This window comes from Miscanthus floridulus, chromosome 8 (assembly GCF_019320115.1).
Source record: "Miscanthus floridulus cultivar M001 chromosome 8, ASM1932011v1, whole genome shotgun sequence".
Classification (NCBI taxonomy): Eukaryota; Viridiplantae; Streptophyta; class Magnoliopsida; order Poales; family Poaceae; genus Miscanthus; species Miscanthus floridulus.
The window spans coordinates 66,788,441-66,924,921 of record NC_089587.1 but is presented as its reverse complement, the minus strand read 5'-3'; the positions used below and the strand labels follow the sequence as shown (position 1 = coordinate 66,924,921).

At 44.7% G+C, this 136,481-nt stretch overlaps 9 protein-coding genes, 1 long non-coding RNA gene and 1 pseudogene across 16 annotated transcripts; 3 read left to right on the top strand and 8 right to left on the bottom strand.

Moving 5' to 3' along the window:
- Nucleotides 1–41,679: 41,679 nt before the first annotated feature.
- Nucleotides 41,680–44,931, bottom strand: LOC136472410 (serine/threonine-protein kinase-like protein CCR4). The gene has a single exon (XM_066470121.1). The coding sequence runs from the start codon at nt 44,747–44,749 to the stop codon at nt 42,125–42,127; it is 2,625 nt and encodes an 874-aa protein (XP_066326218.1). The 5' UTR covers nt 44,750–44,931; the 3' UTR covers nt 41,680–42,124.
- A 1,635-nt stretch (nt 44,932–46,566) lies between these two features.
- LOC136476584 (uncharacterized) lies at nt 46,567–54,666 on the bottom strand. 2 transcript variants are annotated; one of them, XM_066474468.1, is made up of 9 exons: nt 53,290–54,666; nt 52,758–53,205; nt 51,756–52,613; nt 51,563–51,640; nt 50,463–50,700; nt 49,876–49,954; nt 48,739–48,880; nt 47,637–47,939; nt 46,567–47,234 (listed from the first exon to the last, which is right to left on the bottom strand). In XM_066474468.1, the coding sequence occupies exons 3-9, from the start codon at nt 52,530–52,532 to the stop codon at nt 47,022–47,024; spliced, it is 1,830 nt and encodes a 609-aa protein (XP_066330565.1). In that variant the 5' UTR covers nt 52,533–52,613; nt 52,758–53,205; nt 53,290–54,666; the 3' UTR covers nt 46,567–47,021. The 2 variants fall into 2 exon arrangements, with proteins under 2 accessions (XP_066330565.1, XP_066330564.1); XM_066474467.1 differs by having other exon boundaries at nt 52,758–54,666.
- LOC136469272 (uncharacterized) lies at nt 53,840–54,298 on the bottom strand. Its single transcript, XM_066467529.1, has one exon. The coding sequence runs from the start codon at nt 54,296–54,298 to the stop codon at nt 53,840–53,842; it is 459 nt and encodes a 152-aa protein (XP_066323626.1).
- A 1,222-nt stretch (nt 54,667–55,888) lies between the features above and the next one.
- Nucleotides 55,889–61,454, bottom strand: LOC136472409 (auxin-responsive protein IAA25-like). Of its 3 annotated transcripts, none has more exons than XM_066470119.1 (5): nt 60,446–61,454; nt 57,963–58,080; nt 56,663–57,267; nt 56,402–56,555; nt 55,889–56,289 (listed from the first exon to the last, which is right to left on the bottom strand). In XM_066470119.1, the coding sequence occupies exons 3-5, from the start codon at nt 57,150–57,152 to the stop codon at nt 56,226–56,228; spliced, it is 708 nt and encodes a 235-aa protein (XP_066326216.1). In that variant the 5' UTR covers nt 57,153–57,267; nt 57,963–58,080; nt 60,446–61,454; the 3' UTR covers nt 55,889–56,225. The 3 variants fall into 3 exon arrangements, with proteins under 3 accessions (XP_066326216.1, XP_066326215.1, XP_066326217.1); XM_066470118.1 differs by having other exon boundaries at nt 56,663–58,080; nt 60,446–60,961; nt 61,033–61,454; XM_066470120.1 differs by having other exon boundaries at nt 56,663–58,080; nt 60,446–60,555; nt 61,033–61,454.
- Nucleotides 61,455–64,007: 2,553 nt separating this feature from the next.
- On the top strand, nt 64,008–67,188 carry LOC136476583 (adenylate kinase, chloroplastic-like). The gene is made up of 7 exons (XM_066474465.1): nt 64,008–64,261; nt 64,516–64,611; nt 64,733–64,861; nt 64,956–65,090; nt 65,469–65,615; nt 66,155–66,229; nt 66,729–67,188. Exons 1-7 carry the CDS (start codon nt 64,088–64,090, stop codon nt 66,825–66,827), a joined length of 855 nt encoding a protein of 284 aa, XP_066330562.1. The 5' UTR covers nt 64,008–64,087; the 3' UTR covers nt 66,828–67,188.
- A 1,773-nt stretch (nt 67,189–68,961) lies between these two features.
- Nucleotides 68,962–76,090, bottom strand: LOC136472408 (uncharacterized; annotated as a pseudogene).
- A 13,860-nt stretch (nt 76,091–89,950) lies between these two features.
- Nucleotides 89,951–92,610, bottom strand: LOC136472407 (uncharacterized). The gene is made up of 8 exons (XM_066470117.1): nt 92,299–92,610; nt 91,796–91,931; nt 91,577–91,646; nt 91,380–91,473; nt 91,083–91,296; nt 90,817–90,958; nt 90,439–90,609; nt 89,951–90,355 (listed from the first exon to the last, which is right to left on the bottom strand). Exons 1-8 carry the CDS (start codon nt 92,540–92,542, stop codon nt 90,161–90,163), a joined length of 1,266 nt encoding a protein of 421 aa, XP_066326214.1. The 5' UTR covers nt 92,543–92,610; the 3' UTR covers nt 89,951–90,160.
- Nucleotides 92,611–94,980: 2,370 nt separating this feature from the next.
- LOC136472406 (uncharacterized) lies at nt 94,981–100,413 on the top strand. 2 transcript variants are annotated; one of them, XM_066470116.1, is made up of 5 exons: nt 95,170–95,272; nt 97,935–97,983; nt 98,441–98,510; nt 98,602–98,629; nt 98,987–100,413. In XM_066470116.1, exons 3-5 carry the CDS (start codon nt 98,445–98,447, stop codon nt 100,099–100,101), a joined length of 1,209 nt encoding a protein of 402 aa, XP_066326213.1. In that variant the 5' UTR covers nt 95,170–95,272; nt 97,935–97,983; nt 98,441–98,444; the 3' UTR covers nt 100,102–100,413. The 2 variants fall into 2 exon arrangements, with proteins under 2 accessions (XP_066326212.1, XP_066326213.1); XM_066470115.1 differs by lacking the exon at nt 97,935–97,983 and having other exon boundaries at nt 94,981–95,272.
- A 1,371-nt stretch (nt 100,414–101,784) lies between these two features.
- Nucleotides 101,785–120,365, bottom strand: LOC136476582 (phosphatidylinositol-3-phosphatase SAC1-like). Its single transcript, XM_066474464.1, has 16 exons — nt 119,895–120,365; nt 119,608–119,812; nt 117,382–117,547; nt 117,057–117,279; nt 116,538–116,614; nt 115,991–116,178; nt 115,236–115,333; nt 114,716–114,849; nt 114,496–114,630; nt 113,927–114,296; nt 103,362–103,483; nt 103,148–103,267; nt 102,843–103,073; nt 102,564–102,755; nt 102,324–102,435; nt 101,785–102,224 (listed from the first exon to the last, which is right to left on the bottom strand). Exons 1-16 carry the CDS (start codon nt 119,976–119,978, stop codon nt 101,973–101,975), a joined length of 2,709 nt encoding a protein of 902 aa, XP_066330561.1. The 5' UTR covers nt 119,979–120,365; the 3' UTR covers nt 101,785–101,972.
- A 1,185-nt stretch (nt 120,366–121,550) lies between these two features.
- LOC136476580 (TOM1-like protein 5) lies at nt 121,551–125,595 on the bottom strand. 3 transcript variants are annotated; one of them, XM_066474462.1, is made up of 10 exons: nt 125,439–125,595; nt 125,043–125,257; nt 124,645–124,723; nt 124,062–124,160; nt 123,847–123,960; nt 123,275–123,432; nt 122,788–122,863; nt 122,549–122,634; nt 122,266–122,415; nt 121,551–122,191 (listed from the first exon to the last, which is right to left on the bottom strand). In XM_066474462.1, exons 2-10 carry the CDS (start codon nt 125,141–125,143, stop codon nt 121,846–121,848), a joined length of 1,209 nt encoding a protein of 402 aa, XP_066330559.1. In that variant the 5' UTR covers nt 125,144–125,257; nt 125,439–125,595; the 3' UTR covers nt 121,551–121,845. The 3 variants fall into 3 exon arrangements, with proteins under 3 accessions (XP_066330559.1, XP_066330560.1, XP_066330558.1); XM_066474463.1 differs by having other exon boundaries at nt 125,043–125,260; nt 125,439–125,594; XM_066474461.1 differs by having other exon boundaries at nt 125,043–125,315; nt 125,439–125,582.
- A 7,494-nt stretch (nt 125,596–133,089) lies between these two features.
- On the top strand, nt 133,090–135,994 carry LOC136472405 (uncharacterized). Its single transcript, XR_010762337.1, has 2 exons — nt 133,090–135,126; nt 135,563–135,994. It is a non-coding gene; the product is annotated as an uncharacterized lncRNA (long non-coding RNA).
- Nucleotides 135,995–136,481: the final 487 nt, after the last annotated feature.

Genomic DNA, 136,481 nt, shown 5'->3' with positions numbered 1-136,481 from the left:
CAACATTTTAAAACTTTTTTTGCTAAGTCCTTGAAAATCCAAATTTGCCTTCTTTCTCAAATTGTTATCCCAAGAAGCCCAAGTGCGTGACAATTATTGTTGGACGATTTGGTTGCTCACCAAAGATATTCCATTTTCTGGTAGTGACAATTATGAGAACTATTTTTTCTAAAATATAACTAATTTCATTTAAGATAATATATATTTTACATACTTTGCCCATCAAAACTAATAATAAGCAAGTTTGACCTAGAACAAATGTAAATAAAATTATATTCCTCATTGGAGAGGTACTCTATGTTGTTCTCAAATGATGCCAAAAAAGTGGGTTCATTCACTTGAAAAGGATGTGATCTGTGTATAGGTGCGTGATTTGTGTATTCGAGCAACGAATGACACGCAATGCAGCTCTCGGCCGTGCACTCACTTGGCACGCGATGACGCATGCATTTGGTGACCTAACAGAGCGACATGCACGATTCGTGGACGACCGGATCATACAATAATGGAGGAACTATGATTCGATTAGTGCTTGAACTATGTATCTTGCACTGGAATTAGTTTGTCTTGAGACTAATCAACGACGACGATCTAACTCATTGGCTTGACTAGCAAAGTAGCAACGCTAACAACCATGCATGCATGTAGGACCCTGCCGGAGGCTGCTGACAGGGCTTACAGGTCTTGACAACAGACGACGCAACTACAACATGCAGCAAGACTACTAATTAAACGCATCAATGCAATTCTCCTATATATACGTACGTACGTAGACACATGTAGTGGTATCAAAAGGAGATCAATTAGTTAGGAATAGATGGCCCAACCTAATCTAGATTACGGGCTACACATACTCCCTCCATTCCAAAAATAAAATAAAAAACAATAGCAGTAATACAATTTTAGTAGGTTTGGAATAAGCAGAATTACTAAGTTTTTGGGCAAGTTTATATAAAATAATAATTTCAACACATGTCTCCAAATAGGTGTACTATAAAAATATATATACTCTATAAGTAGTCTAATAATACTTATTCGGTGTTATAAACGTTAACACTTTCTGTATAGATTTAGTCACACTTGAATATTTTTAGGGAATTGTTGGCGCCTGGACGTCCGATGGGATAGGATTCCATCGGACCGTACCAAACGGCCCAACAGAAACTCACCGCACTTCCACCGTATCGTTGTAGTCCTTCCCCATCTACCTTGTCCCGCCACGCACGTGTACCCCACCCTCGTCCGTCTCACCGCGCGCCACGCCCACCGCTCCTTCCCCCTAACCCCCTCCTCTCTCTCTCTCTCTCCGCTCGGGTGGGACCCGGGAGCCAGGATGAGCACGAGCACGCCCCATCCATAGGACCCTAGGCGCGCCACACGCCCCATCCGTCGGCCCCCGGTTCGCCACGCCCCTTCCCCTAGCACCGGGTCGTACCCCCATGACTCTCTGAACATACATCTGAAACACGAAACACTTGCAACATGAAACATTTGAGTGCAGCATACATCTGAAGCAGATGAAACATTTGGAACATACACTTGCAACATGTGTATGGAACATATGCAACATCCAAATAAAACACTTGCAACTTGCAACATAAAAACACCTATTGCAACATAAGACTCAAACAGTTGAAACATTTCAAACATACTCTTGCCACTACACCACAGCCCCAGACTAGGGATGTACCGTCGGTCGGTATAGGTTGATATAGCGACGCTCCGTCGGTCGGTATAGATCTATGCCGACACTTACTTGCGGCCGCTGAAAGTGGCATCGGTATAGCCTACGCCGACTGACAAGTTTTTAGCGACCGAAAGTCTGATGCCTTAGGGGGTACATATACCGACACATAGTTTGAAGCTATAAATATTTTTAGCAACTAACAATCCAACGTGAATCATTCACATAGAGACAATATATATGTTGCTAATCAGCAGTACATAATAACCCAAAAATAATCTATTATCAATGCACACGCATTCATTACAAGATATATTAACCATAACTGATTCATTCATATATGAGTAGCCCAAGTAAGGTCGGTCAGATTCAAGTTCATAAGTACAAAATAGATTAGAAGCTCGCAAACATGAAGTTTGTGCATGAGCAAGCCATCAACATCCCTACATCTACCTCATGTGACCAAAAGTCATACATCCACCACTTGTAACCAAAAGCTTAGCTCACTAACACCTAAAGCTCACTGCTCAAATTTGACTAATAGTGAGCTCAGAAGTCTTGTCTGTAATAGGCTCAAAACAAAACACAGCTTCGATGAGCCCTTTTAACTTGTCGACACCATTAGGTACGCTGCCTAGGCCTTGCAGGATGGCTGAAATGCAATATGAATATCCAATTAGTGATAATTTTTACCAAAGTTGGAGAAAGACAGCCAATAAGATCAACTCCAAGAGGTTCTCTAAAATTAATAGCCAAATTTCATAAAAAGGAAAGTTCAATGTCGCAAACCATTGTAAATGAAATAAATAAGTAAACTGATAGTACCTAACTCAAAGCAATATACAGATTTAGTATATGGGCTGGCACTGAAGGTTAACATATAAGATGATGAATTAAACATAGCCTGGACATGCTGATATAACTAATAAAATAACCATCAGCGTGTAAATACTAAATATGCAGTGCCAAAAACATACACGTTTATGAGAGCACCATAACTAGCAGTTTCACAGGATGTATACCCTCGTTTTTTCAAACAGTGCAGCTATACAGGAGGAACAGTCATATGAACACACAAGCAGCGGTATGTGTACCAAAGATCCTGCCTTGTACTAGAGGAAGAATCATATGATTCATATGAACACACGCAGAGAGCAGGAGCACGCAGCAGTACCAAACACGTAGGCAGCAACAGATCAAACACATAGGTAGCAGCAGATCAAACACTAATAGAACCATAATACTGAACTTTACCTTAGCTTGCAATAAATAGATTGTCCATGTTTCTTTCCCCTTCTCCACACTTGAAAAATGAATAAAAATATCCTTCAAACAGTGCAGAAAAATATCCTTCAAACTTTGATATGTGTCAGGTGCAGAGCTAGGAACAATGCTCATATACGCAGAATAATTAGTAGTTAATGATGTGACAAGTAACAAAACATGCTATAACTTGAAGTGGCTAGGCTCGAGGTATTGACAGGGAAACATGCATGGAAGGCTATGTTTGATTTAGTTGGAGGTTTTTTTATGTGAGTATGATCTAGAAGCGATTTTATCTCTGAGCAAACTTGTCAATCACTCATGCATAAAAAACTCTGGTGCTGCAGTAGTCGATGGAAGCAGGTTAATTATGTTAAACAAAATTAGAGGATATGGTTATCTACAACACATACATGGACAAAATTTCAAATACAGGTACTGGATTTAGCGGCCACCCCTAAACTGTTATTTATTTGGAGGTTGTCAAAATGGAAATCCATAACTTAAAGAGATGAAAGCAGTTCATGAAAATCTAAAAATTGTCATAATTCATATACAAATGTGAATTAGGGCATTGTGTGGTTTAAATCATCTAACATGTGGATTTTACTAAAAATATTTGTTTCAATTACTTGAGCCAAATATATCATAATAAGCTGCCATTTTGTATTGCTAGTTGGCCATTTTGTAAAGCAATTACAAATGAGAACAACAAACATCAGACCAAAGCTCAGGATGTTTCTGCAAAGGCTACTACAAAAAGAAAAGTCTATACCACAAAAAAATCAGTAAGATAAATCTATTTTCCAATTTCTTACCATGTGACCACAAAGTTACTAATCACAACTATGCAGTTTATACAACTTAGGTTACTTAAAAAACCATCACTAACTGAAAGACAATTAGGTCAAATTGGGAGTTTACTGTTTTGTCAATAGCAAGCTCACTGTTTTGTCATAAGTACTAGCAAGCTCACCATTTTGTCACTAGGAAGTTTACTAATTCTTACAAAATGAATCAACAACTGGGTCTTCAAATCAAAAAGTGGTTCACGGCTTATATGGGCATTACAACAGAAACAGGTTGTAAAATGTTGCAGCGAATGAACCATACACAGACATCATCAATTTTAATAGATTTATGTTAAACAGGGTATACTGCTAGCAAAAACAACAAGGTGACACATTTAGAGCGATGCATACTAAAAGCCTAGAAAAAATAATCAGCAAGAAGACATCAATTTAGTGCTTAGCAAATGTGGATAGCAGTGATGGAAGAAAATATGTCAACCTTGGACAATGCCACTTCCCTTGCAATGCAATGATAGAACCGAGTGCCCTTTGCTATTTCTATCTGAAGTTGTCAAGTCAATGGATAAAATGGAAAAACAGTAATACCAATGTGGTGCAAAAATCTCAGAGTGTTGTTCCACAACAGGAACACTGGGCTCATTCAGACCTCATCTTAAACTAAGCTATTGTGTTTATAGACAGACCATAAGCAAAGTACCATACCATAGAAATGAAGTAGACACCTTTGTGTGTATAGACAGATGCTACTAAAAGTGCCATCATTAACTCCAAGTACTGAGCTATTTCAAACATGTAGACTCATAGTATAAATTTCATATGGTCCACAATGGACAAAGGGTACCATGCTGCGCAATCATGGAGTTACAGAAGCAGTTCCATCTTCCTACAGCACACCCTCTGTTTCATCGACAAGGAAGACTTCATCATCCGGGGCAACTGCAACAACAGAGATGAATGTTTGAGACTTGCTAAGGTAGGATGCTACGACCATAGGCTGCCATCTCAACTACAGGTATAAAAGATGGAACAGATTAATGATGCTACTTCCCTTGCAATGCAATGATAGAACCGGCAGGAGCCAGGCCTGTAGCTTGCAGATCGGGGCGGCGCGCACCTGTAGGTCCGGTCAGCGGATGAATTCAGCCCACCAGTAGGTTGGGGGCGGCGTGTGCTTGCATGTCCGGCAGCGGACGGTACAAGCTCGCAAGCAGGTCGGGCGGCGCGTGCTTGTAGATCAGGGGAAGCACGCCCCTGTAGGTTGAAGGGCAAGGGAGTGCTGTGGGTGGACTGGTGGAGGGGCGGCAGGAGGCTATAGGTGGAGGGGCGGCGGGAGGGCTGCAGGTTTTGGAGGAGGGGCTATCGAGATGTGGTGGAGGAGGGGCGGCAGGGGGCTGAGGGAGGAACCAATGCGCCGTGTGCGGCGATTTGGGGGAGACGAGCGAGGGGGATGAGAGCGCGGATGGTGGCGGGTGAATGGGAGAGGGAGAAAAGCAGATAGGGTTTGGGAGTTGGGGCTGCTGGCGTGAAGGCCCATCTTTATCTTCCCACAAACGGGCCTTTTTTTCTTTTTTAGAGCGCGCACAACTCTATACCAACCGAAGGTTCGTCCTTCTTTGTGTGTCTATCTCGACCGATGGTTCGACTGTATAGCCAAATATCTATACCGACTGATAGTTCAACGCAAAAGGTACATTTACCGACACTTGATCTGTGGGCCAGCTATACCGACCAACAGTTCAACGGTATTAGCGAACTTTTAACGACACACGTGTGACGCTATATTAGTGTTGTGGTGTAGTGTGCAACATATGTGTGAAACATATACAACATCCAAATAAACACACTTGGAACATATGTCTGAAAAAGCAGATGAAACATTTGGAACGGACGCTTGCAACATAGTTGTACAACGATTGCAACATGTACAACATCACGATCTATTTTTGCAACATCCATATGAAAAACTTGCAACATACCTCTAAAACATCTAAAATAATTGAAACATACTCTTGCAACATGCGCTTTCAACTCAACATCTCTTTGCTGCTCGACAAAATGGAGGCTCGTCAGTGTGTGGTGTTCACCGGAGGCAGCGGCTCGGCAACGCTTGTAGGCTGCACCTGCACATCGTGGAAGGGAGGCATCAGCCACACGAGCGGTGGGGAGGCTGCGGCCACGTGACTTGGAGTGGGCAGCAGCGCGCCGCGCTTGGTAGGCCCAGTAGCCGAGCACCGCTACTCGGAGGCAGCCGCGTGTCATGTCCGGTAAGGCCAGCAGCCGAGCAGTGTGCCTCCAAGGGCCAACGGCCGTGTGCTCGGAGGTGGCAGGTGAAAGCCCTAGTTTGGTTTTGGATAATTGATGAAACCTAGTTGGACTAATCCTTTCATCTAGGTGTGTGACTAGATAGGATGGTCCAATCCAAGTGGTGGAGCCAGATGAAGTCCATGGTGATGTTGGTGGACATGTGATGATGGTGATCAAGCTTCGGGACTTGGAAAAAAAAGAAAGAAAAAAACAAAAAGGGCTCAAGGCAAAGGTGATTTCAATAGGGCCTTTTTGTTTTGGTGATCAAGACACTATAGAGAGGGTGATCACATTTAGGATAGATGGTCGTACTATTAAGAGGGGAGCTCTTATCGGACAACTCGATCATCTAGTGCCATTAGGTGTTGAAATACTTGCATTGCATTTTAGGCCTAGTGCACATTCGGTGAGAAAGTGATTAACCTTTGAAAAATAATTGTGAAAATGTTAACACACTTGCACGTGATGGTGAAACACTTGGAGTGTTAGCACATTTGCAAAGGTGGTGAGAAAGGTGAAGAAAAAGAGGTGAAACTCGGCTTGGGGTGCTGCCACGGGGGCACCGCCACCCCTTGTCCGGTGCACAACCACCCCTGTGGTGGTAACCGACTGGGAGGTCGAGAGAAGCAGGTTGCCCTAGGGGCACCGCCACTATGTCCGGTGGCACCGCCACCCCAAGGGTGGTGCCCACCTAGACCTGGCCGAGACATAGGAGAAGTGAAGTGGGCACCGTTGCATCCGGTGTGCACCGCCGCCCTGAGGGTGGTGCACCACCGCAAGGAGGGTGGTGCCACCACCATTTTCTTCCAAAGACTAATGAAATGGGGATTGGTCATTGCCGTGGGCACCGTCGCCCTGAGGGCGGTGCACCACCATAAAAATCCAGAGAAGGGGGGTATTCAGCAGATGGCCTGGTGGTCACCGCCACCGTAGGGGCGGTGCCACCGCCACCCTATCCGGTGCCCCAATGACTAGTTTTTTAGCTGTTGGAAAGTGACCGTTGGGAGGGGCACCGCCATGTCCGGTGCCCTCATAGAAAACTGCTCCAAAGGGGTAATGACTCTATTTGCTTGTGTGCTTATAAATAGAGCTAGTGGCTGGCCTTGGCCACTCTCTTGGCACTTCTAACAGCTGCATACACCCTTTGAGAGCTAAGCACACTACTCCACTCACTTGCACACTTGATTTCATCATCTTGAGTGAGATTGGAGAGCTTCTAGTGCATTGCGTAGTGTTCTAGCATCTTGTGGCACTAGTTGGGCGATTTGGGCTAGTGAAGATCTTGTTACTCTTGGTGTTTGCCGACACCTAGATGGCCCGGTGATTGGTGGATCATCGAGCGGAGGAAGGTGATTGTCTCTGGCTCCGATCATTATGATTGTGAGGGGTTCTTGTGCCTTTCCTGGTGGAGCGCTAAAGGCAACTCTAGTGGATTGCTCATGGCTTGTGTGATCCTCATCTTGTGTTGGTTGTGCGGCACCCGATTGTGGGTTTGGCGTGTGATGCCAATTAGCGCGTGAACCTCCAAGTGAGTTAATCGTCACAACAAGGACTAGCTTGCCGACAAGCAAGTGAACCTCGGTAGAAAATCGTATGTCATCATTGTTCGAGGATTTCATTGGTTGTCTTATGATTGATTGATTGATTGGCTCCATCTTGTGATTGGCACACTCCTCGACACATCGGTATAAGCATTATCACCTCTCTTGTATTACATTCTTAGTGTAGCTAAGCTCTTTAGTGTAATTAGTTTTGAGAGCTAGCTTGTGTCGGGTCTAGTGGTTAGTGAGGCTCTTTAGTTAGACTTTGAGAGCTCACTAACTTAGTATAGTGACTTAGCAACTTGTGTGCTTAGTGATCATAGTCACTAGAATTGTGGTAGGTGGCTTGCTCTTTTATTAGGCTAGCGCAACACTCGCTTCACCGTTTAATTGTCTAACATATTTGCTAAGTGTTGTTGTAGAAATTTTTAATAGGCTATTCACCCTCTCTAACCATTAGGACCTTTTAAGTGGTATCGGAGCTGTGGTCACCATGATTTAAGGCTTAACAACCTTCGGTGTCAAAATGGCTCAAATCAACAACACCAAGTAGCCACCCCAATTTGATGGCTCCAACTATCCTTATTAGAAGGCTAAGATGACCACCTGCATCAAGTCAATCAATAGAAAGGAGTGGAAGGTGGTGGAGACCAAGATTGAAATTGCCAATGAAGAGGCTCCCACCACCACCGAAGAAGTGCTACTCCAAAACAATGACATTGATCTTAGTGCTATTCATGATGCATTGGATGAGAGAATATTTGAGCAAATCAATAACATTGAGAGGGCTCATGAGGCTTAAAAGAAGTTGGAGGAGTCATTTGAGGGCACTCAAGCCATGAAGGGTGCAAAGGCATACATTCTCAAGGAGAAGTTCGCAAGCTTCAAGATGAAGGAGGATGAGAGTGTGCCAGAGATGTTCCATCAACTTCAAGTGCTTGTCAATGATCTAAAAGCACTTGGAGAAGAGGTGAAGTACAAGGACTTCTCCCACAAGTTCTTGAGATGCTTGCCATCAAGGTTTGCACATTGGTCACTATTCTAGTGAGAAGTGGTTTGGACACCATGACACCAAACCAAGTGTTGGGAGATGTGATGACCGATGACACATATAGAGATGATGATGGGAAGGAAGAAAAGAAGGAGAAAAAAGATGAGAAGAAGGATGAGAAGGAGAAGAGTGTGGCATTCAAGGCCACATCATCCAAGGGCAAGGCAAAGCAAGAATCATCAAGTGAAGATGAAGAATTGAGCATTGATGAGATGGATGATGAGAAGATGGCTCTCTTTATCAAGAGATTTAGCAAGTTCATGGTGAAGAACGGCTACCATGCTAGAAGGAAGAAGTCTTCATCCAAGAACAAGAAAGAGTCAAGAAGGTGTTTCAAGTGTGGAAGCAAGGATCATCTTGTTGCTCAATGCCCATACAATAGCGGCAATGATGATGATGACAAGAAGAGCAAGAAGAAGGACAAGAAGGGAAAAAAAGAGAAGAAGGACAAGATGACCATCAAGAAGAAGAAGGGTGGTTCATATGTGGTCACTTGGGATAGTGATGCTTCCTCAAGTGATGATGACAAGACCACCAAGAAAAAGGCTCTTGCAAACATTGCTATCAATAAGAAGCCTTCTCTCTTTAACATTCCATCATGCTTCATGGCTAAGGCCACTAAGGTACAAACTTGTGATGATAGATGTGATGAGGAACATGATAATGAAAGTGAAAGTGAAAGTGACAATAATGATGAACCAACTAAAGATAAACTAATTGACATGTTAGGAGATGCTAAAGAACATTTTGACATTAAGAGAAGGGAATGCAAAGACTTGCGAAAGGAACTAAAAGCCCTTAAATAAGCCTTTGATGAGCTCAATGCATCTCATGAGAGGCTAGAGTAAGCCCATGAGAAGCTTAGCAAGGCTCACAAGAAGCTTGAAAAAGCTCATTTCTCTTTACTTAAAGAGCAAAATGAGAAGGAGCATGTTGTAACATGTGACAAAGGCTTAACTTGTGATATAATTGATAAATCATTCTATAAGACTATCATTGTTGCTCCCACTAACCCTTCTTGTAGCACATCTACTTGTACCTCATCTAGTAGTGATGGTTTCACTTGTGATGCCTCACTAATGGTTGAGAATAAGACTCTCAAGAAGGAGGTCAATGAGCTCACTCGCGCCTTAGGCAAAGTCTATGGTGGTGAGGACCGCTTGCTTATGTGCTTGGGTAGCCAAAGAGCATCTTTCTACAAAGAGGGATTATGCTATAACCCTAAGAAAGGCAAGGCGGCCTTTGCTCCTCATAAGACTAGTTTTGTGAAGAACAATGGTCGGTTTTTCACTAGTTGCAAGCAAGTTGATCATAAAGAGCATGAGTGCAAGGCCAAGAATAAGAATGCTAATGTATCCTCAATTAAGCTTGATTCTTTCTATGTGCTTACTAAGGGTACAAATGGTGTGAAGGCTAAGTTCATTGGTGCACCATGGATGGGCTCAAGGAAGAAAGCCATTTGAGTTCCAAAGAGCTTGGTCACTGTTGGCATTTCTTAACATCACTACTAAGAACAAGTTTATGAATTTAATCTCTAGCAATGACACTAGAAATGCTGGTTGGTAATTACTTGTGACTGGAAAGAATAAATATATGAAAGAAAAGGATCTACAAGCGCACAGATAATATACCATTGTAGCATTTTACCCGGGAGTATTCCAGGTATCGTTATTTATATTTTTACCATAGGGAAGGTCTGGCGTGGACATGTATTGATAACTTATACTATTGATGGAGAAGTAAACCATAACCAATTTCTACTCACAATAGAGATAAGTCATAGAATAAAAATATATATATGATAAGTATTGATCAATGATAATGATAAATCACTCAGAGTACTTCTTTCTATGGCATTAGCATGGTCAGGTAGAATATTAAAGGAATAATTCCCAATTCGTTCTTAGTTATAAGTCAAAGCATACAATGATTAGTGCAATTACACCTAGTAATCATGGCTAAGATCAACTTCATATCTACACATAACAGATGTTACTAAGGAAGATTAAGAACATAGCTTGTTCTTCCTTCGTAACCGGACCCTACTTGCACCTATATTCGGGGAGTGGACTACAAAGGACTCAACAAGAGGGTCACATCCGCAATCTACCACATGACCTAGAATATAGGGTGTATTCGCAAGTAAACAACGTATAAGCACCACGCTTACACAATGTCAACCACTCACCCCGTGTACTTTAGAGTGAGCGCTATACGAACTTATGTATGAATATGTTGATAATCTAGCAATACTAAGTATATAATCAAAGAAGATGATGAATATTATAACAAAGAACATGAATGAAATGAATACTAAAATTGTCATAACAATTGTAGCAAGCATATAAAAGTAATGGAGCTACAAAGAGGGGGGTACAAAGATTATACCAAACCACGCTCTTGACAAGATCAGAAATCCAAGCGACGCCTGCTTGCCTCCCTCTAGACCTAGCCTAACTAGCTATGCCCTAGAATATGGTGGACCTCTAAGGATGGTTAGGGTTTCTGTCTTCTCAAATGACTTCTTCTCCTCTAGGGGGGTAGCAGGGGCTATTATATATAGACCGGAGCATCCATCGTGAGCCCTTAGATCAAACTAACTTAAAGGACAACATAGATACAACCTAGGAGGCAGTGGAGAACCAACATTGCGACGCGGAGGCTGACAGTGGGCCCTAGGGTTTGGGTGGCCTACAGGTGGGGCCAGCCAGCCCCACCTAGCAGCTTTGGTGTGGAGTCATCTCAAGTCTTCTAGAACCTTCTGGTGTCCGTTTTACGGTGGATAAGCATGATTAATTCCGACATGTAGGTCCACCTTGATGATTTTCTAGATAAACCCTACAGAAAATATAGAATCATCAAAACTCGTGGAATTTGTTAGTTTAAACCCCTAGACCTTTGTTGGTGATCATATTTATGCCCTTATACATGTTATATTGATGGTTTATAATGGTTGTTAACTACCATCAATAAGCTCCCCCAAGCTTAACCTTTGTTAGTCCCTTAGCAAAGCTAAACTCAGCAAAATAGATCAGGAGTTGCTACTATGCTTTCACTCCTCAAAAGTACACATGCGTTCAAACAAGAATTCTCCTCTAGATTAGAATGAACCGATCTAACTTTCAAACTTACCCATATTACCTTCAACCATAGGGCTTTCACTTGAGTGTTGAGCAATTGAAAGATAGAATGATTAAGTCAAGCACTATGTCTCAAGTTCTTTGCTCAACCATTATTCCGGAGTTTTTTTATAAATTTTCAAAATAAAACTCAGAGCTTCCATTGTATGACACTCTCAAATCTCTCAATATATGTGGTATTTGTGGATCCTCACCAAGGCAATCATGATGTTATGCCTTTCTCTTCCTGCAACTAAGGCTTATGTGGAGCTCATAGGAGTGGAAAAACATGAAAGAGCATACTTGCAATACATATATTGTAAAGTCCAACATCGGATCCAAAGAGAGTTGAGTCATACAATCAAATCAAGATGTGCATGTGTGTGGATGTATATATGGTGGCTAACCTAATTCTACTATGCTCCTTGAAAACATAACTCTCTTTTGGAACTTGAAAAGAACTTTGCAAGAAAATAGGGGCTATCTTATTCATCTTTCTCTTTTTTTCAGGCAGACATCTGAGTACCCATTGTTTTCAATATCTCGAACACTTGTCCATTTATTTCTTAACTCTTTTTTTCTTTCTTTTTTTACGAATAACTTTTGCATAGCCCCATGTTTTTTTCTACACTTTGAGAGAGAGCAACAAAAACTTGGAGCATTTATTTGGTGGATAATCCTATGAGCATGTTTTTGGTGTTTTACTCCTAGTGTAGGAGTAGAATATTTTTAGGTGGATCTTAGATGGAATGGCATGTTTTTGTGCCTACCCCAGTGTAGGAGTAGTGCATATATGGGTGGTGTGTATGTAATCTTGATTTTAAGAGCATGACAAACCTCTCATAAGGGTCAACAAAGCTTAACTAAACTCAATGCAAAACAAGCAGCATATATGAGTGGAAGTTTTCCTAATCTAAATATCATATTTAGTTTTGGTAGGAATTCAAGCTTTATCATATAGGAGCTCATCATGTAGCATTTTTGTGTTTTTTAAAAGATAAATCTCTAGAACTTTAGCATCATTAGAAACAAGATAAACAACAACTCAGACCTTCTCATATCATATTCGTCAATTACCTAGACTTAGATCAAGCATATGCTACCCACGAGTTTTAAGTTTTGAGTAAATTCTTATATCAGAACAGTCGTATCCAAAACTCAGAAGAATTCAAGGCTGAAAACTAGGTACTTGAAAGGAATTATGATAGAGCAACTATTCATTCAAGCGATTATCCTCAGAGTCCATTTATTTAACTCTTAAAAATAGAAAACTAGACACACTCTTCTTTATTTTGTATTTAAGATTTAAGATCACACCTTACTAGTGTGTGTGTATAGCTAAGATAAGTTTTTATTTTGTTTTAATTTGTTATGCATCTTTTTTTAGCATGAAGCAAGCTCATTAATGGTGAAAAGGGATGTAATACTTATCTAGATACATGGAGGATGCTTCTCCCCCAAGCTAGATGTTGTCATGGTCGAATGTTGAAGTTGAGTGATCCTTTTCAGAGTAGGTTCACCAACAGGTGTCCTTCTCATCCATCTAGGGGTTGGTTTAGGAAGATGTACTTTGGATGCAATGAGACGAAGACAACCGGGTAAACTCTCTCTTGATCATATGTACCATCCTGCAAAATACCAACAAGAACACCAAAACTCGTGGCATGGATTAGGATAAGGGGTTAGCGGTCAACTATTTGGAGATTTATTGTTCTTGTGGGGTTAAACATATTCTCTAATTGACAAAGTTCCAGCAGGATGTCTGTCTTGTATATATATTTTTGAATTTTTTTATTTTGATATGTAGAGAAGGAAATACGTATGCATGGCATTTTTATTTTTATGCCACCACGGTGAATATTCCTATGGGTGTTTACACACCATAGATTTATTCACATGGGGCTTAGAATTTATAATGCAATGATGAAATGCAGTTATGAACCTTTTTATTTTTCTTTCCTCAGTGCAATACTAATGCAGAAAAGTAAATATGCTAAAGTAAAAAAAATTCATGCAATGCTAGAAAGTAAATATGGATAACTACCAATGTTACCTCCCGGTAAGGGTTCGGATTTTTAAGTCCTCCGGACATGACTTTTCTCCTATCTTGTTCATTCTTTGGGTGCATCTGTCTGTCCCGGAGATGGAGACCTTGATGGTTGCACCTCTAGTGATAGTGACTCAAATGATGTCACCTTTTCTTTCCACACCTACTTGGTTTGTGGACTTGACCTTGGTGGAGTAGGTTCATCTTTCATGGGTTCTTCAGGTTCTTCCCTTTCATCCCTTGAGAGTTGATTCTTTTGGTGTCGAGATGATCGACGTCTCCTCCTAGAGCAGTTCTTCTTCGGCTGCTCATAAGTGGTATAACTATTGAAATAATGGCGTACCTTTTCTTTGGGAAATTGGAAGTGGACTTATCTAGATCCGACGTAGATGATCACGTTAGTGGTGTTGAGGAACGGTCTTCCTAGGATGATGGGTGTACCATCTTCTTCTTCTCCCATGTCCAGAACCATGAGTCGGTAGGGGCATAATGATCATGTAGTCTTACCATGATATCTTTAGCTATCCCCTTCAAAAATCAGATTGATTGATCCACCATCTGTAATTGCATATATGTAGGGAACAAAGGTTCATCACCAAATAAATATTCATATGTTACCTTAGACATTATATTGACACCCGACCCAATGTAACAAAAGGTCTTGTGGAAGATTCTTTGTCCAATGGTAAATTCGATCGTTGGTACACCAGGATCATCCTTCTTGGCAAGGAATGGTGAGGCGAGGAGGTGGTCATACTCTGATCAGATTGTGTTGATCATGTTGACTAATTTCTCTTGTGGCTGATTGTTCTTGTTCTTCCTCCTTCTCCAGTTGTTCTTCTTCTTGGTCACTGTTGTCTCTTTGGGTAGATACGGTGTTTGTGGATGTCCAGGAGATTGCAAGATACAATTCTTGAAAGAAAACTTCTCCTTTTTATCCTTGATTGTGAAGCAGATCTTGGCACTGTCCGCATAGATGATGGCCTTGTGGTGCTTAGGAAAGGTCAGCCTAGGATGATGGGTGCCCTTTTATCTCCCCCTATTTCTAGAACCACAAAGTCTACGGGGACGTACGGTTGTCCCACTCAAATGATGGCATCTTCAAGAACTCTCTTGGGGTAGTAGAGTGACTGATCTGTAAGCTACAAATGCATATTTGTATACAACAAAGGATCTCCTAAAATCTTCTCATAAATTACCTTAGGTATGATGTTGACACTTGCTCCGAAGTCACAGACAGCTTCCAGGAAAATGTGAGGTCCAATGGCCATAGGGATAACAGGTCTGCCTGGATCACCCTTCTTGTCAGGTAGGGAATAATCTACCCACCTTCCCATCGATGGCTTCATGTAGTAGTAAGTTGCATTGTGAATATCGACAAGATTTGTAGTTTCTAGATCTTCTGGCTACCCTAGAGTCTTACCTTTGTCGGACAGAGGAACAGCAGCCGCTAGCTGAGCTATTTGTGATTCTATCATTTTATTAAAGCTATGCTGGTTATTAATGGTAGAAGCAAAGCCATCCATTCTATCATTTATGTTCTCTAGAATCTTATAATTGGTAGCTACCTTCCTAGATAATCCCTCCATAAGTTTAGATTGGCCAACAATTAATTCTCTCAAGGGTGGTTGATTGAAGTTATTATAATTGTTACATTGATAGTTACCTTAGTAATTACCTTAATAGTTCGGCCTCTGTTGTTGGTTCCATCCTTGATTCTGTTGAGGTTGAAAGTAGTTGTTATTGACAAAGTTCACATCCTCAAGGCTTTCAGGACAGTTGTTCCCTGAATGCCCAGTGTTGCCACACTCTTCACATGTCATGCGGGAATCATGAATGTGCATGACTTCTTGCTTCTTCATCAGCAGTCCATCTTGGCTGATAGCATGTTGTCACACTCGATTTTAAGGATAAAATGAGATACATAATCTTATGTGCACCCAGAGATCAGTCACACACATAAGCCAACAAAATATAAATAGTATCATCACAAGTGTTTATTACATCACGAATAATAAGACATAGTCTTCACATAAATGTAGCAGAAGTATAAAAATAAATCTCTCACAGAAGCTCCATATCATATGGACGCCAACTCATTGACCACAAGTCTAGTAATCCTCAGGAAAGTCATCATTACCATAGCCATCTGTTACCCATCCATGATTTTATCCAAATAATGAAAATAAACAAGCGTAAGTACGTGTCATACTCAACAAGTAGAACATGGGGTTCATGAGGCTCAAAAGGCTTGACATAGGTTTAACAGCATTCAGCTTTTAATTGTCACAATTTTAGCATAATAGTAGCAACAAGTTGTTTTAATCCCAAATTAAAACATATGATCAATGTAAACAAGAATAATGAATAGCATAAATAGATAATTCTTAGTGATCATCTATTCCATAAAGGTCCAAGGCCGCTCGTGACCATGAGCACGGCCGATATACCAGTTTTACACTCTGCAGAGGTTGTACACTTTCACTGTGAGTCATGATACCCATATGCCTGGGTTAATTACTCCCAAAATACTTCCAATGTAAGCGGGCAGGGGTCACTATGAAGCCTTTCAAAGGTTCGTCTAACAAGTTAGGGCCATTAGATTCACTTGGCAAATAGATATAGGAACCCCCATGTCGAATGGCTTAATTTCCATCATGGCTATACACATAAGAGTAGAGGTTGTCCTATACCTGATTTAGCAAGCCATTCTTATGCCAATAAAGGTAACCTCTAACAAGCTAGAAAATGTCCTCATACTGAGCTAAAGTCAGAGCCATATAGCCCTCATAGCTGTATTGTAAGTCCTGGATATTCGCTTACAGATAAGTCCTTAAAGAGAGGAATCTGAAGCATTTAGAAAGTAGCTAAATACTCTAGCCCCCTATTTCCAAGTTGCTAAAAAGTCATATTTGAATGTGTATTGCATATACCATTAGTCAAGTTATAAGATTATGGTTTAATTGAGCGCTAGCAAAGCTACCCAATGCATATCCCATAGTAGACAAGGTATAAGTTCAATTCTAGGGAATCCCTATCAAGGTGACACATGCAATATGAATTAAATGTATTAAAATTGATAGGAAATAAGGATAATCCCATGTTATACTTGCCTTGAACAAAGTGCTCCTGTTGATCCTGCTCATCAAAGTAGACTCTTGTTTACTGCTCACCGTCTATACTTGATCATCACAGCAACATACAAGCATCTAGAAGCAATCATGCATAGCAAACAAAAGCTATAGATTAGAATAGTACACTAATCAGCATAAAATCAAGATGAAAAGTGTGCAAAATGAATCTACATCTCACTACGAACCCACAGACGCAAAGATCACAAAAATTGGAGCTAAAACGAAGAAGTTATGAATTAAATAAGATTTCCTTTAGTAAAATAATAGATTAAATCTAACCTTGAATTTTAGAAGTTAAAAACATACTTAACAGTAGTATGAACATGCAGATTACACAATTATGAACCTAATGTAACTTGAACGGACCAAATCAAAGTTAAAACAAAGATTTTATGGCCTATAGAAGGTAGTGGCAATTTTGTAAATAGATGAAACTTAATTTTTGAATTTAAAATAATTAAAATCTGATTTTAAACTGAAACAGGGACTGCGGGCATGAAAACGAAGAAATATAGGGGCTCTTCAGAATAAATGCAGGGACGGCGGGTTGAGATCCAAATAATTATATGGGCCTTTTTGCAAAATGACAGGCGAATGGGTATATCTGAATCTGGGACGTTGATCACGTGATGGACGGCTGTGATTAAATGGGAGGGAGAGAGAGAGAACATGGTCACCAGAATAGAGCCGGGCACGGTGAAACTCCATGGACGGCGGCGAAGAGCTCACCGACGTTCGCGGTTTAGGGCCTTGGACCATCACAGAGCAAAACAAGGGCATGGGAAGAGAGAGGAGATCAAGGCAAACTCACCAAGGCCAAAAGCAAGGGTGGGGATGGACCGACGACGTGCGGCGGCTGCTCGACTTGATGATGGCGGTGGCGCTAGGGCTATGGCTTTGCTGTAGTTCAAGCGAGGGCGGCGTTGGGGCTTTAGGGTTGGGTGGAGGTGATGCAACGCAGGGGCGCTATTTTATGAGTGGGGCTAGCTTGCAAGTCACGCCAGGCATGACATAGATGAGATGGACTCGGTGGCAACGGCGATTGTGACCAACCCGGTCACGAGCTAGAGGTGAGGGATGGCGCTAACACGCGGGCCTAGGACGTCAGTGGCTCAAGGCGTGGGGCCAGGCTAACAGAGAGGGAGAAGGAGCACGCAGGTGCGCTGCCTACCGAGTGGGCCACGGGCGAAGCTGGGCCAGCATGCTTGCTGGGCCATGGAGAAAATAGGGCCAGTGGGAGACTAGCCAGCGGGCCAAAATCCCGAGAGAGGGAGAGAGGAGAAAAAAATTCCTTTTCTTTTTTTTCTTAACACAATTTCAAATCCAATTTGAACTCAAATTCAAATTCCTTTGCAAATTCCAATCAAACCAAAGCATCACAAAATAAATATGCAGCAGCATGGATGCACATGCATGTATGTAGATCTATATTTGATTTTAATTTTAACCAAGTTATTACTTTTCTAAATTTTAACTGGGGAATTAAGTTGATGAGTCATACTATGAAGCTATGGGAGAGAGTTATCGAGCATCGCTTGAGAGCAATAACGCTTGTCTCTATGTACCAATTTGGTTTCATGCCTAGAAGGTCAACCATGGAAGCCATTTTCTTAATAAGACAAGTTATGGAGCGGTATAGGGAGAAGAAGAAGGACCTACACATGGTTTTTATTGACTTGGAGAAGGCTTATGATAAAATACCAAGAAATGTTATGTGGTGGGCTTTGGACAAACATAAAGTCCCAACGAAGTATGTCAGGCTCATTAAGGACATGTACAACAATGTTGTGACTAGAGTTCGAACAAGTGATGGAGACACGGATGACTTCCCGATTAGGATAGGACTACATCAAGGGTCAGCTTTGAGCCCTTATTTGTTTGCCTTAGTAATGGATGAGGTCACAAGGGACATACAAGGGGACATCCCTTGGTGTATGCTTTTCGCGGATGATGTAGTGCTAGTTGATGAAAGCTGAACAGGAGTGAATCAGAAATTGGAGTTATGGCGGGAGACTTTGGAGTCCAAAGGTTTTAGAATCAGTAGAACTAAAACTGAGTATATGAGATGTGACTTTGGCACTACTATTCGGGAGGAGAAAGATATTAGTTTGGAAGGTCAAGTAGTGCCTAGGAAGGATACCTTTTGATATTTAGGATCAATGCTACAGAGAAATGGGGATATTGATGAAGATGTTAGCCATAGAATCAAAGCAGGGTGGATGAAGTGGTGGCAAGCATCTGGTGTCCTATGTGATAAAAGGGTACCACAGAAGTTAAAAGGCAAGTTTTATAGGACGGCAATTAGACCTGCTATGTTGTATGGTGCAGAATGTTGGCCAATGAAAAAACGACATGTTCAACAGACAAGTGTCGCGGAAATACGTATGTTGCGTTGGATTTGCGGTCATACAAGAAGGGATCGAGTTTAGAACAATGATATACGTAATAGATTAGGGGTAGCACCAATTGAAGAGAAGCTTGTCCAACACTGGTTGAGATGATTTGGACATATCCAACGGAGACCTCCAGAGGCACCGGTGCGTAGTGGAATCCTAGGCCAGGATAGTAATGTGAAGAGAGGCAGAGGAAGACGAAGTTGACTTGGGTAGAGGCAATAAAAGGAGACTTGAAAGGATGGAATATATCCAAAGACTTAGCCTTAGATAGGAGTGCTTGGAAGACAGCTATTCACGTGCCTGAACCTTGATTGCTTCTGCTGGGTTTCAACTCTAGCCTACCCGAACTTGTTTGGGACTTAAAGGCTTTGTTGTTGTTGTTGTATTACTTGTCTAAATTTAAATGCTCACAAAATGCATAATTAAATCATTTTCTCCTATTTTAAAACCATACAAATTTTAGGGTGTTACAATTCTACCCCCCTTAAAATGAATCTCGTCCCTGAGATTCGGATGATGCTTACTAAAAAAGCTATGAATATGTTTTCCTCAAATCCTCTTCTCTTTCCCAAGTAGCCTCATCTTCTGTATACCGATTCCACTGAACCTTATACATCTTTATAACTCAGCTCCTTGTAACTCTTTCAGCCGTCTCCAAAATCTTTACCCAAAATTTCTCATATGTAAGATCTTCCTTAACTGTAAGCTCTTCTAACAGTATCTACTCTTCAGGTATACGCAAACACTTCTTCAGTTGAGACACATGAAACACATCATGTACACCTGACAAGGTCTCAAGCAATTCCAATTGATAAGCTACTTCTCCACGTCTCTCTAAAACCTTGAAAGGTACAATATACCTTGGTGCTAACTTTCCTTTCATGTTAAACCTTCTCACACTTCTCATATGTGATACTTTCAGGTAAACATAATCCCCTATTTCAAAAGCAATTCCATTCTCCTAGTGTTAGCATAACTCTTATGTTGAGACTGTGCCACTCTCAAGTTATCCCTAATCATCCTTACTTGCTCTTCTACGTCTCTTAAAACATCAGGTCCGAACAATTGAGTTTCTCCCATTTGATTCCAAAACAACAGGGTTCTACACTTTCGTCCATACAAAGCTTCAAAAGGTGCCATATTGAGACTCTTCTGATAACTATTGTTATATAAGAACTCTCCATAAGGCAAACTCTTGTCCCAACCTATACCGTACTGCAACGCACAAGCTCTCAACATGTCCTCTAATATCTGATTAATCCTCTTAGTTTGTCCATCTGTCTGAGGATGATATGCTGTACTGAAATTTAACTTTGTTCCCAATGAACTATGTACTTGCTGCCCAAAAATGAGATGTAAATTGAGTACCCCGATCAGACACAATTTTCTTGGGAACTCCATGTAGACACACTATCCTCTCCATATATAATTAGGCCAACTTTGATCCTTTATAATGAGTCTTGACCGGTATAAAGTGACCAACTTTAGTTAACCGATCCACTATCACCCATATTGAATCATAACCTCTCTGAGTGCGTGGTAATCCAACAATAAAATCCATACCAACTTCTAATCACTTCCACTTAGGTATCTTCATTGGTTGTAATAATCTTGTAGGTCTTTGATGTTTAGCTTTGACTCTCTGACATGTGTCACATAAAACAACATATTCAGCCACATCCCTCTTAAATCCATACCACCAATACTTCTCTTTCAGATCCAAGTACATCTTGGTACTTCCAGGGTGAATAGAGTAAGTGGACTCATGTGCCTCATGAAGAATTGCATCTCGTATAGCCTTAATCTCCAGTACACATAGTCTTTTCCCAAACCACAGAGTTCCATTATCATCCATACGAAAACATAGTGCCTTGCCAATCACTATGTTCTCTGCTATCTCTTTCAACTTCGCATCCAGTAACTGGCCCTTACATATTTCTTGCTCTAGTGTGGGTTCTATCACCAGCTCCACTGAATTAGTGACAAAGCCCAAGTTTAGTTGCTCAAATTCAGCACACAACTCACTTGACATAGCTACCACTTGCACCTCCTTGGCGTAACTCTTCCTGCTAAGAGCATCGGCAACAACATTTGCCTTTCTAGAATGATAGTGTACTTCTAGATCGTAATCCTTAATCAACTAGAACCATCGATGCTGTCTCAAGTTCAGATCTGTCTAGGTGAATATGTACTTCAAACTCCTATGATCAGTGTAGATATCACTCTTATGCACAATAAGATAGTGTTTCCATATTTTCAAAGCATGAACCATTGCTGCTAACTCTAAATCATGAGTAGGATAGTTTAGCTCATGCTTTCTCAACTATTGGGATGCATAGGCCACTACTCTTCCTTCTTGCATAAGAACACATCTGAGACTTTAACGAGATGCATCACAATAGATAGAAAAGTTCTTGCTCAAATCTGGCAAAACCAACACTTGGGTTGTAGTCAATCTTTTCTTTAATTCCTCAAAGTTAGCCTGGCACTTTTCTAACCACACAAACTTAGCATTCTTCTCCAATAAAGCTATCAAAGGTTTAGCAAGTTTAGAAAACCCTTCTATGAACCTTCTGAGTATCTAGCCAATCCCAAGAAACTTCGAATCTCTCCCACATTGGTTGGTGGTTTCCAATTCAGCACATCTCTCACCTTGCTTGGATCTACTTCTATTCCACTATCAGAGACAATATGGCCTAGGAAAGAAACTTCCTTCAACCAAAACTCACACTTGCTTCGCTTAGCATACAACTTGTGTTCTTTGAGCTTTTACAAGACCAACCTTAGATGTTCAGCATGCTCTTCTTCTATTGTGGAGAATACCAATATATCATCGATAAATACCTCCACAAACTTATCCAAGAACTCCATGAACACCTTATTCATCAAGTACATAAAGTTGTCTTGGGTATGTTAGTTGCATTGGTTAAACCAAAAGACACAACGGTGTACTCATACAAACCATACCTCATAGTAAAAGTTGTCTTAGGTATGTTAGTTTCATGAATCTTCAACTGATGATAACCAGAACGAAGATCAATCTTAGAGAAAACACAAGCACCTCTCAACTGATCAAACAAGTCATTAATTCTAGGTAGCGGGTACTTGTTCTTGATAGTAACCTCATTTAGGGACCGATAATCCACACACATCCTCTGGGTACCATCCTTCTTGTCAACAAATATAATTGGTGCTCCCCAAGGTGATGAACTAGGACAAATGAAACCTTTCTCCTGTAACTCCTTTATTTGTTTCTTAAGTTCCTCTAGTTCATTAACCCCCATTCTATATGGACGCTTAGCTATAGGTGTAGTTCCAGGTAATAATTCAATGATAAACTCAATGTCATGGTCAGGTTGCATACCTAGCAAGTCATCAGGAAACACATCTAGAAACTCATCCACCACTGGGTCCTCTTTGTTGACACGATCATGAAGCTGGTTCACTATGGCTGTCAGTTGTGCTTGTACTACAACATCGACACTGATTCTATCCCCATTCGGTGCTGTCACAACAACTACCTTCTCTTGACACTGAATGACTACCTAGTTTTGCTTCATCTAGTCCATACCTAGAATCACATCAATGCCAGATGTTCTCAACACAATGGGGCTCACTTTGAACTCTACCCCCCCCCTTAAGGATAGACTAGTCAAAAGACAACGATAAGAAGCTTGTATACTACCTCCTGGTGAGTTTATTAATATGGGATTTTGCATGGCACATAAGGGTATGCTATGTGTTCTAACAAATGCTTGTGATATGAAAGAATGCGAAGCTCTAGAATCAAATAGAACAGTGGTAGGAGTGGAATTAACATCAAACATACCGAGCATGACTTCTAGTTCCACAAGCGCCATCTCTATAGACACATGGTTCACCTTTCCCATGTTGGGTGCTGGCTTCTGAGGCGTTCCTTTTGGATTACTATGCTGACCCTAGGGTGTTAGCTGATTCTGCTTCCTAGGAAAATGGTTAGCATAATGCCCAACTTCTCTACAACGATAGCATACTTAGGGGTGCTAGGTGCACTAGTCTTCATGGGAGTGTTATTAGATGCTCCCTGTCCTAGTGTCTGCTGGCCACTCTACTGCTGGGGACATTGATTGCCATCTTGCTGCTGGTATGGTGAACGCTGCTGGTTTGGGTTGCACTGAGGGTACTGACCATAATTCCACTGATTGGGTGGTCCCTGGTACCTTTGCTACAAGCCTTGCTGAGGATTGGTGCACAGACGAGTATTGCTTCCAAAGGCCTGTCCCTAAAGCCTCCTCTTCTTAGCCTCCATCTCTTTGCGCTTATTATCAATAACAATAGCGCGATTCACCAGCGTCTAGAAATTAGGGTATGTATTGGATATAAGCTAGAGTTACAGACCATCATATAGACCCTGAGAAAGCGGCATTGCTTATCAGCATCATCAGCCACCTCATTCGAAGCGTAACGTGACAACTGAACAAATTTGTCACGATACTCAGCTACAGACATAGATCCCTATTTCAGAGCTCTGAATTCCTCCAACTTGAGCTCTATCAATCCTTCAGGTATGTGGTAGGATCTAAAATTCTCTCTAAATTCCTGCCAGGTAACAGGAGGAGCATTAGTGGGATGTCCATACTCGAATGTCTCCCACCAATCTTGAGCTTCTCCCTGGAGTTGTCCTGACGCGTACAACACCTTCTGCTGGTCATCGCGCTACGCTATGTTGAGTTGCTTTTCCACTGCATGAAGCCAATCATCTGCTTCAAGTGGATCAGTGGCATGAGAAAACATCAGGGGATGGCCCTTCAAGAATTCACCACGCTTGTCATGCGGTGCTCCACCAATTGGTTGATTCTGCTGATTATGCACCAGAGCTTGCATGAGCTATGTCTACACTGCCAGAAGTTGCTCAATAGTCGGTGGCGGTGGTGGTGGTGGATGTGGGGGAATACCTCCATGACCTTGACCTCTTCCTCTTCCAGACATCTGACATCCAACATAAACATTCAAAATTCAGAGATTTCCAAGTTATAGACACTTATAGAGATATAGAATACATTTTGAAAATTTCCTGGACGTGTTCCAACATCAGTAGCCCAGTAAAATTGTTATATCTTGAGTTATAGATATCCAAAATAGACGTGCTTTACATTGATGGGAATCTTAAGAAATTATCTACAACTTTTATTCAAATCACATTCCCAGATTCTGTTGTTAGGTTACTCAAAAATATGACACAACCAAATCAGTTTTAGATTCTAGACTGCGCAGAAACTTCAACTTGAAATAGCTATATCTCTCAAACCAGATCAGATATAAGGGTGATTCTAGAGGCATTAGAAATATACTTAAGTCTAGTTATTCCCGTAAAAATTTCATAATTTTTGGTCAAGTAGATTTAGATTGGAATTGAGATAAGGGCAGACTGCTCCAAAAAACAGATCCGAGAGAACATGATATACCAAACCCAACTATTTATTTATTGACTCAAACTTTAATATTCATAACTATGGAACTTGCGGATATGCCCATAAAGTTCTAGTACTCATTATAAAAATCCAACTCACACATAAACATAATAATAAATCAACTAGGCACACCAAAGTTCACACCGCACTTCTAGACTTGACTTGACTCAACTTGACCCGTGCTACTAACATCTTATTACATAAAAAAGAACTCCAATACCTATGGGCAAAATTCATGGGGAAGATCCTCATAGATCCTTGGCAGGTTTAGGCACACCCTTTGCTCGTCTATCACTTATTGGAATCTCTTAAGGGTCACCTCCTGTGCCATCAATTGATCTTCTAGCCGTCGATTCTTATCTACTAATTCATAGGCATAGTGCACCATCACTTGAGTAGTGGGATCCGTGCCTTCAGGATCCATTATTGCCCATCCCAAGTCAGGGTGTAGGCGAGGGAGGAAGCGATATTGATCTTCCTTCATATCATCAAAGTGACGACCATGGAGACCCATGCAGGCTACAGCGACTGCATCTTCTATACTATCTTCCATGGTGGCACAGTGAGCATGATGCGCATAGTTTGAGTCTAGCTGGTATGCTTCCTTCTCTCCATCCCGAATGGAGATGCACACCCTGGTTTTCTAACAAGTGTCCTCCAGAGGGTGCATATGCTCATTGCAGATGTGCTCCATAGATGCGTCCCAAGCAGCGTAGTAGGTCTGAAGAATCCACATAAGTCGATGGTGCGAGATGGAGGATTCACACCCTGGCTTGTACTAGATCTTTGTAGTCTATCCCATGGCAGGGGTAGGTTGATCTTCTTGAACAGTGTCCTCATCATCATCATTAGACAATACAATGACCTCCACTTCTTTGGGTTCTTCTTTGGGCTCTTTCTAGAATGGCTCAGGTGTAGGTGCAGGTGCTGGCAAGTCAACTTCTTGCTCCTAGGGTTCCTCCTCCTCACGTGGCTCCATGGACTCATACAAGCCATGAGGCGGGTAGTAGCCTCCGGTGCTGATGCGAGCGGTCTTATTGGCATGAGGCATCTATAGAATTAAATTTAGTAAGAATAGAAGCAAAAAAAATTCATAATAAAGTGAGGCAAAAGAAGCATAAAATTTAGCAAATAACAAGGGTGAGATAGAAAGCATGAAATAAGTGAAGCAAAAGAAGCTAAAACGACCATTGCCAACTAGGCTTGTGTCCTACAGTCAACACGGCTCTGATACCAATCTGTCACACCTGATTTTAAGGATAAAATGGGATGCATAATTATATGTGCACCCAGAGATCAGTCACACATATAAGCCAACAAATTATAAATAGTCTTTACATAAATGTAGTGAAAGTATAAAGATAAATCTCTTATGGAAGCTTCATATCATAGGGACGTCAACTGGTTGACCATAAGTCTAGTAATCCTCAGGAAAGTCATCATTACCATAGCCATCTGTTACCCATCCAGGATTTTTATCCAAATAATGAAAATAAACAAGCGTAAGTACGTGTCGTACTCAACAAGTGTAACATGGGGTTCATGAGGCTCAAAAGGCTTGACATAGGTTTAACAGCATTCAGCTTTTAATTGTCATAATTTTAGCATAAGAGTAGCAACAAGTTATTTTAATCCCAAAGTAAAACACATGATCAATGTAAACAAGAATAATGAATAGCATAAACAGATAATTCTTAGTGATCATCTATTCCATAAGGGTCTAAGGCCGCTCGTGACCATGAGCACGACTGATATACCAGTTTTACACTCTGCAAAGGTTGTACACTTTCACTGTGAGTCGTGATACCCATATGCTCGGGTTAATTACTCCCAAAATACTTCCAAGGTAAGCGGGCAGGGGTCACTATAAAGCCTTTCAAAGGTTCGTCTAACAAGTTAGGGCCATTAGATTCACTCGGCAAATAGATATAGGAACCCCCCTGTCGAATGGCACAATTTTCATTACGGCTATACACATAAGAGTAGAAGTTGTCCTATACCTAATTCAGCAAGCCATTCTTATGCCAATAAAGGTAACCTCTAACAAGCTAGAAAAGTTCCTCATACTGAGCTAAAGTCAGAGCCATATAGCCCTCACAGCTGCACTATAAGTCCTAGATGTTCGCTTACAGATAAGTCCTTAGAGAGAGGAATCTGAAGCATTTAGAAAGTAGATAAATACTCCAGCCCCATGGTTCCAAGTTGCTAAAAAGTCATATTTTAATGTGTATTGATTATACCATTAGTCAAGTTACAAGATTATGGTCTAATTGAGCACTAGCAAAGCTACCCAATGCATATCCCATAGGAGACAAGGTATAAGTTCAATTCTAGGGAATCCCTATCAAGGTGACACATGCAACATGAATTAAATGTATTAAAATTGATAGGAAATAAGGATAATCCCATGTTATACTTGCCTTGAACAAAGTGCTCCTACTGATCCTGCTCGTCAAAGTAGTACTCTTATTCACTGCTCACCATCTATACTCGATAATCACAGCAACATGCAAGCATCTAGAAGCAATCATGCATAGTAAACAAAAGCTATAGATTAGAACAATACACCAATCAGTATAAAATCAAGATAAAAAGTTTGTAAAATGAATCTACGTCTCACTACGAACCCACAGACGCGAAGATCATAAAAATCAGAGCTAAAACAAAGAAGTTATGAATTAAACAAGATTTCCTTTAGTAAAATAATAGATTAAATCTAACCTTGAATTTTTAAAGTTGAAAACATACTTAACAGTAGTATGAACATGCAGATTACATAATTATGAACCTAATGCAACTTGAACGGACCAAATCAAAGTTAAAACGAAGATTTTATGGCCTACAAAAGGTAGTGGCAATTTTGTAAATTGATGAAACTTAATTTTTGAATTTAAAATAATTAAAATATGATTTTAAACCGAAACAGGGACTGCGGGCATGAAAACAAAGAAATACAGGGGCTCTTTAGAATAAATGTAGGGACGGTGGGTTGAGATCCAAATAATTATAAGGGCCTTTTTGCAAAACGACAGGTGAAGGGGTATCTCTAAGGGACGTTGATCATGTGATGGACGGCTATGATTAAATGGGAGGGAGAGAGAGAACGCGATCACTAGAACAGGACTGGGCATGGCGAAACTCCATGGACGGCGGCGAAGAGCTCATCGACGTTCGCGGTTTAGGGCCTACGGACCATCATAGAGCAAAACGAGGGCACGAGAAGAGAGAGGAGATCAAGACAAACTCCCCAAGACTGAAAGCAAGGGCGGGGATGGACCGACAACATGTGGTGGTTGCTCGACTCAATGACGGCGGTGATGCTAGGGCTATGGCTTTGCTGTAGTTCAAGCAAGGGCGGCGCTGGGGCTTTAGGGTTGGGTGGAGGCGGCGCAACGTGGGGGCGCTATTTATGAGCGGGGCTAGCTTGCAGGTCATGCTAGGTGCGGCGTAGAGGAGATGGACTCAGCGGCGATGGCTCAATATATGTGGTATTTGTGGATCCTCACCAAGGCAATAAAGATGTTATGCCTTTTTCTCTTCCTACCACTAAGGTTTATATGGAGTTCATAGGTAGGGAGAAAGCTAGAGCATACTTGCAATGCATATATTGTAAAGTCAAATAATGGATCCAAAGAGAGTTGAGTCATACAATCAAATCAAGATATGAATGTGTGTGGAATATATGGTGGATATATATGGTGGCTAATCCTAATTCTACTTTGCTCCTTGAAAGCTTATCTCTCTTTTGAAACTTGAAAATAATTACTAGAGAGCAGGTGCTATCTTATTCATCTCTTTTTTTCAAGCGGACATCTAAGTACCCATTGTTTTAGATATCTCGGACACTGGTCCATTTTTCTCAACCCTTTTTTTTCTTTATCTTCCTTTTTTTATGAATAACTTTTGCATAGCCCCATGCCTTTTTCTGCAACAAAACTTTAAAGAGATAGCAACAAGAACTTAGAGCATTTATTTGGTGGATAGAAAACCTATCAAGCATGTTTTTGTGTTCACTCCCAGTGTAGGAGTAGAATATTTTTGGGTGGATCTAGATGGAAGGCATGTTTTAGCACCTACCCCTAGTGTAGAAGTAGTGCATATGTGGGTGGTGTGTACATGATCTTGTTCTTAAGAGCATGACAAACCTCTCATAAGGGTCAACAAAGCTTGACAAAACTCAATACAAAAGCAAGCAGCATATATGTGGAAGTTTCCTAGCCTAAATAACATGTATGGCTCTAGTGGGAATTTAAGCTTTGTCATACAAGAACTCATCATGTAGTATTTTTGTGTTTTTCAAAAGATAAATCTCTAGAACTTTAGTGTCACTTGGAACAAGATAAACAACAGCTCATACCTTCTCATAACATATCCATCAATTACCTAGACTTAGATCAAGCATATGCTATCCACGAGTTTTAAGTTCAGAGTAAATCCTTATGTCAAAACAATATTATCCAAAACTCAGGAGAATTCGAGCCTGAAAGCTAGGTACTTGAAAGGAATTACAACAGAGCAACTATTCATCATTTCCATTCAAGAGATTATTCTTAGTCCTCTTTATTTATTCAACTCTTAAAAATAAATTAAAGCAAACTAGACACACCTTTTATGTTATTTTTAATTTTACTAGATCACACATTATTACTATAGGTATATATATTTATTATAAAGATAACTTTTTATTTTGTTTCATTCATCATTTTATTAACTATTAAAAAGAAACTAAAACTAAAAAGAGAAAGAATACTTACCTGGATACATGGGAGTGCTTCTCTCCCAAGCTAGCTCATTCAGTGAGGGTTCGGTGTTGTAAGTCCTTTGATCCGGACTTCCCCTTGAGAAGTTCATTAATACCTCGGTTTGTTCTGAAGATGAAGATTCTTATGAAGATGCCTCTAATGGTGATGTCACCTTCTTCCACCAAACCTGTCTTGGTTTTGAGTTTTGGTTTTGGTTTGATAGGTTCAGAACCTTCACTTGTAGAAATTAGGGAATTGACTAACTCCTCCACATTTTTGCTTGAAGTGTGTCCTGCTATAAAACAAGGTAGAGATCAAGTGCATGGGCTCTTTTGGTGGGAAAACAATAGAACCAAAACTTTACTTATTCTTCTCTAACCTTAGGCACATTGAACAAGATGAAGTTGATGTTATGTGGTTTGTTCCATTGTAACATAGGTGGGAAGATAAAAAGGTTGAGAATGAATGTAGCATTTAAGTATATTTGGGAAAAAGGGTTGAGTTTCTTAACCTTGGAAGGATTGTCTATCTATAAATCTTTACATGCTTATGACTATCATCTTCCAGAGATAAGATGTGCAAAGTTTTAGATCATTTGGTTAAGGCTATGAGATCAAGAAAATGGTGCTAAGAACAAGCTCGAAGAACTAAACATGTTGAGTTAGTCAAATTGGATCGAGTAAGTTGTGACTCAAACATGTTTGTTTATTATTTATGTGTCTACCAGAATCAAGGGAAACCTTTTTTAAATGATGACCATTTACCTTAGGATGTTACCTTTGTCATTGGAGCGTGATGACACCATGTGACCAAGGGTAGATGACTCGTGATGGTCCTTCCCATTTGCTTGAAGTTTTCCTTTTTTGGCTAGCCTCGCATCTTGAGCTATTCATGAGCTTCTTATTTCCTAGATTGCACCCTTTCTTTCTCATCCTTTTGTTATGCCATCTTTCTACTCTTCGATTTTTTAACACCTTGTTAGACCTTTTCCTCACTCATTGTTTTATGCCTCCAAAAGATTAGTGGACCACAAATACCCTAAGGAGTATACAATTTTGAAACATGGGTTATTTGTCCAGGATTTTGTAATTTCCCTCTATGCTTATTAAAAGATGGTGTTAGAATTATTTTAGCATAGTTTTTGTTTATCATGTTCTATACAAACATGGCTTCAAGGCAAAGGTAACTTGCAGCTAAAGACAAAGTGAATGATCTTTGATACTTACAGTTCTTCCATCCATGATGAATTTCTTTGCGCAATGTTATTGGAGTTCATCACATGCCTTGCTTCATCTCTGATTTGAATTTAGCTCATGACTTACCCAAATTGAATTGAGAGTTTCCTATAGGGGTTAGTCTAACAAAATATCAAGTGTCTACTACAACATACTTATCGGCTCAAAAATCAACCTAGACACCACATCTAATTTGATTTAGGAAGGCATTTTAACCTAAACACCACACTTAATTCAAAAGCCTTTGGAAGTAAAATCAGCACACCTTTTGGTTCAAGAATCAAACTAGACACTGTGTCTAATTTAATTCAAGAAAACAGTTTAAACTAAGCACCATGCCTAATTTAAAAGGTGCATGAAAATACTTCAAAACCTACACATACTATAGTAAACAAAAGTAGCATGAAAGTATTGTAGAGATTTATTCAAATAGATATGAAAGAGCATGATTATTGTTTAGTAAATTGAGCATGGCTTAAAGGTAGAGACAACCAAAATTAGCAGTATGGCATAAGATTTTTCAGATAAGTTCATCCCCCACACTTGAATTTTGCAAGGCAGAATCAAGTTTGATTGGATAGAACTCTCATGTGTGAATGTGATTCAATATTTCATGATAATTGGTTGGACGTACCTTTTGTCATCATCCTTCCTTCTTTTTGCTTCAAACCTGGAATGGTTAGTGACAAAAATACTCAAAGGAATATCTTCACAATTATATTCTATGCTCATTTCACAAGGGTATCACAGCAGAAGGTAAAAACTCATATTATCTTCCGAAAGTGCTTGCTTTAGGACAAAAGCTCATCCTCGGGAAACCTTCTAATTGCGTTTCTAATTGGTGAAGTGGTTTCCCCTCCAACACCAATCTTTGTGTACCTATATCAAGATTCATGCCAATGAGATTTGCAATATTTATGAGAAACATAGGCATCTACAACCACTCTTTCAAAGTCCTTACGAATAGGAAGCACGAGGGGGTTGAAGATCTTGTGTGTGGCAATATTGGAGAGACTAATTAATTCAAGAGAATTCTCATGTGAGCATGGATTTAATGAGATTTTCATGAGATAACTTCCATGCTCATCAATGTCATCTTCCTTTTCAAGCTCCAAGGGTGTTTCTTCATGAATGTCTATAGGCGGAAACATTATCTCCATCATTCCATGCCTATGACATTCATTGGATGTTTTATTGTCCAAGATTTTCTATGGATTGGTGGCTCTCGGGTTGATCTCGTCTAAGGCCTCCTCCAAACTTGGATGAGTCATGTTTGTAAAAGAGATTGATTTAAGCTCACTGTTTGAATCTAGACCAAGTTTGGATTCTACCCATAAGGCTTTGTTCTTGTCCATCCAATCTTTAGCAATGGCATATGAATTTTTAATGCATTCCAGCCAATTCTTAATACATTCTAGCCATTGTCATTGCTCTTCTTGGTAATCCTTGTGGTCTTCATGAATCCTATGCTTTGGTTGTCTTAATGGATTTCTAGGGTCATCATGAGACTTAGGAGAAAGAGCATAAGAGGGATCATCAGGGTCAAGGATGGGTTGAGAGATAGGTTCAAATAAGACATCTAATGTGGGCATAGAAGGGGAGAGGATAGGAGTGGCTTCTAAATGGCTAGGCTCTCCTTCTATGGCATCACTAGACATGTCATCCTTAAATTCTTCCCAATGTCCCACATGGGAATAAGGACGTTTTCTAAGAGATCACTTCTTAAGAGGATTTAAATTATATTCGCTTGAAGGCTTCTTATGAGAATTTAATGTTCTCCCAAGATCAACACCAAAGAGGTCATCTTTAATCTCAACAGGGATTTCCAAAGGTGAAATTCCTTCTTCTTTTGGGGGATTTTGGGGTATTGGTGGTTTAGGATTGATAGCTACATCTTGGGATTGGAGTGGTTGTGATTTGGCTATCAAAACTTCCTCTTCTTGTTTCAGAGAGGATTCCTTCTCTTCCTTAGAGAGTTTATTAGGAATGCTAGTGCAGGAAGTCTTTCCACTAATTCTATCAAGCATAGCCCTTGCTTCACTAGTAGACAAATGAAGGAAAGCTCCTCTAGAGGCTGCATCAAGAGATTCCTTGGAATCCTTGCTAAGACCCATATAAAAATATTAAATAAGTATAGGGTCTTGAATGGCAAGATCCGGGCCAGTGATGATGAGGTCATTAAAACGATCCCACGATGTGCCAAGAGATTCTTCTTCTAGTTGTCTAAAATTTAGAACCTCTTTTCGAAGGCTAACCACTTTAGAGATGGGAAAGAAACATAAACAAAATTTAGAGCATAGCATTTTCCAATCTCCTTGTATACTTTCTACGGTTAGACTATACCATTGTTTAGCTCTTCCCGTCAAAGAGAACCTAAACAACTTCCATCTTAAGGTCTTTTCAGACATGCCAATGATATGCAAGCATACACAAGTTCGTTCAAACTCTCATAGGTGTGAGTATGGATTTTTGTTGCCCTCTCCCAAGAAGGATTGATCCTAAATCAATTTTATTAAACTCAGGTGCAGCTCATAACCAGGTGTTATGATAGGCTCTGACGGTTCTAGTGATTTTAGGCTTGCGCTTGTGGGTTTAGCATATTGATAGATAGGAGTGGAATCCATGCTAAAAGAAAAAGTAAAAGAAAAGAAAGAATAAAAGATAAAAGGTTAAGCTAGGATTGAAGTTAATTCGGCAACCGTTTTCTCAGTAACGGCGCCAGAAAGCTTGTTGGTATATTTTAACGCACATAGATAAATCCGCAAGCGCACGGATACCACTATAGCTTTCACCCAAAAGTATTCCAAGTATCATATCCTCAGGAAAACGTATGAGACTAACTACGGTCTAACTTAACTAAGGATAGCAATAAGGTTAGGATAAATAGAAGCGTAGAGAGGAAAACTAAGGTTCTCTAATTCTAACTTGGGTTAGCTATGTCTTCTACTATTCAACTGAGGACATTACTAGGAAAAGACACCAGCAGAGGATGCTTTCCTTTGCAACCGCGTCCTACGCACCCTTACAAATAGGAGGTGGACTACAAAGGATTCAACGAGGCTATAAGAGTCACCCTCGCGAGCTACCACCGATCTGGAATGCAGGATGCATCCACAAGTAACTAGAGTCTAAGCATCACGCTTACACTACAATTACTACTTTACTCTTCCCGGATAAAGAATAAAGCACTCAAACAAGTTGTGAACCTGATGAATAATAAAAACAAGAAGCTTACTTGAATTAGAAGTTGATTACTAGAGAAATCTCAGAGGCAAGCTCAGATAGAACTTGGATCCACCAAGGTACAAGCCGTAGAGAGAGCACCGATAGGCCGACACCTCCTCCAAATTCTTCCCTCACTCTCTATCTCACTATTTCTATTTATAAGACTAGACCCTATGCAGGACTAATCTTCTCTTGATTGCTGGCTCTGATCCTGATGAGGAGAATATGAATAAGGGTTTTAGGATGGCCTCCAGGGAGGGGGGAAGGGGCTTCTATATATAGGCCAAGGTAAAGTAGGGGGGCAAAAAATCGAGGTGGAGTAGGGGGCAAGGAATCGAGGTGGAGTAGGGGGTAAGGAATTGCCACGTCATCGATCCACGTCAACTCCCTCGATCACCGTTGGATGAACTGACCTAAAACTATCTTAAAATCAATGGTGTAGATCGTAGGAAGGAGTACGAGGCAGTAGAGGGTGAACAGGCTCCGTGGTAGGCCGACCGGCCTATGGTCTAGGCCAGCCGGCCCACTTTCGTGGCCGTTTGGCCCAAGCTTCGGCGTGGTGTCTTCTGGAACCTTCTAGAATTTTCTTTCATAGTTTTCGTGGGTTGAATCACTTGTTGACGTCGGTTTGCTTGTTTGGAGTGTGTGACAATGGTCTCGAAAGTTGTTTTCTAGATAAATCCTCCTGCATACAAATATTTACCAAAGCTTGTGGAATTCATTAGTTTAAACCCCTATACCTATGTTTGGTGAAGGAATTAAATATAAATGTAGGTTATGTTGATGGTTTATAATTGATGTTAGTGACCGTCAACAATGGACAAGGTTGACACTACTCTTTTCACCATGAAGATTGGCAAAGACTTGTTTGTGTTGCAAATCTATGTTGGTGACATCATATTTGGATCAACCAATCAAGATTTTTGTAAAGAGTTTGGAAAGATGATGGCTAATGAGTTTGAGATGTCCATGACTAGAGAGTTGAGTTACTTCCTTGGTCTTCAAATCAAGTAATTGAAGAATGGTACATTTGTCAGTCAAGGTAAGTACATCAAAGACATGCTCAAGAAGTTTAGCATGAATGAAGCAAATGTCATAAGTACACCAATGGGAACAAATGGTAATTTAGATAGTGATGCAAGTGATAACATGGTGGATCAAAAGTTGTATCGGTCTATGATTGGAAGCCTACTCTATATGACCACATCAAGGCTAGATGTCATGTTTAGTGTATGCATGTGTGCAAGATTCCAAGCCTCATCAAGAGAAAGTCATTTGAAGGCAACAAAGAGAATATTGAGGTACTTGAAGCATACACAAAATGTTGGTTTGTGGTATCCCAAATGAGCAAAGTTTGAGCTAGTTGGTTACTCTGACTTGGATTATGCGGGATGCAAGATTGAAAGGAAGAGCACCTCGGGCACATATCAATTGTTAGGAAGATCACTTATTTCATGGTCATCAAAGAAGCAAAATAGTGTTGCATTATCAACCGTTGAAGCCGAATATATATCCGCCAGTAGTTGTTGTGCACAAATACTTTGGATGAACACCACCTTGAATGACTTTGGAATCAAGTTCAAGAAAGTGCCATTGCTATGTGACAATGAGAGTGCTATCAAGCTCACCAACAACCTGGTTCAACATGTAAGTACAAAGCACATTGATGTCTGTCACCATTTCACAAGAGATCATCAACAAAAAGGAGATATTTGTATTGAGAGTGTGGGCACCGAAGATCAACTTACCGATATATTCACCAAGCCATTGGATGAGATGAGGTTTTGCAAGCTAAGGAATGAGTTGAACATATTGGATTTCTTAAATATGTGTTGATGCACCCCTCCCCCCCCACTTATATGGCATGCCTCTCCTTCGAGCAATCCAAGGTAAAAGTTGATTGTCATGCATACATCCTTTGCTAAGGACTTGTTTAGTGCATCTAGTCATTCCTCACATGTCTTAGGCTCATTCATGAAAATCAAATAAATTTAATGCTTATATGGTACCACTATTGTTTCTATGCTTGACTTGATCTAGTGGTAGCATATGACATGTTTGTGGGCTTATAAACCTAGTGTTTGATCTAGAAAATGAGCTATAAGTGTTTAACTCAACATGGTATACCCTTATTTGGAGGTGTGAAGAAGCTTGTCCTTGGATCAAACCGAGTTAAATATCTTTGGCAAGTGATCTAGATTAAACCAAATTTGGGAAATGATCTTACCCCATTGATTGACATTGATAATCTTAACCTATATAAAATTGAACCTTTGTGGTCATTGATGACAAAGGGGGAGAACTTTGACATAGAGGGAGAAATATGAAAGTAAGGGGATCAATTAAAATTTTGAGCACACAAGTAGGGGGAGCAAGCTCATGATCTTGTATGATGCATTTGAATGTGCATTTTATATGTTTGCTTGCATAGCATAAGTTTTAAATTAAAAATTCTATGCTTGTGTGGTGTATGCTAGTTGTAGGTTTGAATGATGAAATAAAAAACTAGCATGCATAGGTTAAGTAACTAGACTTGAGTTTATTTTAACTAGACCCTTGCTTCTAATGTTGATCTCACCGGGTATTCTAGTTTTTGTGTATGTCTAGTTACTAATGGTGCTAAGGATGGTATATTTGGTGCACTCCGATTGGTATCATGCTTCAAAGGTCCATCTCTTATACCTTAGCATCATTTGGTCGACATTACTCTCCCACAACTCAAATCCATGCATATGTGCAAGCTTCAATCCAAACTCTTAGCACATATGTAGGGAGAGCTAATGCGACCAATTGGGGTTCATGAAACTTATCCAAATCCTTTACACATGGTAAAAAATGCTTGGGAAAGCAACATGGATTCAAATTTGAATTTATTCCATATCTTTGTGAAGGTTGTCATCAATTACCAAAAAGGGGAAGATTGAAAGCCCTAGTTTGGTTTTGGATAATTGATGAAACCTAGTTGGACTAATCCTTTCATCTAAGTGTGTGACTAGATAGGATGGTCCAATCCAAGTGGTGGAGCAAGATGAAGTCCATGGTGATATTGGTGGACATGTGATGATGGTGATCAAGCTCCGGGACTTGAAAAAGAAGAAAGAGAAAAATAAAAAGGGCTCAAGGCAAAGGTGATTTCAATAGGGTCTTTTTGCTTTGGTGATCAAGACACTATAGAGAGTGTGATCACATTTAGGATAGATTGTCATACTATTAAGAGGGGAGCTCTTATCAAACAACTTGATCATCTAGTGCCACTAGGTGTTGAAATACTTGCATTGTATTTTAGGCCTAGTGCACATTCGGTGAGAAAGTGATTAACCTTTGAAAAATGATTGTGAAAATGCTAACACCGTTGCAAGTGATGGTAAAACACTTAGAGCGTTAGCATATTTGCAAAGGTAGTGAGAAAGGTGAAGAAAAGGAGGTGAAACTCGGCTTGGGGTGCTGCCACAGGGGCACCGCCACCCCTTGTTCAGTGCACCGCCACCCCTGTTGCGATGATTGGATGGGAGGCCGAGAGCAGCAGGTTGCCCTAGGGGCACCACCACTATGTCCGGTGGCACTACCACCCCTAGGGCGGTGCCCACCTAGACCTGGCCAAGACACAGGAGAAGTGAAGCGAGCACCGGTGCGTCTGGTGTGCACCACCGCCCTAAGGGCGGTGCCACCGCCATTTTCTTCTAGAGACTGGTGAAATGGGGATTGGTCACCGTCGCGGGCACCGCTGCCCTGAGGGCGGTGCACCGCCATAAAAATCCAGAGAATGGGGTATTTGGGCAGATGGCTGGGTGGTCACCGCCACCCTAGGAGTGGTGCCACCGCCACCCTGTTCGGTGCCCCAACGGCTAGTTTTTTAGCCATTGGAAAGTGACCGTTGAGAGGGGCACCGCCATGTCCGGTGCCCTCGTAGAAAACTGCTCCAAAGGGGTAATGGCTCTATTTACTTGTGGGCTTATAAATAGAGCTAGTGGCCAGCCTTGGCCACTCTCTTGGCACTTTTAACAGCTGGATACACCCTTTGAGAGCTAAACACACCACTCCACTCAGTTGCATACTTGATTTCATCATCTTGAGTGAGATTGGAGAGCTTCTAGTGCATTGCTTAGTGTTCTAGCATCTTGTGGCACTAGTTGGACGATTTGGGCTGGTGGATATCTTGTTACTCTTGGTGTTTGCCGACACCTAGATGGTCCGGTGATTGGTGGATCATCAAGCGGAGGAAGGTGATTGTCTCCGGCTCTAATCATTGTGATTGTGAGGGGTTCTTGTACCTTCCTCGGCGAAGCGCCAAAGGCAACTCTAGTGGATTGTTCGTGGCTTGTGTGATCCTCATCTTGTGTTGGTTGTGCGGAACCCGGTTGCGGGTTTGGCGTGTGATGCTAATTAGTGCATGAACCTCCAAGTGAGTGAATCACCACAACGAGGACTAGCTTGCCTACAAGCAAGTGAACCTCGATAAAAAATCGTGTCTCATCATTGTCCGAGGATTTCATTGGTTGTCTTGTGATTGATTGATTGTCTCCATCTTGTGATTGGCACACTTCTCGACACGTCGGTATAAACATCATCACCTCTCTTGTCTTACATTCTTAGTGTAGCTAAGCTCTTTAGTGTAATTAGTTTTGAGAGCTAGCTTGTGTCGGGTCTATTGGTTAGTGAGGCTCTTTAGTTAGCCTTTGAGAGCTCACTAACTTAGTGTAGTGACTTAGCAACTTATGTGCTTAGTGATCATAGTCACTAGAATTGTGGTAGGTGGCTTGCTCTTTTAGTAGGCTAGCGCAACACTCGCTTCGCCGTTTAATTGTCTAACATATTTGCTAAGTGTTGTTTTAGAAATTTTCAATAGGCTATTTATCCCCCTCTAGCCATTAGAGCCTTTTAGCAGGCGAGCGGATAAGAGCTATAGGAAGAGGAACGAGTGGATATGAACAAGTAGATGGGTAGTTTTTTTAGAAACGAAGGAGCGTGGATTGTTGGCCTGGCGTCGTGGCTCAGCAACGGAGCGTCCGGGCGGACGGACGCCCGGTTCAGAGTATTATCATATTTTTAATACTCGAAAATGAGTAATGAATTCTTTTTATTCTTTTTGGGACGGTACATATGTGTGTCCATTGGCTATAAGTAACAATGTTAATCAAGTACTCCAGTCTGAATTATAAGTCGTTTCGGTTTTTCTATAAGCTGGCAGCCACAGCACAGAGCCAGGCACACATCATGAAAGTGAGAGTGTTGACAGGGAGAGTGTTAATATAAACAAGCAAACATGTAGTAGCCGCCTGTAGGATTGAGTATACTCCACACAATACGACAGATGAGAGACGGCCCCAGAAATCAATGAACGAAACTTACTACTTTCTGAATCTGAAAGCGTACAAAAGCAACTAGGTCAAATTGAAATCCTCTCCATCAAACATGAGTATAAACTCTAATCTAATCCCTATACGCGGCCGGCGGCACACGAACTTTCGGCGCCAGTTTCCCGTTTCCCACGATCGATATTCCTATCATCTTGTTTTGGCCAGTAAGTGCGGTCTGTCGCTAGCTGCTCCTCCTTTCCTGCGTCCAGACAGTTACACACAGCAGAGCCGCAGAGAGGCAGAGACGGTGCCTGTCTGCTGGCAAACCCAACCTCGTCTTTGAGAACATTTATATATTATTATTATTATTTATATATAATCGGATCGGAAGAGTCCAATAGCAAAGCATATGGATCAAGTCTCAAATTACAGCTAGCTTTGTCTGACGTGGTGTTGACCTGGAGCCAGTCCTGACCAGACCTGAATCCCGGCTTCCTCTGACCTGACCCGGCCCTGATCCCAGGAGCTGAGTTGACCTCGCCCTATCCTTTTAGCACAAACAAACTCTCAACACGACAACACCTAGAGTGCTGCTGATGAGCTTAGCTTTGTGCTTTCCGTCTCTTTGTCCCCTTCCCTTGGGCTGGTTCCGTCCTGGAAGCGGTCTAGCTAGTGTAGCTGTGTGGACGGAATCCAATTCTCGGCTGTTTTCAGATTTACGTACCTTGCTGCTGTCATGGTGTACTGGTATCTCCTGTGACCTAGTACCTAATAAGCTTTTAGAGTAGGAGGGACACGGTCCTCCGTTCCTTTTTAATTTGCCACCCTCTCCGTTTTCATACAAGAAACAGTGTGCACGTACGAGTCTATTCTTATAAAAAACAGGATTTACCTCCGTCAAGGGTAAAAAAAAAAAACCGGTATGCACGAGAGTTTTTTATGTTTTTAGTCAAACATATTTTACACACGACGCACACACGTGAAGGTTATTTACTAGACGTATAATAAATATAACGGGAGCCAGCTTATTGTTCGTCTGGCTGTATAAGCCAGCTTATTTGCTTGCTTATAAGCCACGGTACAGTATTTTTCTCTCTCAAAAAACCAGCCATACAAACCAGCACAAGCGGCTTTTCGATCAGCCGAACACTTGTTTTGGACAAGTCTGCTTGGGTCAAATATTGAGAATATAAATCATTAATAACTTTTGAGTTGTTGAGTTTAGAAATGTGAAAACCATATGAATAGATTTATCTTGAAAAGTACTTTCATAAAAATATACATATATCACTTTCCAATAAATATTTTTTGTAAAAATAAGATGTCAAAGTTATGTTTCGTAGATCGTGTCGCTGTCTAAAACGACTTGAATTACCAATACAGAGGGGGTATGTATTTATGTCCTTTTATCTGACGCCAGATATATAGTACCAGATCGATGGTTTGGTAAGTGGGTAGAGCCTCCACCAAATGGCTCTTATTACTACCTTGATGATGATGGACGATAGGTGATGGAATAACTAATTGGCGTTTTAATTGGACAACCATGCATGCACGGCACCGAATTGGTTTGCAATTCAATGCTTCCATGCGTAAGCTGCAAGGAAGTTTTGCTAAACCTGATGCATGAGTAGATTCTAATATCTCTTATTTAGCCTTGTCGTGACTTTTATAGACGACAATTAGTGGACTATTGGTATCAGGCTGCAACCAATAATTTCCACATCAAGTAGACTACTTCATCTTGCCAAAATTGTTGGGGCAACGAACGAAAACGCCACATAAATAATGCATTGTTTGGTCGACTTACTTAGTCCCTCTCAATCCACGTAGATTGGAGTGAAAAATGAACTGATTTTCTACCTCCAACATTTTCAATACGTCAAGGTTGAAGGAGATTTTGATGAAACAAGGTTGAAGGAGATTGCTTAATTGCTACGTTTTCCAAACAAGCACTAATAAATGGGGTCGTTCTCCCGTCCCCATTTTCCACCCTCTTTCTATTTTATTATTATCCACAAAAAAACAGTGTTAGTGTCACCCTACTCAAAAGCAAATGTTCTCATTAGTCATGGAATTCTTGTAAGCAAATATCTACCTAAGCAAAAATATCGTACGGTGGAAACAAAAAAAAAACACACTTGGACAACCCTATTCAAACCAGTGGAATTAATTAGTTACAAGTTTCCTCACAAAATCGTTTAGGATTCAAGGTAGGAAATATTTAAGTTAAAATATTCTCTCTCACTTCTTTGCAAGAGAAGATCAAAATTATATGGAGCATGCAGAACAACAACTATTTGCTAGAAATTAATGTAAAGGAACAGCAAAGTATTGTCATACAAGTTGGTTAACACCAGTTGGTTGTACGTCTGATGATTGAACCCATTCCAAATGTGTGATTGTATAACACCAGTTGGTTAAGTACAGTTGTTACATCTCCACACCTCACGTCACAGCTGTATCTTCTTCTCTAAACCCTCTACCAACCCCAAAGAAAAAATATATATATATATATATATATATATAAATAAAAAAATAGCTTCTTTCTTTCTCCCCTACTGACACCTCCCCCACATCTCCAATCCCTTCTCCTCTACATACTACATGTCAGATTTGGTCAAACACTCACTGAGATTTTTTCTCATCTATACAACTCAAAACTTTAAATTAGGAACAATTCATATAAGAAACGATCCATCCGAAGAACTTTTCTCCCTCTCTGTTTTTTCCCTTTTAAAAATTAAATTTTTTTATGGACACCAACTAATTCAGCCTATGTATGTATACCAATCGTGGAAAAAAAAGACAAAAAGACATGATTTTACATTGTTGAGTGAGACCTGCCATGGGTGATGGGTCGGCTCGAGCCGAGGCCGAAGCCGAAGCCTAAGCCGAGTTCGCGGGTGTGGAACGGGCTCGGATCGTCGGACTCGGAGCGCGACCGCGACCGCGACAGGTCGGAGCCGCCGTGCCGGAAGCTGTTCTGCCCGCCGGCGGCCGCGGCGGCGCTGGCCACGACGGACTCCTCGCACAGAGTGACGGCCCACTCCAGCTCCGCCACCACCTCGGACATGATCGGCCTGGCGCGGCCCCGTGGCCGGACGCACTCCGAGGCGATCTTGGCGACGCGCGCCACGGCCTCCACCTCGTGCCCGCGCGGCGGCGGCACGCGCTCGTCGAGGATCCTCGTGATGTTGCCCGTCTCGACCGCCGGCACGGCGAACTCGATCACGTTCCGGGGAGACCCGCTGCCGTCCTGGCTCGTCCGGTGGATGGCCTTGCGGCCGGTGACGAGCTCCAGCAGCACCACGCCGAAGCTGTACACGTCGCTGCGCTCCGTCAGCTCCTGCAGCCGGTAGTACTCCGGGTCGATGTAACCCACCGTGCCGGCCGTCGCGGACGACGACGCGGCGGCGGCCGCTGCCGTGCTGCCGCTGGCCAGCGACAGCCCGAAGTCCGACACCTTGGCCGTCCACTCGCCGTCCAGCAGGATGTTGGACGGCTTCACGTCGCGGTGGATGATGGCCGGCACGGCGTAGCAATGCAGGTACTCCACGCCGCGCGCCGCGTCCAGCGCCACCCGGAGCCGCGCCTCCCACGACGCGAACAGCGGCGAGTACCCGCTGCTGCTGCTGCTGCTGCCGCTGCCGTGGAGGTGGTCGTGGAGCGCGCCGTGGGGCATGAACTCGAACACCAGGATGCGCTCGCCGCGCTCCTCGCAGAAGCCCAGCAGCTGCACCAGGTTCCGGTGGTTCACGCGCGACAGCAGCCGCAGCTCCGCGCGGAACGCGCGCTCCGCGTCGAAGCGACGCCGGCGGCGGCCGCCGCTGCCGCTACGCTCCGCACGCTTGATGGCCACCTCGCGCCCGTCGGGGAGCTTGGCGCGGTACACAGACCCGAAGCTGCCGCTCCCGATCTTCTTCTCCACCGAGAAGCCGTCGGTGATGCGCGACAGGTCCCGGAGCGTGAACTCCTCGCACCCGAGCGGCCGCGCCGGCCGGAGCGGCGAGACCTGCGGCGCCGGCATGACCATGGCCTCCACGTCGCGGCACAGCCGCCGCGACGACGACTCCCCGAGGCGCAGCGTCAGCGTCTTCTTGTTGTTGTCCCGCTTCCTGTACGCCACGAGGTAGAGCGCCACCGCAGCAGCCGCGAGCACCGCGGCGCCGACGCCGCCCACGCTGAGGGCGACGGTCAGGGTCTTGGCCTTCTTCTTCCCGCTGTCGTCTACGGCTGCCGATACATCCCTCTCGTTGGCAATGAGGATCCTGGAAGCGTTCAGCCGCAACGGGCAGGCCTGGCAGACGGCGAGCTCCTCGCCGTCCTCGGCACCGCCGGAGCCGCAGAGCGCGCCGGAGCCGGAGATGATGTCGCAGGGGCAGCTCTTCTTGCGCGCGCAGGCGCCGGGCATGGTGCTGTTGTAGACCAGGCTGCCGCCGGTGCCGAACCGGTCGCTTCTCCCCCAGCACGCGACGGAGTAGTTGCTCTTGAGGATGCCGCACACCGCGTCGCCGTCGGCCTCGATGGCTAGGAAATCCGTGTTCCTGTACTGGTCCGGCACCTGTACGGCGCCCCAGCACTGGACCCGGCCGCTGCCGGAGAGGATGCAGGTGGTGTCGTTGCCGAGCGCCATGGAGAGCATGTCGCCCGGCAGCTCGTGCGCCGGCACGTCCGGGACGTCGCCGTCGCCCCAGCAGCCGAAGCCACCCTCGGAGTCGACGGCGCACGCGTGGCGGTGGCCGGCGGCAAGGGTATTGAAGGCCGCGGGCGTGGGGGTGAGCGACGGCGCCGTCATGCCGCCGAAGCAGCTCATGCTGGTATTGTCGCGCTTGTCGATGCCGCAGAGGAAGTCGTGGCCCAGCGCGATGCGGGAGAAGTCGAGGCCTTTCGGGAGGTCGAGGTGCGGCCACTCCCAGCATGCGGGGTCGTGGTCGTCGGAGAGGCCGCAGACGTGGGATCCCCCGGCGTTGAGCGAGCGCAGCGAGGGGCCCCAGTAGAGGCGGCGGCCGACGGGGCGGGAGCGGTTGGCGGCGAACTCCTCGGAGAAGGACCACCAGCGCATGGCGGCGTGGCCGCCCAGCGGCGCCATGAGGCCGCACAGGAAGTCGGCCCCGGCCGCGATGGCGTTGTAGGGGATGTCCGCGGACGGGTACACGAACTGCTGGCCGTCGGGGTGCGAGGTGCAGTGCAGCTTGGAGCCTGGTGACGACCCCGCTCCTCCCGCGTCATCGCCGGCGGCGCTGATGGTGACGAGCGCGCAGACGAGCGTAGCGTTGGGCGCGTGGGAGATTGCGACCGTCGAGAACTGCCGCGACGCCGTGCACACGTCGGCGATCAAGACGACGGCGACGAGAAGGACGAGGAGGTAAGGAAGCCTAGTGCTGGTGCTCGTTCTCCTCAGGAGGAAAAGACGACGGCGGTGGCCGGCGTGGGCATGGCTAGACATTGGCGGCACCCGGAGGGAGAAGACGACATGAGCGCGCGAGGCAGCCGTTGCTTGCCCTGCCGCGGTGGACGGCGACGGCACGTCGGCACGCGAGCGAGGAGGAAGGAATCGGGGTATCGGGAATCGAGGGGACGGGAGAGGTGGGAGAGTGGGTGCGCTGGCTTTTGCTTGGATGTCGCTTTTTGTTTCTTTCTAGTAGGTGGGCGCATTGCTGGAAAGAAACGCGTTTCCGTGAAATTTTCCTAACATTTCTTTTTTTTTTCCTTTTCTTTCTTTAATTAAAGATATAAAGAAACTTCTGCTGCAGGCTCTAGAGACGACGAGTTCATGATGAGGGAGGGAGGCCGGCGAGGTTGCAGGTTTTGGGGTTTGTTAGGTAGACTTGACTTGGTCCGTTCAAATTCAAGTGTCAATGGAGATTGGATAAGAGTACCCTGCTCAGAGTATCTCCAAGAGTTTGCTATCTCAACTTGGCATCCATATAATTTTGGCAAAATAAGAAAAAATAGCCTCCAACAGTTTTGCAAAACAACTTGGCATCAATAGCAACTTGGCAAATCTTCCCTCCGCGCGCGCAAATATACGCGCGCGTATACGGCTTGGCATCCGGGGCTCTTCGTTCGCTTAGCGGAGCTCTTCGTTCGCTTAGCGGGCCTCTTCGTTTTGTTAACGGGTTTTTTTTATTTTACCAAGTCAAAAATGCTAAACTCTTGGAGATGGATTGTTTTTTTACTTGACATATAATTTTAGGAGTTGGCAAATCACAAGATTTGCCAAATAAAATTTGTCAAACTCTTGGAGATGCTCTGATGCTCTCAATTTTTGTCTGCCTCCTCTGCTCTCTTCTCGTCTCCTCTCTTCAGACCACTTGCCAGCCAGCCATCGAGTTTCTGGATCAACACGGATTTCATTTCCCCATTCTGCAATTGTACTCTTTTCGATTCTTTCTCGTGTCATCAGCCGACCAAAGAAACCTACTAGAGGAAGGATTTGTCAGACACACACACGTACACACACGCATCCTCTTTGTTTCATTCCACGAGCAACCAACCATTCATTCCCAACAAGGGTCTGCATTGGCAGTTGGGATGGAAAGGTTTGGAACATACGTACTCCACCTACTTGCCTGCAGTACACTCGAGGTTGGTTAGGTTTACAGCTCACTTAACTTAGGCCCCCGTTTAGTTCCGAAAATTTTTGGCTTTTGGCTACTGTAGCACTTTCGTTTTTATTTGGCAAAAATTGTCCAATTATGGACTATTTAGGCTTAAAAGATTCGTCTCACGATTTCTCGGCTAACTGTGTAATTAGTTTTTTTTCGTCTACATTTAGTACTCCATGCATGTGCCGCAAAATTCGATGTGACGGGTACTGCGCAAAAATTTTTGGTTTTTGGATGGAACTAAACGGGGCCTTACTCAAGAAGGGAACAACCTGTACCGCCAAAAGTCATTACTGCAAAAAAAAAAGTCATTCAGCAAAGATTACCCGGGATGCTTAAACATCCTTCAAGAATGGGGATGGCACAGATTTCCTCTTCACTGTGCGCTGCCAACCAAAGCAGCAGAAGCATCACTGTTCATGGTTAGGTTAGGTCCTTACCATTCAGGTGTATCATATCAAACGACAAGCGTTAAGCGATGAGCAGAGGCTTTTGTGTATCAGTGATCACCTCTGAATCAGAGAGAAGCCATGGCCAGGCCATACAGGATGTGCCACGTGCCCATGCGCCATTCTTATCATATAATGCAGTGCTAGTCTCAAGGCACCTCACATTCACAGGAGTAGGTGACAGGTTTAGGACCCGACTGATTCCAGAATGTGTTATAATATTCACAGCAAATATTCAAGTCTGGATTGTCAATCATGTATGTATCCCAGTTGAACTTCTGTTTGAGCAAAGAGCATCTCTTTTTTCTCTGGTCAGGTGAGCAGTTGGGGAGAAGAATTTGCCGAGGCAATAAACAAACCCTAGATCATCAAATTATAATAGGAGGGTGTTTCATCAGGCCAGCCCTATTCCAGGGCGGCAAGCAATGGACCAACATGTGGCCACCACAATTAGCCTCATAGAAAAATCAAACAGAATTCTGAATCCCATATGCAGACAACAGAGATGGGCATTCCTCAACTAATCTCGCACCCACATGTATGTATAGACTAATCGGCCTCAACATTCCAACCTGCTTCCATGTCTTCAGGGTACAGCTTTGCCAAAGTCAGCACCGCTGCCTGGAGCTTCTCTTCACACGAAACCGAGCCTGAGAAATTCCTAACGCTTCATTATCGCCGCCATGGCTACATGCAGAGGGCTTGTCTTCACCGGAGCTCGGCGTCGCGGACGGAACAGGGAATGTCGCACCCTGAAAGTGGTGCTCCCGTTGCTGGGGAAGAGGCTCGCACAGAGTTGAAGGAATGAAGGGTTCTCCTGCTGCATAGGATAATCCTCCTCCATTTCAACCTCTTGGCTGGTCTCTGTCTGTCCCTGTGATGACATGACACAAAAGTGAGCTTAACCTTTTCCGTAGATTCATAGGCATGCAACAATGACTTTGTGCCCACTATACTGATTGCCTCTGGTACTACTTAAGATTTGTGGGTCATAACAAAGAGAAACAGCACAGAGACAGTATGCCACTAACAGGTGTACCCGACAGGACATGTGAGTGGGACCAAAACCAAATTGCCCAGGTGACACTCGAGCAGACATAGGACAAGATGAGGAATGAAGTCAAACTGTTAATCAACTGATCCCAACCACTAAGCAATATAGCTTATAGAGAACTTTTTTAGCCTCTACTAATCCTAGCATACTATCAAATAATAATGACAAGATATACATGGAAACAAAATGCTGAGGATGTCCTGGAAGTCTGGCTACAGTTACCTTTTGCTGGTGATGCTCAACATCAGAGTACTCATTAGGCTGAGTGGGGGTGTGCTCTTCGTTACTGTTCATATATCTATACTCAGCCTGCCCTTTTTCCTCCAAGTATTGTCTGGAACCCTCGTCTTCATAGTCAGGAAGCGGCAAACTAGATGTCTGATCAATGGAGAACTTTCCGACATCTTCCATCCGAATCCCAGAATCGTTTGCTTCTGGTATCTCTTTGTACACATAAGTTTGTGACGGTTGCTCCTGGCTAGAGCAAGTGTCATGATTACCAAGATTATTAGCACCAGAGTTTCCCTGACATGCAAAGCACATATTAGCTCAAGATGAAGATAGCCTGCATGCTTGAAAACACCTCTAGTCAGTGTTTCGAAGGCGGCGCCTAGGCGTCCAGGCGTACCCAGCTTGCCTTGGCAAACAGTGGCGCCTTGTCGCCTGGGCGTCCAGGAGGACCCAGCACTCGCCTGGTCGCCTAGTCACCTTTCAAACACTGTCTCTAGTCCTTTACACTCTGAGAATAAGAACATCACAATATGTAGTACAGAGAGTAAAAAAGTAAAAAACATCAATTGTGCCATGACTAAGTGTACAGTGAGAAAATCAACTACAAAAGCCAAAAATGATACTTGGAACAAGTCAAGCACATGTACTACATACCAAGCATCATCTTGATATGTAAGCATTACTTTGATGTTCAGAAAGCAGAAACAGAAAATTGGCAAATTTGGGTGCTATTTCTTCTTAATTAAGAAGCCACCTAGCCTCCTAGGTTGGTCAAGTTTTTCAGAAACAGAAAATTGCAGACAGCAGAGGCATGCTTATTCGATTGAACACACTGTAATATGAGTATACAACTTTGAGGCATGCTTATTCCATTGAACACACTATAAAATGAGTATACAACTTTGATGTTGGCGACAAAGAGTTGCAGATAACAGAGGCATGGTTGTTCAATTGAAAACAGTGTTATATGAGTCTATCAGAACACCAAAATGGCAACAGAAACATGGAGAAATAAAACTAACACACATTTGGGAAGACCCTTGACCAAAAAGCATAACAAAAGAAATAAAAGGATGTAGATGTGCAAGCTAACCTCCATGTCCTGCTGCTCAGAAGTGTTACTATCCATTGCAGCAGTTTCATTATCTATAATAGCCAATATTTCATCCCTTTCTTTCTTACGCCTTGTAACTTGACAAACAGCACATATGCAGTCACTTTTGTGGCGATCGTTCCTGCAGTCAAACACATCATGTAAGAACACCAAACAATATAGTCAACAGGGCCCTCCTAGGAAATAAAAAGTAAACGAGATAACACTAAACAACATCTTCTAAAGCGTTGCGGGTACCAATGCAACTTTCAACAGAAACGTCACAGGAAACTTCCAGTGTTGCAGTGGCGGAGCTTGACCATAGAAATAGATGGGGGCAGTTCATAGAATTCTGAATTAAACAACAATGAACAGCACCAACTTCACTGTTTAACTAGTGGAAAATTGCATTGGCAGGGGAGGCCATGGCCCACTTTGGCCTTAACCAAGCTCCACCCCTAGTGTTTCTAAGAGGAATAACTAAACATGCTCTTAGTGTTGAGTAGTGATGGTCTAAATCAATACTCTTTTTAACATGTTGCAAGAGAATATAGGCTGGCTATGTAAAAAAATTATTTGATCCAATATCCGAAATGGAAATGGAATAGCACAGAAAGACCCGGAAGAGGTGGACGGTTTCAGAAGAGATGCATGGTTTTTCTTATGATCTTTGAATATCCAGTTTTCTGCTTATTCTTAACTAAGAAGCCAATATGCATGTCAGGGCAGTGTCGCCTGTCAGCGCCGGTTTCATGTGATGGGATGGTGGTGCAGAACGCACCACCAGGAACCGAGACTTTATAAGGAAGTAAATTTCATGCATAAGCATCCCAAAACCAAGTTGAAAAATCCACACCAGCATTTGGCATAAGACTAAAAGGGTAAGTCATAACCTATCAAAGTGTTAACGTTGCAGAATGCCTATCATGTGCTCTAATGGGGCAGGTCATCTTTTTTCCCCGTCGAATATTTGCCTTGATTTCCATCCTCTCTTTAGCAGTACCACAATACATCACAATTTTCCCATTCTATATGTGTGCTAAAGTTGCATGGCACATCAGCTTCGCTGCATGATAGTTTAGCCTCTAGAATAGATTAAGAACTTGAATGCAGCTGCAGGATACATTAATGGCATACCCTGGGCGTCGCCTTTTGTTCTTAGCCTTGTTCTTTGAGTGGCCTTTGGCATCCTCATCGCCAGTGTTGTCATTGCCGCCTACACAACATATGGGTAAATCATATATTTGAACGGATGCACATGTAAAAGGTAAAAGAAAAACTATAGATGCGAAATGAATGACAGTTGTGTAAGAATAGTTTTCCATTACACCGAAATGCTCAAGGAGGGTGCAATGGTCGCATCCTTAGTTCATTATTATAATCCAGAAGTTCCAAAAAAATCTGGCTACATGAACATTAGATGTACATGATGCAATAAGCTTATTTTCCTCACTGCTCACTGAATTATTTTAAAATGAATCATTAATGTCCTGCAAATGAATCAATTTTCCTCACTGCTCACTGAATTATTTTAAAATAAATCATAAATGTCCTGCAAATGAATCAATGATAAAATAGACATTGATGACATATATAAAAGATCTCATTTGTACACTACTTGAAAGTTGAAATAGTAGCAGTTGACAAGAATCGAATCAAGTCAAACATTGAACAGAAGTAAATTAAGGACAAATGACGATAGCTGTCAGATATCCAATACATACCGCTGTCTGGCACATCAGAATACAAGCCAGCGGCCAACCAATATTTCATGAAGCCCTTCTTGACCCGTTTCATAAGCTCAATTATGTAATCGCCTTTACTGTTGTACTTGATACAGTTATCCCATATGAATTGCACATCCTTATATACATCCTCCGAATTCATATACTTGTCACCACGTTCCAAATTTTGACATATTGTGCCAAAATCCATAGGAGTATCAATAACATCAAAATAATCCTACAAAGTTTCATATGTGTTAGGGTTGGGAAACAGATGAAGTGAACGAAATAAGAATAGGCAAAAGATATATTTTCAACAGCAGTAGATCTATAAGCATATGCTTATATAGCCAGGTACTTGGGTTAAGACAAAGGCCAGGAGACATAGATAGAGAAATCCAAGAAACAAAAGGAAAATAAAAACTGCAGCTGAACTTATCCACGTTTGAGGTTGCAATAGCTTTCCTTGCCCTCTTATCTATGTTCCATATATCGCAATATGCACCTGGGATGCAGGACTGTTGTTACAGGCAAGTTAATCTACCCTGATAGGGTTTTGCTCCCAGTGTCATAAGAAAAGGTGAACCTTTCATCCTAGTTAGATAAGCATTCTCATGATAGAAGTTTAAATACTAGTACTAAGAAAAAGACAAATTGAATGCACTACCCCAAAACTTAGATCCCCGCAGATGGAATTAGCAATATATATATAACATAATCAATCCACCAAAAGACAGAGACTAAAGGAAAATGAAAAATTTGACACACATTTATGGAAACTGTATCTGAAGTTCTGAACCCACAGCGTGAGTGATCGATATTATTACCATAACTTCTCAAAGGATGAGACTACAATGTGCTATAGCCTATTGGTCATTTCATCTGGAAAGGCGTACAGTCTTTGGTGAAGCTTAAAAAAACAGGTATATTGCACCTTATCTAGTCAAAGTAAATACCGTTTAATTAACCCCCTGGGGCGGTTTTGCAGGGCAGTTTTCCATTGCTGGAGTGCCACATTGGACAGGCAAGACATGCTTAACAGATGAAGAGTTGTGTATTTCAAACGAAAGAAACTGCAATGTGTAGCACAAAATACTCACAGGTATTTCTAATGCAATGGGATCCACTGGAACATTGAACGGATCAGCAGCGTCCATCTTCATAACTTTCTTAATAGCCTGAGAAACAAGTGCAAACAGAGTTTCAGTATAACCTTTATTATCCAGATTCAGCATATCTCTCATAGGTAAAACGCAAGAGACCTCACATAAAGGTAAGCCGAACTCTACTCACTTCAAGTGCAGCAGCCAGCTCTTTCTCGTTGCGCTGATGTTCCGGAGTAGACTGTTTTTCTTCTGACTCCTGTGAGCTCCACAGCTCCACCACATCCTCCATTTTTTTGCTTTCCAAAAGAGCTTCCTGCTTGCTCGGAGGAGGCTCAACTACTGAATCAGCTTTCCGATCCGGTGTGCTGTTTTCTCCAGAAGGCAGCCCCGCCAACTTGATCTTAATGCCTCCTACTTTCCTTGCCACCTTCTCCTTATCCGCGTCACTCGACTCCAACCCTTGCCCGTCTGCTTGCTGCCCATCCGTCACGACCGCAGCCTTCTCCGCGTCAGCTCTTTTGATTACTTCAGGGACAGCAGCGCCTTCCGATTTCCCAGCATCAGCAAGCGGTGGCACTTCAGCTTCCGAAGAATCCTGCTGCTGCGGGCGGAGCGGCGAGTCCACCGTCTTGGACGACTTGAACTTGAGCTTCACACGGCCGTACACAGCTCCCACCTTGGGCCTGCTGTACGTTATGTCCGCAGGAGGATTAGCCAGAGCGCTGGCGCTGGGCTTCCGAGGTGGCTCAGAAGGTTGAAGTTGAGCAGGAGGAGGAGGAGGCGGTGGTTCAGGCACTGCTGCCCCCGCATCGGCGACGGGCGGCGCGTTATTATTATCCTCCTCCGCCTGGTCTCGCGGGCTGTCCGACGCCTCCGTGCTGGGACTGGACGCGGAATCCGGCGAGGTGGACTCCGCCGGACCAGCCTTCTTGCGCGCCGGCTTGCGGGCGCGCTTGCGCTTCATCGTGGTGCTGCTGTTGCTTTTTGGTGGCGGCCAAACAGCAGCTGAGGCGGCTGGGATCGACCGACGCGGCAAAGGAACGCGCTGCAAATAAACGAGGGGGAGAAGCAAGTGTTCGGGCTCAGATTGCGCCGCGCGGGAAGGCGCGGAATTCCACGGAACGGGACGATAACGGATCGCCTGGCGGACGAACCCACCGAGGGGAAGCGAAGAGCTAGGGTTCCTTACCGGAGGAGAGGTGGAGGGGGAATTCGGTCCCGGGGCCGCAAGGATCTCCGGCCGGCGCGCGTCCAGCAGCAGCAGCAGGAGGAGGGAGAGCTCGGGGGACGCGCGTTGCGCGGGAAGAGAACGGGTGCGGCGGGCGGGCGGGCGGAGGTGGAGGCGGTGGCGGTCAGGCGGAGACGGAGGCGGGGGGAGAGCCAGAGGCCAGAGCCCAAGCTCGTTGGGTGGCAGACGGCCGGGAGGGACACAAGTCAGCGAGTAGGCCGCCTTGTAACATTACTACTGGGCTGTTGGGCCTTACGGGCCTGTAATTCGACTGCATTTGTTTCTTATCATATTGGGCCTTTGATGGGTCTGATTTGTTTCGTCACAAGCTTTGGTCTCCCTGAAAGCCTTTCCAAGCCCCCGTAGCTGTCCAAGCCCCTGAAGATGATCTCGTGGGCCTTGAAGAATCCTGCAAGCAGCAGCCGATTTCGCAGTAGATAAGATTACCTCCATCGAATGAGCACAATCAGGGAGACATCTTGAAGGCCAGTACCGAAATATCAGCAACCGGGGTAGCTTGCGGTCGTGTTTCCTGCTGGGGAGGATCTCCCAGCGCCTATCAGGGTTGGGGGCAGAGACCCGTCCACGGCGGCCGAGGCACTGGCGGGCAGGGACGCGGCCATTGGCCAACCGGACAGGCAGGCCGTGAACCAACTTAGGTCGTGGCCGGCGATGTGTATGCCAATGGCGCCGCCTCCCGCCGTCGTTGCCAAGGCTGCCCGCCTTGGCGCTAGCGCCACGTATGCCAATGACGACGATGGATCGCAGCGGAGCTCTCGCAGGCGGCGGTGATGCCATTCGCGTCTTTGGCTGTCGACGGGCAGCATCGAGGTAGGAGATTGGGGAGGCACTGGATGACCGCTCTGCATCTGAGTCAGACCCATCGTCCGCCCAACGACGGTCCTTAGAACGCCCCGCCGCGCTCTGCCGTGGGTGGAAGGGAGAGGCGAAGGGAGAGAGCGCGGACTGCGGGCTCGGTGGGGAGCCGCCCATGGCCGACTGCCGCGCCGGACCGACCTCCGGGCAGTGGTCGCCTACCCTAATCAGATCTGGACGAGGAAGACGTCGAGTGGATCTGGTCCAGTGGAGCAGCAGGTCACCCTCGCCATGGCGGTTGCCGGCTTCGACAGCGGCGGAGCCCCGGAGGCCCCCGTGAGCGAGGACCCGCCGGCGGGCCGCGTGCCCCGACACCCAGGTTCGTCGGGATGGCCAGGCACGTAGGGGGTTGGCTGCATCGGCGCTGCCGCCGAGCTCTCCAGCGGAGGGAGGTGGTGGGCCGGCCCATCTGTAACCGCCGGCGGGCTTGGCGCAGGCCCCGTGGCCGGTGGCGATGGCCGGGCGGCCATCCCGCAAGCACCACTGGAGCTGCCGTCCGCATCAACCTGCAGCTGCGGTGTGCACGGCAGGTGGAGACCGGACGCGACTGGAGGAGGGAGGAGAGTGGGGGAGGGAAGGGCCACCGGCGCCGGGTCGGCAGCCGCGCCGAACAGGGGTCGGCCCATCCTGATTGGAGCGGACCTGTGGCCGGAAACGGCGGCGGAGGAGGGGCTAGTGAGAGTCGTGGAGATAGAGAAGGAAAGGGAGGGGGAGGGGGCCGCCGGCGCCTGGGTGGCTGGCGGCGGCGGGGCGCTGGGCGCGGTCGCCAGGTGCGGTCCGCCCTAACGGGCCGAACCCCCCTTCCTGGTCAAACATTCTCTCATCATTCCCTTGGTGGGAACGGTGCTGGGCTGCTGATTCACGAGATTTCTCCCTTCTCCATGTCGCAGCTATTGGTGCTTTAATTGATAGTTTCATCTTTCAGTTACATATATGATCGATTAATTAGGAATGAAAATTCCTTTGCTCGTATAATTGGAACACCGCATTATTATCTCTTATCCTGTGTATGATTGCTCTGTCACACAAATTAGTTAGTATATAAAGTTCACCATAGGTGGATTTTTTTCTGGTTCCGTCACATTGTCCAGAGAATTTGCTCCAAAGATGCTGGGGACAGAACTGGCTCTGCTCCTGATTCAATCTCTACCAGAATTATTCTAGAATCAATTTTCACTTGCTCTCCACCAAAATCAAGTAGAATCATTTTACCATAGAATCAAGGAGCGCAGCTAGAGAATCTAGGAGTGGAGCTTTACAAATAGACCCTAAATAGGAGGCAATAAGAAGCGAGTTTCTTTTTATGTCCCACTGTGAATGAAGAAGTGATTCTTGTCTGGTCCCCACCAGATTTTGTATAGATTTTTATTGTTTAGCTAATGAGGAGTTATTCTGATGGAGAACCATTTCTCGATTAGAATCACTCCTCCTTAGCTAAAGTGGTTTAAAATTTAGTTGCTACCTTTTATGTCCCAATGTGAATGAAGAAGTGATTAATCGTGACCTTTGGACCAAGGCGGATGACTTCCCGCCTCGGTTAAGCGTTTTTGCTCGTCTCGGTTAAATTTTCTGTAGTAGTGTACACTTTAGACCATGAGATCCAAACATGTCTTAAGTTGGTACTCTCCATCCTAAAATGTAATACGTCATTCTCATTTTTTAATAAATCTATAAATCTCTAGTTTGACGAAATATATGGAAAAATATACTAACACATTTTTTTGGGACGATGTAGTAGTTCTCTTTTGTGTATCATCGGGTTATAGTGAACAAACAAAATTACTTGGGGAATACAATGGACCTTTTTTCCCTTGTAATTTGTATGTTTTGTTTGTCTAAATCTAAACAACTTTGCAGACTGATATCTAAATTAGACTTGATCAAACATCGTGTCGAGTCAAGTTTGGGTTAGGCCAATCTTTAGCTCGAGCCTGGCGGGCCAGGGCAGGCCAAGCTATCTCTTATGTTTTTCTTTGTTTCAGGTGTTTTCAGGTTAGGTTAAGTCACCGGTCGAAAATCATGACTCAAACCCAACCTGATATACTGTCGGGTCGGGTCGTTTTTTCTTTCCCGAACGAGTTGGTTGGGTCGTGTGGCTCATAATCAAGTCTAACCTGGATACGTTTTATGACAACGCGGCCGGCGGTTTCATTTAGAACCATTAATAACTCATCATCATTAGCTAATTGATTAATAAGTCACCAAAGTCTGAGACATTAAGCAAAATTTCCTCTATATTAATATTAGATTAGAGATGCCTACTACGCAGTATATGAACTGATGCTGGACAGGATTACATAATTGAAGAAGGGAGGTAGTTAAACACTAGCATACACTGTTGCTATCTGCTTCGAGCTATGTAGAATAGAAATAAAAAGGCAGCTAGCAACGTCTCTCTTAGTCCTAGGCCCTAGCTAATTTAGGCCCCGTTCGCTTCCTGGCAACGACCCCCAGGAACCATTCCTGGCCGGATTCGTTACTAAAATTTATATACGCCTTCGACGGCCGGAATGTTTCCAAGGCCGGATTTGCTCTAACCGAACGGAGCCTTAGCTAGATCTTCGTCTTCCTGGGGTCCTGTGCGATGTAGAGCCTCTTCACCGAAGCCATGAACAGCCTGCGACATCCATCATCCATGGTCCAAAGCTCAGCATCGACAATGACTCTCAAGTCAACTAACACACATCTACCAGCGTACGTGCCAAAGAACAGGAACGACGACAACTTACTCCCACGGCACGTCGCCGACGAGCATCCGGTCGCCCTCGTTGTCCTCGTATAGAAGGATGTACGCCTTCTTGTTGCTCTTATTGCCCCCCTTCTTCGTCGGCTCCGGCTGCTCATCGTCGTCATCTTCTCTGCCAGCGATCCTCCACTGACCATCTGAAAAAGCAGGACAACACACAGCATCCATCCATCCATCACAGTCACATCTCATGGTGATCGAGACATGCCCAAAGCAAGACGAGGGGTGCGTGCTCTGCCCTGACCTGACAGGAAGCCATGGAACATGGCCTGAAGCGCGCGCGACAGCGACGCGTAGCTGCGGTGTGCCTGCAGGTCCACCTTCCTCCCGACGGCGCAGCCCTCCATGTTGACCTTCACGAACATGGTGGTCGCCGGCGCCGGCCTCTGCTCGCCGGGCCTCACCTTGCTCGTTGGTTCCTCCACGGCCTTCGCGCCTGCCTGCAGGTGGCTCCTGCGGAACGCGCCCACCGGTGGCCATCCCACCGGCTGCGGAGGAGGCCGCTGGTGGTCTTGCTCCAGGACTACCTTCTCTGCTTGCCTGGCAGCAAGGCTCCAGGGGTGCACTCCAACACCAAGCCATGGATCACTGCCGCAGCCGGCGCCATTGTCTGAAGAGATGCCCAGCCTGAGCTCAAGGCTGCTCATCAGGACACGACTTCCCTGCATCTTGCTGCACTCATCTCCCTGCTCCTGTTTCAGTTTCAGCCTTTGTGCAGCTGAAGAGCTCTTCATGGCCTCTGATGCCAAGCTGCAGCTCTAGCACATAACTTGGTGTGTGGTGTGTGCAGAGCAGGTGAGTGTTTGTGGGAGAGGAGCTAGCTTGTGGCTCTTTATGGTGTTGAGGCAACTGTGATGGATGGATGAAACAATTAAAGGGCACAGAGATGATGAGAAAGAAAGCTAGGTGGCTTTGTGCTTGCTAAGTACTCCTAAAGTGAGCTAGTGGGGGACTAACAAAAAGTATATATGAACAATGAAATGATAAGCCATATATGTGCAAGTAAAACTCTAAAAAATATATGTAAAGAGTAACTCAGTCTGACCTTACATAAAGCCTAGTACTGAAAGAAAATTGATTTAAGGGAATGCATAAAGCCTAGTACTGAAAGAAATTTGCATTGATTAAGGCAATGCATTGCATGTCTGGAGCTCTGAACATGCATAGATCATAGACCTGCAGTTTCAAGGATCCAGTAGTACGGTAAGAAAATGAAATGAAACATGTATCAAGTTCATGTAACAATTTGGGGTCAAGTTTTGCCCCCTTTTTTTCTGAAACAAAGGCAGGATCTCTGCCCCGTTTGTTGATAGAAAAAGATATCGAACTACATGCAGCATATTTTCAGTTGAAGCACAAGGGGGATTGTTGAAGCATGCAGAGGATAATCGCAATGCACGACACGTGCCCACATCAGTTCATGCAGCTTCATCAAGAGATTTGAGTGCGTCGCACTGATCGAGATGCATGCGAGTGGTTCAAGTGGATTGACATCTCCTTATCGTTTGCAAGAGTTGCTTCTTGCTTGTATGGTTTTGTCTGACCTTTGTGTAGTGTGGGGGACACAGTGGCTAGCTACTGGAGCTCCAACTGAAAGTTCAGTCCACTCCACTTCGGTCTTTTCCCTGAAAGTGATGCTTGGAGCTATGCTTTTGCCTTGTCCTGCAGAAAATTTGGCAGGCACTTTTAGGTAACTGTAATAACAACTGGCCATGAACATGTGTCTCAAGATGCTTTCTTTCTTTTGGTCCATTGCATCATGTAGGGTTTCAGAGAGAGAGAGAGAGATATAGATAGCCTGTTATTATTTCTGTGAGTGCAAGCTTATATATGCTTGTGAAAAATATTTTATCCCATTTCTGAAAAAATACATGCTATTTCAGAGTTTATCCAGCATTCCTGTTTGAGCTCCCAGCATAGTGAATGCCATTTTCTTGAAAAGAAAACCTTGAAACTAGAAGTCAGTCTTATATATATGCAGTGAAAAGTACTGACATAGATACTGATGTTATTGGCTTTGCACATAGTAATCTACCCGCAAGTGAAATATGCACTAGCTCCTTATGTATCAGTATACTTTTTCGATCAACAATCAGCATACTAGTCAACCAACAAGTGGTTCACAGCAGAGAACCAACAAAAGCCGCAACAGTTTCCAACCACTAGAACAATATCGCTTGTTGTGTGTCAAATTGAAAAGAATAGTTCTCATTACAAATAAATCTATTTTTTCTAACCGAATATTTATCCCTTTTTCCTGAGGGTCCTGATGACAATTTGCTAGGAAGTTATACATAAGTGTACACTGAACCTGAACATATCTCAAGAATCAAGACACTTATTACATTGTTTCACGGCATTATATATATAGACTTTTAAAGAGAGCTTGTGGACCTAAAATTATGTGCTCATTGCCCTGAGCTTACATCCCAAAATAATAAAAGAAGCAGAGGAGCTCTGTTGTGAACAAAATTTGATTCCATAGGTACCATCTAAAGAGATGTTCCTTATTGTACTCCCACCATATATAGTGAATGTCATCTTCTTGAAAATAAAACTCCAAAATTAGAGCGTATTTCTTTCCATAATGGAAGAGTAGTAGTGATATAGATGTTTACGTTATCTGACATATACAAGTGGTGATCCAACTGCAAATCAACTGTGCACTAGTTCCGGCTGTGCCACACTTACCAAGCTACACATTCTGAGCTGCTAGTGTAGAGTAGAGTAGCTACCAGTACATTAGTCAGCCATGCAGTTCTTCATAATGTTTTAAATGAAGAAAATTTCATACTTAGATTAGATAGGCCAAAAGAAAGGCGCAATTCTTTATGCACATCAAAACGTTAGTGCTTATTGTCCACAATGAAAAGTGCATTTCTGGTTACAGCATTCCTTTATTCGACTACTTTAGGAATAAAGTCGGGAACATTTTACGGTTGTGAAAAAAACAGTAACTTACTTTGGGTAAAGTAATTTTGCACGGTTCTTGGGTTCTGCTCTACACGACAAGAATTTTCACCATAACAAAAAGAATCTGTACTACCTAGCTATGTTACATATAAACTGGACCGATCTACCTGATAAGTGGGGTTATCTATTCTTAGTTGGTTTTGTGTACATGTAGAAGCAAGGCATAAGATCCATGATGCCTACATATGCCTCAAAATCCACATTTGACAACAAAAGGTAGACCCCTAAGGATCGATCGAATCGTACTATCACTTATAAAACCAAGAAAAAGGTAACTATTGCATTGTTCTTGATCCTCTCTATACAATGACAGCTCCTCACATGCCCATGTTATTAACATAATAATGTCGTCCAGCATCTATTCTTTACATGCATGTAACACAAGAAGCTTTACTAGAAAGCCACTCTACTTTTCACCAGTCAGCTTTATTACCACTTGCATATATGCATCTTCTTTATCAGGACATCATCTCTTGTATTGTATCAAGGAATATAAAGCACAATTAAACCTATAAGTAGGACGCTAGCTATCTAGCCCTAAGTAAGTTCAATTCTACCATGATTGGCCCGCCTACTAATCGCGTATCATCATCGCTTGTTTACTCATCAAGCTAGCTAAGAGTACTATCCCATCCCATCAGAAAAATCATGATATATATAGTATATAACAGTAGCCACCACTGGAATATATGTATAATCCCCTTTCCCTTTAGCAAATATCTCTTGCTTAGTGGTTAAGGAGTAGGCAGTTTTGCATTGATTGACAGGCGGATGCAGATAGCAAAACATGTCGATGTCTGATGTGCATTCCATTCCATGCCATTTTTCCAGGACGACATAAGTGGACCTGATCAGAAGCTTTTGTTGACTTGTGCTGAACACCGCCGCATAAGGTTCAGGCTCACAATGATGATGGGGGGTCAGGATGCTCCTGATCTGATTTGTTGTGTGATCTTTCGAACTGTGAGACTACAGGAGCCTCCAATTATTGGTTGGAGCATGGAAAAGATTCAGGTAGCAGTTTCACAAGGAGATAATAGTGATGATATGATACCTCATATATTATTGGTCTGCGGAAGCTCTTGTCTTGTCGCCAATGTTGATCCTGATTGCACAGTTATGGCGAGATTGGCATCCATCCGCCTTACTTGTCTGAATCCTTGTCTGAAAATCGATTTTTTTTTATAAAAAAAAAAGACAAAGAAAAGGTTATGCGACGGCATTCAGATTTTCTGAGGATATTACTGCCGATCGATAATGGCGAAGGATACATACAGAGGAAGAAAGAAAGTAGTAGTAGAAAAAAAAAGGAGAAAAGGTTAGGAAATCTGAATGCCAATCCCTGAGGTCACTTGCTCAGCTTGAGATCGAGCTGTGATCTGTTTCGCAACGGCGGGGCCACGCCACCGCAGCCCGCGGGTGCCGCCGTCCCTGAGGAAGCTAGTACGAGCACCGCGCGGAGGAGATGGCTGATGGCGAGAGCGGGATGGACGGCGGCGGCCGCCGGCGACCTCGGCTTGCCTGAGTGGAGCCTTTTCGTACCAGTCCCAGTTCTTGCAAATGACCCCCTCTGGTAATCGCAACACAGATATTTTCATATAGGCCCCTGGATCAGTTTGATCTGGGTGGCCTTCATCCTACCTGCCGTCCGCCGCCGCCTCCCTCGCCGGCTCGCCGCCGCAAAGCGCATCCCCACCACCTCACCTGCACCCGAGTGCGAGAGCGCCTGATTCGACGAAAATCATCCATCCAAGCCGGGCGAGCTCGCCCTGCCAGGAATTGGCTGCTTGCTTTGGTCGGTCTCAGCTGAAAGAGTGTCGTGTCTGTCTGGTTCCTGTGAGCAGAGCCATAGCCATGGAGGATTGGAGGTGCAATTAATGCAAGCTTCTCCATCTCCTCCTCACTCTCTCTCTCTCTCTCTTCCCCAACAAACACATGTTAATGGCAATGGCATCAAGGGTCCAATCCATCTCTGGAATGGAACGAACATCCTGGTCTCTTTGATTTGTTCAGCTGGAGTGACCACCACCACCACTAGTTGCATGCAACTTGCAGCGTCATCTCATCTCATCCCCATTCCCATCCCATCAACGATCCGATCGTGTCTGCCGCGATCTGCGACGAGCCTCGTTGCTCATCCCACCGGTGCTATTCCGATCCTACTCCTACTGCACAATTTCTGTCCGTGTCAACTGATTGATGGCAGATACGATCCATGACTTTTAGAATGTCAAACATATATACTTTGCATATCATTATATGTACGCTCCTTAATCCTTTCCTCTCTTTAACTTCTCTCTCTCTCTCTCTCTCTCTCTCTCTCTCTCTCTCTCTCTCTCTCTCTCTCTCTCTACCTCTGAAAATGGATGCCCAGGAAATAATATAAAAACAGAGCTTTCTTAGTGTTGAGATCCATTTGTTCCTCACTGTTCTAGATCACATACAAAAAAATACCTACCGTCTTCTGAAAAAAAAAGACTAGGGATACATGGCATTCTAATTTTCCTTCTGTACTTCGTTGCAATTGGAGTTGGTTTCTGATACATGATACATTTTTGGTAGCTAAGAACTCCCTATTATTGGACAAAGGAACTAGTGCATGCGAAAGTGCCAGCAAGGACTGGATCATATGAACTGAACACCTGAGCAACGGAAACCTCTGTTCGTTGGCTGCAAAAGTACGGCTTATCAGCAAAACAAGCCCAAACCAACAGGGCGATAGATGGTTGGATCCTGTCCGGCGTGGGCCACCCTTGAATCGATCTAGTAAAGATTTTCCTTGCCCCCCTTTTCCTCTTTTTCCACAAAAAAAGGTCAACAGCTTTGCAGGTTTCAACTGGGGTACGTCCGGTCCAGTCATCCAACGCATTGGATTCATGCACCTTAATGCAAAGTGCAACGCATGGTGTACAACGACCTGCAACTGCAATATATACCATGCACATTTGGAGGAGTCAGGCAGGCTTCAGCTTTCTGTTGCAAGCCGAAATGCACGCACTGCAACTTGACTCACTGTGCTGTGAAAGAAGCAACCCTTTCAGCTGTGCTGCTGTGGTGTGAAACAGGTAGGAGTAACAATGGTAGGAAGGGGATGATGCAGATATGCACTAAGGGTGACTTGCGGCGTTGACTAGAGATCTGAATCTGACACATGGTTCATGCATTAGAAGATTGCAGTTCAGAACATCAAATCAAATCAGCAGTGGGATGTTTTTTTTTTTTTTGAACTGCATCAGCAATGGGATGTTGGTGGTGCAGCTGGCATCTAACATGACCTTAACTGAGGATGCACTCATTTGGCAATACAGTACGTCAGGGCAATAGTCCCTTTATCATTTGGTCAATTTTAGGGGTGTAAAACCAGTGTCAGTTAGCTGTAGTTCTTGTGTGCTAGTTGACGGTGGTAGGCTTTTTTCCCCTTGTATCTGAACCGAAGGGTTCATAACTCATGAGCCATGTTGGTGTTGTAACACTTGAATCTATTTCTGGTCCTAATAGCAATGCTAATAATGGGCCGAGGTTATCCCTGGAACTCTAAAAAAAATCAGTAGTATTAATTAGTGCCAAAAGAGAGGAGGAAAAAAAAAACTTGTGCTGTTTTGCTCTCCTCTGCTGCTCCAAAGCTGCAGTTCCATGCATGCTCTGAAAGGATGCAGTTCAGCAGTTGTGAATCAGGTATTGCATGCATCCTATCAACTTGTACTATCAAGAACACAAGAATGCAGATGCCCTTTTGTTTTTGGGTACAAGAGCTGAAGTGCAGATGACTTTGCTGCAGCTTTATTTGTTTGGTCAGTCAGGATAAGCCACAAGCTGGAAGAACAGCCGAGCAGAGAAAACCAAGTGAGGAATCTGGTGACACGAGCTGGAGATTGTGATCCACATCCAATTTCATTATTTTTGTATAAGCTTCCTGCCTGACTAATGCAGATTGCAGTCGTTATTAAAAAAAAAACAGTGCAGATTGCAGTCTTCTGCAAACGCTGACTGACACTGACCAGACCACAAATGGTTGATACATCTGGGCTGGGCTTAGCCCATGTCTCAGGCCCATGGTATTCGATTGAGGAAATCCCCTGAGTTTAACAATAAAAATCAAATTCTTCATCCAGAAAGAAACAGAAAAAAAGTGTCAACCAAAGGTGAAACAATTTTTGTGAAGATTGGCTCATAACAGCCTTCCCTTTCGTACTAAGATAGTACTAAGATCTCACGCAGGGGCCAGGGGTATGAACATTGACACACGGTGCCCAGTCTGTTGGTGTTTTGGTAAAGATGGAGGTTATTGTTTTCTAAATCTAAAATGTAAAATGGTGAAAAAAAAATACTAGATAGCAAATGTCCGTAGAAGTAGAACATATCCAAGTCGAGCTTTTGGAGTTGAGCTTTTGGAGTGGACATCTCTGGAGAAAGGAACAATCTCAATAAAGCAAATCATGGGGAACAATTGTAGTCGATATAAATCTTATCTGCTCTATGCAGTGGCGAGAGAAAATAGATAAATCTATGATCGAAAAACGTTCGTTGGTGTCCACCAGAAACAGTGTTATCAACAATAGCAAGTTTGAGGCCTCAAAAAATGGGGAAACAAGACTGATTTATATATATATGTTCGAAAAGTAGCAACTTTTCTGTCCACTGTTTCTTCCACGCCTTTCGGGTGTTCTCTCGCTCCTCTCCGCCGGCGGAGGAGCGAATGACATCCTCCATGGCCGCCACCGCCTGCGCCACCGCCACCGCGCTCTCGCCGTCGACCGCGACGGCCCAGAGGCCGTCTGCCCAGGGCCGCCTCGTCTTCCCCGCCGCGCCCGCCCGCTCCCACTCCCTCCGGCTCCGCGCCGCCGGCCGCCGGTCGCCTCGGGCAACCAAGGTACTCCCTCCCTCTCGGCCTACGCCTTGCTTCGGTTGGATTGGCAGCTAGCGAAGCGCAAGGGGACGGGGGCGCATGTATTGCTTGCCTGTTCCATGCGGACGTTTGGAGGATTCTCCAGACATGGATGGGGGTATTGGAGGACCGTAGCATAGATCTCGCTAATCTAGCCATTCCATCTCCGTGGGGTTAGCTTGATAATGACACCAGTTTTTTCATGGCAGAATTTTTATTTTCCTGCTTCTTCATTTCAGGTTGTGGTGGCAGCGTTGGCTGACCCACTCAAGGTCATGATATCTGGGGCTCCGGCGTCCGGCAAGGGCACGCAGTGTGAGCTCATCAAGACCAAAGTAAGCGATTCGTTCATGAACAGCCCTGTCTGTTATTTTATCATGTCCTCAATCCCTTCTGTACAGCGAGTGCAGAGCTTGGCAGCGGTTCAGTTTGCATTTTTTTTCTGATAATTTGCAGTTCGGTCTGGTGCACATCTCCGCTGGAGATTTATTGCGGGCGGAGATCGCTGCTGGCTCTGACAATGGGAAGCAGGCCAAGGAATTCATGGAGAAGGGCCAGCTCGTGCCTGATGAGATTGTCGTTAATGTGGGTCATGTTTTATTTTGGCTTTTCCATTTATATATGCGTTCCAAGTCGCTGTTGGTGCTCATAAAGAAGAATGGTCTTGGGTTTCTGCCAGATGGTGAAGGATCGCCTTCTGCAACCAGATGCTCAGGAAAATGGTTGGCTGTTGGACGGGTACCCAAGAAGCTATTCACAGGCCATGGCGCTGGAAACCCTTGAAATCCGGCCTGATGTTTTCATTCTGTTAGATGTAAGTGTACAGCTAGATCAAATTATTGACGCATACTGCAAATCACATTCGTCCTTTAGACTATAATATGTCACCATTACTCTTGCTAGTAGCACAAAATAGATTTCTTTAAACACTGCTATTGGCTACGTATACTTAACCCAATGAATAGCTTGTGCAATATTGTTGAATGAGACGTTGACTTAGTTATATCGATTTTCTGTAGTAAGTTACATAACAAAAGGAAGAAAAATGTATTCATTGACTATAGCTTTCATGCATCCTCTGTTGATTTTTTTTTGGCGAATATCTGTTGAAATGAAATTAACTGCAGCAGTCCAGTGATTAGATTTTAGGAATGTAGAATTTGCACCTTTAGCCCATTCTTTGCTGTTATAGGTTCCAGATGAACTCCTTGTTGAAAGGGTGGTTGGAAGACGGCTTGATCCTGAAACAGGGAAAATATATCATTTGAAGTACTCTCCACCAGAGAATGAAGAAATCGCCTCAAGGCTTACGCAGAGATTTGATGATACAGAAGAAAAGGTACATATTTGTACTGGTTATTGGTAAGAGTAATGTCAAATGCAATTGCCGGGTCTATCATTAAACAGGATATAATTGCTTATCTAGGTATTGCATTGTTACTGCAAAGTGTCTTTCTTTGGTCTTCTACTAGGCAAGCAAGATCAGCATGCTTTATGATGTGCCTGCTGGCCATATCTAAACTATTCAGTGCATATATGTTCACTGACACACCTGACATTTCCATTTGAGAGGTGGAAGCACCACATCTATGGTATAAAGATCCTACATGTGTAGTGTGCAAGGCTCCCCTCTGATGGTCAAGGGTTTTTTTTTCACTGTTGCCTGTTCTTGTGATGGTCTATCATTGTGGTTTCATGTGGTAGAGTTACTGACATAGGATGATGCTTCTTCAACTGTGTATTATGATGGTTTGCTTACCTCTACTCGATCAGATATTTTTCATCAATTGCTTGGCTGTTTATGTAGATCGGAAAAATCAGTGAGCATGGTGTTATGAGAATCCACTTCTGACACATCTTGCTTTTGTTGTTTTACAGGTTAAGTTGAGGCTGCAGACTTATTACCAAAATATCGAGTCCTTGCTATCAACATATGAGGATATTATTGTCAAAGTAGGCACCATCTCTTTTAACTGAAAACTATCTGCTCCATCAGTTCTCTCAAGGCTGATGTGCATTTCTGCTAGACGTTTTCGATACACTTAGTACATTTCATGAAATAACCCTAGCATGGATTAATCTGACATCCTCAGTACTTGCAGGCTTTTTTTTTTCTGATACTTGCATGGAGTAACACTTGCCGTTGTCAATTTCTCTATGTATCACCTCTGCGCCACATGGATATAACCTATTTCTCAGTCGCTTCTTGTTCTGTTTTTGATATACTAGTGTTAGTATATTATTCAGTAGTGTCTAATTATATAGGCATGATAACATACAACTTGTTTATTAGTATCTGCCTGTGATGCTAAATTATATCGTTCAACAATCATGCTTTATTCAGTCACCTATCTGGCTATCTATGCAATCAAGCAATCACCTACCTGCCTTGGATGCATGTTCGTGTACTAACTTTCAAACCTTTCTTTTGTTTCTGGTTTCTGTAATTTAGGTGCAAGGAGATCGCACAGTGGGCGATGTCTTTGCCGAGATCGAGAAGCTGCTGGGTTCTAGCCTGGAGAAGAAAACAGAAGTCGTGTCCAGCACATGAGCAAGGAAAAAAAGATTGGGTGCAGGTCCGACAAGTTCATGTAATGTTGTAAGCCATCTCACATGATAGGAACTTCTCCAAGCGGATGTAGTTGAAGCATAGGCCGACACGTACATGTAATGTAAGCCGTCTCACAATGATGGAAACTTCTCCATGTGGATGTAGTCAAAGCATAGGAATTTTTTCTCCAATTGTTAATTGTACGCGAATGGAGGCGACAGATCATTCCTAGGTTGTGAGGGTTGTGAGGGCTTAAGAGATCCTCTGCTGCTGTACATGTTTTGTTGCTGTCTTGTGAACATACATGTCATGTTGTTTCTCAACTGGAAGAATGGTGTTAATGCATTCATTTACAGCATTAGTGATTGGTGTTGTCTTAAGGTTGATCAGTGTTGCAGCTATGGTGGTAGCAGTCTCTGATGCTTGCTGAATCAGATACCTTCTTTCAGAGAAAGGTTTGCCATGATCTAAGGGACTAGCTGGCATTTCTTCATGGATTCTTTTTTTCAGAATTTAAGTCAATGACTCAATGTAGAAGAGGATGGCAAGTGCTAGACGTGTGGCACCTTGCCCAGCAAAACGGAATGTAGCATGGTAGAATTAAGTCTCTGATGGACTGCGGACCAAGATAGCTTTCACATTTTCAGATTCCTGGTTGGTTAGGAAGCACAGTAGCATGGTGCATGCATTGTAGCTTATGCTGATTTGGTTGAACAAGACCAGCGAAAGAGATCAATAACCTGGCGATCTCTTCTGTTCCTAGGCCCTAGCTGCAGCTGAGTAAATTTCTTGAGAAAGGCCAAGAAAAGAAGGTAAAATGTTATGCTGATGATCATTTCATTCCTGCAAGAGAAGGCATGGAGATCGGAATCTGAATTTCCAGCTCCAATCAGGAAGCAAGATATAGCATTGCACATTTGTTAACAAAGAGCCCTCGCGACAAACATTTCAGCGTGGCACAGAAACACACATATATATATGGCAACAAAATAAGCAAAATGCTTGAACAGGCCTTATAAACTACTTGTGATTACAGAAACAAGACATCATTCATCTAAAATAATTATACATTGCACACTTACATCAATTCATCTGATATCTGATAATTCAAGAACCATGCTGGTCTACCTTTTATCAGTATCCTGATCCTCATCTTAGAATCTTACGATACTATGATCCTACCGAGTTGAAACAATACCGATTCCATATATCCTAATTTTTATGGTATCCCGATCCTACACGAAGGTTTCACACGATCCTATATAAGACTTCATAGTATCATGATCCTACGGTACTATACAATATATGATCCTGATCCCGACAACCTTGGTCTAGCATGGCACCGGCTACAGGGATTTAGAACAGTTAGCTGTACTGCAGGGGGGAACTTTATCCCCGCTTTATGCGCTTCCCTGGGAATACAGTCTCTCATGGGAAAGCAAGTTGTCTCTTTTTTTTCCAAGACACCTAAAACCATAGAGGGTGTCCAGTGTCAGACACTCAAGTGAAACTGCATTCTTGAGAATATAACATGCTAGCTCAACCAAGCCCTTGGCAGAGCTAAACCCTGTGATGGTCACACTCTTGAGGCAGCAGTGGTGGTGTTCAGGCATCTGCCTCTAATGTGAGGAACCTCCAACGACCGATTCATGCTTCATAAGTTGCTGAGTCACCTGAAAGATTGATAAAAAGGAAAGTGAATGAGTAAGAGTGACCAGATATCTTTGCAGGATGGGATGGAATGGAATGAACAGCATCGGCCTTACATCCAAGATTAATGTCTCCAAGCAAAGAGATGCATCAAGGAAAGATACCAGAGAAAAATAATCATAGGACAAGGAAAAGCTCAATGCTGATGATATGTCAATGGACAGGTGCTTGAGGTGGAAGAATTTGCTAGACGCAGCCTGTTCGGTTGGCTAGTTCGTATCGTTGCTGGTTCGTGAAGAAGTACTGCTGGCTGGTTTGTGTGAGAGAAAAATACTGTTCCGGCTGAAAATTTACGATCGTTTACGACAAGCCACAGCCAAACGAATAGCTGTACTGACCACCTCCACACAATAAATGCGTGATGTCTCAGGTAAGGTTAATTATGCACAAGGCATGGTTTGACCATGACACCTAAGGTTTGAGAGTACATATACCTCCTCCCCTGAATTTAGGACTAGAGTCTCAAGATTTGGCATAACGCATGGAAGCTCAGACAACGTTTTTACGGTGCATGGTTAGATTCTTCATGTGCAATGTTTCTCCATGCGACACTTTTGAAATTCTACCGGTAAGGTAAAAGCTGGAGAGATTTGGAGCTTTGCTCTCTATAACCTGCAGCCTCCGACACCCAAAGATCTTCAGGTAGCCGAGTTGCCGTAGCACGCATGGTATCTTCAGGCAAACTATCTCCTTGCAATCAATGAGTTCCAGTTGCCCCAAAGCAAGAGCGTTGGAGAGAAAAGACTCCAATTCATCCCCAGTAATGCGCACAGTACGGAGACACAGACTCGTTAGGCTTCTCAAGGGGCCAAGTTCAGCAGTGGGGCGGAAGGTACAGATTCCAAGCTCAAGATGTCAAATGGAGTTTCTAACCCTGTCAGATAGAAATGAGCATGGGACGTTGTACTTAAGTCTATCACTATACCACAGCCTATCTACAGCGTCCTACGGTAGGTCACTATAAGTCAGTACAGCCACCTACGGTAGGTCGCTATATACATATTGCGTCCGACTTGACGCGTGGGTATAAGTGGCGTCGCTATAAGTTATAGCGTCCGACCTTAATTATAGCGACCGACCGTTCGACGGTACGTTAAAGATATACCGACCGACTGTTCGACGCCAAGTACATACTTATAGCGACTATTGGTCAGACGCTATATATTATATAGCGTCCAACTATCTGACACTATCAATACAAAAAATTAACAGCATAATTATTCATTAACCTCAGTATCAGTACTAATCATACAATCAATGAACCATATATAAAATCATCAATTCCATTTTGGACAATATACACAATTATGACAATGAAGCTCATCATAGCTCACAATTATATCATTATATCATATCCATAAGCTCAACTTGGAGAAACAAGTTACATAAGGCAGTTTGGCCATCAAGATAGAATAATGCATAGCTCATATATAGATGTTTGCACTAGTTGCACAGTTTACATCTCATGGTTTGCTCGCACTCATTACAATTCATCACTTAAACAAAAGCATTCATCTCTAGTTAGAATGTCCAAAAGCATTCATATCTAATTAGAATGTCCAAAATAATGCATTGGCCATGCAAAATTCCATCCAATTGCTTCCTGCATGCATCAGGCCCCCCTAGCCATTATCTCCCACCTGCAAATAAAAGATATAATAAACTGATAGTTCCAATCCAAATAGCAGTTGAGATGTAATTCAGCTAAGTAACATGCTTTTGATTTGGCTACCTAAATAGTGTGTAGATTTCAGTACTAGTACTATAAATATTCTAAAATTGACCATAATTTTTTCTTGACCATACCAAGCTGGTGCTACTTGCATTCATAGTCCTTCTCTGGGCACACAAATACAGAGGTAAAAGTGACAAGAGCCCTGTTCTCTCCAACATGCTACATTATGCTTAAGTATTGATAACAAGAACCATTTGATTTTTCTATTAGCAGGCAAATGACAAAAGAAGGAACCTCAGAAGAGAATACATGGCAAGAGTTCTAAAAAAAATTTTACTTCTTCCATAAAACTTACATTTATTAATACAGTATTAATGCCCTTGATGTTTTACATGCTATCAGGTGTCTACTGAACTCACATTATGCTATTATAGTAAATATTAACCATAACTCCACGACAACTTGTATTTTCCCTTCTAATAATGAACTTGATGTTTCAGTACTGTCACCACTCAATAACCAAGTAGTTAACAATCTTGTATTTTCCCTTCTAATAATGAACTTGATGTTTCAGTACTATTAATTTTATATTTGAATTATGTAGGAATTGACCGTTTCACTGTAAAATCCAGTTCTCTAAATTTGGTTCAGAGAGATGAAGCTTAGCCTATAAAAAGCATGCATCTAACACTTGAAATCAATGTGGGGTAAAAAAAATTAGACAAGAATGAGATGGCCACAAACTTACTGCGTGGCTCACTTCTGAAGAGATGGTTCTCCAGGCTGCCCTTGGCCATGTACTCCACCAGCAGGACCTCCTTGTCCTCCCTGCAGTACCCCAGCAGCCTCACCAGACTGGGATGATTTTGATGACTTGCAAAGCTTCAGCTGTTAGAGACATCACTAATTAATTCATCACATATGAAAATAAGAAACAAGAACAGGAGTTGCTTATTACCCAATTGTATGGCCATGCAATTCCTAGGTCCTTTGCATTGGCCATATTTTCAACACCAACATAAGGGCGAGGCAACACAACATCTCTTTTCATCACAACCGTAACCATAACTTGACAAAATTGCCTTCCAAGAGCCTGTCCTGCTAGCACGCAGCTAGGATCAGTTGCAATAACTTTTCCCTTGGCCACAGGTTGAACAGACTTCATGTTTGGGTAAAGTATAACTTCTCTGCCAATCTGAAGCAAATGATGGATGTATGAGAACTGTATCAACTAATAAAAACACCACTAACCTAGAAGCGAAAAAATGGAGGATGAATGAGAACTTACATATTCGTCATGTGAGAAACGATTAGTATCACCATTCCTTGTATCGATGCCAAGACGAGGTTGCGGCTGCTGGGCATGAACATGGCTGGACTGACAATGAGAAGGTGGCTGGGATGGGGCTGCTCTCCTGATGGATTGAGTGGGCTGCTGGGATGGGGCTGCTCTCATGGTGGATTGATGGGGCTGCTGGGATGGGGCTGCTCTCATGGTGGATTGAGGGGGCTGCTTGGATGGGGGTGCTCTCATGGTGGATTGAGGGGGCTGCTCTCATGGTGGATTGAGTGGGCTGGTGGGATGGGGGTGCTCTCATGGTGGATTGAGGGGGCTGCTGGGATGGGGCTGCTCTGATGGTGGATCGAGGGGGCTGCTGGGATGGGGCTGCTGCTATCCTTCGCATAGTCGTGTATTCACACTCATTAGATTGTTCTACATATGCATTATCATCTTCATGAAATTCAGCATCAAAATCTATCCCAACACCATCATTTTTAGACCTTGGGCTCTACAAATATGCAAGATGGATTATAGATCAGATTTCTATGCAATAAAGATCAGATTTATGTAGCACGTGATAGCCATGAATTAGAGAAGGTGTAAGTGATTTACCATGAGATGTCATGAATTAGAGCCATTCTGTGAGATGTTTTCCATGTTTGCCCTTTCATGCTCTAACCTTTCCTCCAACAGTTGTTGTTCTAGCTCCATTATGCGTTGTCGTAGAGCTTCTTGCTCAGCTTCTGCATCCCTACAGGCTACTTCTGCATCTCTACGGGCCATCACTTCCACTTGAATCCTTGTTGGTATGTAAGACTTCACCCCTAGGGTACCAACACTTTGGAGAGTTGGACCTAGACCCAAAACACGCACACATCCTTTTGGCTCTTTTTCTCCACAAGCAGCAGCAAATGCATCGCCTTCTTGGATTGTCTTTTGTGTCAACTCAGGATGTTCCTCAATAATTGATTTTAGTTTATTCTAATTATATAGAGTATCATTGTTAATACACCAGAAAATAGGATTTCAAGCTGCGATAAAAGTTGAACAAAAAACTTACAATGACTGGTTCTGCAGGCGGTAACGAAACTCCATTCTTTCTCGTATGTGTTCTGATATACACCTCATCTCTTCAAGGAGAACGCCCTAGTTCAATTGCCTACATGTGTTTCACTCTCAGTACTAAAATAATGCAGCACGTTTATGTATTAAACAAAACTCAAATATAGTCTGACATACCATTTTATGCGCTGATTGAGCAAAGCTTTTGCTACCTGATGTATGATGTATGGTCAACTTTGCACGGTTGGCTTTGGCTTGTATTGTGCGAGCCTATGACAAAGAAAATATTAAATTCTACAAAATCATTGTTGAATTCATATATTTGTTGCACTTACTTCAGATTCTTCGGATGCCCAATACTCTTTTAGTTTTTTCCAATCATCATCATTCAGTCTTTCACCATGTATTTTTCTTATTTGCTCTTCTGTTAATTTGCCATCAAAATACTGTTTCTTTAAGTAGGATTTAAAACCCTTTCATTTCTTTGCAGCACTACCCAAAAACCAGGGAACGGCTTCATCATCAATGTCATAGGTTTCCTAATGAAATATGGAAAATAGCAAATGATTATTTAGATTTTAGCATACTTGCCACCCAATAGCAAAAACAGTAATAACAATTTAATGTGCAGCCAACTAACATTTCAGAATACATGACACCCAATACCAAATAGAGACATAGCTAAGAGCTTAAGACATACCTTTATGTCTGCCCATACTGCCATCTTTTTTTTAATATCAATTTTCCTCCAATCAGGACAAGCAATAGACAGATTCTTTCTCACATGGCACCCAACAGCACTACAAAACCTCCTATAGTTATCTCCAACAGGCTGACCGAGGTGATTGACTGGAACTTTGATTTTAGGCATGTCAGGTGGCCTTTCAAAAATGTCCTTCAGTACAGTGATACTTCTTCCTTTCCTCTTTTCTGTAGTGCCATAAAAACCTGCTATACATAATTTGGAAAATTAGAAGTAAGCACAATGGCAAAGTATCACTAGTTCCAAAACAATCCAAAATCATATGATAACAGAACCTCTAGTTCCATTCTGAAGATCTATTAAGTTCAACCATAACATGGTATTTTTCAAGGTAAAAAAAAGTTTTGTAACCTCAAAGTTGCAAGTATTTCTCCTTGAGACCTCTAACTTATACTAGTAATACATATCAGCATCAAACAATGCTGTGCAAATGTCAGACATATGGAAGGATAGCTAATCTGCACCTACCCATAGAATCAAAAGAAAAACATTGAATTTCAACTTACTCAGATATTGGAATGTGAACTGTCATAGATAACAAGCATTTCAACTTAGCAAAGAGGTTCTTGGCTGTTCCAGTGAGCAGTGCATCATCAGAGTGCACCTTCAGTACTGCAGGTAGAGTTCTTGATGACTACAGAAGCTCTTTAAAGCCAGCCACAGTTCAGGCATTATGTAGTTATGTTTATGTGCCCTTCCTATCTAGCATTCTAGCTGATGTGTATGCATATGATGCTTGCTGCTAGTCTTCATATGACTCGATATCCAACTTTACGCACAGGCACTCAACTAGTGCAACAATAAAAGAGGAGTGGAGTATGCTACAATACATTCATTGTCACCTAAGAAATCTCCAATTGCTTCACATTCCCAATCTTCATCAATTTGTTCACAGTCCAAATCTTCTTCTTCAATTTGTTCAATCACATTCACTGTGGGGTTTGTTTGTGGCCTTGGGCGCAAATTATGATCATGGGTTTCTCCATCATTGGTCTTATGAGTTCTCTACAAGAAGAAACATGGTTTATGTAAATAGTTTTCATTAAATAAGTAAAGACATTGCAACAGAACAATTTCTAAAAAGAACAATTTCCACAAACACGATGACTTCTTCTAGCTCCTGTCCACCACACAACAATGACTCCCACAACTTCTTGTTCGTAGGACACCGGATCGTGACTCCTGGTTCCAGGAAGACGACACCTCCCAGATCTTGACTCTTGGCGTCAACACACAATGACACGCTGCAGCTCCTACTCCCTCCTGTAATGTGATGACATTTTAGATTTTATTGAGAAATCCCAATCCCAACAGTTATAAAAAGGGACTCCAAAGCATCAGACAATCCATCAGCACAACAAAAAAAATTCTCTGCACAGAGCAGTGGCGGAGCGTGGAGCTAACCAAAGCAGGGGCTACGCTTCAACAAACAACACTTCAACTATGCGGAAGGACTAATTCTACACATCAAGCACGACAGCTAACGAGCACAGATGGAGGTCTGCAGGGGCCAGTACCCTCCGCCAGTGCCACAGAGTAATTCTCTGATTCTTGAACTGCAGAGAAAAAAAAGAAATGAGAGAGAAAGGTCATCGACTTACTGGATGTGGGCTTGCGGAAGAGAATCGGGCAGGGGGTGAGGGCGACAGGGGTTGGCGGGGGGGCGTCGGTAGGGGGCCACGGGGTAGCTGGCGGCGGCGATGGGAGTCGTCACAGGGCGTCCGAGGTGGGCGGCCGGACGGCGGCTGGACGGCCGTCGCGGGGACTGGCAGAGCGCGCCGGTGGGTGCCGGGCGGGCGGCCGGCTGGGGGCGCCGGGTGGGCGTCGGTGGGTGGCCAGCAGGGGGCGCCGGCGAAGCTGCCGGGGACGTCGGGGGAGATGGATGCCGGGGGACGCTGGGGACGCCAGAGAGCCGCGCTGGGCGGCACGGTGCCTTGCGTGCGGAGCTGAGCGGCACGGTGTGGTGCCTTGCGTCAGAGCTGGGCGGCGCGGAGGGAGCGGGGCGGCGTGGAGGGAGCGCGTGGTGCCTTGCGTGCGGCGGATGTTGGGCGGCGCGGATGCAGTGTTGTGAGTGGCGGCGGGGTGGGAAAAGTGGGTAGGTTTTTTTTCCAAATCTACTAAACACACTGCACGTGCGCTACAGGCTGACAGGCGGGCTCCACTAAAATTTTAGCGCCAACTATGTGGGCTCCACTAATATTTAGGCGCCAATCGGGCTGAATGTTGCCCAAATCAATATACCGACCGACCGGCGGACCAAAAAAAACGAGATTCAGCGACCGACCGTCTAACGGTAAACCCAAATAAAAATAGTGTCCGACCGTCGGACGACAAAACAAGATATAGCGTCCGACCGTAAGCCACTAAGTTATACCGTCCGACCGTCCAACGGCATTTCGACATTTTTACCAACCCTTGGTTGGACGCTAGTATGGGCTGTGGTATAGTGTATATGGCGAGAGGGTGAGTTCTTCAATCCCTGGTGTAACTGCGTCACCAAGCCAGTTGTCGAGATACCGGCAGGAGATATCCTCTAGATTAAGGTCCAATACCTTCAAGCAGCCTGAGTGATTTCTTAGAATGAAGTCTATTTTGTAACTAAAACTCCCTCTATGTGTATGTGTTTCTGAGCTGAGCACATCCCAGTTCAGGGTGAGATTGGGATGACTTCTCCAGGAACGTAGAAAGGCACGGGACAGGCAAGCAGCACGAGCAGCATCACGCAGCGGCATTAGGTAATGTATATGGTGCCAAATGTCCTGCATGCACAAGCATGGGTTATGGGTACAAGTTCAACATTGGGAAATGGTTCCTATAACCAGAGAACAAATAGTAAGACTACATGTTCTACCCCAGTCTCCAGGTAGCTCTTTGCATGATTGCACAAGGTGCGCGATGTTACATTGCTAGATAGTTCACTGATAATGTAACCATGGCAGCTAAACTGATAAAACAAGGATAATAGCTACTCTGTTTATCAACCTACTCTAGGGCTACAAAATTTACAGCAAGTACCTAATAATCTAGTGAGCCTGCTGTAAAACTTTCATAGCTATAGATACCACCAATTTACCATAAAAATTCCTACAAATATTAATCTACATAATACTAAGCTCTCTAGTTTGGATTTATGAACCTCTCACTATCACAGTTATCTGTGAACTAACTACACTAACAGATAGATGGCATTTTTGTGAATTTAACAAACTTGGTTTCACTATTTTTGGACATCTATAAGATTTACTATAATTTATCAAAGTTTAGCTCAAAACTAAATTGAATAAGCATTTATTAATGCACTGGAAAATAGAAAACAAACTTCCAACGGTGGCCCACTACCCGTGGCGTGGCCCACAACCGCGTGACGCGTGCACCCCCGGCGCGGCCCAGCCGAGAGATGCCGGCCCGCGACGGAAAGCCCGCGCGCGATGGCCATTTTGCATGAACGCCCCTAACCTACCGACGAACCACGCTGAGGTCCACGGTATTATTTCTATAGACCGTCACCTTACGAATATAACCCTCCTCTTTTTCTTCTTTACCGCGGCCAAGTCCCCCGGCACCCACGTGCGCACCGGCGCTGGCACCGGCGGCTACGCCGGCCACACCAGACCCTCACAACCCTATCTAAGGAGCCGATGCTCACCTCGACGTCAACTCGAAGCGGTGGGAGGCGAGACGGTGAACGGGGATGTTGTCCCGAGTTCCCTCCATGGCGGCGGACTCCTCCCTGCGATGGTGGGCGCGTTCCCGTGAGCCAAGCCATAGGCAACGTGAACAAGCTCACGGATGGGCAACAGAGACTCACCCTGAACCTACCAGTCGCGGTGGCTTGACCGAAGACTAACCGAGCGAGCCTGGCCATGCACGCACGGCAAGCCTCACGACGGCAGCGATGGCGTGACTACGGCGGCAGCGATGAGCAGGCAGCAGCAGGGCGAATTGGGTGCGCACGGGATAGAGCGGAGTAGGGGCGAAGGTTCAGTGCCAACGAATTGGACGGAGGTGGACGGGGCTAGGGGAATTAGGCGGGCGCTGCCATGGAGTCTTAAAGTGACCGACGGTGAAGGAATTTCAAATTGTGGCTCGACACTGGCTAGCAGCAGCAGTGGAAGTGATCGACGCGTAACTAGGTCTCTACTCCATCCATGGGCGCACACAATTTCATGGATTTGGCCGACGCTGTGAGCTTGCCTCGGCACGGCCCGGCGACAGAGGAAACAGGGAAGTTAGGCAAGGTTGGCCCGGCGTTGTCGTGGCGGACGTGGCCGTCATCTCAAAGCGCAAGCACGCACGGGCGATGGGGAACAACAAGACGTGCACAAGACGCTTGGCCGCACTGTCACAACCCGCAAGCCGACGGCGGCACGGCACTGCGCCGTAGTGGATGGCGCCGGCCAGGGGAAGCAACAGCGCAGTGTTGATGAGCCAAAGCGATGACATGAGCAGGTGGCACTCCCACGCATGGCAAGGCGACGTGTGGGTAGAGCCAAGCGTGGCCCCGCACGCACGGCACCGTCAGGCGAGCGCGAGGCGGCAGAGCGGTCAGTGCACGGCACAGCGGTATGGGTCCGTGCGGCTGTGCGTGAGTGTGTGCGTGCATGTCGTGCCTATGTGTGCGTGGCATCCTAGGCGTAGCAACGATGGCACGGCCTACAGTGCGAGGCTAGCGGCAGGGTCGGCCAGCGCGGCAGCGACGAACGATGCGCAGCGCGACCGTGGTGTAGTGCGACGCGACGGCGAGGCAGAGCGGCCAGGCTAGCTGGGTCCAACGTGCGCATGTGCGAGCGGGTAGAGCTAGGTGAAAGGAGGACCGTGACGCCTAAGAGGGGGGGTGAATTAGGCAACTTAAAAATCTAACTCTAAATTATGGCCTCTTTTACTAACCCTAGCAAAACCTATGCAAAAGATAAACTATCTAAATGTGTAACTATAGTTTTGCTAGAGTGTTGCTATTTCTACCACAAAAGGAGTAATATAATCAATATAAATGCGGAAGCTAAAGAGCAAGGTAGAGATATGCAAACTCCCGTCGATGACTCTGGTATTTTTACTGAGGTATCGAGAAGCATGCAAGCTTTCCCTTAGTCCTCGTTGGAGCCCCTCGCAAGGAATCCCTTGCAAGGGCCAAGCTCCTGGTCGGGTAACTCCGTGGATAGCCTCGGGCCTTCTCCACGCGCAAGTGGGTCTCCGACGTGCCTTCCGGCAAGCCTCTCTCGGATGCTCCTCGACGTCTTCACTATCAAGCTTCTGACCGAAACGCCGCTGGTCTTGTTCCTTTCGATACACGGTGGTGGCCACACCATAAATGCGGTTGGTGTGATCTCGCAAGACTACAAGCCCCTCCGATGTACAACAATGGTGCGCGCAAGCACCGAGTGGTAAGAGATATGCAAACCCCACTAAACACAAGGCCTAAACCTAGAGCAAGCGTATAAGCGGTGGTCTAATAAACCTAAGCACTTCGCAAAGCACCTACTCTAATCAACTAATAAAACACTAAGCACTATACAAGTGGAGATCACTAAAATGGTGTATCAACAAGTGGAGATCACTAAAATGGTGTATCAACACCCTTGGTATGTTTTCTCAGCTTCACTTATACCAAATGGCCGGTTGGGGGTTGTATTTATAAGCTCCACTAAGAAAGTAGCCGTTGGAGACGAAATCCCGCTTTTCTACTACTGACCGGACGCTGGAGTCGTCCTGATCGGACGCATCTGGTCATCCTGACCGTTGGAGCCGCGAATAACTGATCGGACGCTGCCAGCGTCCGGTCACTTGCCACCGGACGCGTCCAGTCGCAATTTCACCGCTCTGGAACCTCTTTGTACTCGATCGGATGCTATTGTTCTGCGTCCGGTCGGTTTGCCGCCAGTGTCCGATCACTTGCTAAGTGTGTTGTCGGACTGATGAACAGTGCCATCGGTGCATCCGGTCGATTCATTTGTTCAGCGTCCGGTCGCTGCTGCTGGCATCTGCTGTTGCCGAGCCACTGATTGGAGTGTCTGGTCACTTTCTTCTAGCGTCCGGTCCAGCGTCCGGTCACCTTTGTGAGCTTGTTTCTTCGTGATCTTGCATGCGGCTTGGTTCCTATCTTCGTGCTTGGACTTTACTTGATATCTTGGGTCTTCTCGTGTGCTCCTAAGGTCTTGCTTATGGTGTTGATCCTCGGATCATCACGTCGCCTTTGTCCAAGTCACGTCTTGCACCCTATTGAACTATAAAATAAACACTTGCAAATTCATTAGTCTAATTTGGTTGTGTTGGTCATCAAACACCAAAATCTAAAGTAAATGGTCCTAGGGTCTATTTTTCTTATAATCTCCCTCTTTTTGGTGATTGATGACAACACGACCAAAGCAAGCAAATAATAGAATTTTGAAATTTAAAAAACTACCTACTTGCTAGGATGCAATGCAAGGGGCAAGATTATATGATGCTAAAAGATACTACTTTGTAAGACTATATAAAAACTTATCTTGCCCTTGCAAATGTCCCCATGTGGTATTATGAATTTAAGCATTGCTTCCTATAAATTTTTCCCATTACATAGGCTAATCCATAATCCACTATCCTCCCTTTTTCGGACCATTACTATAAATTAATGCTTGCTTTTGGTCCTCTAAATTCTCCCCCTTTGGAATTAAACACAAAAAAGAAAGACATTAGTAGCACAAGGGAGGGTCAAACTTTGTGATCCTTTGAGTGTAGAGTGAAGTAGATCACAAAATTTGACTCTCACATTATATAGACTAAGCTCCCCCTAAATATATGCATACATATAGTAGAAAACAAAGCATATGCATAATTGGCAAATTTTTGCTCAAGGGAATTTAATCTATATAATGCATGGAGAAAGCATATAAATATCAAAATAAAATCAACATGATAATATTGGTTTAGACATACCACATGTGGAAACAAATTTGATTTCTACCACTTGCAACCGGTGGTGGATCTTTAAAGTATGATGCTTAACTTTGGGGACTCCATTTTTCTTGCAATGAGACTACTACACACATGATAAGCTTGAAAAGGTATTAGTCTCAAGGTATCCAACTTGTAGAGTAAACTCCCCCTAAATTTGTGCACACAAGTGTGGAATACTTATAGAAAACATGCACATTGATTCTAGAATAAAAAATACCACTTGAAAGATGACATCACATGAATGTGAGAGTCATTTTTGGAGGTGATATCCGGGAGAGATTATCTATAATTTGGACTTTGGCACATATTAGATAAACAAATGTAAGACAAGCTATGTGTCATGCTTCTAAGCAATTTTAAACCATGTAGGTTTGCTCCAAAGGTTAAGAGTAAAACTGAGCAAGCCTACCATATGATATATCTAGTGTATGCATAACAAAAGATATAAGCATGCAAATGCAAACCTAGGCATGAAGAGTAACTAGATGCTAAAAGATACCAATTATAGGAAAATTTAAATCTAATACCAATTGAAGTAAATTGAATCTAGTTACCTAACATGGGAAGGGGAATTTGGGTTCATAGTATTCACTAACCCACTTGGCAATGATTTTGTCCATCATGATGCACCCCATAAAATGCATCCAAACTTTGCCAAGTCTTTAAATTCCCTGAAGTCCATAGGACTTCTTACTTCCCTTTCGGGATCCAAATCTTTTTGGTGCTCTTCATGTTGGAGATGATTTCCTTTGTCACCCAAAAGCGTTTGACTATGGACTTCTTACTTCCCTTTCGGGATCTAAACCTTTTTGGTGCTCTTCATGTTGGAGATGATTTCCTTTGTCACCCAAAAGCGTTTGACCCCATTGTTGGCTTGCTTGTTCACCTTGATGGCCACCACCTTGTCATTTTTCTTTTTCTTCAAGAGATAAGGTGTAGAGGCATTCTTGTTCACCTTGTTGGTGTAGATGTTGGAGAGCTTGCTTGTTTGCTTCTTCTCTTTTTTCTTTGCTCCTCCCTCATTCTTCACCTTACACTCATAGGACTTGTGACCTTCTTTATGGCATACGTAGCAAACCACGGTTTATCCTTCATCAAGCTTCTTCACTCCCTTGATGGTATTTTCTTGATGAAGTTGGGCTTGCTTAGCCTTGCCTTTTACTTGAGTCAAGTCCTTGGTGAGGCGAGCTACTTCTTGCTTGAGTTGCTCATTCTCCTTTGCAACCTCTTGTGTGCATGTATCTATAATAACTTTCTCAACACAAACTTGGTTGCACAAGGATGGGTCTAAACATAAATCATTATAAGAAGTAGAGACATCTTTTTTAGACATGTTAGAACTTTTTTCTTTTAGATGCCTTAGTGGGAGTTGTACTAACGGCTTCAAAATTAGCAACTTTATTAGTTAGCTCATCATAATGTTTGCACATGGTTTTCATTTTAGCAAGCAAACTTTTATAAGCATCTTGTGAGCTAGCTAATTTTTCTTTTAATTTTTAATTTTTCTTAACAAGTTGCTCATTATCAATTGTGCATGTATTTGTTGTTGCACTAGCCTTAAGTTGCTCAATTTTAGTAGATAGTTCAATATTGAGATTAGTAAAATTCTCATATTGTTCAAGCAAAGTTTTATATGCTTCTTGTGAACTATCTAGCTTTTATTTTATTTTTCCGAGCTTCTTTAGTTGACTAGTGCAAACTTTAGCATAATTAAGATTTTGCTGCACAATTTCTTCATAAGAAGGCATTTCATTATCACTCTCACTCTCACTAGAGGATGAACTTTCGTTACCTCGTGCCATAAGGCACACACGTGAAGAGCTTGATGATGAGTGCTTGCACCCTTGCCTCTTGTGATTGTGTTCTTCTTCACTTGAAGAATCATCCCATGACCTTATTGATATGAGGGCTCGGTTCTTACACGCCTTCTTCTTTGTCTTGGGTGTGGGCTTATTTGGATAAACTTCCATAAAGTGTCCCAACTCACCGCATCCATAGCATCCTATTTTTCTTTGCTCAGTTCTTTGATTAGTGAAGATAATATCTTAAATTTGGATGGGCACACCCTTAACATTGAGCCTTTGGATCATCTTCTCTACCTTGTTGATTAATTTGATTGATTCTTCATCAAGGTCGGAGGTGGAGGAGAAAGATTGATCATCACTTGAATCTTCATCATCCTCATCTTCTTCTTTATCTTCACTTGAGGAGCTTGAGCTTGAGCTTGTCTCAACTTGCTTACCCTTCATCTTCTTTTTCTTGCCACATGCAAGAGCTTTGCCTTTGCTTGATGAAGAGGCTTCTTCTTGACCCATCTTGTGTGACATTTCAAATGCCACTATCTTGCCAATGACTATGGCCGAGGTCATAGTACTTAAGTCCTCCATATTATGAAGGATGGTGATGATGCTTGCATATTTTTTTTGTGGCAGCACGGAGATGATCTTTCTCACGATGTCCGCATCATCTAGCTTTGTTAATACTATTGAATGGAGCTCATTGATAATTAGATTCAAGCGAGAATACATATCATGAACAAGCTCATCATCATTCATTGTAAAGGAATCATAATTTTGTTTAGCTAGACAATGTTTTTGTTCACGGACATTAGATGTGCCGTCATGGAGCTCTTGAAGTTTTAACCAAATTTCATGTGCCGTATTTAAAGTGAACACTTGGTTAAATATGTCCATGCTAAAAGAATCAAATAAGCAATTTTTAGCTCTAGCATCGAAATGCATTTCTTTTTCATCACTCTTTGTGGGTTTTTTAGGATTCTTAATGGGTTTTATCCCATCACGAGTGACTCTCCAAACACCCAAATCAACCGCCTCAAGGTAGCAAGCCATTTTAGCTTTATAATAGCGGAAGTTAGTGCCGTCAAAGTGCGGAGGCCTAGAGATATCCATTCCAACCACTCTAAATAGCATTGGCTCAACGACGGTTAAGCCAAAGGTCCAAATTGAGCCTACCAGCTCTGATACTAATTGAAAGGAAGATCGTGACACCTAAGAGGGGGGGGTGAATTAGACAACTTAAAAATCTAACTCTAAACTATGGCCTCTTTTACTAACCCTAGCAAAACCTATGCAAAAGATAAACTATCTAAATGTGCAACTATGATTTTGCTAGAGTATTGCTATCTCTACCACAAAAAGGAGTAATATAATCAATGTAAATGAGGAAGCTAAAGAGCTAGGTAGAGATATGCAAACTCCCATCGACGACTCTGGTATTTTTATTGAGGTATCGAGAAGCGCGCAAGCTTTCCCCTAGTCCTCGTTGGAGCCCCTCGTAAGGAATCCCTCACAAGAGCTAAGCTCCCAGTCGGGTAACTCTATGGATAGCCTCAGGCCTTCCCCACGCGCAAGTGGGTCTCTGACATGCCTTCCGACAAGCCTCTCCCAGATGCTCCAAGCCATCTTTACTATCAAGCTTTCGACCGAAACGCCGCTGGCCTTGTTCCATCTGGTACACGGTGGCGGCCACACCACAAACGAGGTTGGTGTGATCTCGCAAGACTACAAGCCCCTTCGATGTACAATAATGGTGCGCGCAAGTACCGAGTGGTAAGAGGTATGCAAACCTCACTAAACACTAGGCCTAAACTTAGAGCAAGCGCATAAGCGGTGGTCCAATCAACTTAAGCACTTCGCAAAGCACCTACGCTAATCACCTAATAAAATACTAAGCACTATTCAAGTGAAGATCACTAAAATGGTGTATCAACACCCTTGATATGTTTTCTCAGCTCCACTTATACCAAATGGCCAGTTGGGGTTGTATTTATAAGCCCCACTGAGAAAGTAGCTGTTGGGGACGAAATCCCGCTTTTCTGCTACTGACTGGACGCTGGAGTCGTCCTGATCGGATGCGTCCGGTCGTCCCGACCGTTGGAGCCGCGAACAACTGATCAGACGCTGCCAGTGTCCGGTCACTTGCCACCGAACGCGTCCGGTCGTAATTTTACCGCTCTGGAACCTCTCTGTACTCGATCGGACGTTGTTGTCCTGCGTCCGGTCGGTTTGCCGCCAACGTCCGGTCACTTGCTGAGTGTGTTGTCAGACTGATGAATAGTGCCATCGGTGCGTCCAATCGATTTATTTGTTCAGCGTCTGGTCACTGCTGCTGACGCCTGCTGTTGCCGAGCCACTGATCGGAGCGTTCGGTCACTTTCTTCCAGCGTCCGGTCACCTCTGTGACCTCATTTTTTCACGATCTTGCGTGCGGCTTGGTTTCTATCTTCGTGCTTAGACTTTACTTGATATCTTGGGTCTTCTCTTATACTCCTAAGGTCTTGCTTATGGTGTTGATCCTCGGATCATCACGTCGTCTTTGTCCAAGTCACGTCTTGCACCCTATTGAACTACAAAACAAACACTTGCAAATTCATTAGTCTAATTTAGTTGTGTTGGTCATCAAACATCAAAATTCAAAGTAAATGGGCCTAGGGTCCATTTTCCTTACACCAGGCGCGGCAGCGGCAGTGCGGTCGACGCGGCGGTGCGTGTGGGCACGCCTGGGCGAGCGACGACACCGGCCGGGTCACGGTGACCGCGCCTAGACACCGAAACCGACCGGGAACATGCTTTGCATGCATTTTAAAGTTGCTCAAAAAGCTAACTCGATGATCTAGTAGCTACACCACCTATTTTACGCTCTAGCTGGTATATCAGGCTACTAAAAGAAATCCCAAAACCATACCACTACCTAACCTGATCGTTCTACAAAAATTGTCGAACATGGCTTCGTCGACCCATTTCACGACTTAGGAATTTCAACCAAAACAAGATCGGATTCACGTCGAGTTTGATTTCCAAGCCATTCGATACACTAGCTAGCGAACCCCGTTCTCGACCGCACGTATTTCATTGTCGCCTACAAAGATCATGCTACAAACTTTACCAAAGTTTCATATATGCGTCCCATAGCATTTCCGTTCAATAAAAATTCATTTAGAGCCCTAAGTAATACAACACGACATGAAATGTAACATGCGTTTCATATTTCAAATGAACGTTTCAAGTTCCATATATTGCTTTATACCCTATATTACATACATGTACACACAAGTATAATGCTCATGCAGTATTTTAGCAAAAACTGTACAGTGTAACACCGAGGGTGCTACAATAGTCATTGCAGCATACGCAACATACAAATGAAACACTTGGAAATAACTTCTGAAACACACCTGAAACAAACACATGGCGCCGTCGACAGCATGGCCAACCTGGTGGGGAACTGTGGTAGCTAGCAAGCTTGGGTCTCCACGGTGGGGGAAGGGCATGACACGGTGGAGGGAGGGCATGGCACGGCGGGAGACGGGCGCGTAGTGGGGGAAGGGGGCCGGCGGATGAACGGCCACGTGGCCACGCACACAGCTTGGCTCGGTGACGAGCGCCAAGCCTAGGTGGGGGCGCGGGGCAGCGACGGGTAGGGTGGCCACGCACATAGCCCCGCTCGGTGACGAGTGCCAGGCGTAGGCAGGGGCGCAGGGCAGCGACGGGCAGGGTGCCTCTCGGGCAGCTCGGCCTCGGTGTGCTTGAATTCGGAGGCGGAATCTTGCATTGCGGCCTCGGGGGTTACGGGATGAGCGGATACGGAGTGGGGATTTTTTTAGAAGATGGAGACGTCCTGATAGGAGCATTGTTGTTATTTAATTGAAAACAGTTTTTTCCTCAGAAAAGTTTTTAGTTGAAAAAAGTCGCTTCATGTGCCTTCCATCTTTTTTTTCCTTTTCTCAAACAGGAAAAAAGAGAAAGCAAATGTTAGTTGAAAAAAAAGGGTAAATCAGGATGAACCCCACCTTGTCGTCACCCGCAATACGACGACCCCTGCCGGGGCCGCCGCCGCCGCGGCCCTTCCTCCTCTCCGCGTCTCCACCGCACTTCTCCCCTGGCGTGCCCGCCACCTCCCCTCCGCCTCGCCGGCCTCCTCTTCCTGGCTACTAGGACCATGCCTCGACAAGCCAAGGTGTGCCCTCCCCTTCCCTTTCGACTCGCTTTGTGCTTCAGTTACTGCCGGAAAGGGGACGGCAGGAGGGGAGAGATGAGCTTTGAGCTGGTCCCGTGTATTCCCAATCGCAAAGTTTGCATTTCGCTTCCGGATCAAATTGTGTGTAATTGAGGAACTGCAATTTTGCCATTCAGTGAAGTGACAAGCAGATGATGTCGTTTCTCTTGAGTCTAATCATATTCAGTGCATGCGTGCTCTTGTGATGATGGAGAGTAGTGAATTTATGGGGCACATTCCTTTTAATTTCTCCTGCCATTCGGATGATACACCTGCTGGTATAGGGTGAACTGTGCGTTATGGTGATTCAACTTTTAGTTTTGTTCAGTGTCTATTGGGTTTAGTTATTCCATTGTTTTCTCATTAATTGATTATCTGTTCATATGGACTGTTAAAATTAACGAACATGGTGGTGTTAATATCGACCTCACACACATTTTGTTGTTTTACAGGTTACTCTAGATTCGTTATCAAAATGCTGAGCCCTTGCTACCAGAATATATATGATGATGTTATAGTGAAAATGCTTATGAAATCGTGAGGATTCTCACTCAGTTACAGTTTTAGTTGCAGCATAAGTTCAGAATTAAGCCATATAGCGGGAACAGAACAGTACACCAAGTGTTTACGGTACTTGCTTTATGAACTCATATGCAACAGCGTCAGAGCTGCGCCATAGCTGTAGCTTTGCATGCCACAAGGAGACACCGTCGTGAAGGCGCCATTGTGTTGACCACCACTTCATTGCGATGCTTCCACAACTTCCAGCAGAAGAGGAGGATGAATGCATTGTAGCGCGCTGCAGGCTGCAGGGACTGCAAGCTTGCCAGGAGACGCGCTAAAGAGTGTTTGTTTGCTTGAGCATTGTGAGCAGCTAATCCTACAGCAGACCAAAGGCCTTGGGAGAAGGGACAAGTGAAGATCAGATTATTGGCAGTGTCACTGGTTGTGCCACACACCGCACAAGTGTCATCATCCACAATGCATTTCTGCCTGAGGCTGACCTTGCATTTGATCCATGACTGCAACAGCAACCACCTGAAGAACTGAACGTGCAGTGGCACACAATTCCTCCAAACAATTGCAAAGAACTCAGCTCCCTCTCCATGCCCTGAGATGGCCTTGTAGACAAGCCCTGACTTGATGATACCCATTGTGTCTGCAAAGGGACAACGGGTGCAGAAAGCCAGGCATCAGGGCGCCCAATGCTGCTGATCTGGTTCTTCAGTTAGGGTGACTCTGTGCTGGTGGGCCGCCGGCTGCTCAAGTTCGCTGGCAGGTAGCAGCCACTCTGGACAGATGGGCAGCAAGACATTCATGCAGGCCAGTGCTCAGAATGTCTCTGACAGATGTGTCTAGCCACACCGCATGAAAGTGGATGGCAGGGTAGAGCACTGAGAGGGGATTGGTGTCAAGCCAGGTGCCATCCCAGACACCTGTAAGCCATTACCCAGTGACAGTGGTGAGGATCTCAAGGCATCCCAGTGTGCACCTTAGTAGTAGGCCCCTGCAGGGTTGCAATGTTTGACTCCTTGGTGAGCTTAGCATACCCAAGCAGAGTCGCTGTGGCCTGTAGTGATGCAGTCAGTGGATGCGTTTGAGCAATAGGCACTGGTTATGCAAACCGATGTCACGTACTCTAAAACCACCAGTTTCCTTGGGAAGGCAAACCTGAATGCAGGCTACAAGGCACTGCTCCTCTGGTGCAGTCGCTACTAGTCCAGATGCTGTCCAGAGCGACCAGGGTGGCCTTGGGGGAGGAGGGATGCAGCCATCAGATAGATGATGGAGCTGTCCAAGACTGTGTTCACCAAGGATTTGTTCAAGTAACTACTCTAATGTCTCTAAATTAAAAGAGTTACAAGTGGCCATTGCTTATCCTGGAGTAGCGCTAGAAGTAAATTTATTTGAGGTCCTGGCAATTTCTCACTTTATCTTGTGCCATTTGGTTTTCTTTTATTCTTCCTTTTGTTTCTTCGTGTTTTGGTCACTGCTGGTGACCCAAGTGTGATCTTAGTAGGATCTGCATAAAAAGTTCAGCAGATTGAAAAAGTTTGAAAGGACTTAAAATGGCACAAAACAAAGATCTCTTAGAGAAGTTTAGTTACAATTTTTCGAGACTCAGACAGCGCTATGGACATGGGAAATTGGCCTCTACCATTTGACAATCACATGACTTGCTGGCTGGGAGTGTAATTTCATGGTGATGGATCACATACAGATGCCATATGCAACAACAACAACAACAACAAAGCCTGTCAGTCCCAAAAAAGTAGATGCCATATGCAACATATCAAAAAAAAGTTGTATTTGTATGTGACTCCTCCTTTCAGCAAATTTTTTTTTTGAGCGCAAACCTTCTTTCAGCAAATTGGAACAGCTACGGAACCTTTTTTCATTTTTGTGCGTAGATAGATGAAAAATGGGATCAGGTGTCTATGTGAAACTAATTGTATTTGGAGTTCGAGAATCAACTGAATTTAACTGTTGGCTCTAATAAAAGCTGAATTTGAATGTTTCATAGCTGTGTTTGGATCAGAATTCAGAGCCATGCTATCTAGCTGTTGTGATCTGGTTTTTAATTAGTTGGAAACTGCTTGAGGGCTTTGTGATTTGAGCTTTTTTTGTTGGGGAAAAAATCTCCTATCATATTTACAACACAGTGCATCACAAACTCCTTGCAGCACTGTATCACTGGCTACAGGTGGACATTCCTTTTTTGTTTCTTGAGAATGCACATTCAAATGCCTAACCTGGCAACCGTTTATTATTAGACTTTTGGATTGTTGGCTATAATGCCCAGCATTTTCTAATTAGTCACTTGATATACCCAGTGTTAGTACTCAGTGATAGATGTACTATATGAACAACTTAGCATTTTCTGGTGGCACTTTCAAGTAGTTGAGGAGCCTTATATGTTGAAATTTGATTACTTGTTGTTTAGTCACTGGATATATGTCAATAGCAATGTTTATAGCTATATAGCATTTCATAGGATTAGCTTGGTTTTTCTTTTTTATTATTATTTCTCAAATCTTCAGGTCTGAGGACAAAGACAATACCAGATATCGTCTAGTTGGTGTCATTGAGCACATTGGGAGCTCCATAGCGGAGGGGCGCTGCGTCGCTTATGTGAGAGGAAGCAGGATTGCAAGTGAGCAGGAGCCGAGCAGCAGCCCTTCTTCCTCATGGTTCTGTGCAGACAATGATACCGTCACAGAAGTCTCTCTAGACGAAGTCCTCAAGCACGAGGCTTTCCTTCTTTTCTATAAGAGGATAGAAGATTGAGGCAATCACATGCTTTTGTTGGCCAAGGATCCGGTCGAGTGCCCACATACTATCGTAGTGGCTCTAGTTCAAGCCCATTTATGTTACATGTTTTAGGAAAAATTTGGCTGGTGTTTTCAATCCGATGATCTGTGATCTGTGAGCAAGATACACAGGCCTTGGTAAAGTTTTGTAGCTGATGCTTTTGACTATGTAGTGTAAACTCGGTTGGCATTCCTTGCCCTGATGGTTTTCATTTTATGGCTTCCAGAGTTGACGGTTAGTTTGTGGAATCATTTTGTTGCGTTGTTTTCTGAAGGATAATTGGTAAGGTGGCCTAACAGTTCATAACTACAGTTGTTTATCGGTGTAGGCTCAGGAACTGGTTGGTATTCAGGAAACAGATCAGATTCCTTGCAACAGTAAATTTTCATTCTGAACAGAAATAACAAGGGCAAATGTTAATTCCAGTAACACACTTTGTCACACGCACACAGTGCGCATCTCCATATACAGCTCGGTCATCTTCTCATTAACGGATTTTGACAATGCTGTCAAAGAGCACGCGCACTTTATTATTGTGTGACCCAGGCTTGGAACCACAGGGTTGATCACCTCGTCAGTCATCACTCCATGATCTCAACGACAGCTCGCCCGACGATCTTGCCCTGATTGAGATCCTCGTAGGCGCCATTCACCTCCTCAAACTTGCATTTCCTTGATATGGTGTTCTGGAGATTGAAGGCGCCACTCTCCGCGAGCTTCACTATCTGAGGAAGATCTTGCCTGGCCCTTGCGCCGTATGAACCAATGATTTTCACCTGGTTCCAAGTAAACATGAGAAGATGAACAAGGAACCATGCATGCAATGCAATACAAAGGTGGAAGCCAGCCGATTGCGAACCTGTCGTCGGACAAGACGGGTTATATCGACCTCCCCCATTACGTTTACTGCAGCAAGCCCGATCATAACAGCTTTGCCTCCATCACGTACGCTTTTGGCGCACTGGGAAAATGTTAATGCCTTACCAAGTGCCTCTATAGCCACATCCACACCCCTACCATCAGTAATTTCCTGTGAACAGCAAGGCATTCACATCTGAGTAGGATCAATATATAGCTGAAAAGTTCAATATGCACATTTTAACATAGCCCCCTTGAAGAAAAAGAAAAACTGAAAAAACACAAGATAAGCAATGGCAGGACTTATAATGAAGTAGATATATAGAACTAGTTTCTGAACTTCATTGATAGATCACAAACTTTGACAATCGACACATACCTTTATCCTTTCAACAGCATCCTCTTTTGCTGCATTTACAGTGTGGGTTGCGCCAAGTGTTCTAGCGTTCTGGAGTTTCTCATCAAGAACATCCACTGCAATGACTTCGGAAGCTCCAAAGGCTTTTGCTATCTGTAAACAGCTGCAAAACAAAAGATCTACTTTTAAGATACAAGTAAGAGGGAGGAAGAATGGTCATGTCTGTGCATTCATAGTCCCAAAAATAAATGGAGAAAGGTTCTCAAATTTATCAGGCATCAGCTGACCTTGATCCAACCCCTCCAACTCCAATCACAGCTACCGAATCACCCGCCCGCATTTCAGCAGCATGCCTCAGGGCACCATACGCGGTAAACACTGCACATCCTAAAATCGCTGATTCTGTGTATGGCAACGAGTCAGGGAGAACTGCAAGCGCATTGGCTGGCACGATGCAATACTCTGCAAGCCCTCCCATACTGTACATGTACACCGGTTTCCCTGCAGATGGAAAATTTCAGAGCCTAGTACAATAATACTGCAGTGCTACTGATGTATGATGAGAATATGTTTCCTCAGGTTACCATTGCCCCTTAGAAACAGCCGTGTTTCACCATCATAGAGCGTCCCCTTTGCACGATTATATGCAAAGAAAGACTCGCACAGATCTTCTTGGCCCTGTATCAAATCAATGCACGTGAGCATAACTGCATAAGCAAGAAAAAGCATAGAGACAGGAGAGAAAAGAAAGGGATGCCATAATTCAACGAAGAGGCTGTACCTTAACACAGTAGAAGCAGTTCCCACATGGCATTATGAACGCGCCGACAACATGACTCCCGACTGGGAACCTAAAACGTTTTCAGAAAGGGAACCATGAATTCTGAAACGAAGACAGCGCCTGATGCCTGACGAACTGAATTACAAGCCCCTGGTGGTGTATGGTACCAACAAATCTGTCATTTCAGGCAGTAGTGGCTCTGTCATGGATATACTATACCTGTTGATGATCTCAGCAGGAGTGTGCGTGCCATGGTCGACAACCTCTCCGGTGATCTCATGGCCCACGACACAGGGGCTGGAGAAAGGGAGCTCGCCTTTGAGGACATGGAGATCGGAGTGGCAGACCCCGCAGGCTGCACCAAGTTGGTGAACACCACCATGTCAATGTCAGACGAAGATGCTAGTCTTGCTAGGAATCAGATCGGTTCATCGAAACGAATCCCCCGAGACACCAATCTGCAGCCCCGCACTCTCATGGTTGGGACTCTAGTGAAGCATCGGCGGCGCGCAATCACCAAATCAAGCAGATTTTGCATTTGGTTATCCAAAGCAGCCTCTATCACTAGCAACCGATGGACGCGGCATGGGACGAGTCGCAATTCAGAATTAGGGACAGAGGCAGCCGAGTTGGCTCATCTGGATTGCAAGCCGAAGCGTAGCGACAATGTGATGCAAGAAGCAGTTGGGGGAGGGATGGAAGGGAGGGAGGAAAGGCGGGACCTTTGGTCTTGATGAGGAGCTCGCCGGCCTTGGGGCGCGGCATGCGGAACTCCTCGAGTGTCAGCGGGCGGCCGGGCTCCCAGAAGACGGCGCCGCGCATGTAGCTGGGCCCACCCGCGACGTGGTACCCCGCGGCGGCGGAGTCGGGGCCGGCGGTGGCATCGGAGAAGGAGCGGCGGAGGAGCGCGCCGCCGATCCGGCGGAGGAGGGCGCGCGAGGAGGAGGAGGAAGCGGACATAGCCATGTCCTGGACCAACTGAACTCAACTGCAGCAGGCTGGAATGGATGCTTCCTTGGAGCGAGTGACTCAGCTACTGCCTGGCACACTTAAGTTGAACAATCAGAGGTTTTTTTTAGTTGGCATCAATGGATTTGGATTGACATAATAACATACTCCCTCCGCCATATAAATCTCACTTTTCGAGATAAAATTAGTGTTTATATCAAATTACTCATTTACCCTTTATCATTTTAGAAACTAAAAAACAATGGTTACATTCCCAAATATTCTTCTCATGAATAAATAGAATATGATACTTTTTAGACACGTAGTTGTATTTTTAATAGGTGGATCTTATTGAAAAAGTTGATTTCAAGTGTACATTTACATTTTTTTTGAGACAACATTTGAAACCTAGAATTATATTCTTTCTGGATGGAGGGAGTAATAACATAGTAGGTCACAAACTTGTGATGTGACCCGATTTACTTGGAAGGAAAAGAAATGGTCTTGTATTTGCGGTGTGATGTAGTTGCTCTCCGTTCTAGGAAAAAAATACTACGCATCTCATTTTTTAAAAAGCCATTTTCTTTGTAAATTTGACTATATATATATATATATATATATATATATATATATATATATATATATATATATAAACTACAAATATTTGTGATATACGTAATATATTTTTTTATAATAAACATGTTTAGAGATTCAAATAGTGATATTTTTTTTTATAAATTGAGTTATACTTAAAATTTAACTTCTTAAACATCGAGATATGTATTTTTTTTAGAAAAAAAAACGAGGGAGTAGTTCTTGTCTATCCTTTTGTTCCACCCTTTGACCACAAAACAAGAGTTGTTTCTTACCTTATTAAATTTGGGATGGGCTGGTAGGAAAGAAAGCGGTGGCAATTGGTCACAGGTGTCGTCTAATTTATTCGGAGAGACAATAGGACGAACTTGGTGATGAGGTAGGCTGCTGTGACCCAACAACACAAGGGCTGCTATCAGCCTATATAGTATTATACAATATATTATAATATAATACTATATACAAGTAAAGTAGTTTGATTATTACTAGTACTAGTATTATGCTGGTGATTCCACTATAACTCCCAAAGCAGCCTTTTGGCATGGATAAGGATTACCACAGCCGTCCATCCAATCCAATTGGGCTTCACATGAATCCCTATTAAACAAACAGATTATCTTCACATGCCTTGGACTCGGTCCGGTGCTAATGCAAACAATTACCAACCACTCTAAATGCTGACACTGAAGACTGGCGGCACGGCTACATCAGAAGCCACCTCCAACAGTAGGTGCGCTGCAAAATACAATACCCCCTAAAAAATACAATTATACGTACAAACCAAGTCAAATTTTTTTCTCTTAAGCTTCAACATTTATACCTCTAAATAGATTTTAATATGAAAAAATATTACATAATTGATAGAATAATATTAATTTGGTCAAATTTAAAATTGTTTGACTACTCAAAAAGCGAGCGAGAATTGCATTATTTTCGGGATGGAGAGTAAGATACAGAATAATATATGTATCTTGCTTCGATCTACTAAGGTATACTTGTTCCTAATGCAGAAGCTGTGGACAGTTGGGGGGACGTTTGGTTATTTTGTTGTACCTCGCCTTGCCTGCTTACACGGAAACCGAGAACCTCGCCTAGACCGGCGAGCTGATTTCGCTCTCTCTCACGAGCAAGGTAACCAGGGCAAAGAACCAAATGCCTAGCCTCATTCGACACCCTTGCTGGATTAGGTTAAATGGTTCCGAGAGAACCAAACGTGCCCTTGGACACTCTCTACCTTGTGCAGTTTGATTCCTCTCTTCAAGAAGACACCAAAATTTAGGAAGGTTCCCTTTCCTATAAAGTAGTTCAATTGTTCCATAAACTATCGAACAATTAGATTTACCACGTACGTGTGACTAGCGTGGCATCACGTAGCCTGAAACCGCCACCGAAACCATCCAACATGCAAAAACCGTCTAACTTCTGTTTTCAAAGCAATTTTGGCTAATGTGGGGGCACATCAGCCGCCCTACGCGGCGTCACGTCAGCCACAAGAGAGATAAATCGGACTGGAATAGTTCAGGGAGGTCAATTAGACTTTGTAGCTAGATTCATATTCATATTTTTCTTAAAATCATGCTATTGATAGCCAGGACTCAGGCATGCAAGGCGAAAATGACCTTTTTTTTTTCGTGCGGAACTAGGTGGTGTACTACATGGGCCGCCAAAATTATGGAGCACTGCAACATCCCGGCCCAATCCGAGTTACAGACGAGACTGGTTCGTCAACCTCATCAATGAAAGGAAAAGAAAAGAAAAGAAAAGAAAAGAAAAAGGCCCATCCAGATCCAGTGAACTGAACGGGATGCAAAGCAAATCAGGCAAATCAGGGGTGTCTTCTTCCTTAACCCTTTTGCGTCTGCGAATTGCGATGGTGACGAGGAGAGACGCCAGACAAATTGTTTATGTTTATGCCTGCTGCAACTTGCACTTCTCAAAGCCGAAGCTGCCCACTCTCCCCTCCCCTCTCCTCTCCTCTCCTCTTTCTACTAAAAAAATACTCCTCCTCCTATACTATACTATACTAGTGCCAAATTGCTCCCGCATTCCCTTCCCTTGCTGCATTTCCTCCTCCGTCCCATCGGCGGCCCTCTCCCTCGTGGCGACCGCCGCCGCCGTGGTCTTCGCCGGCGACGACCGCCCCACCCGGTACAGGTACGTGTGCCAGCCCCACCCCACGCCGTCTCCCCTCCTTCACTCCCTGCCGTGCGTCAGCGTAACCGGCCACCTAAACCCTAGCTGGATCTGATCTAACCAGAAACCTGTCTGTATACTCCGTGTATGTATATATGCCTACTGATCACTTTGCTTTTGTGTGTGTGCAAAAATTACCGAGTGTATTTACTGTGTCCGCTGCGCGCCCTTGATTCGGCGGATCAGTCAGACCCTGATCGCGCGATTTGCCGCGCCGATCGTCGCTCCTGGGTGGGTGGGTGCTCCGCGTAGCTAGTGCTCGCCGTATGTTTTCAGAGCCTTGTTGTTCTAGCCATACAGCCTCGGTAATGATCTCGGCAAGGAGGCAGTAAAGTGACTGACCGGCTGTGCTATTTTTATTTTGCATCTAGCCAATGCAGTGCGTGCCTTGACCGTTGCTCGCCGAATTGTTTGCTACGGCCTGTGCGTACCAAGGTTTGTGTATGTGTATGTATGTGCGTTATTGTTACCACATTTGATTGGGAAATGGTCACTGTTAGTTTTACTGTCGTGATGCTTATGCTTTTTTTTCTCCTTACTGCCCTCTGTAATTTGCACACTTAAAAGCTACTCGGTTCTTTGTTCATGGCAGGAGGAGTAGGTGTGCCTGTTGGCACTGAACCTGACATGCTCGAACTATTGTGCCATACATTTACTATTCTTGGTTGGCACTAAAGCACCACCATACACACATTAATTAATCTTGCAATCGTAAGCACATACAAATATGAACGGATTATGAATTCCTAAGATACTTTCTTTAATAAGATATCACCACCTCTCCAAATTCAATTATGGCCGATGTTTCTTTGCCGGACATCTCCAGAAAATCATGAAGAACCTGACACTCTTTTCTTGATTAAGCACCACACACGACTAGCCATGCTTTGACATATAAAAAAATATCAGTCAGATACTTTGCAGTTCCTTTCCTTCATAGTAGTTGCCATATAAATATAAGTGCCTTTTTACTTCAGTGATTCGAGTGGCTGTATTTTGACTTCGACGTTGTGCATTGATTTTTTTCTGCCATGTATGTTCCCTTTGTCCAAGGGCAAGGGGGAGCACCTAGTCACTGCTTGTAACATATTGCTTGTGGTTTAGCTGGTTGCCTGACCCTTTGTCCTTTGATCAAATCTGTGAGAAGGTTCATTGTTTGATTAGGAGCTACACATTGGAACTTCTCCATTAGTTTATATCTTTGAGACATTACACCATTAGGTCATACATATGCATTAGCTTTTTTACGTTTTCCTCTATTCTGTCCTACTATTTTATCAGGCTGAATTTTATAATTTGGCTAAAGTAACCAATGACACTTACTGAGTGCGCACTGTAGATGCTGTCAGGTTTATCGTTGTTAGCTAATAAATTTCGCTTAGTTTACTTTTCCACATTTGAGGAGCATTTTTTGCATTATTCAATACTTTCTGTTCTTCATTGACACGCTACTCTGTTCTGTACGCCTTCGTAGGGGGCCAATATAGGCGCCGGCCCAGGCCCAGCCGTGGCTAGGAGGGGGGCTGGGCGGTTTAGAAAGTAGAGGCAGGGGAGGATTTTTAGGAGATTGATTTGTGTTTGTTAGGAAGTGATCCTAATCTATAAAGGACACTTAGTAATGTAATCAGGAATTATCGAAGAAGGAATAAACCTCCCAAGGTGGGCGGGTTTCCCCTTCGACGGTGGCTGCGAGCGTTTCTGTCGCTGCCGCCGGCGAACCTCCCGCCACACCACTTCCTCGCTACCCCCTGCGTTCCAATTCCCAATCCATCCTACTCCACTCTCCCCTGCGATCTCCTCATCATACACGCCGTAACATACTCATAATATTTGGGTGATCTTCATTCTCTGCAATCAGAATGTTGAGGAAACTGCTTTCCACCTCTTCTTCAGCTGTCCATTCAGTCAGGCCTGCTGGCAACACTTGAATATGCAATGGAACTTTCAAAGTGATTTCTTCCAAATGATGATGCAGTTGAAACAGCAATATCAAAATCCCTTCTTTATGGAGATCTTCATCATTGCTGCCTGGCACATATGGAAGCAGCGAAATAACTTTATATTTGACAGAGGACGACCCTCTTTCTCCTCCTGGAAATGCTCCTTTTTGGATGAGGCTAGACTTCAAGCTCTTAGAATGTCTGAAGACAAGCGCTATGTTTTCCTCCTTTGTATAGACTCCTTTTCTTAGTTCTTAGCTGACCAATGGCTCCCTTAGCCTCTTGGGTGGTTTTTGTTTTTGTTGTTCTTTCTCCTCTGTTTAGTTTCTGGCTTTTGCCTTTTAATAAAATCTCACAGGGGGGGCCTCCCCTGCTGTATTTTTCGCTCAAAAAAAATTTGGGTGATCGCTACAGTTATTCTAAATATTGATAGTAAAGGGAAACCGTGGGATATTGTTGCTTATGACCTCTTTCTTGCCTTTGTATTTTACCTGTTTTCTTTCTTCGATTTTTATGTCCTGTTTCACTTGTTGTATTAACTAAGTTTATGGAAGAAGTTTTTCAAAGTGTGAACTTATTTTTCTATATTCAATAACCAAATAGTTTATTAGAATATGGTTTGTTTATTCTATTGTACCTATTTGCTGCTGAAAACCTGAAACTACTGTTAATTTCTCATGTAGTATATGTTGAAGAATGGTTTGGAGTTAACAATACGGACACCAACTTTTGGTAATGATCAGAACCGATTGGAGTGTAGTAATGAACCTCTAATTGCTCGCAATATAACCAGATACCTCATTCACATGGTTTTTCCATGTTACAGACCGGTAGCCAAGAACAAAGAGGTTAGGTAGTGGTGATATGTGATAAAGTTTTCATATGTACAACAATAAAACTGAAATTTGTGGTCTGCAAATAATACAGTTTTCCTTCTCCATATGTTTGTACTTATAGCAACCAATCGTAGTGATTAAACATGGCCAATTTAACCCAATTCTCAAGCACTCAAATTGTGCTATTTCACAAATTACTTGATCATCAAACTGTCCTCTTGTTTGTTTTAACATATCCATTTACACTACATTCAGGTGTATGTTTGGGAGCCTTATTTGGATCCTGGTATTTTCCATAATCAGTCATATATCTGCTGTTGCTGATATTGTATCTCTGTTTCATTATCTGACAGATTTATGCTTGGAACTTCTGTAGAAAAACACACAACAGTAATGGGGCATGACCATATGTCTCGTATAAAGGTATCTCAGTCTGTCCTTTAAGGAACCATGTTTAGGTATATGATCAATCACAACATCCTAATTTTTTCTGTGTTCTTTTCTTTGAATTCAGATGCATATGGCAGAAGGTTCTTTTGGTGGTATGTCTGCTCCATGCCTCAATGTCTCCGTAGCTTGTGATTTTGCAAGGACACACCTTTATTTTGGAATTTCAAGAAGACATTCTGTTACTTTATGTTCCACTGAGTTGGTGCAACCCACAAACTAGTCATGAAGCTATTTTTCTTACACATTTCATGTGCTAGTGTTGGTTGATATATATCTTTTATCATGAATTCTGGAGCTAATATATGATATGTTGGTGTGACCAATTACTTTTAGAGTTTTAGTTTGTGGTGTTTTGCTATCAGCTTTTCTTTTTTGCTAATTTGTTTTGTGTTTATATCAATTGTACTGTGTTTTATACATTTCTAATGTATCGATTTCCTGTAAAACAGACAGGAACCGGTGCCAGCAACCTGGGTGCAATGAGGTTGTCGATGGAAGGGTAGTGTACTGCAAAACTCACAGCGGGGAGTTGTCATGCCAACAGTTCAGTCACCTCCACAGCGGAATGCAGAGCTCAGGTTTATCGGTGCCCCCTGTTAATGACAGCCAGTTTAAGGGATCTATTTCCATTGCAGTGCCATGCACTGAGCAAGAGTTACATGTCAAGCATGAAGGGGATGATCGAGGTAAACTAAAGGATAGTTCTGGGTACACTTCGGGTCAGACTGCACAATATGTCTTCTCTGGGGCAGGCTTGCTTTGCAAGAACGAAAACTGCAGCAAGCAAGCACATGAGAACTCAATCTACTGTAAGTTGCATAGCGGTGTTAGCAAGGGCTGCATGGTACGGGGCTGTACGAGAGGTGCACATGGAGGCACACCTTTGTGCATTGGGCATGGAGGTGGGAAACGGTGTGTGATCCCCCAATGCCCAAATGCAGCATGTGGTCAAGGCCGTAGTGACCGCTGTGTGAGGCATGGTGGTGGTATGAGATGTAAATTTGAAGGGTGTGCAAAGGGCGCACAAGGGAACACCGATTACTGCATAAGACATGGTGGGGGAAGGCGGTGCAAATTTGAAGGATGTACAAAGAGTGCTCAAGGACGCACAGATTTCTGCATTAAGCATGGTGGGGGCAGTCGGTGCAAGTTCCAAGGATGTGCTACAAGCGCAAAATGGGGAACGGATTTCTGCTCTGTCCACAGGAAGAGTTTGTTGGGTGGTGACAATGCTATCCCTGAAGCTTTGCCTGCCCCTTCAGAAAAACGACGCCGGGCCAAGAAGCCCAAAAAGGCAGCAAAGCCGTCTGAGACCTCCCAAGAGAATGTCACAACAGCAGCTATTGCTGGTAACAGCACGCAACACATGGGCGTTCTTCTCATAGCTACCCCTGTTACTAACCGTGACATATTAGCCAAGGGTGTGACAGTGGCGGGGCAAGCTGCAATAGCGCCCACGCAGATAGTGGCGCCGCTGTCCATGAAATCACCAACACCATCTGGATCAGTGGCTACCGCAGCAGAGAGGGGGGCAGGAGCAAGCAGGGAGATGCTGGGTCTGTAGGAAAGGTGTGGCAACAGTGCATAATTTGGGAGGCTTGGAGAAACCTTGCCCAGATAGTTCTCGGATTATTGCCTTTTAGACTGAGAAACCTCGAAACTTTAGGAGGGTTGCAATTTGACAGGCTCGCGCCGTCAACTGACTCTAGTGATGCCCTGTGCCTTTCTCATTTGTAAATTTGTAATGCGAATCTCTAGTTGTTCTTGTGTATGTTCTCTTGTGCCTTGTAGCGTGGAAACCGGTCAGCCGACCATTTGGAACTTTGGACAATAAGCAATAATATTGTCATTGCCTATTTGCGGGTCCGGTTGTGGACATTTTACATAATTTTTCATACCCCCCACATGCATATATGACAAAATTACTTGCTTGGCACTAGAAAAAGTCTGGCTTTCTTTTTTGGCCCTTTCTTTTGGGATTTTGAACTTACCCATTTGGCCCAAAAACTACCATGAGTTTTCCCTTGTGAGGCATGCAAAATTCTGATGGATCTTACCCTCTGCTTCTGGATTCATATCACCCTACTGGTTCTTGTAGCCACCAAAGGCTCCACCTCAAAGGATGTGTGCCAAATTGGCTTGGATGTCTCGCGGTGCTAGAACTGTCAATCCTTTGTATAAGTCTGCCGGATGTTAAGATCCTTGGAGCTTTACCAAGTTTGCATTTTCTCAAACTACGCATTGTTGGAGGCACCAATGAAAGGATAGTCATCCGTGGGAGTGACAGATTCGGCATTGCGTTCACAAATTATATTTTGACTTATGGGAACCCGTTGGCATTGAGGGCATCCAATGATCTTTTATACAATACATCTATTTTTCTAATCTTTTTTTCCAACCTGCTGAGTTCTTCCTACCCTTGTATCTGTTGTTCCGTAAGCATCTTTATGATTTTCATAAAAAAAAGCCATCTTAACGATGTTTGTGATCGTTCTAGGTGGCCTACCAATCTTAAAACCATCCTAGGTGCGCCTCCCCAACAGGCTGCTTTCCGGGATGCATTTCCAGGTTTTACCGTGGAGAGTCTGTAGAAAACGATTTAAAGAATCGGCTAGGGCATTTTTCCCTGGCATCTTTGTAATCGATCCTCGAGCAATCCGAGATTGAACTTCAAGGGATTGTTCCTCAAGTTCAAGAAGCTGATGGCGATCCATGAGATCACCAACGAGGTTGAACTACTGAAGGCTCACGCGATAGAAGCGAGCGAGAGGCACAAGAGGTATGATCCACCAAATGAATTGATATTGTGATGGATATTGTAGCATGCAACTCCCAAATGAATTGATGCTGCTGCGTGCTTTCATAGATTGCCGGTTGGTTTCATTTTTATATATAAACCAGTGAACTACCTTGGCATATCTTCCAATTGTGCCACCTGACAGTTTTGACTTTTCTAAATTATATGACATTTTAGCTTTTCTAGATACGTTATTTTTGCTAACTAGATATGCACTATGTCTAGACACATAATAAATAAAAGCAATATATTTAGAAAAGTCAAAATGTCTTATAATTTGGAATGGACGGAGTATTTCACTTTTTTCTTACTATCTATAATTGCCAATGTCAATCCCTGCAGCAAGGCCACCCTGCTACAATTTATAATTTGGAGTGGATGGAGTATTTCACTTTTTTCATACACTCCATCCTTAATCGATATATGGGCATGCACGTGGGCTAACAAAAATAATTTGCACCGCATGCAAACACATTACCATCTTTCAATCATCATGATTATTCGATTGTGCTACCAGGAATAAAAAAATGGCTAAATACAGTGGGTAATTGTTTCAGGGAAATAGCTCTAAAACACAAACGCTGAATCGGTGAATGGCAATCTGTTGCTGTACAACCCTCCACAGAAACCCCACCGGTCTACTGTGCAGCACCCACAAGCAGCTTCTCATCTCCAATGATCCACCTCGTCAGCTGGCTCGGATCCTCTGCGAGTGCTCCGCATGAAGGGATAATGCTCAGGTCTGACCCTATGATCTGGTAGTCATCCAGCGCGGCTTGCATTTCGGCCTCTACCCGTGCATCATTCGAAACATCGAGATCCACACTAAGGGCCTCCGCATAATGCCGCTCTTTCTCAGGGTCATGCTCAAAAGGATCCATGACAGCTCCCTACAGTATCACAAACATAAATATATGCAAACTCGTACTTTCAGAAGCAAGCTGATGAGATTGATTGTTTGTTTTTTTCCAAACCATTGAGACACTCACCTGGCAGAGTTCAGAATAGTGCTTGTAAGCCCCGCTGTTTTCATCTCGGTCATATATAAGTGTTCCACCGTACCAGCCATTCTCTACATCCGCTGTTGTGAATGCAAGATACCTGCATATTGCAAAGGCAACAAAAATTTCCAAAATTATCTACAATAGAATGTGAAAATGATGGGTATCAATCACACGCTCTCACAAAGGAGTCATTTGTAAAGAGCTACAGCAATTTTATGGAGTCACCTTCTGAAAATGTCCTCCTCACATGATTCAGCTGAGGAGGATAGCCAATTCAGTTCCCCACAAAGTGAGACATTTGACTCATCTTTGTTCCCCTCGTTCACGTTTTCAGCCAGGGCAACTCTTGCAGTTGGCATTGTCTCTGTATGTTTTCTTTGACCAAACAACCAGTTTGGGCTTTTAAGCTGTATCTCACTGAATCATGAATGCATGCTGTAAGGACATCACAAAAAAATAAATTCAAGCAAGAACCATATGTTACAAGGGGGGGAAACTGCATACGCTGCATCTGGCGCCATTCCAGAAGTTCCAACACCTCCACTTAGCTTTAGATCAGCATCACAATGAAGTCTTACATTCCTTATTGAACTACATGTTCTTTCTATAAGTTTGTCAAATGAAGTAAGTTTCATCCTTGAGAAATCCTCTTTACATGCTGGAACAGGGCTCAATGTGGTTCCAGGGTTCAATGCAGCTCCAAATCCCACAAACACATTATTTCCAGGTGCAGAACTGTGAGTTATCATCTTGTCAAGGGACTGAAATCATTGTATCATAGCAGTGAACCAAATAACCACTAAACTTGCCTCAAGTGATAGCTATCAGACATAAGATCATCCCCAGCTGTTGTCACATGAAGATAGTAATCGGTATCCAGCTCCCAAAGAGCTGGTTTTCCTTCTTGTGGTTGAAAATACCCAAGAAATCTGATAGTACCATGGCAGTAAACAACTCAAGAGCTGGTTCACTACCTTATATGTTTAATACATCTATGATGATAAAGCAACACGATAGACTTACAGATTTATAGCATCCTGCTTCTCACCATCAGTGTAGGCATTACTGTAATACCGTTTAATTGATTTCAGGAACTCCCGAGACTGAGTAGTAGCCTTCCACTTCCCTTGCCTCTCAGGGAAAACCTGAAATTGTGTTCATTGGACAGTACTGAATGTCTGAAACCAGGGAAGGGCCAAAGAGGCAATAGCAGATAGCTCTGCTAACCACCTTTATCTAAAGTTCTTGTAGAATATGATGTTGGGGCAATAAGCCACACTCTCAATGGGAGAGGGGCGCCTATATTATAGGGCAGCTGCTGCTGCTATACATGGCAGTTTACAAATACAAGGACAGGAGTAAATCTCTGATCCTAATTGACTGGACTGCCTAAATAAGCAATATACAATCTCCTATTGCCTAATATATGCAATATACAATCTCCTATTGCCTAATACCCGCCCGCAGCCGAAGCGGGAGGCTTGCGGACGCACAGGCTGGTTCTGAACTCTTGAAACAGCGGCGTTGGGAGCCCTTTTGTCATAATGTCAGCGAACTGATGAGATGAAGGAACATGAAGGACTCGAATCTCGCCAAGAGCCACCTTCTCGCGCACAAAGTGAATGTCAATTTCAATATGCTTCGTGCGCTTGTGGTGGACTGAATTGGCCGTCATGTAGATGGCGCTGACATTGTCGCAGAAAACCACCGTGGCCTGGGGCAGCGGAAGATGGAGCTCCTGAAGGAGTTGCCGCAGCCAACAGCACTCGGCCACAACATGAGCCACAGCACGGTATTCGGCCTCAGCACTAGAGCGGGAGACCGTGGTCTGGCGTTTGGAGGACCAGGAGACCAGGTTGTCGCCGAGATAGACGCAGAAACCAGAAGTGGACCGCCTGGAGTCAGGGCAACCAGCCCAGTCAGCATCAGAGTATGCGGTCAGTGTCTGGACGGAGCCGGCGCCAATGTGAAGACCGGAGGAAAGCGTGCCCTTCACATAGCGCAGAATGCGCTTGATGAGCGCACGGTGGGGCTCCCTTGGGGCGTGCATGAAGAGACACACCTGTTGAACTGCATAAGCCAGATCAGGACGCGTCAGAGTCAGGTACTGAAGAGCCCCTGCTAAGCTCCTGAACTCTGAGCTGTCCTTGTCTGACAGTTTGTCGCCGTCATGGGCGGAGAGCTTGGCCTGAGTATCAACAGGGGTTGACGTAGGATGACACTCAGCCATGCCCGCCCGCTGGAGGAGATCGACGGCGTACTGTCGCTGTGACAGGAACAGGCCGTCGGGGGTGCGGGTAACGGCGACGCCGAGGAAGTGGTGAAGAGCACCCAAGTCGGTCATGGCGAACTCAGACTGGAGTCGTGCCATGAGTCGCTGCAGAAGAGCGGGAGTTGAGGCGGTGAGGATGATGTCGTCGACGTAGAGCAGCAAGTAGGCGAGACTCGTCCCCTCAGTGAGAACAAAGAGGGACGTGTCGGAGGCGGAGGTGACGAAGCCGAGCTGTTGAAGGAAGGCCGCGAACCGCTGGTACCAAGCGCGCGGGGCCTGCTTCAATCCGTACAGGGACTTCTGCAGGAGGCAGACGTGATCTGCAGCGGCGGGGTCGACGAAACCTGGTGGCTGCTGGCAGTAGACCGTCTCGTCGAGGTGGCCGTGAAGAAAGGCATTCTTCACATCCAGCTGGTGGATCGGCCAGGCGCGGGAGACGGCAATGCTGAGAACGGTCCGAATGGTAGCCTGTTTGACCACCGGACTGAATGTCTCGTCGTAGTCAATACCTTCTCGTTGGGAAAACCCGCGGACCACCCAGCGGGCCTTGTGACGAGCGAGGGACCCATCGGCATGGAATTTGTGCCGGAAAATCCACTTGCCCGTCACAACGTTCGCGCCAGGAGGGCGCGGAACAAGACGCCAGGTGTCGTTGTCGACGAGTGCCTGGTACTCAGCCATCATCGCAGCCCGCCAGTTGGCATCGGCGAGGGCGCTGCGGTAGTTCGCCGGTAAAGGCGATGGTGAGGGCGAGAAGGTGGCAGCGAGCCCCTCGTAGCTCACACGCGGGATGGCGCCGGTCCTGGTGCGCGTGAGTGGCGGAGATGGGGTTGCAGCCTGAGGCGCCGGTGCTGTAGGGACAACCGATGGCGCTGGCACCGGCTGGGGTCGTCGACTGTAGGTCCGTGGGAACGGAGCCACAGGAAGGCCAGGCGGGGGCACGTGACCACACCCGCCCGGTGGTGGAGAAGCCGAACTGGGGCTAGGGGGCACAGGGCCGCGCCCCCCAGGCAGGAGAAGAGCCGGGTCATCATCAGGAGGCGGCTGCACAACGTCCAGGGTGGACGGAGCAACCGTGGTCGTTGAGGAGGGACCTCCACCTGCAGGAACAGTAGAGCAAGGCACCGAAACCGAATCGTTGTCTAGAAGGAAATCCAGGGAGCGAGGGAATGGGAGGACGCTGGCAGTGGAAAAAGGAAAAACAGTCTCATCGAACACAACATGACGAGAAATAATGATGCGTTGAGTTTCCAGGTTAAGACACCGATAACCCTTATGAGAGGATGGATACCCAAGGAAAATGCATGCCGCGGAGCGAGGTGCGAGCTTATGTGGGGAGGTAGCCTGTAGGTTTGGGTAGCATAGGCACCCAAAAACGCGAAGGTGGCTGTAGGTGGGTGGCTGTCCATGGAGGCGAGTGAAGGGAACCTCATGGGATATGGAGGAGGAAGGGCGCCTGTTGAGTAAGTAGCAGGCGGCAGCGAGAGCCTCAGCCCAGTATGCAGGCGGCATGGAGGCGTGGAGCAGCATGGTGCGAATTGAGTTGTTGAGGGTGCGGATGGTGCGTTCCGCCTTGCCATTTTGAGGGGAAGTGTATGGGCAGGAGAGACGGAGAAGTGTTCCCCGAGCAGCGAAGAAGGTGGTGGTGGCTGTATTGACGAATTCGGTGCCATTGTCGGTTTGGAAGCATTTTACAGGGAGGTTAAATTGGGTTTGTGCAAGAGCTGTGAGCTCAACTAAGTGTTGATGGACCTCGGATTTGCGTCGGAGAGGAAAAACCCAACAATAGTGACTGTAATCATCCAGGCAAACTAAATAGTATGAAAAACCAGATATACTAGGTATTGGAGAGGTCCAAACATCACAATGAAGTAGTTCAAACGGGGCATGGGAACAAGACTGAGAGGCACTGAAGGGTAGACGCGTATGCTTGCCTAGTTGACATGAATGACAGAGGGAGCGATCTACTTTATTATAGGAAACAGCATGTATTTTATTTAACTGTTGTAATGCAGCAGGGGCTGGATGGCCGAGACGCTGGTGCCACAGAGTCGACGAAACAGCCAGGAGAGCATGTGAGGAGGCGCCAGCGGTCGGAGGGATAGCAGGTATGGTGTAGAGATCACCGGTACTATTGCAGCGATGAATCACGCGTCCCGTCTGGGTATCCTTAACAGAAAAACCAAGAGCGTCAAATTCAAGAGAGCAGCGATTTTCACGGGTGAATTGACGAACGGATAAAAGATTACGGACGAGGGAAGGGGCGACGAGAATGTTATTGAGGGAGAAGTTTGCTGTGGCGGTGGGTAGGATGGAGTGACCTCTAGACGTGACCGGAATACTAGTGCCATTGCCTACTGTTATAGAGGAGGTGGAGGGGGGTAGGCGCTGGAGGAGCATACCATCGGAGGACGTCATGTGGGATGAAGCGCCGGAGTCAACGACCCATGAGGGGCTGCCCTGGACAGCCAAGTGCTGCAGGGCAGTAATGAGGTCGGCCGAGTCCCATGTCGGTCCGCCAGTGTTGTTGGAGGAAGCCTGGACGGGGGCGAACGCCGTGTGCGCCTGAGGAGAGGCACCGAGCACCCCCTGATGGCGTGGGGGCTGCCATGTGTGGCTGCCAGGGGCGCCGGAACCGCCCTGGTCGCGTTCCCAGGGAGGTATGACGCGGTCGCCGGGGTTGACACGTGCACCAGTCCAAGGATCAAAGCCCCAGGGCTGACGCTTGCTGTCACGCCGAGGGTTGTCGCGGCGGCCGCCGTTGCCGTGCTGGTGTTGGCGCGGCTGCTGATGCTGGCGCGGTTGCTGCCGCTGGCGCGACTGCTGCTGTGGGATTCCGGCCGGGGGGGCGCCACTAGGGGCGCCGGTGAAGGCAGCGAGAAGGGCCGAAGCGGCGCGGACCTTGTCCTCGTTCTTGAGACGCAGCTCCTTGAGGAGGAGTTGGTTCCTGGCAACAGCAAAGGTGAGAGGTTCCTGGGCGGCGATGTTGTCGGCGACGGATTGGTACTTCTCGTTGAGGCCGCGGAGCAGGTTGAGGACGAGGTTGGGCTCGGTGATGGTCTGCCCGACGTCGCGAAGATTGTCGGCAGCCTCCTTCATGCGCACGCAGTACTCGTCGATGGAGGAGTCGCCCTGGGTCAACGAGTGGAACTCGTGACTTAGGAAGACGGCGCGGGGCGCCTTGTTAGCCTGGTATAAGGCGGCGATGGCTGTCCAGAGCTGGCCGGCGGTCTGCTGGGCGCCGGTCATAGCGAGGTTGAGGACGGAGTCGGAGACGGTGCCGAAGATCCAACTGCGGATGCAGAAATCAGCCTGCACCCATGCATCATCAGTGGGCGTAGGGGAGACGACGTCAAGGTGCGAGAGCAGCCCGAATTTGCCACACATGGCGTTGAAAGCTGTGGACCACTTGGTGTAGTTGGAGGGTCGCAGCTCGAGGGTCATGGGGATGTGGGTCTTGACGTTTACCAGAGCATATGGGCAAACGGTTGGGTTGATGGCTTCAGCCATGGCTGGAGAGGTGGCGGAGGTGGTGGAGGATTCTGTGGTCATGACGGCGCGGCTGTTTGGCGGCGCGGCAAGGTTTGGGCGGCACTCAGGGAGAGAGCGGCGCAGGCTTGAGGGAGGAGAGGGAGGGCCAAGATCAGATGGCTCTGATTACCATGTAGAATATGATGTTGGGGCAATAAGCCACACTCTCAATGGGAGAGGGGCGCCTATATTATAGGGCAGCTGCTGCTGCTATACATGGCAGTTTACAAATACAAGGACAGGAGTAAATCTCTGATCCTAATTGACTGGACTGCCTAAATAAGCAATATACAATCTCCTATTGCCTAATATATGCAATATACAATCTCCTATTGCCTAATAGTTCTAAACCCCCAAAAAAGAAAAGAACAAGGACTTCTGGAATCTGGATCCTATGGGCATTACAAATACAACAACAACAACAACAACAACAACATAGCCTTTCAGTCCCAAGCAAGTTGGGCTTGTTGGAGGTAACAGAGAAATAATCAGCCAGGGCAACTCTCCCAGGCGACTGCATTGCAATATATAGAGGATAAGTACTGCATTGATTACATACAGCTCACTAGAGCTTTAACTAGACAGAATAGCTGCCTGGGTACCCACACAACTCTTGGGCTACCCAAGGACTTAATGACATAGATTAACTAAAAACTTAAATACACTAAATGTGCCTGGGAAGCAGGGCTTACAGCTACAGTTCTCCCCCTAAGACCTGCTTCAACCCTTCTTGATCTGCTTGATGCCAATTCTGCTTCTCATATCTTCAAGCTTGGCCTTGCCCAAAGCCTTAGTGAGAATGTCTGCCAATTGATCAGCTGTAGGGATGTACTCAGTCCTGATGCTGCCTTCTTCAATACAATCCCTGATAAAATGTTGCTTAACTCTGATATGTTTGCTCCTGTCATGGAAGACAGGGTTCTTAGCAAGTGCAATTGCAGACTTGTTGTCAACCCTCAGTTCCACAGTCTCCACCTTTCTTCCCAACAAATCAGCCAACAATCTTGACAGCCACAGGGCTTGTGTTGCTGCTGAAGTCATAGCCACATATTCAGCCTCACAACTAGACAAAGCCACCACCCTCTACTTGATAGATTGCCAGCTGACCAAGCTGTTGCCAAAGAAGAACAGACAACCTGTTGTGCTTTTGCTGGAGTCAATATCACCGGCTAGGTCTGAATCACAGTAGCCCACAAACCTAGCAGAATTTGGGGCTCTTTTGAACTGCAGACCATAGTCCAATGTTCCAGCCAAGTACCTCAGCACCCTCTTGACTGCTTGCTGGTGCTCAGTGGTCGGTTTCTCCAAGAATCTGCTCACATAGCCCACTGAGAAAGCCAAATCAGGCCTGATATGAACCAGGTATCTCAAGCTTCCAACCAGCCTCCTATACTGAGTTGGATCCACCTCCTTGGCAGTGCTATGCTTGCTGAGCTTCAGGCGCTCTTCCATTGGTGTAGCTGCTGGATTGCAATCAGACATGCCTCCCAGTTCTAGGATTTTCTTGGCATAGTGAGTCTGCCTCATGGTGGTCCCATTCTTGCCTTGCTGCACTTCAATGCCAAGGTAGAAACTGAGCAAACCCAAGTCACTCATCTCAAAGGTGGATTTCATCCTTTCCTTGAAAGCCTTTACTTCATCTTTGACTGCTCCAGTGATGATCAGATCATCAACATAGACCCCAACCAGCAACACTGAGCCCTCTGAACCTTTCCTGTAAATTGCTGCTTCATGTTTGCTCTGTTTGAACCCCATTTCCTTCAGAGTAGAGTCCAACTTAGCGTTCCACGCCCTGGGTGCCTGCTTCAGCCCATACAAAGCTTTGTGCAGGCGATATACCTTGCTTTCTTCCCCAGGAATAGCAAACCCAGGTGGCTGCTGGACATATACTTCTTCCTTGAGCTCTCCATTTAGAAAAGCTGACTTGACATCCATATGATGAACAGTCCATCCTTCCTGGGCAGCTAGAGCAAGCAGCAGTCTCACTGATTCTATGCGCGCAACAGGAGCGAACACATCCTCATAATCAACACCCTCTTGCTGCACAAACCCACGAGCAACAAGCCGAGCCTTGTGCTTGATCACATCTCCTTTCTCATCTTTCTTCAGCTTGTAGACCCATTTTAGAGAAATTGGCCGATGGCCAGCTCGGGGAGACACAAGCTCCCAGGTGCCATTGCGCTCAACAGCGCGCAGCTCCTCTTTCATTGCTGCCTGCCATGCAGGATCATCTTTTGCCTCTGCATAAGAAATGGGTTCCCCAGAGTGGGTGAGGTGGAGCTCTGCGAACAAGCGCTGCGCCGGCGGCGGAACTTCCTGTTCCCCGCCCAATATGCCATCTATGGTACGATAGCGCAGCTGCTCGTCGTTGTGATAAGTGTCCAGCCGTTCCTCATCATCTTCCAAGGGAGTCACGTGCTCCACTTGTGGGCTGGCTGGAGCTGGTGGTGGTGAAGGCGTTCTGGATGTCTCAGACACCTCTTCTCCTGCATCAAGCACCGATTCTGCTGCTGGGAAAGCTTCAGGTGAGGCAGAATGGGGCTGAGGAGATGAGTGTGACTGCACTGAACCTCCAGCTCCAGGGACTTCTTCCTCCCAAGGAAATTCCACCACAAAATCACTACCAGCTGCCCCAGACGTACCTGCTGCTGGTGATGTCCAATCCCAACCTCTTCCTTCATCAAAAACCACATCTCGGCTGACACGTACACGCTGAGATGCTGGATCAAAAACTCGATAGGCTTTGGCTCCTTCAGCATAGCCAATAAATACTCCAGCTTCACCACGATCATCAAGTTTCCTGAGCTGAGACAAACGGCGAGTATATGCCACACAACCAAACACCTTCAGATGGCCAACAGTGGGTGCTCGGCCATGCCATGCTTCATAGGGAGTGACATCACCTAGAGCCTTGGTTGGTGACCGATTCAGAATATGCACAGCAGTCATCACTGCCTCCCCCCAAAACTTGGCTGGCATCTGGCGCTGCTTGAGTAAGGCACGTGCCATGGCCACCACGGTTTGATTTCTACGCTCCACCACGCCATTCTGCTGTGGTGAATGAGGAGCACTGTAATGCCTTTTGACTCCTTCATTGGCCCAATAAGCAGCAAATTCTGCAACAGTAAACTCTCCTCCATTATCTGTGCGCAGAACTTTCAGTTTACGCCCACTCTCCACCTCTGCAGCAGCCTTCACCTTCTTGATAGCATCTGCTGCAGCATCCTTAGATGACAGTAGCACTGCCCACATGAATCGTGTGGCATCATCTACAAGCAGCAGAATATAGCGATTACCTGCCGAAGTTGCTGGTGTAACTGGCCCACAGAGATCACCATGCACCAATTCAAGGTGATCCTGAGCACGATATGTTGCTGCAGCAGGAAATGATCGCCTCCTCTGTTTGGTGGTGACACAAGTGTCACACACTTGCTCAACATGATCGATCTTTGGCATCCCTCTTGCCATTTCCTCCTTGCCAAGCCTCCGCAGGGCCTCAAAATTCAGATGCCCAAAACGCTCATGCCATTGCCACGCCTCCTCATCCCTGCGCGCAGCAAGACACACTGGCTGTGCTGTCTTCATATGCAGTACATACAGCCGGTTCGCGCCACGCCTCACCTTGGCCAGTAGGCGACCGCTGCTGCGTTCCCAAATCCGCAGTACTCCATCATCAATCACCACCTTTGAGCCATTCTCATCAAGTTGACCGAGGCTCATGATCGAGTTCTTCAACGCCGGAATGAAATAAACTCCATGAAGAACACGATGCTCACCAGTCTTTGCTTCAAAAACAATTGAGCCAACGCCCTTGATTTCCACCTTGGATGCGTCCCCGAACCGAACCGTGCCTCGAACGTCCGTGTTCAGGTCTGAAAACAGGTCACGCCGCCCAGTCATGTGGTGTGTTGCGCCTGAATCAAGGTACCAGCCGCCAGCCATCTCTTCATCATCTGCTCCCAGATAAGCACGCGCACGTGGCTCAAAGAACTCAACGCGCTGCGCTGTATAGTTGAGCTCCGGCGTGCTCTGTTCCATCTCAATGAAGCCGTGAGACAGAAACAGAGCTGCATCTTCCTCACACTCAGCAAACTGGGCACGCCCTTCATGTCCTCCTTGCTGCCCAGCTTGGTTACCGCCGCCACGGCCTCCTCCACGGTTTCCGCCGCCGCGTCCACCACGATTTCCTCCCCCGCCGCCGCGCTCTGTTCCATCACGGCGCGGCTGGGGACATTCACGCGCCCAATGCCCTTCCTGATGGCAGTTGAGGCACGTGTTGGGGCCAACACGGCCGGCGCCATTGCCTTCTCCACGTCCGCCGCCACGGCCAGCACCTCTGCCCCGTCCGCGTCCACCTCCGCGGCTGCGTCCTCCGCCACCGCCGCGCTGGTTCTTGAAACCAGAACCGCCAGCTTCTTCTGCGCCTTTCTTCTCCTTCCTCAAACGCGCACGCCACTGCTCCTCAGTGTACAGCAGCTTGCCGTTGATGAACACCGGCTCTGTCACAGCTTGCGCTTCATGGTCATCCACCGCCTTGAGCCTTCCTGTCACCTCTTCAAGCGTGAGCGCCTCGAAGTCGAGGAACTGCTCAATGGCGACGACGATCTGCGCGTACTTGGTCGGCACCGTGCGCAGAAACTTTTCCACGACACGCGCCTCATCGATGTCCCTGTCTCCATGAAGCACCAGCTGCTGGTGCAGAGTTGACAGCCGCAGGGCAAAATCCTCCACCGGCTCGCCAGGCTTGACGTCAATGTTCTCCCACTCCCGACGCAGTCGCTGCAACGTCGCTCGGCGGACCCTGTCCACACCGATACGAGTCGCAGCGATGGCATCCCATGCCTCTTTTGCCGTCGCCTTGTCGAGGAGCGGGAGCCCCAACTCCTTGGGCACAGCAGCGACGATCACCTCCAGAGCTCGCCTGTCGTCGCGAAACTGCACTGGGCCTCCTTCGACAGCTTCCCAGAGGTCGCGCGCCTGCATCCTGAGCTTCATCGTCTGGCTCCACTCATAATAATTGGTCTTGTCCAGCATTGGCCATGATGTGCCGCTGCCGGAATCGCAGTAGACCACCCTGCCTTGCGGCGACTCATAGCGACCGCCGCCACGACGCCTTCGGTCACGCAGTGGTGACTGCGAACGGCGCCTGTCCCGCGGCGGAGTCCGCGGCCGCCGGTTCCTCCGGTCCTCCTCTTCTTCTTCCTCCTCCTCCTCCTCATCTCCCTTCTCTGCTGCTATCTCCGCCCGCAGCTCCTGCGCTGTCCTGGCCGCCGCCTCCGCGGCTGCTGCAGCCTGCTGTGCCACCTTGACAGCCAGCGCCGCCGCCTCCTCTGCTGCCTTCAGGCGCGCAGCCCTGCCAGAGGGGTCGCCCAGCTCGCCCTCAGTGGCTCCCTTGGTCTTCCTAGCCCGGCGCTCAGAGGAGGTTGACGTCATGGAGAAGATGAGAAGGTGAGAAGGTGTCTAACCTAGGCTCTGGTACCAATTGTTGGAGGTAACAGAGAAATAATCAGCCAGGGCAACTCTCCCAGGCGACTGCATTGCAATATATAGAGGATAAGTACTGCATTGATTACATACAGCTCACTAGAGCTTTAACTAGACAGAATAGCTGTCTGGGTACCCGCACAACTCTTGGGCTACCCAAGGACTTAATGACATAGATTAACTAAAAACTTAAATACACTAAATGTGCCTGGGAAGCAGGGCTTACAGCTACAGGGCTATGGGCATTACAAATGACTGGCAATTATTCTTCATTAATATGTGCTAAAGAATATTTACTGACCGTGTTATGTGCCGCAGATCCTCCATACTGATGGGCAAGTGCATCACCCATGCTCTGGTACATTTCCATCAAAGCGGAAGCAATGCTGCTATCAGGGTGGATTTTTGAAACATCTGTCAGTCCCATTGCATGAAGTTGCCTCCCCAAAGCAGCAAGGCCATAAGCATACTGTGCAACATTTGTGCGATCCAGGCAATCAATGCAATTTGTACGAAGAACTCCAGTTTGGTAACAGGGAGTATCACCAAGAAACTCTTGTTTGTTAGCCTCATTTCTCATATCCTGAAAGCCTGTAGAACTAAGTGCTTCAGCATTACTAGAGAGCCTTGAAAGATCTCCAGAACTAGCCCTTATATCAAGGGAGCCATCCCTGCGCAGAAAGAAAACATTGCCAACAGTTAGTATTGGTAGTATCCCTAGTTGCTAGTGTGGTATTGACAGATGATTAGCCATATGAAACTGCTCACTTCTTATATTTGATATCTCAATTCTCGGATAAAAAATCTGCAGGATACAATGGTCCTATTTGTTGTAAGCTATACATTCTTTCTAACAGATTGCATATTTACCTTGCAGTGCTAGTTCGACTAAGCTGAATTGACCTTTTTTTCTGGACTTTTGGCTTTCCGCTGTAGTAAAACCCAGTAAGGTCCAGTGCTTCACCTGCAACTTTTCCTAAAACACCTAGTACATTTGCAGATTTGCTGAAAAAGTAAAGTGTGAAACATCAGCATGTGAACAAGCACTAGCTTGCATAAGTTTGAAGGTAGCCAAGAAGCACTTGAAAACCTTTTAGCAAATTTATGAAAATCCCAGTGGATGAATCTCAACTTCTTCTCCTCTGGGACATTTTGATTAAGATATTCAACAGCTCTACAATATTCACGCCTGAGCATCATTTCACGTGGCCTTTTTTCAACAGTCTACATAGAGAATTGAAAATCTTGATGAGTAACACATGGAAGACAAAATTTAACATGTTGGTTATCAGTACAAACAAGTCAACGAAGAGTAGTAACTAGTAACACAGCTACACTACTAACTAACATGTCCATGCAGAATATAAAAGAGATACAGATTGTTCAGTTCAGTTTTGACTCCCCAATGCATAGAACTGTAATATAGTGTAATTTCTACTGGAGAGGCATGAAGAATCAATAAATATATGAGACACAAAAAGGAATATTGTATTTCTGGACATATAATCAATTCCTATGCAATGCACTAGTTAGGGTTAAAGCCTCAAATACCCAACTAATCAGCAAATGATAATATTTGGGGATCGCAAAATCAAGTTGCGAGTATGTACCTTTATCAAATTAAGTATTATGATAGGATGTCCATATCGCCGGGCGAGATCATCAAAATGTAATTTTGTTGCTTCATATGTGGGATCATATCTCTGTACTGCAGCGAAATTTTAAGGTGAGAAAGAAGTGATAATTTTTTTTGTTGGATGTATATGTTCTCTTTGTCATGTGTGGGTTTTGTGCATATTTGCTAATACCTGAGATGTATATACTCAGGCCTAGATCCTCACAAGGAAAATGAAAACAGGTGCTACTCATAACAAATTTTATTCATTTCAAGGCCTAAAAGAATAGTTAGATTTGAAGTTGATCCTGGCTCGGATATCTCAGTTATCTAAGTTTGTAGTTGACCTGTGTGTTCATGTTGGGTGTCTTTTTTGGAGGTCTTTGTGATCTTTAGTGGGGCGTGGCAAGGTTTAGGTGGTCTCTGTGTGTGGTCTTATTGAAAACTGGTATACCCAGTTTGTATCAAACCTTAATTGGCTTTCTTAAAAGCCGAGTAAATTCCTTTCAAAAAAAAGATCTGAAGTTGAATAGTGCATCAAGCATCTAATAGCCAAACCTCAAGACCATTCTCAGACATGCAAGTCTGTTATTCTACCATAAGGAAATAAAATGTTAAGATTCTATATGAATGCGGGTGTGTTATTCTACCATAAGGATGAAATCTTAAGATTTTATACGAATAATCCTGCAATCAAACTATTACCAGCTGGTCTGAGATTATAATCAATGATTCACAAAATCTACTAACCAAAAATATCAGGCTTAGGACTAAGTCGAGAAGCCTCTTGTGACCAAAAGAGAGGGATTGATCCTCGCATCTGTACTACAGCACTCATTCTTCCCTTCCAGGAACCAGCCTCTTCTTCAAAGACTATCTGCTCTGTTTCAACATCATTAGCAACTTTTCCATGGTCATTCACACCTCTTTTCAAATACCTAGAGAAACCGTGTAGCAGCAGTAAATTTTCAATTGAACAAAAATAAGATAACACATAACTTGCAGTCTTGCAGAGCATAGAGAAATGGTGCCAAACGGTAAGTAAATGAAAGATGACAGAAAATTAATGGTGATTTGAAAAGTTTCGCATAAGAATATTCACCCAATAAAGATCTTAGATATATGTGTTCTAATTTTTTGGAACAAGGCGTGCATTTGATAACTCAACAGCGATAAGAGAATAATATGCTCAATTGAAGAGGACATAAGGCTCAATAATGAGTAAATGGCTTAAGCTTACATGAATGAAAATGGAAATCAAGAAGTATGGCATGACTAGAAAGCAAACAAAGCTTACCTTGTCCCAGCAAAGTGTCGGGATCTTCTAGAGCTGAGAACAACATTTATCTCTCTGCCAAAAATTGACAGCTTGACCTGGAAAATAAATAGGAACACTTAATTAGGCATTATGCAATGTTGGAATATAAGTGAATTGCCCACATCTCCCCATCAGCTTAAGCTTTTGGGTTGAACTGGTCAGTGCATGCAACTTAATATGGTATCAGAGCCAGAGGTCTCGAGTTCGAATCCTAGTTAGCGCAATTAAATAAAATAATTGTTGCTCACTCCTATTCCACGTCTGAGGCCTGAGGGAGCCTCCACGTGAGGGGGAGTGTTGGAATATAAGTGAATTGGCCCACATCTCCCCATCAGCTTAAGCTTTTGGGTTGAACTGGTCGGTGCATGCAACTTAATATGCAAGACCCCCCCCCCCCCCCCCCCCCCAAAAAAAAAATGGAGATAATCAACCAAGGCCCTTTCCAAATCTCATGAACAGAAAAGGTAGAGGAGAAAAAAGTAGCAGTTTATAACTAACTTGCTTGAAGTGCCCGTGGACAAGAGCTACTGTCCAGAGAGTATTGTGACACCTTGAACGTATTGGCTCTGTCAGGAAAGTGTTCCAGACAAACAAATTTTCATAAGGCATTTCCTTCAACCCTGCAGAAGTAACATTCTGCTGCAGGCTTTGCATGATGGGATATGTGTAGCTATAGAAGAAATCCTTGGTGAGATCAACACTAGCCAAAAGCTTCTTGTACCTATTGTTACAGAGGTATAAGTTTCTTAATTCAGCAAATGTACAGAAATATGTGCAAACTCAAAAGTGTGAAACAGCGCAGAAAAAAGGCTCCTTCTTATACCTCAGCTCATTCTTAGAGGTCGCGACATCTGTTTGCACTGACGAGTGTGGGATGGTGATCATCTGGCTCTCATCTATACAATATATAGCATGCCCGCAAATGCAACCGATTTGGCGGCGCTTGGTGACTAAAATCAGGTAATATGACTCCAGGAACTTGATGCAACCTACATAGCAAGCCGAAAACAAAAACAAGAATCTTGAGAAACAACCGCAAAAAGATAGGAGCCGGCAGTTGAAGAGAGTAGTCGATAGTGACCAACTTGGGAAAGAAACATAAGGTACATAAACGCCATCTCTCTCTCTCTCTCTATCTATCTCCTTCCCTCCCTACACTATCCTGTTCATAATGAATCCTAGCATCTGAACGCAAAACCCATATCAGTAAAGCACTAAGCAACAATCAAGTGTTGGCAAGAGATGCAAGGGGCATTACTAACACAGGGTACCTGAGCTATCTTCGTTCTAAAGCAGTTGTGCAGTCAAAACGAACCCTGCCATTCTCTAGTAATTTATTCCCTGATGAAATGAACCATTTTCCTGAATTCCCAACAGGACAGCTCTAATGAACATCTGTATATGTTATCCAAAGAGTAGTATTAGTATATATCAAAGCAGGAGAGTTCGGCCGCCTCTCAGGGTGGCCACGTCACCCCGCCCCGAATTCTCCTGACCGTCCGATCATCCGTCGGGTGGCCCAGATTTCTTGTAGCCGCTTCTCTTCGAATCAGCTTCTGTCGGCTCCTCGTCGCTCTAGGTTGAATTTGCTAGCTTCTGCGGCTTCTCGTGCGAATCCGGTGGAGCAAATATATACTCGAGCTCCTGATTCTCCTTCAGGAAACTTCTCATCCCCTCCTCTCTCTCCTTTACGCTCCCCAGTCGCGACGCGACCGAGCCGACGGCGCGGGCAGACCTCGGCGGTGGCCGACCCTCCGTGTGGCGGCGGCCACCCTCCTCCTCCTCCTCATGGCCCTCCACCACGCCGCTTCCTCCTTGCGACGCAAGGCAGCGGGTCGCGCGTCCTACGGTTTGGCCCCTCCGTCGCCGGTCGTCCCCACGGCCGCGCGGGCAGCCGGCGGAGGCCCTGACGCGGCCGAGGGCTCTGGCGGCGGAGTGACCTCCGTGGTGGGCGTGGATGACGACGGGGAGGTCACGTCGGCAACCTCGGCAGTGGATCTGAAGCGGCCGCTGGAGGGGGCCCTCCCGGCGGCGGATCTGAGGCTGGAGCACGGCGTGGAGCTCGCGCCGGCAACGGAGGCGGTGGATTTGCGGCGAGCAGGCGGATCCAGCGCGAGGCCTCCCCATCTCCACTAGATCCAGCTGCATGGGCTCCACCGATGGCCGGTGCGCCGGCTCGACGGTGGCACACGTCCGCGACCTGGCCCCCGCTGCCCCCCGCAGGTGGACGCCGCCGTGGCTGCCACCCTGACGCGGCTTCGTCCCGCAGGTTCGCGTCTCCTCGTGCGCCGCGCTAGCGGGGCGACGGCGCACCCGGCCTACTGCGCAGCACCGCGCGTGGGCCCCCACGGTGGGCACCCCGACGGCGGTGGACGTCCTCGGCCACGGAGCGGCACGACAGGCCCATGCCGGTAGCCGCCGCCGCTGCTTCCCCCACGCTGCCCCTTCCCGCCGCTCCGCGTGTGCTCCACCAAACCCTAGCTACCTGCGCCGCCGCTGCTTCCCCCGCTTTGCCCCTTCCCGCCGCTCCGCGTGTGCTCGACCAAACCCTAGCTGCCTGTGCTTGGCCGCCATGCCACTGGCCGGCGGTGAGTGCGAGCGCGCCGCTGCGAGCAGGCCCGCTGGCCGCCGCCGCCGCCGCTGCACACTGTGGGCGCGGGCCGCGGGAGAGGTGGCCGCGGAAAGATTGCTGCCCGGCCGCTGTACACGTAAAGGTGCGCTCTCTCTCTTGCTTCCCTCCCCTTCCCTTGCCGGCTCCGGTGACGGATGGCCGGATCCATCGGCTGCATGGTTGGATTTCTCCGCTCCCCATTCAATCTATGCAGTGAATCGGGTGCCAAAAAAAAATCCCCTTTATCTCCTTTCCTACCTTGCCGGCTCGCGCGAGGGCGCGCGTGATGAACTAGTCTAGTGTAATCTACAAGAGAAGCTGCGATCTAACTAGTGTTAAGAATCCAATTCTCCGATACAGAGCAACAGAGGTAGGTGAATGAAGAATGGATGCAACTAACTGATCGCTGAGAAAAGGGAAGAAGGACTAGGGACCGACCTGCGATGCCGTAGGCCTTGGTGACGAAGGTGAGTCCACCGGTGCACCGGTTGCCCTCGTCGATCCGCTGGAGAAGGCTCTTGACCTCCTGCAGCGAGTACCAGACGGGGTCCTCGCTGACGTTGAGCTCGGAGGGCTCGGAGCGGTCGATCTTGAGCACCCGGAACCAGCGCTTCTCCCGCGAGCTCCCGATCACGTAGAACCTCTGCGTCCCAGCGAGCAACCCCGCGCGGATGAGCGATTCCAATCGGATGGGGAACGAGGAGGCAGGTGGTTTAGGTGCTCACCGCGCGCGTCTCGTAGAGGCGGAACTTCTCCAGGGTCGCCGCCAGCGACGGGTCGTCCACCTCCGCCGCCGCCCCCGCCGCCATCTCGCGAGATGCCTCCCCGCCCCGCCTCCCTCTCTCGCTGGCTGTGGCTGGGGGCCTCCCGTCCCGCGCGCGCGCCACGGGAGATGGATCGAGCCGAGCCCCCAAGGAAGGAGACGAGAGGAAAGGCGGAGAAGGCGCACGTGCCCGATGTTGTACGTGACCGTGCGCAGGAGAACTGGCCAGAATGGATCCCACTTGAGTGGGCCGAACTGGGCCGCTTTTTCACTCCATTTTGTGATAGTCTGCCCTCGCAATGGAAATCAATCAATTGTTCTGCTCCGCTTTTTTTCAAAAAAAAAAATCAATTGCTCTGCTAAAAAAAAATCAGTCAATTGCAGTTAAAAAATCAATCACTGGTTAAATTTGCACAGTTTTTTCTACAATATGAAAAGGGAGGAACTAGTGAACCGCTTCCAAGCACCAAGCTAAGGCTAGGTGAAAAGTTTCGTGGCGCTGTTCTCAGGATTGACATGTCATATAGAATGAAATGAAACATGGATTAAACATCCACTATCAATGGAAAGTTTCATTCTATAGTTCATACATATTTAATTTCATGACTCATAGAGAGTTGGTAACCGTGCTAAGAAAGTTTCATCCCCGTAAAACTCACTTCTTCACTCTCATCTAAAAAATGTTGACACATCATGAAAAACGCTTATGTGACTAAACGCAAATGAAGTAATATATCTTCTCTTTTGTTTGTTGTCTTCACGAATGTGGCAGTAATATCTTTCTTTTCTTTTGTTGTCTTCTTGAATGTGCCTTTCCTTTTGCTTATTGCCTTCTTGAATGTGGCTTTTCTTTTGTCTTCTTGAATGTGGCGCCCCGGTGGCTGTTTATGGCCTGTTTGGATTGATTAATTTTTCACGGGAATTTTGAAGGAGCACATTCATAAGAAAGGAATTGAGTAGGAGCGTTTGGATTGATCTGGAAATAAATAAAAAGCTGACAACGCAGCTTGTTTCCTGTAATCCAAACGCCTCAAACTGTGTCCATTCCTATATTTTGAAATCCTATAGTTTTTCATCAACCTTCCCATTCCTATGTTTTGAAATTCTATAGTTTTCAGTTTTCATCCATCCTAATTCCTGTGTTTCTTCCTACTCTGCTGTTTTGCATCCTCATTCCTATGTTTCTTCCTATTCATTTGTTTTGGATTCCTATGTTTCTTCCTATTCATTTGTTTTGTAAACCTCCGTTCCAAACAGGACCTCAGTTAACCAATCTCTGCTATCTTTAAACTCTCTACCCTCTTAGAAAGACAGCTCTTGCCATATTTTCCAAAAAAAAACAAATTTACACAGTTTTGATAAAAAACGTTAGTTTTTCAAAATTTTCGATCTACAGACAGCTCAAGGTGGGTTTCTCGCATGCGTTGCACAGTAACTTTTCCCAAAGACAATGACCGACCACTTTGATGCCCTATGGCCGGCAGCATCAATCTGACTGAATCTACTAAAGCTGAATAGCAACAGCATGCCCGCCTCCGGCAGACCTCCAAGTGCTACACCACACACACGAGCAGAAAGCCAAAAGGGGAAAGTCACAGAAATGCTTCAGACCCAAGCATACCCCCACGCAGTAGATCACAATCATCTATAGATCTGAAAGAAAAGAACCCACAACGCCACACCAACACAACGGTCTCCCAATAATGTCATCTGCCAAAGCAAAAAGATGGAAAGGAAGAAGAACAAAATGCTACCAAACCAAGTGTACACAGGTCAGCATGAAGAAGAAAGAGATGCCGAGTGCCGAGCCAAACTCCGGCACAACACCAATGTATCGCCTGCCTGGCCAAGTGGGAGACCAACAACCCCAAGAAGGGAACCCTATATGTACTGCCACTGCTGCTGATGCCCCCTCAGTCGCCGTAATCAGTGCTGCCACTACATGAGCTGCTGCCATCCCGGCTGTGCTGTGACAGGCCCCTCAGGTGGCCCGGCAGGCTGGCCACGCCGTCGATGCTCTTCTCCTGGAAGAACCTCTCCCTCTCGGCATGCTTTGCGGGTGGTGGCGGGATCAGCGGAGTGGGATCAGGCCTTGCCTCCTCACAGTCTGGCGAACGGATGTTCAGCGCACCCAGTCTCTTGTCGGGGTGAGGCGACTGGATGGTCAGCGGCCGCCGCAGCTTGTCCTCGGGCATGGATCGGAATGACGGCACCGAGTCATCTGTGTAGTCCTGCGACAGAGCTTTCCCCTTCCGCAGTCTGTTTTAGTAGGGAGAGAATTCTGTAAGAGGCTGCCTTCCACCATTCAGAAGGAAAATGGTGCATGATCCTACCTCCGATAGAGACTTTCAGCATCCTCTTCCTCCTTTATATTAGAAGCTACTGTTGTTGTCGGGTGAACGGAAAGCAACGCATCATGCCGGACAAGGACCTTATGTAGCTCTTCATTTAGCTCTATAGCTTGTGATACCACCATTTCATCCCTAGCAAATAATAGCGGCAACACAAAACATCAGTGCAGCTGTAGCAGACAGCGACAAGTAACAAACAGGTGATAGATGTGCACAGATATTCCAGCACCATGCCAAAGCAACAGTAATAAAACCGGATCCTTACCTTGATGTCATAACAAGGTGGATTATTCGTTGCTTCTGAAACGTACATTGCTCGACAAGATCCAACACAAATTCATCCGTTGCTCCCTACAAGAACACAGCGCTAGGGCATAAGTTATACAGAGTAAAAGCACTTTAGCTACACAGCAAGAGGATAAAGAGGTGCAAAAATCCAACAAGCAATCAAACTAGAGAAGGATGCAGATATATTGATGATGTGGATATTAATTTAACACATACCTCAGGGTGCCTAGGATCCATAGAATTAAGCACATCCCTCAATACTTCCATGACACTAGAGGCTTTCTGGACTATACTGAAAAACATCACAATGCGCTGTTAGAACATAGGAATAACAATCCATAAAGATGAGGCAAATTTTGTCGCATCCAGATCCAGTTATACTGTCCTAAGTACTATATCAATAATGAAAGGTATCACAGATGCTAAGCACGGCATCCTGAGGACACCTGTGCTGCACAGAACTTATCGTGCCATAAATCCCCCCCAGAAGAGATGTATATAACTACCATGGAATAGAAAAAAGAAAACAACACATGACATTAACAAGTAACACACCAATTCCAAAAGAATATCAAAATCTACAACAAACTGCGTACCAATGGTTATTCAACCACATGCTGCAACTCCACACTATATGATGTACATCGTCATAGTGACTCATACCATACAGCTCGAGATTAACATATCAGTGCCAAGAAAGTACCTTGCATCAGGAGCAGGCTGAGTGTGCACTTCCTGTTGGGCTTCATTCAATCGGGTCGACAAACTTTCATTATTTCGTTCTGTTCTCGTCTCGGGGACTGGCACTTCTGCTCGTGTGACAACAACATTTGGGCGATTTGAAAATTGCACACCAGCAGACTATGGAGGCAAGATAAATGATAGCTTCAGCTATATATCATAATAAACACTGCAACAACCAAAAAACAACTACTTTCTATTGTAAGCTAACAACAAAAGAATATGTTGAAGAGAAGAAATGTTCTGCACATATTGGAGTCATAGAAGTAGTTAAGGAATAAATATTGCAACCACCAAGCAAACAACAGCACCACAGAAGTATGTATGACACTTTTATGACTCTTCACATATTTATCAATAAATCAACAAACAATTTGCACATGCGTTTCACTTGAGCAAGAAAAAAAACTTCTAGTTAAAAGGAATAAACACACCAACAGTTAAACATAGTGCTACCAAAATTCTCAACACAAATACATGGGGAGAAACAAAGGAAACCAAGCAAAAGAAGTAAACTGTAAATATGATACCTACCACCAACTCATAGTATGCCTCATAGTACTGAGGAAACTTTGCTTTAGCTCCACCAAGGGATGTTTGTGTAGCATCTAACAGAAGAAATATTTTTTCTCGAACTGGTAAATCCGTCTGCAACCAAGATAGCGTATTATGTCAACATCAATTGGTAAAGTTTCAAATGAGAACAAGTTTCACAGTTGTCATCCTAAATTCAGTGAAAAAGAAGTTACCTTTTTCTTCACTATCTTCACAAGTATTGGAAGAAGCCCATTATCGATGACCTGCCTATGGATAGGCTCTCCGCAATTATTCAAAAGCATCTCCAATAGCTGAAACAAATAGCAGTGAATCTGAATCAAGACTAAAGGTTAATCATAGAAACACATCTGCACATTTTGTAATGATCTAATTAAAATTTTAAAATGAAAAATGATAGGCCATTTAGGTACAGTGACATCAGGACCAAAACCTAGATTCACAGTTCAGAAAATTCAAGACGTAAATATGAAGCGCAGAGGCAGAATTAACTCAGCAGACAAGAAAACATCTGAAGTACTACCATGCCTGCTTTCACATCAAATGAACAGTAACCATTAGCAAGAGTAGCTCTTTTTGCTTTCATGGAGTTTTCCATTGTGGATGACTGGGTGAGCAAAAGTACAAGTCGTCCTCCCTTCTTACATGTCTATGATTCATGATCAAATATAAAAGGAATGTGTCCCTGTGCCTAGCATAGTCATCTAGATACTTACAGCACACCAGTTGATCGGGGAATCGGGATCCAAGAGGGCTTCTGCTGTGAAAATAACTCACCATAACAGCAAAGAGTTGAGTGCTCTTGCTCCTGCTCCCTATAGACTTTTTTATGGACTTGATCACATCCTTCGCTTTCCTGGTGACAGTAACAGGGAACAGAAAATTAACACACCATTCAAGTAAACAAAAAAACACCCTTTCCAAATGGCAACCCATGAACCACCACTTATATGCAAAAAAAAATCATAGCCCACTGGCAACGAAAAACTGGTAGCGCTTCCAGATCAATTCACCGTACACTCAAAAGAAATGACAATAATAAGAGAGTGCAATATCTAATTCATCGTCACAGCCTTCAACCAGCAAAGTTGCAATGCTACTCGGTAACCAATGGTTCCGAAAGGGGAAGGGGGGGGGGGGGGGGGGGGGGGGGGGGGGGGGGATGGCAAGCATACCCAGGATCCTGCGCCACGAGCTCGCAGATTTCGATGTTCTTTGCCCAATCCATCTCCTTGAGCTTGTCGCTCGTCGCCGCCTTCACCATTTCCTCAGCCATCTTCTCCCCGTGCGCCTCCTTCACTCTATTACCCCTCCTCCTCTCACTCACGAGCAAATCCAGGCCCGTATTCCACAGCGCCGGGCGAGGAAAAGGGCGAGAAGAAATCCCTGCCTGCTGCAACGAAGCCATTCCGAGCGTAAAGATCGCGCTTTTGAGCATAAACCGCAGCCTGCGAGCAAGGAAAGAAGCATTTTGCCCGAGCCGAAAGAACGAGGAGAGGGAGATGCAATCTGGAGCTACAAGATCACATCGGCGGGAGCAGAAAGCGAGGGAAGCGGTAGCGCGCACGAACCTAGATCGGCCGCAGGTGCACCCGCGACGCGACGTGCTGCTAGTGGATTTTGGCTGGCGACGGCGGTGGCGCGGCCATGGCGCCGGCGGCACGCGCAGTGATCTCAGTCGGAGGAGGACGCGGCCGAGGCGGGTGGGAGAAGTCTGGAAGCTAGGGATTAAGGAAAAGACATGTCTTGTCCTTTTACAGTTACACCCTGAAATTTTCTGGTGTGGGCTTGTGGTTACCAATTGACTTCTGTGTCTCTGCCGCCACGTCATCCGGTTAACCACCTGACTGAATTTTTCCACGCAATTCTTGCTCCGTCCAACTTCCTCAGTAGAGCATGTTTTTCACCTTTTTTTGTCTATATAAAAGCATCATTTTTTTTGGTTCTTACGTGTTGTGTCATCCTCACAATGCTTTAGTTAAGAAAAAGTTGAAGAAACAACGTTTTACTAGAACCCAAAAATGCAATATTGTTAACCCCTATAAGTTCTACAAGATTACACGATGTCTTGTGAGAAGAAAAGTCATATTTAGATGCAAAAGTATTTTTGAGCTTTATTAAAAAAAAATACCATGGTTTTAAAAAATACATTGTTTTAAGAGCACTATGAAATTGTTTGACGCAACAAACTTTATACATATAGTTTTAAAATGATAGTTTTACTCAAACCGTAGGATTTTGAAATTTGAAAAAGTCAACTTTATATCTCTTTTTTTCTAAACAATGGTTTGACATACCTACTAATTCTAAAACTATAGTTTTTTTTTTGATATCCTAGTTTCTTAAAAGTAATCGAGGTTGTTGTTGACAGAATATCGTCGGCAGTTCACCGAGGGGTATTCCGCGATGGTAGATTTGTCGGTGGGGGTGCACATAATCAGGAACCGGATGGGGACACAAGGCGCAAAAGTCGAACAAATCAGATATGGGGTAAGCCGAATGGGGCCACTACAGCATGTTCGCTTGCTCGTATATGATCGTGGATTATAAGTCAAAATAGTATTTTTCTCTCATACCAAACCAGCCAGTAGTAAATAAACGAACATGTTGTAGTACTTCGCAAATGCACTGCAAAGATGTCAAATCTCTGGTTAAGGACGATATCAAACTATAAAGATTAATAACACGTAAGATCCTCTCTTTTCCATTGCGTGGTGAAACCACTTTTAGTTTCATCCATCGTCCATTCAAATCAAATAAAAAAGAAAATAAAGTCACTGTCAAAGAATCGAATCTGGATTTCTGAGCTTGGTCCATTAACCGTGTGTTCACCGGCGCCTGCGTGTCTGGCTGTCTGCATGCAAAGGGTTGGAAAAGTTGACTGGCGACCATCTGGAACCGGTCCACTAACGAAGTAGAAACAAATACCACAAAACCACAGGGTCCTGCGCGCAAAACCGCGGGGCAACAAAAAGCGAGAGCGGGGGCAGGGAGGCCGCGTGCGACAGCTTGGGACGGCGTGTGCGTTCCGCTCACCGGGTGGGCCCCGCCAGGTCCACGCCGCCCCACGCGCCGTGTTCCCGCCACGTGGGGCCGCCGGACGCGCCGTGGACGCGGCGCCGGTGTGGGAGGGCCCTCGGGGCCCAGCGGCGAGTGGCCCGCGCGGGGGCGGCACGTGGGTGGGCCCCGGCCCGGCCGGCGCCGCGCCTCGCTGCTTGCAGCGCTAGTGCTAGCCTGGACGCGGGCGAGCAGGCGGGGGCGCGTGCGCGGACACGCGGGTGGGTGGGTTGGGACGCTGGATGGCGGGGCCCGGGCGCCTTGGGCCCACGTGGCAGTGTGTGGGTCTCGCGTGTGTCATTTGCGCGTGGACAGCAAGGATAGAGCTGGTGATGTGGCTGGGCCTCGAATGAATGAAATGAAGGAAATTGCTTGGTGTCACAACAGTCCGGCAGCAGCAAATTAGAGCAACCAATCACACTCAGGAGGTTCTTCATCATCAGATCAAGGATGAATGGAACAGTGTCGAAGGGGGAAACAAGAGCTCATTAGACCTTCTTTTTAAGTAAACTTTTTTTCTTTATACTGTCACAAGTAATGCTTAAGTAGCAAAAGTTGTCGTCGTCTCTGAATTAATGCGGACGACAACCGTTTGGAAATTGGAAGCTCGATAGTAGGAGTAATTAACTAGGTTGGTTGGTGGTAAATCGGTTTTGATAGATTAGTTGACAAGGTATGTCCATACTTATGGTGTGTCTAATGTCTATATGCATGACTGCTTTTATGATAACCAAGGACAAAAGTGCATGACATGGACACACATTTGATGAAGAAGAAGCGCCTGTGGGAGTTAAGCGTCATTGTCATGTGGGTGTAGCTAAATAGCACAAGCACAAGGTGGCGGACAGAGTTGAGGTTTCAACGCCACTAGGGGAGCAAAGACCAACTCATCCCATGGATGGAGCTGCTAGAAGATAGACAAGCAATCTACTCCCTCCGTCCCTTATTATTTGTCGTTTTAGGTTTCCGTGTCACAACTTTGACTAGATTTATAGAAAATACGTGCAACATTTGTATCTCCAAATAAATTTATTAAAAAACTAGATTCAAAGATCTATCTAATGATATCAATTATGCATCATAAATATTAATATTTTTTATATAAAATTAATCAAAGTTATTTCTTGGGAAGCGAGAAAGACAGATATTTAGAGACGAAGGGAGTATCGATCTATCTATAATCTAATTCGTCCGTGGTTTCCGGCATTGTTATATATAAAAACAACAATAATGAAGTCTATGTATGATGATAGATCCTCCTTGGTTGGTGGTAGTTAGATTTAATTATATACGTTGTAAGTTTAGGGGCTGTCTGGAAGTCCTAGCTAGGACTTTGCTCCTCCTCCTTGTGCACTGTTTTGTGATACTATTCATCAAAGTTGTTTTTCTCTCTTCTTCAAATTAACTAACTAGGAACAGGAAAGAACCACTATTTTTGGCTTCTCTGGCTCCGGCGCCTCCGCCATTGAGCCAGAACCGAGAGGAGCCCGGGCAAACAAGTCCTTACTACTACTTTTATTACTACTACTTTTATATATTTTACTAAATTGCTATGATATATATCACTCTCTCCATCCATAAAAAATACAATTATGAGATCTGTGCTGGTCAAACTAGTTTAAATTTGACCAAGTTTATAGTAAATAATATTAGTTTTATGTCTATAAATAAATTTATTGTGAAAATATATTATATAACAAATCTAATGGTGTTTATTTTATATCACAAATGTTAGTGTTTTTTATATAAAATTTAGTCGAAGTTTAAATTTAACTCAGCGAAAAGTGAAAATTGTTTTTTTTCGGGAGGGAGTACTAAATTGGTAGCACAGTAGCAGTGACATATTGGCAATTTGGCACTTTGTGTTTATGGGCACCAACCAGGCAACCACCAATGCAACGACGTAACCGTACCAGTACGTTGATGTCGGTGTGTGTGCACCGGAAGAGCATGTTGATTTTAGTCGGGACGTAGTTAACAGTGTTTTTTTTAATAATAAATTAGTATCAGTCGGATTTATTAGCATATAAATTAGTATCAGTCGGATTTATCAGCATATAAATTAATACAGCCTGTTCGGGAGGCCGTATCGTATTGTGGATTATTTACTGCTGGCTGGTTTGGTGTGAGAGAACTGTTCCTGGCTGGAAATTTATGATCGTTTACGAGCAAGCGAATAGGCTCGCATGCCTAGTCGAGTCGAGTCATTCCGCCATTAGTCAACTCATGCTAATTGGTACTAGTTTGACACTTGTCAAATTAAAGTAGTTTAGCCCTTGTTTAGTTCCACCTTAACTTTTAAAAAGTTGCTACAGTACCTGTCACATCGAATGTTTGCGGCCCGTGCATAGAGCATTAAATGTAGACAAAAAAAAACTAATTGCACAGTTTGGTGGGAAATTGCGAGACGAACGTTTTGAGCCTAATTAGTCCATGTTTGAATACTATTTGCCAAATAAAAACGAACGTGCTACAGTAGCTCCAAAATCCAAATTCCTACACCTAAACAAGGGCTTATGTTGCGTGATGCTGCAACATCTATGTAAAATGCATGGATCCTACCGAAAAGAAAGACAGGGGTCAGTCAGATTGTCACTTCATCTCAACGGCCGTCGTGGACACTGCTCATCTCCACACTGCTTTTCAGCTTTGTTCGTTTCGGTTGGATTGATTTATAAACTATGAATTAAAAGTACTGCTGGCTAATTTAGTACGAGAGAAAAACACTGTTGGCTGGCTGATAAGTCAAGCCAGATAAATGTAGTTACAGAGTGGCTGTGTTTTCCTTCTCCATCGATCCATTCTGTTCATGTCGTTTGAGCCTCTGATTCCAATATATATACTCCATACCACTGCAATGTTCGTCCATGTTCATCTTTCTTAACCAACCCTCCACTGTCAAGGTAAATAGGTATACTACACCTACAGCGTGTTTCTGTTCTAGTTGTGCGTTAGCCGGCCTGACCATGGAGAATCAATTAACCTAGTCGATCCTGGGCAATGACGAAGGTCCCACCTATGTTTGCTAATTTAGCTAGTGTTACTTCATCATCCAGTCACAAATATTAAGTTATCTCACTACTCCAAGTCCGTCCGTGGATCGGGGTCTAAATCCAGCATCACTGTTATAACCGGACTTGACAGAGGGTAACCTAATATGCAGGGATGATAGACTTGGCAGCTCTTGGGTAAATTTGATGGTGTAGTTTCATAAATCAATTATGCTTTCGCTGCATTTTGTAACCAAAAGTTTTAGCCCAAGCTGTGTTTGGAAGCCGTGTTAATATCACAATTGCCACTTAATACATAGCCACATCTGGATTTGTCAGGTGTTAGCTACTCCGTTGAGTATAAGTAGCCCAGACAGTCAGCGGTCTGAGCTACTAGCAGCAGTAGTAGGCCAGTAGCAGAGCACTACTGATCCATCCAGATCCAGCTACCAGCCCATGGTAAGACAACCGGTCTATTCGCTGGTTGGTTTTTGGGCTAGTTTAGACTGGCTGGTGCTAGTTTATTATGAGAGAAAAATACTGTTGGCTGGTTGGTTTGGACTGGCTGAAACCAACAAGTGAACAGACCGATTGTCTTACCATGGGCTGGTAGCTGGATCTGGATGGATCAATAGTGCTCTGCTACTGGCCTACTACTGCTGCTAGTAGCTCAGACTGCTGACTGTCTGGGCTACTTATACTCAACGGAGTAGCTAACACCTGACAAATCCAGATGTGGCTATGTATTAAGTGGCAATTGTGATATTAACATCTATCGTCTATCGTCCGTATAAATCAGTTTCATTATTACTGCTTCTCTGTGATTTGGTGCCTAGTACTATCTGCTGTCAGTAAAATCACCTGCCGCAACAACTACGGAGTACCTGCATTGCCAACAACGTACGTACACACAATGACTGGGGACTGGCCATGCATTGCAACCAACCAATTGCTGGTAGTTAATGTGACAGTGATGCTGATTCATTAAAAGTGCGTACCTAGGTAGAGAGCTCCCGCTCTGTACGGAGTTTGAAAAGAGTGTCAATGGCAAGCTTTATCCTCGCCTATGCAATACGAGGAGACCGCGACGAACCCGGGACCTTCCGGTCACGGACGGTAAGACTGTACCGCTTGCACCAGGCCCGCCCTTCGGTGATGCTGATTGATTAAGGAGGTCAAAATGTTGCAGCAACATTTCTCTGTCCCAGCTGTTAGAATGTTACTGTATCATCATCTAGTAAACCGGTGATGCGGTGGTCAAAAAAGAATTCATTGCGGTTTATATATCTCTATATCTATCTGCTGCTAAAAAGTTGTTTAAATGTAAAGGACGAGCTCAGAACCATAATGTTGATTGCCCCATTCATTTTCTGGGCCTCCAACAATGCGGCTTTGGGCCCAACACCAACGCTGGCAAGACCGCAAGAGGCCACAGTTACCATGGGCCCCAGAAAGTGCCAGGCTGCTTGGGCTGCCTCAAGGCCATGTGGCTCACAGCCGCAGGCCGCTAAGTCATTTCTGCCTCTCTAAAGTCTAAACTGTGGTGCTCCTAAAAAAAAGGTCAAACTGTGGTATAGTTTAAGTTTTCTCCTCGAATTGAAAAATGAGACAATCTGCTTTTTTTTTAAAAAAAAACTACATAAAATCATTTAAGTTACCTCTTCCCTCGGGTTAAAAATGGTTTTAAAAGTGGTTTTTGTCATTTTTAATTTAAAAATTATAGTGAACACTTAATAAGGTTTGTATATACTAGTTCCTAAATAATCTGGCCATCATTTTTTTTAAATACATGTAGTTTTCACACCATGTGAATTACTTCCTCCATTCCAAATTATAAGACATCTTGACTTTTTTTCTAGATATATAAGCTTTTCTATGCGCTATGCATCTAGAAAAGTTAAGAAGTCGTATAATTTGGAGAAGAGGGAATATATATTATGAAAATATTTATCATAGCGAATCTAAAAACATATGTTGTTAACCTATACATTTTTTGTTAAAATTGATGGTCAAATATAAAAATATTTGCCTTAGTACAAAGCTAACATAGCATGTAAAAAAAATGGAGGGAGTATACATAGATGATGGTTCATGCATATCCATCCACACTTCCTTTTTTTTTCCTTCTATACTTCTTTCTTTTCTTTTCTTTTCTTTTCTTGCGAAACCACACTTGTTGTTCTTTACAACTCTACAGGCTCCAACTTCTGTACTAGTTCAGCTAGCTTATCCACTTCTTACCACTGCATTACAACTTTCCATTTGTCTTTATATATTTTCCTAATTTCCTTTGCTTTTCTTCTTTGTTTCCTAGTACAATGACACAAGAAAGGGCGAATCTAATCAACAACGTCACTGCTGCTGGAGAACAAGAACACAAATAAGATCAGCGGAGAATCTAGCAAAGGCTGGGAAGAGGGTTTCTCAACAAACGATCCAGTTCAATCATTGCATGAACACCGTCATCATCATCATATCTAATCCTACCCTCCCTCCATTCGTCACCAGACTCTCTCTGCTCGCTGCTTCTTGTTCTTCATTCAGATTCAGATTGTTTGTTCATTCAGACTCCTCAAAAGAATAATGTGGATTCATCAATCATCATACAGCTAGCCCCTCCACCTCCACTGTTTAAAAATGCAGCCAGGACACCGGTCCTAATACTATTGCCCCACACGTCATTTTGTAAGATTACCGAACATGGAACATCACTGATTGCTCGATGTTTACTGACAACATTGAAAATTTAGTGTATATTCCGCATGTTCGCTGGTTGGTTTTTGGGCTGGTTTGGGCTGGCTGGTGCTGGTTTATTGTGAGAGAAAAACACCGTTGGCTGGCTGGTTTGGGCTGGCTGAAACCAACAAGCGAACAGGCCGAATTATCTCTAAGTTTCCTTCGATCTTATTATCACAACAATGCTATAGCCCCTTTGGCACGGCTCATTCAAAACGGCTTCACCGGTGAAACTAGAAAAACTGGCTTTTCCCGACTTCTAGTTTATTTTAACACCGTCTTATAAAACGGCTTCACGCTACAGTACCTCAATTTACATAAAATAGATAAAACCAAAGCCGACATAAATCGTGCCAAAAAGACCCTATCTCTTCTCTACAACTAAAAAAAAATTTACAGCTTAATCATCCAACGGCAGAACGAAACTCACCTGCGACAATTACCGTCGGGCGCTCCCACGATTCCCTCCGTATCGGGCCCACCGGCGCCCCATCCCGACCCGGCTGCGCCGCCGCGGGAAGGCCCCACGGCCATGCGTAAAGTTTCCCCTTCTCCCACAACTCCATCCACATGGCCTCCTCCCGTGGCAGAGGCAACGCATCCTGCTACCAGCGAGGAAGTGCGCTGCCTCCACAGGAAACGGCCAGATCCGATGATGGCGCGGGCGTCCTCGCTCCTCGAGGCACGGGTGACCCCCCTCCGAGATCCATGACGACGCGGGTGAGTCTCTTTCTGAGGGGGTGGTTGGAGGAGCATCGGTGGTGCTAGAGCTGCTGCTCGCGGCCGTGGTGCTATGTGGGGGCATGCCGGCGGGAGCACGAGGCCGCCGGAGCCGGGTGGCAGGCGGGGAAGGAGGAGGATGCCACGGCGGCGCTAGGGAGATGGAGATGAGCTGCCCCACGGATGCCCGCCACGTCGCCAGGTCACCTTCGACTGCTTTCATGGATTCCTCGACCTCCTGTCATGTTCAAGGATGAGATGCCTGCTGCGCCCCCAACACTAGCGTCAGCGTTTCAGTGTCTCGACCTCAATCAGTGCAATGCAGCCTGTTCATTTGTTTCTTTACTTTTAAATTTTGTTTGACAATTGTAGTTATCCAACTACACGTTTCAGTTTGGTGATAAACTGAAATTAACCGAATTACAAGCCAATACCAACATCTTTCCTTTTTTTTTTTTTAATCTTGTGACGCTCACTGCTTGTAACAAACGTGCAGGACAAAATAGGCTGAGCTACTGAGTTCAGTTCTAGACTGTTGCAATACATTCCCGTTTTTTTTTTATTTGGTTCAAACTAATGTTTGAAAACTGAAACTTGTGGCTCACCTGTATAGGATAACACATACAAATTCAGCAGTGTGACATATAGATCTTCCAGTATAGGTGTGTTCCTCCTGTCTATTGTTCTACATAGCTATACCTTCTTGAGTAGTGGTATTGCCATGGCATAGATGTGTAGCAGCTACTTATAGTTAATTGTCTGTTTGCTTTGGTTGAGAATGTCAGCACAGCAAGTGTTCCATCACAAATCGAGTTTGTGCTGTAGTAGAGTGCAGACAAGTTACTCAGTCAGACTCTAGAGTACCACAAGTTTCTCCATTGCCTTCAGATAGTTGATCAGATATAGAGATGATAATTCATGACCAAATGATTGATCGATTTGAATATTATTTTGTTTTTTTGTTTTTATATGGCAGCAGTTCTACTTGTCGCTTAAGAAGCAAGAGGTTGTTACTGATTGCACTTGTAGATTCAATACTTTGAGTTTGTTTAGATAATCAAGCAATGCAATGCATGTGGGTTGGCTTTCTGCATGTACCATTTTCTTTTGTTTCCTGGTGCAGGATAGGTTTGTTAACGCACTGCCATGATCTGTCGCTCTCATGTTTAACTGACAGATTACCAGTGAGTAAAAAGATAGAGAATTCGTTTTTTTTCTTTCTTTCCGAGAACATGCTGGAGGGCAGCGTACCTTTATACTCATGATATGAATGGTGTTCAAGATTGGGAACAACAAGGAACTTCTGCCAATATCAGATCACTTTTTGGAGCACTGCAAGGACTTCATTAGGAAGTGATCCATCTCATGGTCCAACCCCAGTTGAGCTTTTGCAACACCTGTTCATAAAGGGCGTACCCAATGCAGAGAGCTCCCGTTCTGTGCGGGGTCTGGGGAAGGGTGTCAGTGGCAAGCCTTACCCTCGCCTGTGCAATGCGAGTAGACCACGACTCGAACCCGGGACCTTCCGGTCACAGGCGGTAAGACTCTACCGCTTGCACCAGGCCCACCCTTCTTGCAACACCTGTTCATACAAAATGGAATTTCCTTTGAGAAATCTGTAGCTCCTAATCCTTTGGAACATATGGCTGACATCCTGAAGACCAAAGCCCAAGGTGCCACCTGAATACTACTATTCTCAATTGATTCTTCAGCTCAAAACTGATATTCTGAGCCAATGCAATTCAAGTCAACAAAGGTATGCCCTAATCCTAAATTTACTCTACATCTATTTTACAATGTATATTCATTTACACACCTATGTAGGATCAAACTATTATAAAGCACATGCAGACTCAGTGTCATACCTTTCTAGCTGCTAGGAACGTGTAGTGTTAATGCAACATTGTTCTGAATATTTTCTCCTTCGCTTTGTGTCCTTTGATCATTCTATTGTTTTTTACCATGCGAATTAAAAATAATCTGATTTCTGCTCTGATATTTGTGTTAGATGTCGTCTTATATGCGTGGTTCGTGCAGCGATGCACCTGTTTGTCATAGTTCATATTTATCTAGCATGTACAGAGATTTGCTTGCATCTGCTTTGTATTTCAACTTTAGCTTATTGAACATGACAGTTATCGAAGATACTGAAGATTTTTTTTTTTAAAAAATCTCATGTTCTGTGATTGCAGATTCTGCCTATTCCTACATGGCGGAGCAAGTCTCCTTTATCATACTAAATTGGCATGCTAACAAGTGTCAAATGATGGGACTGTATATATTGGATTCCCATACTGAATCACTTAGGACCAAAATCAGTAACTCCCCATTTGTATACCCCTCACCCTGATATGTAACATATTCTTGGCGTCCTGATGCCAGTGTACAGAAGGAATCTCAATTCTCAACTAGGAGCCTAGATTTAGCCATTCAACAATCAGTGCCAGTTTATCGGTTCCTCCACAGTTAAATATCTCACCCATGGTTGAGGTGGTGTTGCAAGTCCATTCAGCATTGATGAAATAATTTTGTATCGACAAACTGAGCCAATTCAGTGCCAGCTTCTCAGAATTTGTTCTCTGTAAAATTAGATTGATTCCTATGAAATTCTTACACAATTCATGTGATTACTTTGTAACTTTCTATACAGTAATGCCACACGGGGCCCACCTATAACATTTGCTAATCTTAACAAGTTCACAGAACTACTTGTTCCGTTGTTCCGACAACTTTATGCGTATATTGCTCAGTTCTAAATTAGGGTTGATTAAATCAACTAAATCATTGCGGCTATTTTTATTTGGTAATTCTATTCTACAAAACAAAACTAATTGATTTGATCAGTGTTATAAAAATAAAACAAAGCTGAGTACAACATACTTTTTAGAAAAAAAGGTACTCCATTCCAAATTATAAAGCTACAAATTGTATATGGGACACTTTCTAATTTCATATTTGACTTTGAATGAGGATGGCTAAAGGATACGAAATGACTTTGTGATCTAGCTATTGGCTTACGATGGTAATTTTAGGGGATTTTTAATTCCTAAAGGAGTGCAAGACTATCTTAAGCTTTATGTTGAAAATTCTAGGAGAATTTTAATTCCTAAA

Bases quoted from the DNA above. Each gene is read 5' to 3' on its own strand.
- LOC136472410 (XM_066470121.1), bottom strand. From the start codon at position 44,749: ATGTCTAGCCATGCCCACGCCGGCCACCGCCGTCGTCTTTTCCTCCTG.
- LOC136476584 (XM_066474467.1), bottom strand. From the start codon at position 52,532: ATGAAGCGCAAGCGCGCCCGCAAGCCGGCGCGCAAGAAGGCTGGTCCG. The intron at 50,701-51,562 runs GTGAGTATTTTG...GAAACTTTGTAG, and splicing joins CCATTGCATTAGAAATACCT to GATTATTTTGATGTTATTGA. The intron at 48,881-49,875 runs GTATGCCATTAA...GTTTGACTGCAG, and splicing joins AACAAAAGGCGACGCCCAGG to GAACGATCGCCACAAAAGTG.
- LOC136469272 (XM_066467529.1), bottom strand. From the start codon at position 54,298: ATGGGCCGACCCCTGTTCGGCGCGGCTGCCGACCCGGCGCCGGTGGCC.
- LOC136472409 (XM_066470119.1), bottom strand. From the start codon at position 57,152: ATGAAGAGCTCTTCAGCTGCACAAAGGCTGAAACTGAAACAGGAGCAG. The intron at 56,556-56,662 runs GTCAGGGCAGAG...CTGCTTTTTCAG, and splicing joins GTTCCATGGCTTCCTGTCAG to ATGGTCAGTGGAGGATCGCT. The intron at 56,290-56,401 runs GTAAGTTGTCGT...TGGATGTCGCAG, and splicing joins GTCGGCGACGTGCCGTGGGA to GCTGTTCATGGCTTCGGTGA.
- LOC136476583 (XM_066474465.1), top strand. From the start codon at position 64,088: ATGACATCCTCCATGGCCGCCACCGCCTGCGCCACCGCCACCGCGCTC. The intron at 64,612-64,732 runs GTAAGCGATTCG...GATAATTTGCAG, and splicing joins GTGAGCTCATCAAGACCAAA to TTCGGTCTGGTGCACATCTC. The intron at 64,862-64,955 runs GTGGGTCATGTT...GGTTTCTGCCAG, and splicing joins CTGATGAGATTGTCGTTAAT to ATGGTGAAGGATCGCCTTCT.
- LOC136472407 (XM_066470117.1), bottom strand. From the start codon at position 92,542: ATGGCTATGTCCGCTTCCTCCTCCTCCTCGCGCGCCCTCCTCCGCCGG. The intron at 91,932-92,298 runs GTCCCGCCTTTC...AACTTGGTGCAG, and splicing joins GCTCCTCATCAAGACCAAAG to CCTGCGGGGTCTGCCACTCC. The intron at 90,356-90,438 runs GTTCGCAATCGG...ACTTGGAACCAG, and splicing joins CCCGTCTTGTCCGACGACAG to GTGAAAATCATTGGTTCATA.
- LOC136472406 (XM_066470115.1), top strand. From the start codon at position 94,989: ATGGTGACGAGGAGAGACGCCAGACAAATTGTTTATGTTTATGCCTGC. The intron at 95,273-98,440 runs GTACGTGTGCCA...ATTATCTGACAG, and splicing joins GACCGCCCCACCCGGTACAG to ATTTATGCTTGGAACTTCTG. The intron at 98,511-98,601 runs GTATCTCAGTCT...CTTTGAATTCAG, and splicing joins ACCATATGTCTCGTATAAAG to ATGCATATGGCAGAAGGTTC.
- LOC136476582 (XM_066474464.1), bottom strand. From the start codon at position 119,978: ATGGCGGCGGGGGCGGCGGCGGAGGTGGACGACCCGTCGCTGGCGGCG. The intron at 117,548-119,607 runs GTCGGTCCCTAG...CTTGCTATGTAG, and splicing joins CAAGGCCTACGGCATCGCAG to GTTGCATCAAGTTCCTGGAG. The intron at 116,179-116,537 runs GTAAGCTTTGTT...CGGTTTCTCTAG, and splicing joins CGACACTTTGCTGGGACAAG to GTATTTGAAAAGAGGTGTGA.
- LOC136476580 (XM_066474461.1), bottom strand. From the start codon at position 125,305: ATGCTCAAAAGCGCGATCTTTACGCTCGGAATGGCTTCGTTGCAGCAG. The intron at 123,433-123,846 runs GTAGGTATCATA...TTGCCTCCATAG, and splicing joins AGGCATACTATGAGTTGGTG to TCTGCTGGTGTGCAATTTTC. The intron at 122,192-122,265 runs GTAGGATCATGC...CTACTAAAACAG, and splicing joins GCTGAAAGTCTCTATCGGAG to ACTGCGGAAGGGGAAAGCTC.